The sequence below is a fragment of the Dermacentor albipictus genome, chromosome 7 (assembly GCF_038994185.2).
Source record: "Dermacentor albipictus isolate Rhodes 1998 colony chromosome 7, USDA_Dalb.pri_finalv2, whole genome shotgun sequence".
NCBI classification, from domain to species: domain Eukaryota; kingdom Metazoa; phylum Arthropoda; class Arachnida; order Ixodida; family Ixodidae; genus Dermacentor; species Dermacentor albipictus.
Window position 1 is genome coordinate 38,410,570 of NC_091827.1, and position 144,179 is coordinate 38,554,748.

The 144,179-nt window shown below is 48.1% G+C and overlaps 2 protein-coding genes across 2 annotated transcripts; one reads left to right on the forward strand and one right to left on the reverse strand.

Moving 5' to 3' along the window:
* The first annotated feature begins 6,734 nt into the window (after nt 1–6,734).
* Nucleotides 6,735–14,508, forward strand: LOC135905668 (solute carrier family 22 member 7-like). The gene is made up of 3 exons (XM_065436628.2): nt 6,735–7,928; nt 11,922–12,464; nt 13,590–14,508. Exons 1-3 carry the CDS (start codon nt 6,915–6,917, stop codon nt 14,076–14,078), a joined length of 2,046 nt encoding a protein of 681 aa, XP_065292700.1. The 5' UTR covers nt 6,735–6,914; the 3' UTR covers nt 14,079–14,508.
* A 3,025-nt stretch (nt 14,509–17,533) lies between these two features.
* LOC135905669 (mucin-2-like) lies at nt 17,534–100,462 on the reverse strand. Its single transcript, XM_065436629.1, has 3 exons — nt 98,495–100,462; nt 27,340–27,605; nt 17,534–21,029 (listed from the first exon to the last, which is right to left on the reverse strand). Exons 2-3 carry the CDS (start codon nt 27,601–27,603, stop codon nt 20,043–20,045), a joined length of 1,251 nt encoding a protein of 416 aa, XP_065292701.1. The 5' UTR covers nt 27,604–27,605; nt 98,495–100,462; the 3' UTR covers nt 17,534–20,042.
* Between the last annotated feature and the right edge of the window lie 43,717 nt (nt 100,463–144,179).

Genomic DNA, 144,179 nt, shown 5'->3' on the forward strand with positions numbered 1-144,179 from the left:
GGTCACGCTGCCGTTGTACAGTACAGTACAGTCATGCTATCGTTGACATTGTACAGTAAGAACTCTGTGTTGCAGAAATTTTCCATTTTGTAGAAAGGCGGCGAATGTGAACTGGGACGCGTCCCGAAACTTTCACGTTCGCGGCAGAATTAGGAGAGCTACAAATAAATATTGAAGCCTCATTTTTTTTTCCGTTATTTCCAAGCTTGATATGTCGTTCGCCTGGTCTTCTTGGTAAAATAATCCAGGCAGCTTATTTATGCTTTGTGACAGTAAGGGCCAGGTAGTGGGTGATGTGTAGGCAAATTTGAAAGTCGGTGGGTAAAGGGGCCTCGGTTATAAATTGTGTATGCAAGCGCTCTGGAGTGTTCGGGATGGGAAGGGGGGGGGGATGCCTCACGATCGCCGCAGAATATAGCCTGTTGCCCTTGAACTACGAATTCCACCGATATTAAACTCGCCTAAAATTGGTGGAACGCTGTGGAAAATTTCTGCGTGAGCTTCGTATTGCTCGTCCATGAAATATGGCTTTTGCAAAAAAAAAAACATTGATCAAGTGGTACAAGGTGCCGTACGACCACATCAGCCATGCTTCCCAATGGCGCAACATACTTGTACGTTACGTCATGCTTATATTTCAAAGAAAATGGGATCAATAAGTGTAAGTTGCGAGACAATTAAAAAAAGAAAGCTCAGGGGTTTTACACGCCAATGAGAAAATTGTTGTTGCCTGGCCTGATTAGAAGCGTTGCAAATAAATACTGAACCATTGTTGGTGTTTTCTTTCTATCTTCATCCTTCATATCAACTTGGCAGTTGATTTCTCCAGTGTCCTCAGTGAACTAAACAAGGAACCTTTCTTTATATTTGGATAAAATAAGGGACACGTTATGGGCAGGATGAAGACGAAGTTCAAATTGTGCGGATCATACACGGCTCTCTCAATGCAATATTCGAGCGAATCGGGGCTTCCTAATTGGGCTTCAGGAACAACGCAGAATTGATGATGCTTCCCTTGGAGAACTGTGAACGCAACCAAGACCAAATTTATCAAAAATGGAAGAGAAACTCTACGGCCAATTGTCCGGCGAAGTAAATTTTGTAGAGATGGATTACTGCTATCGTAAATAGTATACGCGTAGGAAGTGCTGCAAAGCCTTATACCCGGGCTAGGTTTCCAACGGAATTATCGTGTAGGGACAATGTTTACAAGTACGCGATTTTGTTTCTCGCTAGTGAAACCTCGCAACCACTTTGACCTTTTTCATGCTTTTAAACAGTTCCCCGAAGACTTCCGGTTAAGCCCTCAGGAACAACGCAAGTTACAATAGCTTATGTTTGACAACGAATGGTATTGTTTAGTGCAACAACACAAAAAAAAGCGCTGAGTTTGACGCATGCTGCACGTTATTTATATATGTAGACATCAAGAATATGTGTCTAAAATATATTATGCGGCAAAAAACTTCTTGACTAATTGGACTTTCGAAAATCGTTGGCGGAAAGTCTCTGGGTCATGAACGCAGTGCTGCCACATCGCAAGTGGTGGTGCGGTGCAACGGTGATAGGATTGTTCGAGTGTCACGTGCAGGCCAACTGTATCCTGCAAAGCAGCCGTTGTTTCTCTAGTTAGATTTAATGTCTCGCTTAGTGCTCGAGCTAAATTTGCAAGAACATTCATAGGAACATGGAAAAATAAAAAGGATCATGTTGAACACATATGGCTTTTAGTCGAACCTTGTCGTAGTGCAAAAAATAAAGCATGCAAAGCATCATTTACTGTACAACGAGAGTTCGTTGATGTTACAAGGAAGCTTTACCTCACACTATTTGATGGCAATGGCGAAGTCATTTTGAAGCGAAAGCTTTACTGGCTGCGAACTTGCGATTTCGCCGTGGCCGTGATCCGAGGAGGCACATGACGTCACACCGCGTTCCTCGTCGTTGCGTTCGCCTCCGCTCGCTTCGCCAGCTGCGTCGCATGCCTGATATCATGTCGGAAGATTGAAAAGAACTCGCGTGCGCCGCAACCACAGTTGAGGGGGCAGTATGGACGGCGACAATTCTGATAAGCAGGAGGAGGCCTGGAATCGACATCGGAACGAGATGAAGAGGAAACGAATCCCCCAGGAAACAGACGGACAGCGCGCCGAACGACTGGCTAAACGCCGCAACATAGCTAGACAACCAGACTGACCTGGACTTGCAATCAAGATTAACCAAGGCTAACTATGATTAGCTTTCGCTACATATATCCTGGTATAGCCGAGCTAAGTCACTGCCAATTTTTTTTTCTGTGGCATCCACTGCGCTTAATTCAATGAACTTTGTTGGAGGAACTTTATTGAAATTTGCAATGAAATCATATTGAGAGGTTGAGTAAAAGCAGTCATGTCGAACACCTATGTCTCTTGATGTAATGTGCTTGAAATTTAAGAAACGAAAACAAAATTTTGAAGTTGCAGGTTACTGCACGACAAATGTTTCTTGATGTCGCCACGAAGAAGTTTTACCTCATGCAATGTCACCTAAATACTTGGAAACGCACCGAATTTGAAGACGTTTGCTGCATTCCAAAGAGAAAGGTTGGTCTGTCGACTGTATGGAGCAGATTTTTTATCAGTGCAGGCGTGTTCCCACAATATTCTTGAAAAATTGTAATAATAATAATAATAATAATAATAATAATAATAATAATAATAATAATAATAATAATAATAAAATAATGCCTCACAATTGTATCAAAACTGCATGCGAAACTGCATAAGCGGCTTCTCAACACTCTTTAGAAAAACGAAGTTCTGTCTGAAATTTACCGGTTCTCGATCGGCAAATTTTGTAAATATTCGTCCGAATCCCGAATAGTAAATATATCATCAATTTATCGACATCATACCTGTTATCTCTTGGCCAACGCCAATTAAGTATCAGCCACAGGACTTTCCGAGAGTGTGGTAGGTTAAGCTTGCTGCCGGAGGATGCCAACTGTCGTGTATCCGAGTTGTGTGTGTGTGTGTGTGTGTGTGTGTGTGTGTGTGTGTGTGTGTGTGTGTGTGTGTGTGTGTGTGTGTGTGTGTGTGTGTCTGCGTGTGGGTTTGTTTGTTTGTTTGTTTGTTTGTCGTCAGGCGGGTCACATCGCTGGCAGCCACCTCACAGGCATGGCCTCTCGATGGTGCCCTGCACGAGGTGACACAGACAGAAAACCGTCGGTGTTTGTCAGAGGCCAATGAAAGGATCCGATAGGTTTAGCTTGACGTTTTCTGTGCGTCCTGCTCAGGCAAGTGTACGCCCCACGGTGTAGTATGCTCAAAGCTGCTCAGCAAGGAAGCTATAATGTGTGTGCGCTCAAGTTTCATATCAGCAGCGGACGCCATAACGCTGTGCTCCGGCTCCACCGCAGAGCCGACAGAGCAGAGCGTTGCGGTGCGTTCCCTTGGCTTTGTCTCACGCTCCACGCCAGGGTAGCGCATGCGCAGTCGATGCCTAGAAAACGCGCCGGCAGCTGTGCGAACGCGGTTCAGATGTCCGTACAACCGTGGCAGTAACAACAACAGTAGCAGCAGCACCACCACCACCACCAACAACAACAACAACAGCAACAACAATGACAACAATCTTTGATCGTGAGCGCATAGTGCTGTACTTCCGCAAGGACGTGCCCCGGCCGCTGACAGCCACGCGTACACATACGTCCGCCTCGGACATTTCCCGAGACTGCCTCACCTCGTGGAGACTGACAACACGCCAAACCTAGCATTGCGAGCAGCAGCGCTCTTTTAATGATTTCCTCTGCGTGGTCTGAACGCGTTTAACGAAGGAGGAATAGGCACGCGGCTCTCCCTCTCACCACTCTTTTCTACCCCTTCCCCCCTGTGCAGCGCGGTTGAGGTGTCCTCATCTGAGAGACAGTTACTGCGCTGCACTTTACCCCATGTTTCTTCCTTCCCAAACAAGAATCTCTCTCCTCCTCTCCCTCTCACCCCGAGCAAGCGTCAGCCAATAGCCTTGCGCGCAGCTGGATACGTCACGACCTAATTGTCCTCGGCCTTGTCGCACGTCGCGACAACGGCGGTGGAGGGAGTTAAGCGAAGAGCGGCCGCACGCTTCGTGTTTCGTGTTCGTACGGGGGGGGGGTGAACACGGGCGCCGACAAGCGGGCACGAAACTCTTGTCTCGTCTTTCGGGTTCATTTGCTTGATGCGTGATTAGAGTAAACCTGTTGGGCACGCACGTATTGTGCAGGCAGGCTGGCAGGGAGGGGCTTTCCTTGTTGTGTTGTGTGTTTCGTTTATAAACATCGAAACACTTCACCGGTGCTTCCTGGTTCTTCTCTGTGGCTTCTTCCTGCACTCCTGGCTGCGATATGCGCTTTCTGTGTCTGCTGCGGCTCGGAATTTAGGGGGCCGAGTCGGACCGACTATCTTATGGAACGGGTTTTCTTGTTTGCTTGTTCTCAGCTTATATTTATTCATTTGTTTCCTTCCTGAACTTCTTTCACTTCTAATCTCGGCGGAGGTTCGGTCGGTATAGCGATCTAGGGCTACCCACGCTAGTGCCTATTGATTGCAAGCGTCGAAAGGAGTAGTGCGTCGAGATATATTCGTCGAGTGCGCGCCTACTTAAAAGCGCGCCTCCGATTGATTGATCGTCTTGAAAGCCCTTCCCTACCTTATCTCTCCTTCCCGGGATTATGTGAGAGATGATCTAACGAAGGACTCGGGAATTGCACACGTATCCATGTATCCATGTGTCCTGATTGTGCTTTCCTCGTTTTGTCATGTGATCGCATGTGTCACTTATATTCCTTGGTGCGTGTTTCAGTAAACTTAGTTGTGAGTCAGCGCTCGTCCTGCGGTATTTCGCCCCGTGCGTCGTTTTTGTCGCGCTGTTACCATTATGAATGAATACCAGCTCGCCCACCTTTCCACTTTAATACTATATTTGGGAGTCTGCAAAGAGAGAATTCCGTGAACAGAGGAGTGTTGGTGATGACAGACAGGAACATATAAATGTTTATTCAGGAAAATTCCGCGGTGGGCTAGTTGTTTTGACATAATAACCGCTGTTGCGCAGAGCGACGAAAGGACAGGACTTGAGCTAGAAAACAACACGCGACACCTGAGCTCAAAGTATCAACTGATAGTTTGATGCTGACAGTTGATATTTTTACTGACAGTTGATAACTCATAGTTTGCGCTCAGGTGTCGTGTCTTGTTTTCGAGCTCAAGTCCTGTCCCTTCGATTCTCTGTGCAATTGCGTTAATTATGAAAGGTTTATGTTCTCTGGTGATCTTGCGCGGAGTACGAAACATGATACAACTGAGGAGTTCGGCGCAGGTGAGGATACCGTGACGGAGTTTGAAAAGAAAAAGAAGGTCCGCGCGATTACGTCGACTGCGAAGTAAGGGCAATGACAATAATTCAGCAGTGCTAGAGCAAGGACCAGTGTCCATGTTAGCAAAGCGGTGATATATGCTCAACTTTTTTTTTTCTGGGCCCTATCTGTAATGTCACTGTTGGATCTAGAAATGCCATTCCAGATGACCGACGCGTATTAGGGTTGAGGAGGACAGATTGTTGTGTACAACTTGCGGAACGGGGTAGGAGAATTGAATTCTCTCGATAGTCTGCAAACAGAGCCCGCAGAGCGCGCACCCCGCATTGCAACGCGTTTGGTGTGAGCTGAAAAGTGTAAGGTTGTAACAAAGAGCACAGCGAGATCATTGATCTCACAGACCTTACGCAATGGCACAGAATCTACAGAACAAGAACTTTGGTTTTAGCAACATTCGAGGTGAAGTCATCTTTGCGCCGTTTTAGAAAAAGAAAACAGGCCAGACTGCAGGATGGTACAGTCATTAACATTATGAATTTCCTTAAAAATCTTGGTTTCCTCGGCCTATAGAGCGAATAAAGAATTCCCAGTGTTACTAATATTATTATTATTTGTTTTGAACACATACATACATACATACATACATACATACATACATACATACATACATACATACATACATACATACATACATACATACATACATACATACATACATACATACATACATACATACATACATACATACATACATACATACAGCGGTAAGAACGTCATTAATAAAAGTGAATAAAATCAGTGGTCCTAATACTAATCATTGAGGGACGCTGCCAGCTGACGTGCGAAGAGAATATCTTTGGCCATTGATGTTAACATGATCTGTCAGGAAGATAAATGCCCAGGAGATTTACATTTGGCGAGTAAACACCAAGGTGCGTAAGCTTGATCAGAAACATTGAGTAGCAGACTGCATTGAAAGCTTTGCTGAGGTCACAATAAGTGGTGTCAACTTGCCCCCTTTGAAATACCGGCGCGGAGGTTTGTGTCATAAACTTGCGAGATTTGTGATAGTGGAGCGGCCGTTGAGAAATTCGTGATGATTCGGAATCGATCGGTTCTTCACAGTTAAAGAGAATATGTTTGTGAAGATAAAGCTCAAAAATGTTATGCGGGGCACAGAGAAGAGAAATCGGGCGATAATTCAAGACATTCCTGTTACAGCCAGGCTTAAGTTCAGGAATAACACGAGCAGTTTTCCACATTTCAGGGAAAGTGGAAGTATTCAGAGTTATCAAATATAGATGTCAATACTGGGGCAAATATGCTGCCGTAAACATTTAGAATTGCGGAGGGGATTGCCATCATTACCATGGGATGGGGAATGCTTCAGTCGATTAAGGCATTCTTGAAGAAAAAAACTTCAAGTATGTTATACCGACTCGCCCACGTCAAGCTCCTGCTGCTTAAGGCATTCGCTGATGAGGTTTTCATCAAACAACACAGCACTAGACGTAGGAACCGTCGTGTGCTGCTGACTGAAACCAGCATTGAAACCTGAAACTTTATATAAGAATCAGAAATGGGCCGCAAAACAATCCACGACTGCTTGTACTTCTGCTTGTACAACAACATGACATCAAATTCAAAAGCAACGACAACACCACCACCTCAGATGACGTCTGACCCATCTCTATTCCGTTTTTCTATCCTTAATTTAAGGTTTAAAATACCTAATTCAAAACTGAAAACCCCGTTTGCTCGCGGTGCCCGATTAGGGGCAGATCCCGCACAGTGCTTATGGATGCCACATCGGCATCGTCATCGTCCGTACGCCGAACGTTCCGAAGGGCATTCGGCAAGAGCGACCGGAGGCACCGGCATGGCCTCGGCCGTGGAGAGCGTGTCCAGCACGCCGGTGGCCATGTTCCGCATCGACGGTGAGCGGCTCAAGAACCTGATCGAGCAGACCGCGCCGAAGTCGGTGCTCATCTTCGGCACGGGACCCTTCCAGAGACGCGTGCTCGCCGGCACCGTCCTGTGCCTGCTCGTGGTCGCCCTGCACAACACGGTTCTCACGGTGCTCGCTCGACCCGTGGCCCACTGGTGCCGGCGACCCGACGAGCTCCTCGACGTGCCGCTGGACGAGTGGAAGAACGCCAGCCTGCCCCGCCTTCCCGACGGCTCTGCCAGCGAGTGCACGCGCTACGAACCCGCGTTGCCTCCATTCCCGCCGCATGACCCGACGTCGGTCAACAGGACCGAGGTGCCCTGCGACGCGTGGGAGTACGACCTGAGCGCCGGAGGACCGACCATAGAGAGCCAGTGGGACCTGGTGTGCGGCCGGCGCCGGCCCGTCCTGGTGGCGCTGGCCGCGTCGTACCTCCTGGGCGGCGTGGTCGTCATGCCGATGGCGGGCCACTACGCCGACCGAGTCGGCCGCCGTCCCGTGCTGTGCGCGGCCGTGGTTGTGCTGGCGCTGTCCAGCCTCGCCACCTGCCTCGCGCGGTCCCTGTACGCGTTCGTCGCGCTGCGCGTGGTCACGGGCGCCGCCTCCAGCGTCGCCGAGGTCACGTCCACGCTCATCCTCTTCGAGGTGTGTAGTCGCGAAGGCCCAAACCGCACGTACGCTCATCGGCGCGCCTACGCGTGAATGCAGCCAGACAGAAGGCACAGCCGTACGCGCACACTTATGCTGCAGGACAGATCGTGCATCTCGAAGAGCGGCGCGAGCCCGGATATTATGCGTTGCATATTGCAATCACTCAGTTCAGCCCTTGTGTGCGTCCGCGCAGCCACCATTGAGGGTATGAGCCATTGTTCATTGCTGCGCGTCTCATATGTGGGTCTATTCTCTTTTAAGTTTGCTATGTTTGTTATTAAGTTGCTTCTATTTTTATGCGTTGCATATTGCAATCACTCAGTTCAGCCCTTGGGCGCGGCCGGGCAGCCACCATTGGCCTTTAGCGCAACCACGTGACGTGACGTCACGACAGCCGGAGGAACAGCTGGGCCCCAACTCGCGCAATATGCAACGCATTCTTGGCTTAACCAAGCTAAGCCTGGCCATTTTTTGCTCCACCAGTTGGGCAAACGCAAGGCGCGCCGGCGCCATCTTTCGCACGCCGGCACGCGTATACATGTAGTTCGACCCTAAGGCGCTGCGGGCACCAGGCGCGCAAAGTTTTCTGCACCTAAAACAGCGCCGGATCACATGACCTAGCGGGCGGAGGAGTCTTGTAAGAGACGTTGCTAGGGTGGCTAGACTGTAGGGATTCTCGCCGTGAAAGGTGGCAACACGTTCGCCATTGTGGTCGGCCCAAGGTACACCCGCCGTATAGCCACGCCGTTCAGCCGCTGCCCCTACATGACCATGGAAACAGTGCCACGCCAGCTTCCAAGCTGGTGAGAGTTAAACTGCTTTTGCTTTGTGAACTTTATTTCCAGGCTAATTGAAAAAAAAAATCCGAGGATGCCTAAGCACTTCTTATGAGTTGGGAATGCGAAACCTTTAGTGTCCGATTGTACGCCACTGATCGGTCCTTTGAGTTGTGGGCTACTCGCGGGCAAGCCAGTGCGTTGAGGCGCTGGGCCTTGTTTAGTCCAGTTAAGACACTCGATTTTAAGCGAAGCATATTACTAAAGCTCAACCCAGCTCTTCAGGCGCGGCGGTGTCGCCTTCAATATCACGTGACACCGTGACGTCATGACAGAGGAGAAACGGGGCTCCAACTCGCGCCGTCGCTCGCGGCGTCGCCTTCAAGGCTGACCACGTGACACCATGACGTCACGACAGAGGAGAAACGGGGCTCCAACTCGCGCCGTCGCTCGCGGCGTCGCGGCGGTATATAAGCAGCTGCGCTTGCCTCTGCTAGACAATCACGAGGTGAGATGCCTCCTGGAGACAGAGCTGCTCGTTGGAATGAGAAGCGAAGGTTGCTGCGTGCTACAGAGACTGTTTCTAGGTGGCTTTGCTACGGCGCAGCGACTACGCGCCCCGCATCGGACGCGGTGAGCGTCGAGCAACGCAGCGTTCGGCGCGACAACGAAATGTGCGCCTGAGCAAGCGCCGCACGCCCGAGCCGACGACACCGGCTTTTCTGCGACACGAGCTCCTTAACGCTGTCGCGTTAAAATAAAGGCTAGTATGCTTCGCATCCTGGGCTTAACCTTAGCTAAGCCACAGCCATTTTTTTGAGCGTGGGGTTGTAGGTTCGAAACTCACTACCACCAACGTTTTTCCTTTCGGATTTATTCTGTTTTTTTGTACATTAACTTTTTACAGCGATTGCCGAAGCGAAGTTAGAATGCAGGCGAGAGGTTTTGCGGACAAGGAACGCGCTGATAACACGGGCTTCCGAGATGCGAGGGTGACGCCGCCGCAAGGAGATGCCCTCTCCCATCACGCAACACATGGCGCGCTATCGCTACAGCAGCTGTCCCCTTTCGCCCGCTCGGCTCCGTCGACGCGCGCACGTGACGCGGGGTGGCAGCCAATGAGAATTTAGGGGCCGCTTCGCTGTTACAGACGCCGGCTCTTACGCAATGTTTTACGCAACGTTTTACGCGATGGGCAATTCTATGATTTCGCTTCAAAATGAAAACTCGTTGTTCCGGGATAGAACATTATTCCTGGTACACTAACGATCCCACGATCTCCCATGCTATCTGCCAACATGCTCACGCTTTGTTCTAAAACCAGGGACACACAGAGACACTTCTAGGAATAGTTGGGTCGCCATTGATGGTACACAGCCGCGCGGGGCTACGCAAGTGGTGTCACCACCCTAGACGGTGGCGCTCCTATCGAGGCACCCTTATCAAGGTTGAAGAGATGTATACAACAATGCTATAAGGAAAAGCATTGGTAGCACACTTGAAGAAAAACAGGCTAAACGACGATTTGTTCCCGTCCCGTTTCAAAGGGGACTTCATGCTGAAGTGACTAGCGCAAAAGTGGACACGGGGCACCAAAAAGGCTTGCGCTTGTCCTTGTCGCCTTGTTAGTGTCCCGTGTCCACGTTTGCGCTAGTTACTTCAGCATGGAATACCAACCAGCCCGATCTGACACCCTGCTTCAAAGGGGACGCCAATAAACCGTCATCAAGCATCACGTAGTCGTTGCGCGTTCACAATGCCCTTTAAGATTAAGAAGTTTGCAGGGACGGCATGGCCACACTTAGTACATGACCGGGGTTGTTGGAGAAGTATGGGAGAGGCCTTTGCCCTGCAGTGGGCGTAGCCAGGCTGATGATGATGATGATGATGATGATGAATGCCCTCTAGCCGTCGTTGATCTTGAGACAAGTTTTTCTACGTCCTGCGTATGAAAGTGCTATGTTGCATGCGGTCTATCGGACGAGGCTCAGCGTATAGCTTCGTTTACCAAGTTCGAGAAAGTCATGAAACTGGCTCGCGTGTGTTGCTGTTCAGAATTGTGCCTCCTTTACATCGTAGTCCGAGCGTCTGGCTGGCGCCACCGCGTCGGCAGCACCTGCTGGAAGGTAAAACTGCTACAACTCCATCTGCCCTGTGTCTGGTGCCTAATACAGGAACGAATATTTCCGGCATGTTGGGCAGAAAGTAGGTCTGGTTGGTATTTAGGCAAGGGCACGCTCCAGCGTCTGCGAAATAGACGGAAAAGGAGCGCAGCGGCAAAAAGAAAGTTTATAGGAAAGGTAGAACGCTGGACCGCCTCTCTTTATCTCTGTGCACTCCTTTTCCGTTTTGAAGCTAAGCTTTCTGGGTCTCACGGATTCGTCCGTGAGCGCCGAAAACGCACTGCAGGAAAGCCAACTCACACGTCTGCGTAGAACATTACAGTTTACATTCGCTGTTGTACTGATAAGAACAATGGGAACAACGTCAGGCTCTCGACCAATGGCAAAACGCCACGCTACCCAGACGAACTGTATGTCTCTGCATTGCATTACGCGCGTCACGCAATACGTTCGCGGCCGTCACAATGGGTATACCGCGGGTGCAGCGCACGGCAGAAGAGGAGGCTGTCGTACTCGAACGCATGTGTAGAGGCGTCCGGGAAAGTGTGTGCGCGTGTAATCAACGGCTACATGATCTAACATAAAGGCTATGCAACTTAACGAAATCTGTCTTCATTCAACTTCAGCGTTCGAAAAATACGATCCTCAACAAGCAATCAAATCACATATGCGTGGGTCGCTCAGCATTTCTCGGCTTCGTTGCGTGGTCGTCGGCTTTGGACTTTGATTCATTTTGCATTGGGTGAAAGCTTCGCGTTAAATCAGCTTTCTTTAAGAACGGGGCCTTGATTTTCTTTTTCCAATGCACTGCGAACATTTCTTTCGATATTTCCAGTTTCTTCGAATTTCTGCGGCAAGAGACTAACCTTTCCCGTATTCCGTTAGGTGCAACTTTCTAATCCAGCCTTAACTTGTACGTGTACCTCTATCGTTCCCCTAACAATCTTCCACTCCTCGTCCTCCCCCCCCCCCCCCTCTTTCCGTCCGTTCGCAGGTGACACCCTAACGTGGACGTGTACCTCTATCGTTCCTCTAACAATCTTCCCCTCCTCCTCCCTCCCCCCCCACCTCTTTCCGGCCGTTCGCAGGTGACACCTCGCAGTGGCCGCACGGCGTTCACCACGCTCGCCTTCTGCGGCCTGTCGTTGCTGGGCCCCTTCTGGCTGTCCATGGCGGCGCGCTTCACCTACGACTGGCGTGCCGTGCAGGCGAGCCTCGCGCTCCCTGCGGCCCTACTGGTGCTGGCCACCTTCTGGATGGAGGAGTCGCCACGGTGGCTCGTGGTCACGTGGCGCTTCGCCGAGGCCGAGCGCGTCGTCTTCTGGGCGGCGCGCGTGAACGGCCTCAACGTCGACGAGCTGCGACCCCTGTTCGGCGAGGTCGTGGAGAACGTCAAGCACCGGCGCGGCGGCTTCCCGGCGACCCCGCCCGGTCCGCCGCCCTTCTGGGACCTGCTCCGGCGCAGCTGCGTCCGGTCGCGCTCGTTCATCGCGTTCGGCTGCTGGTTCTTCGCTCTGCAGGGCGCCGTCTGCATGAGGCCCCGCGGCCGAATGCGAGGGTTGGGCGAGGTCGAGGTGCTGATGGCGTACGTCATGGCGCCGCTCCTGGCTCTCCACTACTGGCTCATGAAGGTACGATGTGCACTCGCTCTAAAACAAAGTTTACACCCCCTTTGGGGTGTATATCTGCCGCACAACGATAATCGTCATCGGCCTTGCTTGCGTTTCCTGTCTTGAAAACTCCGCGCCCGCTACTTTCCTGTCGACAATGCTATGTCATACTGATAACGCGCATGCCGTTTGTTACTGGGGAGTACCGGGCTCGCAGCGTTAAAGAAAAGAAATGCGGACAAGACAGATGATGTTTATTGTTGTGTGGCAAGATACGACTCAAAGGGTGTAAACTTTGCTTAGAGTGCCGTTAAAACAGTTTACACCGTCAGAAGTGAAAGAAAGGGTGTAAGTCTGTCATAACCCACACCCTTCTTTAGGTGTAAGGGTGAGAGTTATAGTTGTATCCTTTTTCACTTTTAAGGGTGTAAATTATTCTACAGTTTTACAATTATTTTACACTTATTTTACGGTTGTCGTACCACAAATTGATTCTACGAGATAGACTCGTTAAATATTGTAGGTTGACGGTCCATAGCTATTGTAGAGATGAAAAGGCAATCACATATTAACGCAAAGCGCCCTGCAACTGGTGCAAATACAAATGCAGTTTAGGATAGTTCCGCAGTACATGTCCTTACAGGGGCGAACAAAGTGCGAGGAGCCGATATGAGACTGTCACAGTTCGCTTACGCAACGGCGATGCCTGTGCACTCGTAAGCTTTCATTTTATTGCGAAAGGTTTCATTTTATTGCTCGCACTTTCGGCCCATTGGTGGTCGTGGCGCCTCCTTACACAGCTGCGGGTCACGTGACCGTGTGACGTCATGCCAGACCGAGAGACGGCGCCCCAGCTCGCGGCATCGATGGTGGAGGTGAAGCCTTGCGCGCCGCTGCTGCGGCGCTACCGAGAGAAGGCGCTCGTTGGTGTGACGTCACGCTAGGAGGCTAAATGGGGCTACAGCTCGGCTCCTCGCAGTGGTCGGCGCGCTGCCTTGCGCTATGTCGGATGATGTATAGCCATAAGTTTAACGAAGGGCAACCATGTCCACACCATCAGCCGAACGAAGGCGCAGCCAAGGGTATTGCTTTCGCAATCTTCCATGCTTAACCACGCTAAGCCTTCAGCCAATTTTTTTCTTCAAGGCGTGGGGCCGTCGGCGGACGCTGGCGCTCAGCATGACCCTCGTCTCGCTTCTGACCACGGCGCTGGCGGTGGTGATAGTGCTGGACCACTGGTTCCTCACCAAGCTCGTCATGACGGTCGCCATGCTCGCGCTGCTGTGCGTGCTCGCCACGCTCTTCGTGTACACGGCCGAGGTGTTCCCGACCGTAGTGCGAGGAGCGGGCTACGGGGGCGCCACCGTCTGCGGTCGCCTCGGAGTCCTGGTGGCCGTGGCCGTCCGGTACGCGGTCCGCTTCGACCCTCTGGCGAAGGACGTGTTCGCCCTCCTCCTCGTGTCGCTGGGCACGTTCGCCTTCGGCCTGCTGGCTCTGCTTCTGCCGGAGACGAACGTCCTGAGGGTTCCGGACACCATCGAAGAGGCCGAGCAGGAGGAGCCCGTCCGCGTGGACTCGCTGCTGCAGATACTGCTGCGCAGGCGAGCCGGTTACACCTCGCAGACCAAGCTGTGACCGCGAGGCGGCGCTCGCGTCCGATGCTCCGCAACCTGGGCCGACAGAGACCGCAGCGTCGGGTCGAACTTTCGGAATGTTTCGGCCTATGCTTACGCGTGTTACTCTTTACGGGAATGCCGGCGACGTAGACGCGAGCAGCGGCAATAGTGGCGCCGTCTTGCGACGTCGAGTGGAAGCAGAACACGTGAAACTGTTATTGCAGTGGCCGACTATGTTCGGCGTCTCTCCTGGCGTAAAGAGACGTTTCTTTATTAAGCGTTCGACGAATCGTACCGTGTACGTGGTTTTCTTATGTTCCTGGACGCTTCGGTTTGTGTCGTTCAGTTTTACTTTTTGCCTGTTACTAGCACCTACGTCTTCGCTACCTTGTGTGTTGGAAAACAAATTAGCGGTTATTTTTTATTAGACTCTCCGTCATTTGAATAACCATTCATCTCTTGAGTCTAATCATGAGAGGAACATAGACTATTATATATAGATATAAAAGACACTCATTATATCTAGTCACATTCATAAATCTCAGTAGTCGTACGTAGTCATAGGAATACTCAAATATGCCCTCTAGGACCCCATGTAACTGTGGAGCACACAGTGTTACGCGTTACAAACAGTCGGACGCACGGAAATACTTCCGAGGGAAGTTGCCCTAGAATGTTAACGCATAAAAATAATAAGAGAGCGCGATGAGCAGGCATAAGCAGTCATGAAGGTAAGCCGGGAGTACGAGCCGCGCTTTAACGCGACAGTGTTAACGGCCCCGCGTCGCAGGAAATCCATTGTCGGCGTAGGCCCCCGCAGCCGAGAAAATCCTCCCGAACCGCGCATATTCGACACGGCGCTAAAGTTGTTCTCCTATCTCTAAAGTTGCTTATAACTTGTCTTACGTTCTTTAGAAATTTATTACTCGGAACTTTGAGAACAGCAGCCCACAAACGAATGCCATGGAACAAAACACCGACAGCGAACGCCTTTTGCGATAAAAATTATCAGACTCAAATAACAAAAGTGCGAAGCGATGACAGAAGATCGGCCTACGCAAGAGGCCGCGTTTCTACCAGAAAGCTCGCCTTCGTGCGTAGATTTCGCCGCCAGCGTTTTCCGGTAAACATTACGGTTACGTATAAGCTGCAGTTGCTCGGAAGCGTGAGAAGCAGTCAGGAGTCTTTGAATACTATTGCATTCCGCCTTTTAAAGGCGAAGCTTAAGCGTCCTCCCATTTTTTTTTTTCATTTCGTTTGTGCGCGTGCTCTCGCGGCCGCTGCGGCGCAGGTGTTTGGCGTGCGTCGCGTTTTCGCACGCTACAGAAAGACGCGCTGATGTACTAGTACTACTGCTACTGCTACTGCTACTGCTACTGCTACTGCTACTACTACTACTACTGCTTACTACTATTACTTGCTACTACTACTACTACTACTACTACTACTACTACTACTACTACTACTACTACTACTACTACTACTACTACTACTACTACTACTACTACTACTACTACTACTACTACTACTACTACTACTAATAATAATAATAATAATAATAATAATAATAATAATGCTTTATTTGTCGTTAAAGCGCCAGGTACAAAACGTCAAGGACGGGGTTTCGCCACACGAACTCACCGTCGCATCACAGGCATGACCTATGAGGCCTGGTAGCCTCCGGTGTGCTGCTTAAGCGCAGTGGCACTGGCCTCCTGTGCCTGCTATCGATTTCGTTGCTTCTCCCTTCGAGCGAAACTAATTCTTAGAAGGCTGTGCACGTTTACGGACTTGTATTTTTGGGAATGCGCAACGAAGCTGCATGCCACGGCTTCTGAGAATACACGTTTCGCTCTCGCGTTATGACAAATTCCTCTCGCAGAGGAAGTACAATACCAAGAAAGGGGCTGACAGATGGAATAGCACACTGTGGTATAAAGTTTGTAAACAGGGATAAGGTGCCTCGGAAAGGCTGGCCAACGTTTCGATAGGAGGACCTATCTTCGTCAAAGGCGGCCTCGTCATCATCGGCATGTTAGTTTTACAGGGTTAGTGCAGTGACGTCACGTGCGGGTGTTGTCGCTGGCGGCTTGTTGTAAAGGGAGAGAATTCAGAGGTAATGAGCGCTGTCGTCCGACGTCTGTGAGCTTCGTTCCCAAGACGAGGGGACAAAAGTGGGAGAGTGGGAAGGCGGGAAGAAAAGAAAAAGTTGAAGAAAAAACCCCGGGGTGACACCAAGATGAAAACAAAAGAAAGAGAGAAAGAACAAGAAAGGAAAAAAATAAAGACGGGACCATGGGGGGGCGTTGGGGAGGCGAGAGGTTAGGAAGCATTCAGGGGTGTCGTTGGCGGCATGTTTTTGTGGCATTAGAAAAGCCGGTCAGGCGGCCAGTGCGCGAGTGACACAAAAGACAAAAGAAAACATGAGTTGAAAGAGTGACTTGAATAGCATAGCAGCAATACGTCGAGTAATTTTGAAGTAGTTAAGATGGCGACGAGGAGTCTGCGGGGCAATGTATGGAGAGACTGAAAGGCGGCGGCATGGTCTTTCAAGGGGCATTGGCCCAGTCGATCAACATAGGTGTCGTTACGGCGTCACAGAGGAAGAAATTTTAAAACATTTTAAATATAGTTTCGTAGTGTTGTATACAGCGGTAAAGCATTTTACGTGTTTGCGTAACGTATTCGTAACGCGGCGTCCATTTGCTCCAACGATATTTGGACTGCAACCGATTTGAACTGCCCAGGCTGGTTGGCGCAATCATCGTCGAGTAACGTCATCGAGTAACCTCGTCGAGTAACGTAGTCGAGCAGAGCGTCGTCGAGTAAAACCGCTTACATGTAGTGCACAACGCCCGCTACGATGTACAACGCCTCTCTCTGCGGGAAACTTTGCACCGACTGGACTTACGACCGTTCACCGAGTCAAAGATACTCGGACCGTGGCCACACCCGTCACTGGCACGAAAAGCGAATCGTGCATTACCTCAATGCTTGAGGTGCACCGGTTTAAGAGACCGTTTATAGTGTCCCTGTGTTTATAGTCCCTGTGCATAGTGTCCCGCCCACACGCACTCAGTGCTCACTCTCTCCCTTTTTCCTCTTTCTATTCCCCTTTCCCCCACGCCCAGTGTAGGGTAGCAAACCGGATGCTCTTCTGGTTTACCTCCGTGCCTTTTCTGTCCTTGCTGTCTCTCTCTCTCTCAGGGAAGGGGAGAAGGAAGGAAGCGCGCTGTCCTGTCGCCTTCCTTGCTTCGGTAAGGATTGCGCGCTAAGTAAGGCTTTTTACTCGACGACAGAACAATGCAGATCGTTCATGAGTAGCGTGAGCAAACGCCCTTTCACAGTGAGACACTTGTCGCGTAACATTGCGTACTCACGGAATCTCCGTAGCCGGCGATGTGTCGTTCAGCTGCTTTTTCTCGCTCCTTGACCAGTATACAGAAGGCACAGCTCACGTAAGAGAATGTCTTTTATTCGCTTTTAAATATATGATGAAGGCTTTGCAGGTGTTCGTGCTGGAAACGACGCGCAGCGTCGCAGCACTGCACTTTCGCAGGTCGGTTGAGGGGTTTTGCAGAGTGTTCGGGCACGAACGTGGCGGATGGCTGAACCTGGAAAAAAGCTGGAGCGCTCAGAATTAGCTCTGCGTCTATACGTGACACTTCTCGCAGATTGAGTTTTCCGGTTGAGGCTTGGGGCCAATTGGTCGTACAATGTATTCCCCAGGTAGTCACGCCTATATAAACTATCTTCGCTAAACAGGCGGCGATAAACGTAGCGAAGTACCGTTTTATTGGATAGTACCTCACCGAATAGTTCAGTTAAATACGCCGTACGGACGTGCGGTTTGACTGGATTGATTGGCTGCTTTTGTTGAGCATCCAGCTCTCGTACAGTTTGTTTGACTCACATTTCATTGTTGATGACTGATGATAACTAGTTTTCTTAGTGAGTACCTTAGCCTATGTGATATGGGCAATGTGATCTGGCCCTTGAAGAAGGGATATATGCAATACCGCGAGTATCGGTGTTTAAATGAAGGGGTGTCCTAAAGATAATGGCCTAAAGAAACACTCGCTTTCGGTAAATGTGGCGATCTGAAATAGGCGTAGCGCTACAGGCCTCGGAGTATTAGCGTGAATGTGGTAATAAATTAATAACTGAGGACGTCACATATGTGTTGTAGACACAGGCCACTCACGAGCCCACGTTCTTAACATGCGCGCTATGTAAGCTAATGAACTAGCTACATGTCTCGAAGGATCACTTCATTCTTCTTAGCAACTGCCCACCCACTTTCACGGGTACGCGACGCGAAGCCGATTCTTTGTGTGCTGCCTTCCTTGAGCTGTAAAAATGTACATTTCGGGGACTCAGCAAAGCTACACGGCCAGAGGATTTCGTAGGAACTATTCTTCACTGTACACTGCACGGTGCCCATTACGTTTGTTTTAATGTCACTACTGGGTCCGAAGAAAGTCGTGCCTTGAGTAACAAATATCGTAACGTAGCGGCACAAGCTCAACTTCTAAGGAATCAATTGCGAGCAATCATGCGCCTTACATCTACCACTGTACTCTTATGGCCTAAATGGGCTGTCAACAAAGTAAACAGCTTCGCGAAATTTGTGGCAGAGAGTATGGTGAACACGAGAAAGATCTCAAGTGATACAGGAAATCGGTATAATGAGGTATCGCGTTGGGCCAGTGTAAATCCACTTAAGGCTAATGTGGTCTCTTGCATTGATAACGTGGTTTAAAGGTAGAGCCAATGTGTCCACGTGTCGAGCCAATATAAATTTCTGTGGCGCCAACGTCTCTCTATCCTGGACGAATGTGATTCCATGTTTGGCCTATGCAATGTCATGCCAGGTCTTTGTGGCCCAATGTGGAGCCAAAGCGGTCTCACGTTGGGCCGATGTAATTTTATGTCAGGCCGGTGTGACTCATTGTAGAGCCAAATTGGTCTCGCATTGGGTCAGCGTGATTCCATGACAGGCCTGTGTGACCCGATGTAGGGCCAAAGCGGTCTCATCTTTGTCCAATGTATTTCCATGTCAGGTTTATGTCGCTGAATGTGGGGCCGTGGTGGTACCATGCTGGGCCAATGTGATACTACGTACTGCCAATGTGCCATTACTATAAGCTTGTATTGGCCCAACTCCTTGTGCTGTTCTAGCGCGTGTAAATTTACGTATAGCTACAGTTAACAGCCGGAATTTCGACTGAAAACCTATCTTCCAGGCAAGGTGGTTCTTAATAACCAAAAATATTTCGCGAGAGCAGAACTCTATGCTGAAAAATTAGTGTGAGTTAAAGCTCGTGGCCCAGCGTCATATAAGTCTGCATTATTATCCTACTCATCTGGTGGCGTGGTAGGCGCAAAATATATCATTCATTAATTCGCTTCAACATAGTATTCTCAGTCACGCTGCGCCAAGGATAACCTTAATCCACGTTTAAGTGCCGGTTTCGATCTGCCCGCCAATATACCTCTGTAGCAATATCGCGTAGCCAATTAAACGCAATCGTTTACACACACTATACGCTGCGCCTGAACGCACAGAAACCGCGACACACTCGGTCATCCAAGTCCAGCCGGGTGTCCTGTATGGTCGCTGGGATCTATCACGTCTCCTCCTAGTCTCCCTTAGGGCACTGGTTTGGCTGACCGCGTCGCAGTGTGAGGTAATCCTTTCCAGGCACGCGGAACTCAGCTGCACGCACACGTCATAGGTTCACAAGGACAGACACTCCAACAGCACGAAGGTGCACTTGATTCGGTCACACAGGACGTCGGGTGTTTCTTCAGGGCAGGATCGTCGGAGGCGCTTGACGAGTGGAACACGCCAATAGGACGAGCAGAGTAGCCGCTTAATTGTCCGCCATTGAGCTGCCTGCATGCTTACCGATGCTACCGAAGGTAGTCAGCGACTACAGCGTTACCTTGCGGCGACCAGGCCTATCGACCCCCGTAGCACTCACACGAAGAGGAGCGCCGTGAGAAGGAACGCAGCCAGCATCGTCGGGAGCACGGCCATGACACGTCCGATGTTCTGAAACATGGATAGCGATCCGGTAGGAAACTTCTGCATCAGGTTGCCGATGGGACCCAGGATCCCGGGCATGGAACCGATGGGCGCCACGAGACTGGACGACGGGGGCGACGTCGTGACCACGGGTCGGTGGTGGTGCTGGTGCTGGAGGGCCCAGTCCGGCATCGGCTCGGTCGTCGAGGGTCTCGACGGCGAAGAGGGCGAGGAAGCCTCGGTGGACTCGGTCATCGCCTCCGTCGTGGTGCCGTAGTCTTCTTCTTCTTCCATGTAAGGCGTGGAAGACGTGGTCGTTTGAGACTGCGAAGAGGACGAAGAAGAGTACGTCGGCTTGGACAGGGTGATGATGTTCTGGTGCACGATGGTCGTGTTGGCCACCGTGTCGTACACGGAGAGCGGCACGGACGCGATGGTTCCCTGCGGCGGGTACGCCGACGTGGTCGTCGAGGGCGCGGTGGTCAGCGGGTAGATGTGGATGGAGGTTACGCCCGGGTAGGGCCTCTTGAAGGCCGACGACGCGGACGGGGGACGGTGGTTGTTCATGAGCACGGCGTGAGAGACGCCGTAGCCCGACGGCACGGCGGTGCCTGCCCAGAAGGGCGGCGGTCTCCTGATGATGGAGGACTGGACCAGGTTGGAGCCTCCGGGAGGTCTCAGCGTTGACGGACGTCGGGACGGGCGGTTCTTGACCACGAGGACGTCATGGACGACGCGAGTGTTGTCCCGTTCTCCGTTGCCGTCCAGGACCATGATGGGAGGCGAGATGTAGAGACCCGAGTAGTCCCTCGTCGTCGGCGCCGCCGTTGTCGTCGTGGTTGTAACCGGTGACGGCGTCGGCTCTTCCATGGTCCAGTGCCTCGGCTGCTGGGCTGTCGAGGTGCGGTCCGTGGTGCTGGCGTCGGCCTTCTTCTTGGCCTGCGTTATAGCGAGACAAAAGAGCGGGACTGTCGTGCCACTGGGATTGCCGCAAAATAACACAGCGAGATCATTGTAAATGACTAACCACGCTGTTTTTGCGACATAGAACTTAGTACCAAGACACACACAGTGGAGTACTTCTTGAGTATTAGAACATGCATCACACATTGGACAGTATTTGTTCTGGATTTTGTCTTCCAAAACAGCGTCGTTAAATATCTAAATGTTGAACTAACTAAACCCAGTCGAAGTACTGCTTACAGGTGTTTTCTGAAAGGCTACCCTGTACGGCAGCTGAGTGTATCTGGGACCTCTGGGGACCGTCAAACATTTGCAGCACATTAAGCTGACAAAATTCAAATATGTTTTCAAATCCCAAAGAAGAATAATTTTTAGAGAGCTATGGGAAAAGCAAGCAACAGTGTTTGCCTAAACATTTCTTAATGCAGTAAAAGGTCGGTTTTCTTATCAATTCATAAAGTTATTACTCTGGTGCTTCTGGCGGCAAGGAGATAACAAAACTTACAGGGAGAATTATCTAGACAAAAGTCGCCTAATGGATTCAAATGTCAAGGAACAAGTGATGCGAGCAACTCGCCGCAACCCCACCTGACCAGCTGCTTTCTGCAGCGGCGGGCAGGCGGCGACACAAGTTTATGCTTGCGTCTTCGCGCCCGCAGCCTGCGTCCCCGTAAACGAAGGCAAATTTGCATTTCTACAGCGAAGCTGTTCGCCTCTTCTTTGTCGGCACTTTTTGTGTCCATGTATGTGGGCAAAAGTGTGGGTCAATGCTGGAGTTAGTGCAATACCGGGCCGACCCGCGGCGGAGGTGGGCCAGGCTTCAAGCACTCCGGAAAGTGAAGCGAAAGGTGCATACGTTCTTTGGAATCACGCATACCGCATACAGAATAGCATTCGTTTGAATAAAGAACGAGCGCGAAACAAGCATCCGAACTAAATAATTGACGGGGGACTCCTGATAACAATGCGAAACACGTAGGACTCCCCGCATACGTTTCCCGGTAAAGGTTATTGTTGCGCAAACTGCCTCGGTGAAGGCAGCTTGCGACGTGGGGAATGACGTCACTAGCATTTCGTATATAAAAGGAACTAGCCCAGCAACTGATTTCAATGTTGTTTCAGCACCGCTGTATGGGTATACGGGACGCATACGAGGAGCGGTAAAGGGAAAAAGAAATGGAAATGCGACCAGCGGTGGCGTGCTGTCAAAATTGCCCTTACTCCCTTTACTATAGTTACTCTTAAGTTACCATTACTAGCATTACTCCCAAGCGATAAAGCATCGCATACCTCCCTGAGCAGTCGTCGTGGTTTTCAACAGCTTCGCTGAGCATGAACTTTCGCAGGGCCGACATAACGAGTCAATTTTTTAGCGGGGAATGCTTTAACGTTGTCCGCGTTATTCAAGTGACCTTAAGCCAGAAGCCAGAGTTGTTATCCGGGCACTCAAACGAGAACATCCGGGCAAGTTGCGAGAACAAAACGAGAACGTCGGGGCAACCATCGAGACAGCATTACGTACGCTAGTTACCTCCCGAACAAGTTACAAGAAAATATTGCCTCCGAGTTCTTCCTAATGATTGTTCACGATATCACTCAAGCCGTGACTTCTGGTACGCTGAAGTTTTATTTCTGATTTCCAATAGGTGACCGTTCAAAAGGCAGATACAGCGCGCTATACCGTTGATCGTCGTATTTTGACGCTGAGTGCTCTTTCTAACGCCAGCGGTCCGTGAGTTCGTCGGCGCGTCCGGCGCACCGCGAATGGGCGTTTGGCCGAGACGAGACTTGCAATGAGGTTCGGTCTGTGACCGGAAACTTGCGTCCAAGTGGACCAGTGCACAGTATCGCGTGTTGCAGTGTGATGTAGTAGGGTGCGCCGTTGCGAACGTGCACTACACCCATTTTAAGATTGTGACTAGTACCATCTCCAACCAGTCTGCTTTGCCGGTAGCCATTTCATGTCTACGTCTACTCTGGATTGCGGGTGAGCCAGTATATCTTTTTTGTTCTTAAAGACCAGGCTATTAACTGTGCCGAGTGTTACACTGAACGACGTAGGCTCCAAAATGCTAGCTTTCCGTGAAATTAGAGCAAGTATACGGTGCAGCGATAAGCGGAATATATATATATTTTTTTTCGAACACTTTAACGAAATATGCACGTCCCTATGCAAGTTGCCTTCGTCTGCCACTTTCGTCCTGCCGTGCTCACAACTTTGCCGGAAATCTGACAGCGTCTCTCATGTGGCGCACCCGGATAGGTGCGTTATGCATAAGTGCCAAGTGACAACCCTGCGCGTTCCGCAACGAGGCTGACGTAAAAATGTTAGAAAAGTTTAGTAAGGTTTTCTTGTTCCATTTTTGAAATTGCGCTTCGAACTTTATATATATATATATATATATATATCATACACATGGGTGTTTGTGTGAGTACTCCGGCTTTCAGTCCTTACAAGCAGCGTTCCATGTTCTTGTTCTCGCAGAACTTACGCCTTTTCTTGATTTTTATTTTTTGTCTTTTTTAAAACAACGGAGCACCAAACGCACAACACAACGTTACTGCGTTAGCCCCGATTCCACACATTTTCACACCCAACAGCGACCAACCAAAAGAGGCTTGGGCACATATAGTCTTGGGATTCTAATTGTAAAACTCTCTATAAGAGGCGTTTTCATTGCACGCAATTAGCGAGCAGTGTTTTAAAGCGAAATCTTTACTGGCTGCGAACTTGCAGTTTCGCCATGGCGGTGCTCCCAGGAGACACATGGCGTCACAACGCGCGCCTCGCCGCGGATATTTCTGTCTCTCTCTCGCTTCCTAGTCACTACTGCGCATGCGCCACTAGCAGCACCGAGCGACAGGTGTTCCGCCGCTGCGCAGCGCCGCGCCTTTCAACCACCGCCGTTTGGTATGACGTCACACCGCGTTCCTCGTCGTTGCGCTCGCCTCCGCTCGCTTCGCCAGCTGCGTCGCATGCCGGATAACATGTCGGAGGATTGAAAAGGAGAGCTCGCGTGCGCCGCAACCACAGTTGAGGCGGCAGTATGGACGGCGACAATTCTGATAAGTAGGAGTAGGCCTGGAATCGACATCGGAACGAGATGAAGAGGAAACGAATCGCCCAGGAAACAAACGAACAGCGCGCCGAACGACTGGCTAAGCGCCGCAACATAGCTTAGACAACCAGACTAACCTGGACTTGCAATCAAGATTAACCAAGGCTAACCATGCTATGCCTTAGCTTTCGTTACGTATATCTTGGCATAGCCGAGCTAAACCACTGCCATTTTTTTTCTTTTACCTGTGACCGAGAATGTGTCGCGCTTTCAAGCTTGAGAGCAGTACAAATTTAGCGCAGTCTTCAGAGGCCATCTATCGGTTGAGTATCAACCGCAGTTGCGTAAAAAATGCTGTAAGCAGTGCGAAACATTGGATGCTGAATATTTTAGGATGTTTTGCGCTGTTGCAACAGTGTGCGTGTTGCCCATAGAGAATTTCCATGGAGAACTTCCGGCGGCATGTCTTTTAGGCACCCGAGTTTTTAAGGAAAAAAAAGATTTTTGTCCCACATATAAATATAGGTACGTGCTTTTTTTACGTGCTCAAATATAAGAAGCATGCTTCAAACTTCGAGCACGCTTGCCTAAGTTTATCGCGCGTCTCAAAATTAAAATTCGCACGTTAATTCGTTTCAACTACTCGGAAAAACTGTCACCAGCCTGAGGGTCCTGCATGTTTTCAGGCTAGTATATAACCGGCTACTATCGTCGTTATCTCGCAAACTTAATCTTCCTGTTGGTGCGACTCAATCGAAGCGTAAACATTTGAGTGTCTGCTTTGTGTAACACCTTGGGGAATCTGCGCGTGCGCCGCCTCACTGGGGAAACGCAGTAAGGAAGGAAGGAAAAAAAATTATCCGACGATTACGATACTCCCTAATGCGAAATTTGAGCGCAGCTCTATACGTGTTTCCATTTCGCGATATTTTGAAGCAAAGAATTTGAGAGAGACATGTAGCAGAGTCGGTAATGGTCGAAAATCTGATCTACGGATCAAGCGAGCCGGCGTTTATACATGACTCGTCAAAGGTTCCAGTGTGATCGCTGGTGCCGCATGGCTTCCAGAAAGTACTATACAATTCGCATAGCGCATACAATCAGATTAAGAAACAATCTCACACAATAACAACCAAAACAAGCGCGAACGAGACCGACCCAACAGAACCAAACAGGCGCGGGCGAGAGCTTTGGCGCGAGCAGACGATAGTACGAAACGAGCGGATCGGCTGAGACCAGACACGAGTGCGCATCGAGCCGCAAGGAGGGTCCGCATGACACCAGCATCGCGCGCGCACGTCACTGAAGGGGCCGCTCTCATTGGTCTCCGCCATTCGCGGCTCGCGTCCTTCGTCTCCCACTCCAGCGAAGGGGGGCGGAGCTGGTTACGAGGCCGACGACGACGCGAAACCCAGGAACGGACGCCAAAGAGCTGCGCTCTAAAAGTTAAGAAGGAAAGGCAGGGCGGTTAGCTCTCACCAGTTTGCTACCGTACACATGGGAGCGGGATGGAGGGGACGAAAGATGGGGAGGAGAGAGAGAGAGCACATAACACAGCACACACATCGTCAGTTACATTCCGTCACTCTTGCTTGGTACGTGACCGGAAACGGAGTAGAGATGCGAAGAGATCAAGGCGCACCGTCAGCGCTTTGTGCTAGAATGTAGGATCAAGCGATGCTGCGAAGAACTGGGCATTTAGAGCGTTCCGCATCCGCTCTTTTCTAAAAGATGAGAAAAGAGCAGATTGGGTGAGGAAACAGGCGCGAATTAATTACATCTTAGTTGAAATCAAGAAAAATAAATGGGCATGGGCAGGAAATGTAATGAGGAGGGAAGATAACCGATGGTCATTAAGGGTTACCGACTAGATTCCAAGGGAAGGGAAGCGTAGCAGGGGCGGCAGAAAGTTAGGTTGGCGGATGAGATGAAGAAGTTCGCAGGGACAACATGCGTGCAGCGGGCGTAACCAGGCTGATGATGACGATGATGATGCATCTGCGAGGTAAAAAAAAGAACTTTCCCAGCTCACTGTGATCCTCTGTAGGCCTAGCAGCGTCGAGACAAACAGCTTGTTATCTCGATAATAAATACAGAACATCGCTGATACCCTGCATTCGCTGTGACATGAGGCTACGCGACGGTTGAGTTTGCCGTTTACTTGGTGTAGTTACCATGTAGACCAAGTGGCAAGGGACAACACAGATCGAAGGCCGCGTCGGACTGGGCGAGTCTGGGCGCCGCCATGTTACGCAATCAGGTTAACTTGCCGTGGTAGTCGGCGGCGTAAGATCCGCACACGCCAGGGACCTAACGCACCACGTATCAAGGTAATGCATCGCGCAACACTCTTTATATAGGGTGCTTTTTTTATTGACCGTACAGAAAACTTCAATACTTCAATCGTGCTATCTAAGCACGAATGAAGTATTTGAGTTGGATTTATAGAAAAGGTCGACATTGCTTGTACAAGAAACCGAAATCCACAAGCGAATAATTTACAAGATTTCACTATATCAATTTTTAAATACTTGAAGGAACATGCGGTATAGTTTACGAATCGTAGCAGGTGAGTTCGAAAGGCGTACATCTACTTAGAACAAATTCCGCGGATGGCAGCAGTCGCGAGGTATTCATTCCCAAAAATGTGCGATGAAGTACGTTGGCGTTCGCAATATTGTTGCCCTTCAATGCGCAAAAACATGGTTTTGTTAAAAAAGTAAGCAGGACAACATTGCATTCTTATCGATAGCTTGACGGCGCATAGCTTAACCCTCATGTCAATGCTCTGAGACTTCGTTCCAAATGAATTCACCTCGCGAACTCGCCGAGTACATTTCGCAAGAATGCGTTGGCGGGCTAGTTGGTTCGAATTCATGAATACTTTGTTTAACGCAAAACAACAGACACACGAAAGACGACAGGACAAGGCGCTTGTCCTGTCGTCTTTCTTGTGTCTGTTGTTTTGCGTTAAACAAAGTATTCATACACTTCGCAAGTTGCAACATGTTCGGTATAGCAGTTAGAAATCAAATTAGTAATCTTCCGTTAATTACACGGCTACGCATTCCAGTTCCTTGTGAGAGCAATGTCCGCTTCTTCGAGTAATCCACCTCAGGGCCTAGTATTGTAATCATCTACCAAAGGCAATTTAAGAAAAAAATTATGGCAAGACAAACAGACCAGAAAAACACCCGGTACAGTGTACAAGAGTCTCTGCATCTCACCTCCTTGGGCACCTTGGCCACCTCCTGCAGGGCCGGTGCCCGGGCAATCTCCTTCCGCTTCCGCGCGTAAAAGTAGAGCGTGCTCCAAGGACCCCGAGCTTCGCGGAACTCGGCAGGTCCGCCACTCCGGATCTCGGGGGCCGGGGCTGGCGCTCCGTGCCGCGTCGGTGTCGACGCAGGCAGCGTCAGCGCTGGCCCCGGGATCAGGGCCAGTAGGAGTAGTAGTCTATAGACCTCCGAGTGCCGGTATCCGTGGGCAGCCATGCCTAGGCACGAGAAAAAGAGTTGAATGAGTGAAGGAATGAATCAACGAATGAATGAATGATATCTATATTGGAAAGGCTGGCGCTGTGGCCTATGTTGTGGGGAGGGAGGGGGGGGGAGAATTCAGGTATGGCAATGGGTGGAAAGGAGGTGTAAACAAACGGATGGTCAGACAGCTGTCAGCGTGGGCTTCGCAGAAAGAAAAAATAGGAACCGTGGCTACGTTTACCTGAACTCGACAATAGCGTGTCGAGTCGGACTCAGTCCGACGCGACGGCGTTTGCGTGAGTCGTATACCTACAGGGCAGAGATAGCTGCAGCGGCCTGAGTAGGGGCGAAGGAACACACGGCATGCCGTCGCTGCTGGCCGAGAAAGGTCAACCCGACCCGCCCGCGTTTCGAAGCGCGTTGCATGTGGGTCGGGTTGAGTCAGCCAACACCGTCCACTCGAGCTGGCGCAGCCCGAATCGACGCTCACTCGACGCGACCGCCTAGCGTTTACATGAACGCGACAGGCAAAATCTCGGTCCGACAATTCGACTCGATCTATTTTATCGGCTTCGCTTAAACTCCCTAACAGATCAATGATCGAGTTTTTTGACGTAATAGTTCTGCGGGAACCCGCAAGGCAGAGAGAAGTCATTAGTAAAGGGAAAATGAGACATCCACCCAAACGTAGCTAAGTGCCTCAAAGGAAACCCGTACGGATTCCTCGAAAGAAAATTCTCGCAGTTGAAGACCGCAGTTTTTGTTACGCACTTGCAACACATGCTCTGATTAAGCTGTTTATTTATTTATTTATTTATTTATTTATTTATTTATTTATTTATTTATTTATTTATTTATAACGCCGTCAAGGTCAAATTATATTACAAGTGGGCTGACTAAACAACGTAGTGCCTAAAACGCTTCGAAACTGCGAAATAATTTTAATAAGTATTGAATAGTCCTTTGAAGAATTTATCTATTATTATTGTACATTCTTTCTGTGTCTCCTGGGTCTAACGTTCAATGCCCACCAATAATTGATGCCCACCAAAGCCTCGTCGAGAGAAAAGAATATCATCTTCACGACCACTGTATTTCCTACAATATATATTCCTTAAACGTAAAGCTGTTTCCAAGTTCTCTATATATAGTCTATAGAATGCATATATATGTTTTGACACGGGGACGCAGCTCGGTTTCACTGAGCATCTCCTCTCATCTGTATGTGTGTTTTTCCTTTCTTTTTCTTTTTTGCATTTGCCATACTGCATTCATCATGGCTAAAGTTTGAGAAGGCGCATAAATTTGAAACAAATAAAGAGAGATGTGAAACTCGGAGCACTAGTCATTACTTTCCCAGAGAGACACTCGAACAGTCCAATTTCCTTTCGAAGCGTTTGAAAAATGATTGCCGGCTGCGTAATTTGTTGTTCGCCATCACCACATTCCTTTTCAGTGGCTCGTTCATGGTGCGGTGTCGCGTGGAATCTTTTGGGCCGCCGCTTCTGTGAACGTCGACGATTCGTAACAATTTGTCCCGAGTTCCATTGAGCCTGTCGTTAAAATACTTCGGGCGACGTGGGTGCGAACATACCGACACCCAACGTTAAAATACAATGACCGTAGATAAATTTGTTCCTTTTATTTCACATCATGGGCGCCAGAGATATAGCCTGAAAGACAATACGAGGTTCAAAAAATTAAATTAAGGGGTTTTACGTGCCAAAACCACTTTCTGATTATGAGGCACGCCGTAGTGGAGGGCTCCGGAAATTTCGACCACCTGGAGTTCTCTAACGTGCACCTAAATCTAAGTACACGGGTGTTTTCGCATTTCGCCCCCATCGAAATGCGGCCGCCTTGGCAGGGATTAGTTCCCGCGACCTCGTGCTCAGCAGCCTAACATCATAGCCACTGAGCAACCACGGCGTGTAATACGAGGATTGAAGGCTACTGTAGCCCCCAGCGCAAGACAGAGCGATACAATGGCAGACAGTACAGTGACACTTTTTCGATGCTTTATGTATTACCACAGAAATAACGGTCAAATGTGCAGACCATGCACTATCTGCATGAAAGTTACAGTATTGAACAGACAAGTGCACTCTTTCAAACTTCGAATCGACAAGCCCACTAGTGTCCTAACTAAAGACGCTTCATAGCGTACCAACGTCTCTTAATTATGCAAAAAATAGAGAAGTGAGGCGTGCAGACAGGACACAAGAGTAGAGAGAGAGAGTGGACACCGCGAACGCCGTTCGTGGTGTCCACTTCTCTACTCTTGTGTCCTGTCTGCACGCCTCGCTTCTTTTTTGCATAATGAATCCTTACCAACTAGCTCAGCTTTCAGTCGTTCTAAGTCTCTTACTTGTACAGTGAAAAAGAGCTACTATTCAGAAACGTGCATTTGCATACATTCAAGTGTTCTTGTAGTTCGCTCATATTGTCGATAAATACTGCACTTGCAAGCGCATTTTCGCCCGGTGGAAGTGACACTGCATACATAAGGGTGGATGCCGCGTGTCCCAGCTAACGTTATCCAAGCTTTTCGTGAAAAAAAATTAAGAAAGATTTATAAAACACCGCGCAAGATACAAGTGTAAGACCTACGGTGCTCGGTCGTCAGCGTTCTGGCAAACCAACGCTGTTTTAAAAATCGTATCTCGCATCGTGTGCTGTAATCATTTCTTCATACGTTGTTCAGTGTACATATTGTTTTGATCATTTGTCTTACCATTCTGCGTGCACATTGTACAAGTCGATTCACGTCTCATTAATTTGTTAACGTGACAACTGACGCATTTTCGAGCAACACCCCGTTTTACTTCTTTTACATTGTACCTATTTTATTCCCTTAATTTATTTTCTCAGACAGTTTTGTATTTTCTAAGTTTCACTTGCCTAATGTATTTCGTATATTGTTTTACTTGTGTATTTTGCTAAATATCGTACTTTTGTATAACTTTTCTGTACTTCAGTTGTTTTTTTTTCCGTAACGCGCAAAGCTCACATCTTTTTCATGTATCTGTACCCCCTATGTAATACCCCTTCGGGGGCCTTTAGGGGTATTATGAAATAAATAAATAAAACAGCTTTGCTAACGTAATGCGGGGCAACCTACAGGTATGACATCGCATGCACTTTATTGCGATGTCACTTATGTGGACACTGCAAGCGAATTTCCACCGTCGCCGTGAGGTCCCGCATATATTGAAGTATATGTATGCTGTGTGCCACGCCCTGCCATATTACATGCGGTATATGCGGGTTGTATTGCCACACCATTCTATCACTGAAGTTGCTCATGTCAGGTATTACATTCTTTACAACACTGCTCCCCAGAATTTTGAGAATGGCAGCCCACAAAACAGATGTCACGAAACAAAACGCCGACAGCCAATGCCTTTCATCTTATATCTCCTCAGAGTTGAATATTAAAAGTGCGAAACAATAACTGAGCTGAAACCTTATAAGGATGTAATCTTAGTGGAGCGGCTGGGCACTATATCCTCCGGTATTGGCCCAATAATAATAATAATAATAATAATACTATTTGGGGTTTTACGTGCCAAAACCACTTTCTGATTATGAGGCACGCCGTAGTGGAGGACTCCGGAAATTTTGACCACTTGGGGTTCTTTAACGTGCATCTAAATCTAAGCACACGGGTGTTTTCGCATTTCGCCCCCATCGAAATGCGGCCGCCGTGGCCGGGATTCGATCCCGCGACCTCGTGCTCAGCAGCCCAACACCATAGCCACTGAGCAACCACGGCGGGTTAGGTATTGGCCCAGGAAAGAGGATTGAAACGTACCCGATGCGGAAAAGAGGTGGTAAATTCGCTAAGAAAGACGTTGGTTTTTATTAATAAACACAAATGAAATTCTCCGATGGCAGGATTCGAACAGAGGACCCCCTAGCACAACAGCTCGTTTTGGACTTTGCTTTACGCTTTTCACTTCAGTTCATACCGCCACTACAGTTACCAGCCATACGTTATGATCACGATGACGATGTCGATGGTACTGTGGTCTGCAGGTCCAGAGGCGGATGCAAGTGCGGGACCGCCGCCGGGAATCGAACCTGCGCCCTCGTGTCCAGCAAAAGAAACGGCGGAGCCATGTATCGAGTCATCGGGAGTACACGTGGTCGATAGCGGCTTTCCTGCATTTGCTGCGCGGACCCATCTTGCCACAAAGGTCAGGCCATGCAACTTAACTGCCTCGCCGGAGGCCATTCGGTCGTGAGTTTACGAAGCGTGCGCTCCTGCATGTTCAGCGGAGCGCGGCCAAAGCGCGCTTATCCGCACGGCCACTGAACCGCGCGATATTCGAATGGCAGCCGGCAGTGCAACCGCTCGGAGTATCAAAGCGGGGAATTCACTTCCGCTTAGCACGCAGTCGAGGTTGGAGAGCGGCCCTAGAAAGTATTTGCATGAGGATGAAGAGGTGGGGAGGAAGAGAGAAGAGAGGTAGAGTATTCAGTTTCTTGTCGCTGTTAGCTTTCGTTTTCTTGGTTATTTTTTATATACGCGGTTGTAAAATGCACTGCGGCCTTCCTCACGGCGTTTACATTTGCAGCAGGGCAAGGACCTTTGGCAAAGGAAAATTTGATATCTTACTATCATATTTCGATTTGTTTACCCGATTCTTGGCGAATCCGTCATATTGCATATGAGCCGTGGGATGAGAGGACGAAGACTACGAAGACAAAACGACAGCTGCTACTACTACTGAAACAAATTTGAAGGGAGCGCGGAGACTACTACAACTACTACTACTACTACTACTACTACTACTACTACGGTGTGAGTGCGTGTTTGCGTGCATTCATGGGCGTGTGTGTTTGTTGTCGGCCTGACAAGCATTCTGCGAGCCATAACTCGTGTCTTAACCACTACATTACTGTAGAAGAAATCGCGGAAAAAAATATAATACGTCAGCACGCTAATATTGTCACCATGTAACGTGTTTAGTGACGCTTTACTGCAGCACACTTTCTTTGATTAGCTGTGGTTTGCTTAATATTTAACCTGAATCGTCTGGCGCAGTATACCAGACATTTGGCTATGTTCACTTCGCTAGCTATCCTTAAAGCTCTCTGTTTCTGACCCTCTGTCCCAGTCGTCCTCAGAACGGCAAGCGCTCAGGTGTATACAAGGCGCTTACGAAGAAAACACTAAATCCATCGGAACGAGCTTCTCGGGGCACACACTAAACGTAGATGCACTTCAATAATTGCAGAGACACGTCATCCTTCATTTCCTATTATGAGGACGGTTGAAACCTGTCGACGCTTCTTTCGCGTTTCAGTGCAGCACAAAAGGCACCCGCTAGCAATTGCACTTATTGAGAGAGAGACAGGGCTTGCATCAACGCGGTGATTCAGGTGCACAAGAAACCTACTACCACGTCACAAATATTGGATCTCGGATGTCTCCTACCTCCATGGCGACTCGTCGCCCCGAAAATTGAACTTTCTTGTGAAGGAAATATCTGCCAACGAGGCATGTTTATGCTAGCAGCTCAACAACTAGCGTTATACCATATATACTTTCGATGGCTTGGTTATATTTAAGCGTACCCTTTGTCACATTGGCCTTTGTCATTCCAGAATGGAACCGAACACAGACGTTTAAACTATCTCGCACGACATCATCAACTTCAGCAGAGCTCTTTCTTTTCTTTTGCAATATTGTCTTTGTTTACGATACATAAATTCAATGCAAAAAGTGGAACATGTGTCATTCTTTGCGACTCGCCGGAAGCTTTGTTGTCACTTCATGGTGATATCATCGATTCGCAATACGGGGCGTTAGTTTTCGAGACTCTAAGGGAACTCACACAAGCAAGTGAGGAGAATCGCACAGTGATGTTCCGATGGATGCGTGGGCACCGCAATATCGCTGAGAGTGTTGCAGCGGACGAGGCAGCTGGACAAGCGCATCTTGACAGCGTCACGTCTAGGGTACCTCTAACACAAGACGAATTGCGGCGCATACTGAGACGGATCTCAGCCCGTGGTTGCAGAGCGACATGGTCCGATCTGAACTGGAAGTCTCCAGGTTCATTTCACATTGGCCCTTGACTTCAATTTAAGATCCCGTCCACACTGGATACAATAAGAGCCTTTGAAACGCTGGTTTACCGTCCGTAGCTCGGTACCGCGTGCACAAAACACTTCCCGCAAAAAAAAAAAATCAAGAGCTGATAGTTTGCACAGCACTTGTGGCCGCTCAGATGAGGGTATACATACGTCTGCTAGAATGTCCACGATACGACACACCGAGACAACGCTTAACACGTGCTTTCATTGCATCGGATTGCATCCAGGCCCTTCAGCCTCAGAAAGATCTGAGGTCCATGGCCAACGTATTCGTTGCAAAGGCGAGTGTTTCTGGCTCTACAAAGTTTTCTAGAAGAGAGCGACATTCTCGGAAACTATTGAGTAGGGTATTTGTCTCTGATAAGCTCGCTCTGTGCTCATATATAATTTGACCACCCAAATTTGGTTCATTCATTGCCTGGATTCATGCACTTTCGTGTGAATCTATTCCGTGAATCTGCCCCGATTTTAGTGTAGTTAGGTGACCGGAATTTGTTTTGACCCTAGTGTACTTATGTGACTCGACTTTGTGTTGCTGTGTGACTTTCAGTTTTAGTTTGAATGTAGCGCACTTATGTGATTGGACCTTGTGTTAGAGTGTCTTGGAGTTGACGTTCAGTTTTTTTAGTGCTCTTAAGTGATTTAATTTTGATATATCTTTGTGAAAAAAAGTAGACGACACCAATTAAAGACGACATCTCCTAAGCATCATGTAATAAAAAGGAAATGTTGCTTTGTGTAGCCGACCATTACGTCATGTTCCGTTCGGTATTATGCCGTACTTATGCGAACAGTAAATAAGAACACGTGAGTGCGTTCGTATCAAATGCTCCGTAAGCTGCATTCTGAAATAGTCTGCCTCTTTAAGTGGACAGTGCGTTTATTTCTCGAATGTGACTCAGGGACGCCGAGTAAAATGAAGCTACGCACAGTACTCGAAAGTGTTAGCAACAGTGTTACCTAGCTGTTATATTAATGTTATATTACAGCTGTTACTAACACCGTAGTAATATATTAACTCTCATAATAACTGTTATATTAACACTTTAGACGGGTGTGCGCGTTCGGTTCTCCTGTGAAGACAGGAAGTAGGAAATAGGAAGTTTAGTCGGAAATACTTTGCTCGGCTTTTCCATTTAGGACTATATAAACTTTCTGATGTTCTAAGCCACGAAATCGAAGGTAACGCAAGAAATACTAAATTTTGTGCATGCTTCCGCACATCTCGGCCGCCGCGCTGCGAAACCAAAGAGTAATGACACAGCAGGTGTTATATATAGATTCGAGGCGTCCAGCTGAATGCTGCGTCACCAGCGCGTCCGCGGTGTTTCTGCATGGTCGCACAACCATCGTTTCTCACTGTTGCCCGCAAGGCACAGATATCGACTTCTCTGCACCGATTCCCAAAATGCGGGAGACTGATGGTTGCGTGCCTCGTTTATTAGAAACACCTGGAGGGACTATCGAGAAGCAGCTAGGAAGAAATCAAATCGGCCCAAGTGTGTACTACAGTATGTCACACCCTGTGGACTTCCGCACACGTATTCATGACCGTTACTGAAGTACTAAAGCGCCAAGCAGACGACACAATAAGAGACACGGACGAGCGCTTCTTGTATCTCTTCTTGTGTCGTCTGTTTGGCGCTTTAATACTTCAGTAAGAAAGCAAAGTAGTGACGATAATAGTGAGAAGTAGCGAAAGCAAAGTATGCAAGCACATCTTTTTGTTTGGCTAGTTGGTGCATGTTACTGAAGTACTAAAGCGCCAAACAGATGACACAAGAGACACTGTCGAGCTCTTCTTGTGTCACTTCTTGTGTCGTCTGTTTGGCGCTTTAATACTTCAGTAAGAAAGCAAAGTAGTGACGCTAGTAGTGATAGGTAGCGCAAGCAAAGTATTCAAGCAGAACTTTTTGTTTGGCTAGTTGGTGCACGTTACTGAAGTACTAAAGCGCCAAACAGACGACACAAGAAGAAACACGGACGAGCGCTTCTTGTGTCTCTTCATGTGTCGCCTGTTTGGCGCTCTAATACGTAAGTAACATGCACCAACCAGCCCAACAGAAAATTCTGCTTGAATTCGTGACTGTTGTCGAAATGCCACCGATTACGCACGCGGGGCCCTCTGGGTGCGGGAATCCCGTGCATACCCGCGGACCATTGAGAGAGACGGTGTTCCGCAAAGTCGCGTGGGTGAAACACGTGGTGGGCCCCGTATGTAAAGAGTATGCATACACGCGGCACGCATGGGTGGTTCGGGCTACAGGGTCACGTTTCCCGGCTCCGCGACGCCGCTCGTTTCCAATTCACAACGCGGCCCCCGCGAGACGCAAGGTTGAGCATAATGTAACGTCACGTGGAGAAACACTGAATCAATTTAGACGGGTGAAGACAGGTGAAGCCGGATTACCAAGTATATATATTGTTGCTCGATCGTTATCTGCCAACAAGCTGAAACTGCTCGCGTCAGTTTTCTTCGAAAATGTGTTTGCAATTGCACGGCGGGGCGAGGGTGGTCACCCGCCGCGGTGGGCGTCCTGCTGCCCAGCGCGAGGACGCGGGTTCGATTTGCGGCCTCACCGGCCGCATTTGGATGCAAAAAAAAAAAAAAAGATGCTTGTGGACTTCGATTTGTGCGCACGTTAAAAATCCCCAGGTGGTCAAAATTAATCCGCAGTTCTCCACTATGGCGTCTCTCGTAGCCCCGGCGTTTCTCTGGGTCATTACAAACGCCAGAAATCAATCAATCAATCAATCAATCAATCAAAAGGCCCACTATGAGCAGAAAAATTAAAGCCCCCAAACTCTACCCCACGTGCTTTATACTGAATTGTGCTACCGAAGCGCGCTGACGATTATACTTCAGTGTGACGTCACAGATTTCGGTTCAGTTTTGCTTATAGTGGGGCCGATTTTACACAGAGCACGTTTCGCAAATGTCAGGTTTGGGCTTAGCTAGGTTACTTTCAAACGCAATGTTTATTTTTTTCTTGTTATTGACAATCACGTCACAGCAGGCACTGTCAAAATGCACAACGTTGATGCGTGTTCATGACATGTGCCACGTGGTTTGGCAGCCACCGCAGGTTCTTACCGGCGGAGTGTGAAGCCAGCGTTCCGCCTACTTCACGTCTCAAGGATGGAGCCGTGCCAGCTGTAGTCCGCTCAACGCTAAACTGTTTTTGTTCTGTTAACTTAAACGTTAGGCTAATCGGTAATCTGAAAGCTAGTTGTTTCGGTCTAAAATGTAGCCTTTGATGGAGTAGTGATATGATCTCCCCGTATAATTTTCCGCGACGTTCAAGCTGCACGCCAAAGCCTGTTACAGGAAGATGCACGTGGATGCAAAATTAACTTGGAAACCCGCGAGAAGCCGCGGAAAGTTACAAGAAAGCGCTTCCTAGTATCCACTATGCGCCAACATATTTAAAATTTCTTTTGGTAAGGTGGGTACGGTCCGTCTTCAATTTCACTACATCATCTTCACTCCACAAATAACTACACAGCCTCCTTCAGCTGCCTTGAAGCATGGCCTCCGAGATAATACGCTGCGGGCAGACAGCTAGATATAGGATTGGAGCGATTGAAGCACGCAGTTCGTAAATACGAAAGCTGCGATTCGTAAGGAATCAGCGTGAAGCGGCTAGCTCGTCACGGGAATGAACGGATGGATGGATGCTATGAGCGTCCCCTTTGAAACGGGGCGGTGAGTTGCGACAGCAAGCTCTTTTTTCTTAGTTTGCCGAATGCCTTACCAATCTTATTTATTATTATTATTATTTCTTTGCAGACAAAACAATTCCCAGCATTAAGTTTTCTGAGCCATCGTTGGGCTCAGAAAGTTCCCTTCTTTTCTGCCACCAAACCTCCAACCGCCTTTTACTAATCTTTGTTGCGGACGTGTTTAGCTTCCCCATGCGATCCCCGAAACCAAGGGCTTCACGTCGTCCAGTTTCAACAGGACACGTATGGCTTCACTGAGGACTAGCGAAGCCTGTCCGGATTGATATCTTCACATCCTAGTAAAGCATGTTTCACCGTTTCCCTAGTTTTACCGCAGCAAGCACGTGCTTCTTCTTCCTCGATGTACATCTCGTTTTATAACGCGTTCTAAGGCATCTAGATCTCGCTTCGAAACATAAAGAGCTGCCCGTTGAGTATTATACGTAAATTGTTTCTTTCCCGATTTCGTTCGCAGTTGGTATGAGGAAGCACCTCCCCGCGGGGGGAGGGGGGGGGGGCACAGAACAAACAAACCATACGTCGTCCAGTTTCAGCAGGACACGTGTGGGTTTGGGTACGGGCTAGTTGGTATTCTATTGCACGTCCATTCCACTGCTGTAAGACAAGTTTGCAGTGGAATACCCGTATGGGTTCCAGAACAAGAACGACAGCGGAGTAAGAAAGTGGCTGGAGGACATCGCGGAGAAACGAGCTTGCACTTTATTGTTGTTGTGTTGTTATTGTCGTCGTCGTCGTCGTCTTTGTTCGGGGTGTCCCTGTCGACAGTGTTTGTTGTGGTCGGTCCGGCGGTGCTGACCGATGCATATGCGTCGGTCAAGCGCCCAAGGCAGCGGTGGCGGCGCCTCGTGCGGTCATGCCTGAGTGCCCCGATCGAGCGCCTCGGTGGTCGCGCCGGGCAGCGGTCACGTCCGGTATGCGAACGTCCACCGTCTCTCTCTCTCTCTCTCTCTCTCTCACTCACTAACTCACTCACTCACTCACTCTCTCTCTCTCATGTACACTCTCTCTTATCTCAGTCGACTGGCCGCTGTGGCTCGCTCGATTACTCGCCAAGTGGCCGTGCCGAGCCCAATACCGAAATTTATCGGATTTAGCCGCATCGGATCTAAATTGAACGTGCTTCGTAGCTTCGTTCTCTCATGCAAAATTTAATAGACTATAATGAACCAGCTGCATTTTCCGGTCGTCTAGTTCATCTGAACGTTTTTTCTAAATGCTAACTTTTTTTTTTCACGTATACTTGTGTGAGAGGGCAAACTTGGGCGAGTTGGCGGTAATTCATGTTTCGAAAACGTAACAGCGCCAAGCGGACAAGGAGGACGCAGCGTCACTCTCGTGTTCTTCTTTGACTATGTCCTTGTACGTTTAGCGGCGCCATTTCTTCTTCGAAACGTGGTATACTTGTTTTATACTTATTTTTTCTGTGTTCGCCTGCTGTGAATTTCAAATTTCGTTGGATCTTTAACCGAGCTCCGTGTGTAATGATCTGTCTTGATGGCACTAACAAATAAATTAATTAAAATGGAGGTACCCTGTTTCGTAGTGATGAAGAGCGCTCGAACAAGGCACGTCTCAATACTCCATCGATACGCCGAGGGCGCGAATGTGTAGCATACGACAGGATGTACGAGCGCGGTATCGCTTGATTCGCGTCACATTTTCTTTCTTTCATTTTTTTTTACCCGATAGTTTTCTTAAGTGCCTCACTCCCGCCTCCACATACGCATAATTACCACAAAGTTCTAACTTTCTTTTCTTTCTTTTTTTGGTAAGGCCCACGTAAACGTACGCATTGCTTTCCAAGCAGCAGCGGCTTTCCCGCGTACTCGTCAAGAAATAGTATATACCCGTGCGAACCGATACGCATACAGAGCTATAGCGTGTAACGACAGATGCGGACGACGTCTCTGTCGCGGCAGCATTTTCGGTTCGATCACCTCTCAGCTATATATATCGCTTTCATTACTTCGCAGCCTCTCGCATCCAACTGTCAAACCGACAAGTACGCACCTACGAGACCGACATCGTACGTTTTCATCTCGCTACACCGACACACCGCGGGCTGGAAAATTGAATTCGCTTGTAATAAGCGCGGTTGTAAGCTGCGTTCATTCCGCAACCAGGTTGCGAAACATTCTGCGAAGCCAACGCACACTTTGGAATATTATGAGAAGCGATCGAAGCTTTCGTCAAGCGATTAGAGAAATGCTGTAAATTAGTCCGTTTTCAGTCCCGCGTCTTCTGGCGTAAATGAGACTGGCCCGAACGTGTTCCGCTCGCGCGTATACCCACGCTGCGCAGTGTTACAACTGGCTCGTAATTCATTTCTTTCCATTTATTCTTTAAATGTGCCAGGCCGCTTTTTGGGCGATTCCTTCCCGTTGTGGGTACGTGCAGCAGTATGGGAAATCATAATCGTCGTCGACTCGCGGTGATAATCTTAAAGAGCTAGCTGGCGTTTGCAACGATATGTATACCGCTCGATTCTCCGGCCAATCCTCCGTTGTGGCTGCGTGCCGTGGCATGGAAATTATCGTCATGATCAAGACGCGATGATCATCTGAAGGAGCAGTAGTCAGCGATGGCACGACAGATCTATACGTGTGATCGTGGCCCAATGAAAGTATTATTTCTGCATTTTTAGTCTTGCATACGAGTTTTTCCATAGGCTGCGCAGGTCTGTGAGTAAAAGCATATCGAATGGCACACGGCATCGCACGGTACAAAAGGATATCCGATACAGTAACAAGTTGGATGAAACTCTTTCTGCAAACTTTCTATGGAGAACGACCCAGAATAAACTGGCAACGTTACGGTCAGCAAAACAGTGTTTGCAAGAGTACCTTTGATTCGGATGAATATGCACCTGAAGGACATTTACGATCAAAATTAATGTAAGCCTGATTGGCATAAACTTTTTATAAGGTGTTTTAACTTTTCCTTTATAGTTTTTAGTATGACGAAAGGTGTTTATTCGCATGGCACTTTCTCGGTATCTATAATGCTCGTTGTCGTATCATTTATGGCCATTAGGTGCTCACAATACTGCGAGTAGTTCCTGTGCTTGTCAAAGAAAGACGTACATAAGCCAAATAAAGCTTTTCTTTTTTTTTTAAGAACAAGACGTTTCGGCTTCCATACGCAGGCCTTGTTCAGACCACTTGCACCAGTTCATCCAGACCAGACGGGCTTCCACCGAGCTCTCGATTACAGTTCCTACCCTTCATTCATTGTAATAAATACCATTCATGAAAAAAAAAATCTCGTAGGCGACTCAACCTCCGTGCAGTTGAAGTGTCCCTGAGCGAGTTGGGATTGAGAGTGCCACGGAGTCAGTGCGCATGGCACTCTATCGAGGTTGAAATCGCGCCACATTGACGTGCTTATTTTCTTTCTTTCTTTCTTTCTTTCTTTCTTTCTTTCTTTCTTTCTTTCTTTCTTTCTTTCTTTCTTTCTTTCTTTCTTTCTTTCTTTCTTTCTTTCTTCCTTTCTTCCTTTCTTTCTTTCTTTCTTTCTTTCTTTCTTTCTTTCTTTCTTTCTTCCTTTCTTTCTTTTTCAGAGTGAGGAGGAATGTACTCGGCGAGAAATCGACCAGTGACCGACCCACCGACACGTACCGACCCAGGCGAAAGCACGCTATGCTAAGAAAGCTTCGCTTTAAAAATAGCAGAGGCAAGCGCAGCTGCTTATATACCGCCGCGACGCCGCGAGCGACGGCGCGAGTTGGAGCCCCGTTTCTCCTCTGTCGTGACGTCACGGTGTCACGTGGTCAGCCTTGAAGGCGACGCCGCGAGCGACGGCGCGAGTTGGAGCCCCGTTTCTCCTCTGTCGTGACGTCACGGTGTCACGTGGTATTGAAGGCGACACCACCGCGCCTGAGGAGCTGGGTTGAGCTCTAGTAATATGCTTCGCATAAAAAGGCTGCAGTTATAGACTGCAGCTCTATCGTTCGACTTGCAGCCTTTCGTCCTCGCGTCCTTTCCGGCTTATCAAGACCCTTCTCACGGCGGCAGTGGCAATTCTTTTTTTTCCGCTTCGTAAATGCGATTCGCTGATGCAGTTTAACGTAATACGGACGGAGCTCAATTTAACGAAACCCCGTTGTTACGTAATCCTCGATTGAGCGCAGTGATTACCGTTTCCCCCGACACGTATTCATATTCCTCTTGGAGACCTCTAAGCAACGAATTATATTTAAGGTCTCGCCCGATTCAGGGAAGCGTCGAGGAGAAAATGTTGGGTGAAATATGGGTATACGTCGGGACTCAGCACCAGTGGCGCAGGCCGTTTACCTGTTGAGAGGGTTTGCCACATCCGGGAACGGGAACACAAGGGACGCCCAACGAGCCCTCTGTCTGCAATGAGTACGTGCATATAGGAAAAAGTTTAGCATATATTTGCCCTTTAATAAATGTGTTGCTATATATTTACGAATGTCTCGTGTGATTTCGCTTTACAGAATTCTCGATTTAGCGAAATAATTACTCGGTCTCAGAAACTTCGCTGAATGGAGGTATAAGTCTGTTATAAGTATAAGTCTGTCGAGGTACGAGTCTGTAAGCAATAACGAATTTCTCAATAGCAAATTACACATGCTAACTAATCAGGTAACAAATTTTTTGTTCTAACTGCAATCTTCTTTAGCGCAACTTTATGGAAACTGCGCGAGATGGAGGGGTGATCTTATATTCGGGAAAACGCGGCACCACGATCGGCTCACGTAGTCTGAGTCACGTGGTCAGGTGGTCTGAGCCCCAGCCATTATAGTGTAGTGGCCGTGAAATCGTTCGTGTTGGCGGCGTTGCGTGGTCCGTGTTGTTTTAGCGCAAGCGTAAAAAAAAGAAAAAAAAAGTCCCACACCAGCGCAACCGCAAAACGCGCACCGGACGCTCGCGTGGGTTATGGCCCTGCCTTTGCTCGCTGTCTTGTCCTGCGCGTCGGCGCGGTGTTCCTTGTTCGCCGAGTGCTTTCTCTAGTCGTCGCTGCTTTTCTTTTTCTTTCTTTTTTTATGCGAAGCATATTACGAGGGCTCAACCCAGCTCCTCAGGCGCGGCGGTGTCGCCATGAAATCACGTGACACCGTGACGTCACGACAGAGGAGAAGTGGCTTTGGCTCAACTCTTGCAAGACGGGCTGGGTGGGAATCGAACCAGGGTCTCCGGAGTGTGGGACGGAGACGCTACCACTGAGCCACGAGTACGATGCTTCAAAGCGGTACAAAAGCGCCTCTAGTGAATGCGGTGTTGCCTTAGAAACGAGCTGTTTCTAAGGCGTGCGTCTCTTGCTCAGGCGCACATTTCGTTGCCGCGCCGAACGCTGCTTTGCTCGACGCTCACCGCGTCCAATGCGGGGCGCGTAGTCGCTGCCCTGTAGCCCATTGTCTTACACCCTTTGGCGGGTCGACGGGAACGCTGTCGCGTTCCACTCTTGAAGGCGAAGAAGTAATGCATGAGTTGTTTCTTCGTCTAGCCGAACCAAATATAGCCAAGCAACTGCAGTTCACCAGGCTAAACAGTGGTTCAACAACTAAAATAAAGGCTAGTATGCTTCGCATCCTGGGCTTAACCTTACCTAAGCCACAGCCATTTTTTTTTTACTCTGGCATCGTTGTCGTAGGAGGTACAAGCGTTCCTCGTTCAAGCGGAACCGCAATTACGAAATTAAGGGGAAAAAAAGAGAAGGACCGCTCCGTTTATCTGAAATCGTTTGTTTTCTACCGTGGGACACGAGAATTCCAGAATATAGATTTCGGTTGTACTCTGTTAAAATGCGTCGCTGTAGCGAGATGGGGGTAGAAGAGACGTCGACTCCTCCGTTTATCTCTATATTGCGAAAATTAAATGAATATATGGAACGAAAATAGAATGAATGAAGTGCTTAATTGGTGTCACGGTATGCATCACAGACTGCGACATCTTTCGTAGGGGTTTGTGTAAAGACCGTTTCATACGCTTCTGGCCGATATTCAGTGCTACGCGTGTTTTGACTGCGTAACTTATTTGACAACGAAGCTGTTAGTACGACTATAGAAGTGCGGTCAAAAACGTTAGGTCACGGTGGTCGACGGTTTACTGAAAATAAATAATAAAAAGATTAGAACAGTTACGAATTTTATGTTTTGACGAAATGGGGAAAATGTTAAGGATGACGTGCGGGCAAAATTTTCGAAATGCTTTTGATTAATCAAGGGATACATTATAATTCGCTAGAACATGCGTTTTCGGCCTGTTTAGAGGCGTTGTACGAAACGCTTACAAAGCTCGCCCGCTTCCCGGAGAAGCACCAGAAACGACAGCAATTTCGCAATTAAAGGAATTAGAGCCTGCCATTCAGTGAAAGACGTGTACCAAAAGTTGTAAGTATGCCATTTAAAAATATGGTATTTTAAGATAATTACGGACGGAATACTAATTTTCTGCTATTTTTTCTTTTATTGCATAATTTTGTTTTCCTGGTCCCCAATCCCCGCGGTGAACCATGCTGGGCATGTTTTCTCTTTTTTTTTTCGTTAAAATGATGGGACGCATGCTGCGAGTGATGAACGACAGATGTTAAATCTGTGCAGCTTGAGAGGAAGGTTCAGCTCGTCTGCTCCTGTCTAAATGCATGGGAAAGTATAAAACACTGCACCGTATTAGATGAGGAATGTTGCAGTTAACATTTTTTTAGAAATCTTAGAACCTAGTGACTGTTGGTAGCAAATTCTCGATTTAGGCCGTAAGCTTTGCAATAAAAATTGTGGAAATCGCGATTTTTTTTCAGGAAACGAAATAATCTAGTTTATCACTCTCTAACTCCGCCATGAAAAAAAAAAAAAGAAACGATATCGCAATTCTGTAAATTGCATCTAATGGTACATTAACGATGGACAAAACTGATGGTATTATATACGTGGCTCTAAAACAGATCACTAGTATGTGAGTAGAACGTTTGCAAACATCTTTTTAAAGAATGTGACAAATTCACATAACATATAAATTGATATTTCAACTTTCTGCGGTTTCAGTGCTCTAGCGGATTCAGTTAACGGAGCCGCGATACCTGTTCTTGGTGCAGAGCTACGAATTTGTAAACTCTGTGCTTCCATTTTTCTTGTTTTCAAACATAAATTTTTGAAAATTGCTTTTAATGCATTAAGGCCTTAAATCAAAATGCCGCTTCCGACAGTGACAAGAACTTAACTTTCTCTCTCAAATGATATCAATTTAATTAAAATCGGCCCAGTGGCTATCCCAGAAAAGCATTTCTGCGTTTTACATGTATTTGACTAGGCAGCATCTGAGTTGGGCCCGAGCTAAAGCTTCCTCTTAAAAAGAAGATTACTTATCAGTGCGCTCCAGATGCCATACTGCAGTCGTCCGCAATGTTTCCCGAAGTGTTAAAGCAATTGTACAATGCACCGAATTAAACATCAATGAAAACAGGCGGGAGGAGGAGGAGGGGAGGGACATGTGAAGATTGAATGTATGGTGACACGTTAACGTTCCTGACCTAATGAAAAGCGTCGTGAATAATTACGGAGCCCTTGTTATTTCGCCGCGTTTCATGCGTTTTAGGAACTTCGTAGAGTTGGTTTCCCCGAAGTACTCGGTCGACCAATTAAGGCACCTTGCTTGCACTTGGCCGAAATAAGGGAAACGTTATGTGTAATGCGTGGGCAAAGTTCTAGGTGTGTGCCTTTAATGCCGGGCTTTGCGAACAACACATAATTTAGCTCTCTGCCCGTGGGAGAACTATGAACGCTACCAAGATCAAATTTAGCGAAAAATGGGGGAGGGGGCAAGTTATGTTCAATCTTCTCGCGAAGTAAAATATGTGCTGATGCTTACTGCGTTCGTAAAAAAAGATGGCTGTGGCTTAGCTAAGGTTAAGCCGGGGATGCGAAGCATACTAGCCTTTATTTTAGTTGTTGAACCACTGTTTAGCCTGGTGAACTGCTGTTGCTTGGCTACATTTGGTTCGGCTAGACGAAGAAACAACTCATGCAGGCGAGCGCACGAGCTGAGACCCGGCTATATAGCTACGCGGCCGCAAGCGAGCGCACGAGTTGAGCCTCCGCTTTTGCAGCTGTTATGACGTCATATATGGTAGCTACGCGGCCGCGCGCGGCGCAACAAGGAAGAGCGTGTTTGTGCGGCTAGTACGCTTCGCATAAAAAGTTATTTTACACCTGCTCGAAAGCGTTATACGCCGGCATGGTCAGAAATGGGTTACGGTCCATTTGCATAATGCGAAGCACCCTGCAGTCACGCAGGGTTTTCGCCGCCGTCGTGAAGAGTGGAGATGGGGGCGGGCCAGCGCGGGACCCGCGTGCATTGGAACGATGCGGGCCCCGCTGGCTATGCTACGGCCCTCGTTGAATTTGCTGCGGTGTTCTTACGTACGCACGACGACGGGACGGACAAATGCTGAACAAGCCGGCAATGCAATACCTGGAGCGAATTGAAGGAAACAGAGCTATTTCACCGGACATCAGGAGCACTTCTGCCCGTCGTCATGACGTCATTGGCTCGAAACCGTGACTACATGTGCTGTCGCCAACACGACACTGGGCGCTATGGTGACGCGCAGCTCACCAGACGGCGCTGCCGAGTGCGAAAAAAAAAACCCCGGATAACTAGCAGCCGTCTGTGCGTTGCACATATTCCATTTTTTTTTCTTTAGCAGCCCGTAACTGTTTTCTATTCGTGTGAACTGGGGACAAACGGTTCACGTGTGTCCCGGCGGTAGCATAGCCCACGCGCTTCCCATAAATTTCTAGCGCGCGTTCTGGGTGCGGGCCCTTCAGTATGCCCTTCACGATTGTGGCGGGAAGCCAATGTGGGCTCGTGGGATGTTACCATTAATGCAAGGTGTCTATATTAGCCCTATGTGGGGGCAGCGTTTTATAAAGGATGTGGCTTAAATGTAGGCAACGAAAATTTTCAATTGAGCAACTCGCAAAACAAAACGGCTTCGCTGAAAACAAAAAAAAATGGGTCGTGATTCTCCAAGGTCGCACAAGTCTGCTGTCAGTACCCACCGTGGCGGCGTAGTGCACGGCTAAGGCGTTGGCGCTTCTAAGCACGGGGTCGCGGCATTAAATCATCCCTCCTCCCCCCCCCACACACACACAGACACGCACACACTACGCCGGACCTCATAATCATATGGTGATTTTCGCACGTAAAAACTATCGAATTTAATTTTTCCTATACCCCACAAAAAGGCAGAGGCGTAAGGCCACACTATCGCGTTGACGAATCGAAGACACTCCACTGGAATAGCAAAAAAACTTGGCTACATCCAATCTCGAACGAGGCGCGCGGCTTGTTCCGCAACCCCAATTTCAGATGCGGCCCCCTGCAGACCGAGCTACATACTTCAGCCGGAGCTTATCGCAGCGGCAGCCTTTGTGGGCGCGCTCTCTTTACAACGCTTACAAAACGCGCTTAGATATAGGGTGGCGCGATAACATCCAACGCCGTCTATATAGAGCGCTTTCTTTCTTTCTTTCTTTCTTTCTTTCTTTCTTTCTTTCTTTCTTTCTTTCTTTCTTTCTTTCTTTCTTTCTTTCTTTCTTTCTTTCTTTTCTTTCTTTCTTTCTTTCTTTCTTTCTTTCTTTCTTTTTCTCTGAATGGCGTTGCAACACATCCTCAAACCCCGTCTCCTTCGATCCCGCTTCGGAAACAAACAACGTCTTAATTTGTGCCTGGCCGCAGCAACAACAAATGGAGCTTCTCTCTCTCCTCCTGACCGAAATAAGTCACGTGCTTCAAGCGCGTATATCCTTCGATATTATGCCCAAACGTCGCACGAAACATGCGCCGCTGTGGCTGTAAGTATATCGCGTTCTGCTCTTGACCCGCGAGGTCTCTGGCTTGATTGTAGCGACTGCAGATGCCGCATGCCGATGCAAGGGGAACGCAGAAGCACTCGCGTACTTATTTAGGTGCCCGTGTTGAAAATTTATTACGAGGCCCGGCCCTTTTTTTTATACCGTGTGTTTATATACCAAGTGTTTATACCATGTTTATAGACTATGTGTTGCGACGGTACGTCCCAGTGCGTCATTTGATTTTTTTGATCAGCCGTATATCGATGAGCGGATCAGACGTATCAGCTCAGCGCCGATATTCCTGTGTGACGCAACGAATTTCAAAAGTGTGTTCCGCGTAATAGCGATGCCCCAAAGCGAACGATGCATAGTTGGTCTGTTTTAGCACGCAAAAAAAAAGTTCGAAGTCAGATTTTACAAAGCTTTTTCCTTCGTCTGCCTTTGCCTCGCCGGCTTCGCTAAACATATGTCGAGCATCAGGATTGGCTGCGACTTTCTCCTATGCGAACATTTTTATTGTATACGAGCTTTTTGTAGATACGGGAATCGGAAGCTTCTTAAGCTGGGGGTCTGTTTCTTTTTCTTCTTTTTTATTTTTTTAACTGAATGCATCGACCTCCCTTTTTTAACCAATGAATGCCTAACATTTCCCTTCGCCCGAGGTGACGCTGTCAAAATGCATGGCGTCATGGCCAACTATAGTGCGGGAATTTCACGGCGACGGCGCCACCTGTCCGTCGGTCTTCCTTTTTTTTTTTTCGATTTATTAAGCCTGATCTCACAGTAGCAGTGGCCGCGTCGCAGTTACAAAATCTCGAGCTCTCGAGCGGTCATTAGTTGTTTATCGGCACGAAAGGATCACATTACATTCGGAAAGAACCAGCCGGAGACTCGTTTTAACCAGGTTTGAGAACAGTTACTGCACCAGAAGGATCCCAGAACGATTAAAGAAGAAACGTTTTCAAATCCGTGATGCAACATTGACATACGACATGTCGCAGCACGAGGTTTCGGCTCAAAATAAAAACAAAAGGACGAATATTCACCTTCATTTCGTCTTCTCGTAATCGATCAGAGAGAGAGAGAGGGCTCTTTATTAGAAGAACAGAGAATTTTGCCGGCGCGTATATAACCGCTGGCATGCTACTCTGTATAGGGATGGGGAATGGGATTAAAAGATTCCAGAAAAGAGTGGGAGAAAAAAAAAGGATAAAAATAAATATGAAATGTCCGAGTGGACCTGATACTAATTTTTACGCGTGACATGGCGGGTTAATTTAGGCTTTTGTATGGGAAGGATGCAATTTTTAGTAATCGATCAAATTCTTACTGCGAGGATAACGAAGGCAGACTTTTGGAAGGGTGCTTTATCCGTCTAAACGGACTTAGTGTTTGCTTGTCTGTTTGTCTGACAACACAACATATTCATGGCGCCTCGGCTAAATGGAAACATTAAGTCACGTGGCCAGGCCCCTGTAGCGCTATATGACGGCAGCAGCACAGAAACTGCTGTAGTCGCGCAGTACGTTCGCCTGCAAAAAGAGGCACGCTTTTCAACATTTCAAACATAAATTGGTTTTAACTTCAAACGGCGTATCGTAAACTGAGAGCACGTTTGGTGACTAATTCCTAACCATTGCTAGCAAGTGTTGCAAAACGAAAGAATTTCACCATTTCCTTCAGAAGTGTCAGCCGAGAAAACGAAAAGAAAAACAGAATACATATATAGTGAGCCCTGTTCATAGATGCCCTCACCTGCGTCTGCGCATACCATTATCATTAGGTACGTCGCCTTCCTCTTTCTGGAAGGTGCTAGAATAAACGGGATAAACGGTCCTAAAATAAAGTGCCCTGCGACTAGGCCAGCTGAACTTGATTGTGTTTCGCGGGCTTTGCTTTCAGGCTTGGAAAAACAAAAAAAACTTTTATGTAGCACGTATTGGACAACAGAAAGCTGGATCGGGAATTTTTCGGGATGATGATCAATTGTCAGATTGACGCTTTTGCTCCGAATATAATATTTGAGAAGCTGATTAATTAATAACCAATTAAGTAGTCGCGCGAAATACAAGGAAAATATAGTTTAACTTGCTCCAAGCGACGGTAAACTACATTACTTTGGCTCTGCCCAGCTACGTGGCATTTGCATATATTTCTCTTTCTTTTTGCACTGTGGCACAATTTATACGTGGGAGATGTGGTCCAGGGTGTCCCAGCGAACACCTTCAAACATCTTTAAAAATTGTCTGTGGAACATAGCACAATTTTAGTCTATCAGCTGGTCTACTAGAAGAGGAAGACAATACTTGCCCCCCCCCCCGAAAAAAAATTGAAATGCATAAGTGATTAATTAACAAAACCATCACTGATTAAGTTACCTCATGGCACATACTGTAATTTACAAATTCTTGCGGGTGAGACTGCAAGGCATATCCGCTTGGAAAGAATTGTGGGGAGGACATTTTTCACCAGATACGCGCCGTCAAACTAAAATATTCACTGTCGTTCCACTTACTACGTTTCCCTAGATCCCTAGATGTGGTCACATCCCTAGACGAGGCTGCACGCGGCGCTCATGCACGGAACAGCCGCATCAACACCGCCTCGGAAAGAGCGACGGTGGTTGCTTTCGTTATATCATGGTTTGTGCGACGGATATGGTTGGATTAGCGGCAGGTACGTACAATGCGCAGTGGCCTTTGCGTGTCGCTGCGTTACAATTTTAGATTTCGAAGGACATAAAAAAAAATCCTTTCTCGATTTTACGAACTTCCTGATTTAACGAAATAATTTGAGCATAGCCGTCACTTCGTTATATCGAGTTTCAACTGTATGTGTGCCGCAAGTTAATTACTTAAAGCTTATTAGTTTTTTTTTTTTTTGTTCGGATCATGAACAGCAGGTTACCATTATCCCTCGAGAGAAAGGTGTATAATAGCTGTGTCTTACCAGTACTTACCTACGGGACAGGAACCTGGAGGCTTACGAAAAGGATTCTACTCAAATTGAGGACGACGCAACGAGTTATGGAAAGAAGAATGATGGGTGTAACGTTAAGGGATAAGAAAAGAGCAGATTGGGTGAGGGAACAAACGCGAGGTAATGACATCTTAGTTGAAATCAAGAAAAAGAAATGGGCATGAGCAGGACATGTAATGAGGAGGGAAGATAACCGATGGTCATTAAGGGTTACGGACTGGATTAGGTGGGCGGATGAGATTAAGAAGTTTGCAGGGACGACATGGACACAATTAGTACATGACCGGGGTTGTTGGACAAGTATGGGAGAGGCCTTTGCCCTGCTGTGGGCGTAACCAGGCTGATGATAATGATATTAGTTTATCTTTGTTAATTAGTCAATTGTGCATTTGAATTCTTTTCTTTTGGTGCAAGTAATGCCCGCCTCTTCGATTATGTAGACCAGCTCATGGACAAGAAGTGTGCTATATCTGCCACAGGCAATTCAATAATAATTTTTTTTTGAAAGTGTTCGCTGGAACACCCGGTATGTTAGTACATCCCATTAACATTCTAGGTTATGTATAAACCATCAGACAACGCCAATCCTTCGCGTGAAGCGGCCGTATCCGCTACGCGTGTGAGCTTAAGCGCTGGTTGAACAGACCATACATAACCACCACCTCCACCGCCAGCGCCGCTGCTTGCGATCTAGCTCGCTTGGCTGCACCCCCAAATGGAGGAGGGGGGGTTCCCTGGCGTCGGCGGCCGTTTTGTCGGCCCCCCACCCACTGGCAGCGGCGGGGAACCCGTCGCCGGGCCGATACGCTTCATCCCCCCCGCCGACAACACCAACAACCATTCCCGGGGAGGCGGAGGGTGGGGAGGCTTGTCTTGCGACCACATCCAGTTTACGTTCTTGTTTCACTGCCGCGTTTTCCTCTTCCCAGCTCTCCGTTGGTGTTCCCTCTGATGCTTCGCTCGTTTTGTTTTGCCCCCCCCCCCCCGTCTCCCGCGCAGAGTTTGCTACAGGCATTCGCCGTAGTTGTCTAACCACTTGAGTGCAGTGTTGAAGAACGCACACCTCGGTAAAGCTAACCGAGTTTTCCGACAACACGGGGCACCTCCTCGCATGTGTCGAACGGAACCGATCAACGGCACTGCGGCATTTAACGAGACAGGATTCACATGAAGATCGAAGCTTGAAGCGAGTAACAGCAATAGACAAACGGGGAATGTCGCTGCAGCCGCGTTCCTTGTTCAATCAGTGTTAATCGTTGCGCACTAACTATACTGTTCAATATTTTTTATGAAGGCAGTATAGAACTGCGTACGTCCCGAAGAATACCGTCAGCGGAAGCCCGCGGGACCACGGACACTCCCCTGTCTCGTTTTTGGAAAGACGCGCGTCACGGGGGGAGGAGGAGGAGGAGGAGGAGAGGGGGGGGGTCGCAGCAGCGCTCGCAAGCACCAAGGTGCCAGCGAGTGCTGCTGCCTCGTCAACCCTTGATGACCGCGGACAAAAGGCGGAGCACAATTGTCAAAAAAATAAACAAGCTTGAAGAAGAGCACTCGGCAGCCGTGTATTACGTTGACCGAAAAAAAGAAAAAAACATTTCCAAAAGCTTAGCGCAAACAAAACGAGGATAACGACCGCAACAGCGTCGTTGAACGTAGGCGAGAGTGCAGTTAAAAAATGAGCAGGTAAAAGTAAGCCACGATCCTTCAAGACACGGTGTAAAAACATCGCGCTGTGCCAACGCGCGCCCATACGGGCGCACGAGCGCGCATAATATATATATATATATATATATATATATATATATATATATATATATATATATATATATATATATAGTCGTACGCATGACTAAATTCTAGTAAACTATACACGCGAAGCGAACTTTCATACATCCTTCGTCACTTTCAATCATTGCAATCAATAGCGGCTTAACGAGTACCGCTACAAACGGGAGCCAACGTTTAGATAAGGGGAGAACTTTAGAACGACTGGGAATTCGGGGCGAGTGCCTAATATACGGTTACACCTGCAACAACGCGGCTATGGACGAGGACCAAGAAAGAGGAGCGGACCACTCAGCGTTTCCTCCGAACTTGTTGAACCGTTTGCGTCTGAAACATCCGTCATTCTATGCCGACGTCGATTCCTTCCAAATCTCCGTCTTCCTGCGAGTTTTTTTAGAGCGCAGCTCTTTGGCGTCCGTTCCTGGGTTTCGCGTCGTCGTCGTCGTCGTCGTCGGCGTCGGCCTCGTAACCAGCTCGCCTCCGCCGCCGCGCTCCGCCGCCGCGCATGCGCGCTGTCGGCTCTCCGGGCGAGGGAGGATGATGGAAGGGAGGAGGAGAGACTGTGGAGGAGGGCTGGCTACACAGATGGCTCTTTGGCGTCCGTTCCTGGGTTTCGCGTTGTCGTCGGCCTCATAACCAGCTCCGCCCCCCTTTCATCCCCCCAGCGCTAGCAGCGACCGACTGATACCGCTTTCGTGAGTCCGCTACCGCACTCACGAAAGACGTCGTGTACTTCCTGCAACTCGCATTAACCGTCCATCGATCCACACCGATGTTAGTAGTGGGGGACTTTAATGTTGACATAAAGACAAACAGCAATTTCCTAACACTTATGCGGGAGAACATCCCGTTCCTCTCGCTCGTAACGCGTCCCACGGCTGTGACAACCTCGCGAGGCACTTGTATAGATCTCGTCTTTGAGAATCAAGCATTGGTGTACCAAGTCGAACATATATCAGTCTATTTCTCCGACCACAAAGCTTCCTTCATGACTGTCAAGAACTGTTAATGGAGTCTTTGTTAAAGGAATACGTGTGAAAAATAAAAAAAAAATTCTGTGATAGCGCATACATGTGTTGCTCGATTTCTTTGCCTCAATCTATCGAAAAGGTGAAACAGCTTATTTGCTGCGCTCAAATTTCGCATTAGGAAGTAACGTAATCGTCGGTAATTTTTTTTCCTTTTGGCGCGTGAAGCCCCACAATTGATTGATTGATTGATTCATTCATTCATTCTTGATGAAAAGAGCGCTACGAAGACGCGTACTAAAAGAACAACATGTACGACGGACATCAATACATGTCCAACAACATGTCCGTCATGTCCAACAAGATGTCCGTCGTACATGTTGTTCTTTTAGTCCGCGTCTTCGTAGCGCTCTTTTCATCAAGTGTGCAAAACCAACTCGCTCACATCAAGCTTCTGCTCATTCATTCATTCATTCATTCATTCTTACCGCGAACCTCTGCGTTGTTTGGTCTGTAAGCATTGCGGAAGCACGATGCTGGCCTCGGCCAAATGGCAGGTTGTGAAGGTGGCGCTCCAGTCGCCCACATCAAGCTTCTGCTGATTCATTCATTCATTCATTCATTCATTCATTCATTCATTCATTCATTCATTCATTCATTCATTCATTCATTCATTCTTACCGCGAACCTCTGCGTTGTTTGGTCTGTAAGCATTGCGGAAGCACGATGCTGGCCTCAGCCAATCGGGACAGGTTGCGAAGGTGGCGCTCCAGTAAACTAGCCCTCGTTTCGTAGGCGCGAGTGCAGCCACGAGGGCAGTCAGGACACGTGACTGCAGACGCGCCCGTTAAACGCGAGTTCGGAGCGCGAGCATCGCGATGCGATCGGTGCTCGTGAAATAGCGGGTCAGCTCAACCAGCGTCGTCGCGTGTCGGGGACGGGTCAGTACAGGGGACTGTCGAGCGTCCGATCTCTGTCTGTGACCGTGCACAAGCGAAGTTTCGTCTGCGCATGCGTAACGGTAAGGGTCAACATACGAGTGACAGCACCCCAGGGAGGATCACGAGACTTCACTTGAAAAAAAAAAGAAGTAAATTGATGTTCGTAACGCATGCGAAATCAGCGCGGACTCGCGACACTAGTTACAGAAAACAGCAAGCTACGAACCAACTGTACAGGAAGTGCCACTGAGTAGGTAAAACTGAATCTCCAAGGGGCAGAGTTGTAAATTTGCGGCGTAGCGGGCGAGTCGAGAGATGTAATCTGTAAAACGTGTTTGCTCCTATAAACGTGTTTGCTCCTATCACGCGTGCCTGAGCAATTGCGCCGCCGTACCAGTTTACGCTAAAATTTACGCTACTTGTCTGAAGACACGCGGCGATAACACCGCGGTGGGAAACGTGCTCTGAATAGGAGGGAACCACAAGCCCTGGTACAGTAATAATGCCGTTTGCTACACAAGGTTCTCTTTGTAGCACTAATTGTGCGTGACGTCAGAGAGAGAGAGATAAAAGGAAGGCAGTGATGTTAACCACTCAAGAGTTCGGTTGGCTACCCTACGCTGGCGGAAGGGAGAAGGCGAATAGAAAGAAGGGATGTGACGTCAGAGGTCCGCATGAAGGGCGAGCTGGGTCCCACAAATTTTTTTTTTTTTTTTATTGAGAGCAAAACCGAGGAGTTGACGTTGTTCAATGTTGACGGCTATCACTTTTCGCTTGACTAATAATAAAATATAAAAAACATAAAAGACGCATTAATGATTACATTATATATTGCTTAAATAAAACAGAACAACGTGTATCGACGCTGCAAGGGTAAAAGTCTCACTAAGACAACGTTTTCGTTGAGACAAAGCCCTTGGATGCCTGCGGTGCGCACGTTGGCTTCATACAGCCGAACGAGACATATTCACAATTACGCACGGGGTTTTGTGAGGTCAGTATTCATCCCGCGTGCCAGCATCTTCGATGACGCGTTGAGAGAAAGAGAGACAGAAGAAAGGGGAAAGGCAGGGAGGTTAACCGGATGGGAAGATCCGGTATGCTACCCTACGCTAGGGAGATAGGTGAGGGGGAGGTAAAGTCATAGCAAAGCAGAGACAAAGAAAGAAAGGAGCAATCATACAATCACAGTCATACAATCACAGTCGGTCACTGTCATCGCGCATCACAGTAGCACTTGCAGCACTATAAACATCTCTTCAGGCTACAGCCGCTTGTCCAATTCCGTGGCCCTTAAAAACTGCAACAGAAGAAGGGTTGTAGTGATTTTTATTATTGCTTTCTGGCTGCAGTACTTTTGATAGCCGCAAGTCTAACACTGTGGCAAATGAAAATGTCCCATGTGATTCAAGTAAACGAAGTTCATGTTCGAGCCGCTGTCTATGTGGAATGTACTCGGGATAATTGAGAAGTAATGATATATATGGCCTCCTCGTCTTCCAAAGGATCCGTATTTCGTCTGTAAATGGAGACCATCAGCACAACGCGAGGCGATGCGTAGCCGAGGGCTCTTTTTCTTTTTCTTTTTAGCTGCACCAAATTGTTAAAAATTGTCTGTGGCAGGTAGCACAATTTTAACCCTCGATCTAAATTACTCGATGAAGCGGCCATCACTTCAAGGAGAAATCAAAATGGGTCATTGCATAATTAACATGACTGCGCTAATTATTTGTACTATTATTTACATTACGACACACATTTCAATCTACGAAGTGTAGCTACCGAGTATGCGAGGCGTATCCACTTGGAACGAATTCTCAGGACTATACACCAGTTTCGAGGTATCAGTTTTATATGTGTCCGACGGAGTGCATTATTTTTCCAGTTACTTTTGCGCTTCAATGCATAAAACGGCATTTTCTGAAGAATAAAAAAAAAGTAAGTTGAACAACAGCGCATTCCTGGCGCAACATTGAGGCACATTATCTCGAAACCAGTGCCATCCTCAGAATTCGTTCTAAATCGACACGCCTTGCCTACTCACTAGCAACAATTCACAGATAGAGATGTGTGCCGCAATTAAAGTAATTCATTAACTGTACAATTAGCGCAATTATGTTAGTTATTTGTTCAGGTATTTCGATTTCTCCTAGCATTAATGGCCACGTACACCTCATCGAGTAATTTAGATCAAGTGTTAGAATTACGCTATCTGCCACAGACAATCTTTAAAAAAATTTTGGTGCAGCTAAAGCAAGAACGCCCGATGTACGGTGCGAGTTTGGCCATATGTGCAGTCAAGCTGTCTTCGTACAAAAGGCTCTACGCCGTACCGCCTCGTAACTACGTACAGTTGCGAGGCGGTACCATTATCATCACCATCAGCCTGGCTACGCCCACTGCAGGTCAAAGGCCTCTCCCATACTTCTCCAACTACCCCGGTCATGTGCTAATTGTGGCCATGTTGTCCCTGCAAACTTCTTAATCTCATCCGCCCACCTAACTTTCTGCCGCCCCCTGCTACGCTTCCCTTCCCTTGGAATCCAGTCCGTAACCCTTAATGACCATCGGTTATCTTCCCTCCTGTGTAGACCAGTGCAGACCAGAATAGGCGTACCTGCGAGGCACTGGACGCGTGTGAAAGAACCACGCGTGTGTTTTGCAAAGCTTGTCCGCCCCTCAATCTGTCAAACGGCAATCGAGCTTAATCCGCTCCCACTGAACACCGTGCACCACCTTATCGCGAATCAAACCTCTCGCGAAAACACCCCCTCTTTTTTTTCGTTATCTCCTTTTTTTTTTATCTGCCTGACACTGCGTAGAAATGACTGACTGGCCCTTGTGCAAATGTGGTCGTGGACGCTGCGACACATCGAGGACTCCGATACAGCTGACCTCTAACTGCCGGCGCCCGGCTTTATTTCCCCAGCATTTTGTTTCTTTTCTTTACACAGGTTCGTTTTTTCTCCTTGTATATCTTTCTTTCTTTATGACTGTGTACACGACTCTTACGTTATTGCTGTAAATAAACAGTCCTAATCAATGCCCAGTGCCATCTGAGAGAGGCACACTCCTATGGCACCCAGACTTTCCGGCCGCTTCGCAAAGCGGCTTATAGAGGGTCGACTTGAGTGACGGCCGCGCTATTCGTTAGCGTTTGCAAACAAGATGACGGGACGACAGCTTTTCAGGTCACGGTCTATAATAGTGGCGCAGAGGAAACAGCAAAACCGGTACCTCAAGCGAACTTGTTCTTAGATACACAATGCGCGGGAGACAAAAAGGATCGCCGTTCTCTAATCGCCACCCTTCACGGGAAAGCAAAGAGGGGGGCCGTCTGCTTCCCGCGACCATTGTGTGCAGACGATCTTTCGGGAACGCACAAACAAAAAGGCTGGGCGGTCGTGTCCGGGCAGATTGTATACCAGAATCCATGGAGCGGAAGTAACGCCTAAAGAGTGGAGCCACGGAACGCCATGTAATCGAAGACGTCGAAGCAGTTTGTCGTTGTTGTCGTCGTCGCCGTTGTTGTCGCCTAAAAATTTTACAGAGCCATACCGCATTATAACGAAACGGGATATAACGATGTAAGTGAAATTCCCTCAAAGATTCTACGAAAATGAGAGGGGGGGGGGGGGGAGGTGAAGCACCTTTATTAGTACAAACGTGGATAATGCCTACCGTTTGCGATAAAGACACGTAAATCCGCAAAAAAACAAAAACAAATTAAATAAGATGTATCTCACGGGTATACGTCTGTGACATACACCTCTCCTCTGCATGACTAACAAGGAACCGCATCGAATGGTTTCGCGCAGTAAAAGAAGCGCAGGAAGAACACTGTCAAGAACAACTAAACAAGTGAATCTAAAAAAAAAAAACATTTTTAGTAGCGTTTTTGGAATTAGGTCTGGAAGCATTATAGAGAAATATATATTTGCGGAACAATCGCACTTTTTTTACATCCCTGGTTTACTGCTCTACCAAGTGCCAAAACCGACTCGTATTGTTATTTGGGAAGGGGCCTAATGATGCGTGGCCGCCGGTCCCATACTTCCACGTGAAGCGCCGGACGCTACGGTTGGAGACGTACTGCGCCCACCGCAGGAGATTAGAAAAAAATGGCTGTGGCTTAGCTAAGGTTAAGCCCAGGATGCGAAGCACACTAGCCTTTATTTTAGTTGTTGAACCACTGTTTAAGCCTGGTGAACTGCTGTTGCTTGGCTATATTTGGTTCGGCTAGACGAAGAAACAACTCACGCAGGCGAGCGCACGAGCTGAGACCCGGCGATGTAGCTACGCGGCCGCAAGCGAGCGCACGAGTTGAGCCTCCGCTTTTGCAGCTGTCATGACGTCATATGGTAGCTACGCGGCCGCGCGCGGCGCAGCAAGGTAGAGCGTGGTTGTGCGGCTAGTATGCTTCGCATAAAAAAAACCACATAAGCGCAGTAGAGAAGTGGCTACGTCAGGCGGCTCCACTGATAACGGTAGAAGCGTCATTCAAAACACATGGAATCATTCTCCACTTCCGGCGGCGTTTTCTCTACTTCCTCTTTGAACAAAACGATGTTGATCCGTAAATATTTTCACAAACAACGGTTGAATTTGTTAATTTTTGCTTTTCCTTCCTGTTTGGCTGTTGCCTCGGCTCTCTCCTCTAGTAAATCGCGTAATTTCTGAACTCCTTGCGACTCGTGTTTCCAGTTGTCAATCTGCGCGAAAAGTGCTGCACAATTAAGGAAAACCAAGCGAGGTAACGGGTGACATTAATATTGGTTATGGCTTTAACGGCTATTGCAGGGTTTGAAGACGGACGCTGTTTGGCATGATCTTATTTTCCACCTGTCTAACACATATAATAGGTATACGGTTCCGAGGATCTGCCAGCGTCGCGGCAAGCCGTCACTCGAAGAAGAAATGAGGCAAAAGGAAACGTTAAACGCAGATGGCGTTGTCTCCTGCCGCAACCCGTTCCAAGAGCAATACAGATCGGCTTACTATATACGAAATTAATCCCTTTCCTGGTCCCTGGATGAGTCTAAACAAAGAACGTTGAACTAGCGAAGGAACAGCGAGGCACGTGACCGTTGCAATATATGGTGACAACTGAATCCATCTTGAGTTAATCGCGCGGGCACTCTATTGTAGTAAGTGTGGGGGTTTGCTCGATTTAGAACACATGCTTTGGCGCTGCTTGGCGTTGGCCGGTGAAGGGTTCTCGAGGTGAACAGTGGTGGCAGCGGATGCTGCACAGTGAAGTGCTGGCGGACCAACTCACGGCTGTCCAGAGGGCCCGTGTGACGGCAGAGGGGCGCGGCCTCTCTGTACCGACGTGGGAGCGGCCCGCATCAGTCCCAGACTGATCCCTCAGGACCTAAATAAAGTTATTCATACCATACCATGCTGATCGATGAGAAAACTAGCCTTCACACACCAGGAGATGCCGATATATAACTACCGCCATCCAAAAGGAGTGAAAGAGGCAGCAAAACGTTGACCGCCGAATAGCTGTCAAGTCTCAAGCTTGATTTGGCGGTGCTTTAGGAGTGTGTGCGAGGAGTGGTGGCGTGGACGGGGGGGGGGGGGATTATGCCCCTTAATTTCGAGCCCACCCCCCTTGAGTAGGTGCTTATCCCGAATTCAGAGATGACGCCCAAGATGAACGAGCCGCTGTACTGGTTACGAAACTGTCGTGGTGCCATCGCCATCACCATCGTGTCGTAGTTTTCGACGTTACCTCAGTCTTTGTGCCACTGTCGTTGGTTTTTTTTCCTTTTCCTTTCTTCTTTGTTTCTTGTAGCCGAGCCAGCAACGGCAATATTGCGTAGAACTTGCGGCTTTCTTTTGAGTGACCTTATAGATTTCGTTTCACTTTCTCGAAAATTCAATATCGAACATCGTTCTGAAAAGCAAAGGGAAAAACAAACAAATAACCCATTTGGACTCTGCACTTGCTTGTGCTGCTGGTGCAACATTTGATTGTTTGCTTGTTTGTTTGTCTGTTTCTTTCCTCCTTTCTTTCTTTCGTCCATTCTCTTTTTTCTTTCTTTCCTTTCTTCTTTCATAATAAGAGTGAACTCAGCAAGTTCGTATTGAGTCATGTCGATAATTAATTGCTAGAACCGGACAAGACGAAGAACATCAGTTCTCTCCCTTCCTCTGTGTCAGGTGCTGGCGCTAAATTTTCGACACTGCTTTCTTTTTCGTTAAAGACATATGCGTGTCAATGCCTTTCCGTGCCTCTGTAGGTAGGTGTCTGCGGAGACTGCCACTCCAGAAGTTCGTTGCATAACCTCCTCGGCCGTGTCCAAGCGCGTCCGCCCGCGGGCGTCAGCTTCGTCGAGGTTGGCATCCCTCCTAATAGTCCTGCGATCGTCGCCGTCTCAAATGACAAGCGCCGCTGGAGTCGAGAATTACCGCAGGGGACGGCTGTCAACGTTCCTTGCACCCTCCCTCCCTCCCTCCCCCTTCCCTTTCTTTATTACGCATGCTTTGTTTTATCTTCTTGTTTGTGCAGCGCGGTTGAGGTGTCCTCTGCTGACACCTCAGTTACTCAGTTACTGCGCTGCACTTTACCCCAACCTTTCCTTCCCATCATCAAGAATCTCCTTCTCTCTCTTATCTTCTTGTTTTATTTGTCGCCATCTCCTTCTTGCCCTTTGTTTGGCTGTTTTCTTTCCTTACTGTCTTCATTGTCTTTCTGGTCGTCTGGTACGCATGAGCGACTAACTGGGATCCGTGCGAACGGACCTCTGACGCCGCCGCGAAGTCGAGAGATGTGTGACTAAACCTTAGCAGCTAGCGTAGGAAGTAGGGCCAACGTATGCCCAACGTCTAGAACAACGTTGGCTTGTACATTGGAGCAGCGTCGGCCCTAACCCGCGGCTGCTTATACGGTGCCACTTTACGGTTTCTGTTTGCGACCCAGCTACGATTACCACTGGATGTGTTACGTTCCTGCACTTGGTCATTCGAGAAGCGTTCACGCCGCCCGCGTCTGCAATGAATGCTCGTTTTGACACGTATTTACGTGTCTCTAATGTTCCCTTCTGCTTCTTTTTTTTTAACGATATGTAATTCGTGCCGGTTCCTTTGTTCTTGCGCCTGCAATTGTCCGTCCGTTTCGGGTATACCCGTGCATATATATGCTCGCGCACTTATGATTTATCCTCTACAACGTCAAATTACGAGTCGTTATTTCATTCTTTGGTTTCGCTATTCACATGTCTGTGGTCTTGCGTTATACTAGCGCCGACCTGCACGCATTCGTTTCATTTGTCCAATTAAGTATTTACGGAAAATTTGCGCGATGACGTAGCTGCTTTCGGCAAACAAAAATCGTCGCACCGTCCGTCTTCTCGAGTTTCTTTTTTTTTCTTTGCTTCAATCTCGATGAGCCACCGTCGTTAGATCGTTATTGATAATAAGCGGCTTGAAAAATGTTCTTTGTGCTCCCAGGTGATAAGCGCGTAACTTGGTTAGCGTAATCACTGTTATAAAATTGCATATTACCGAGTTCCCAGACGGGCTAATGCCGAGTGGCAAACCCCTTTCCCCTCTCTCCCCTTCCCCAAACATTAACGCCGGAGCGAGCAAAGGAGCGAGGCAGAACAGAAACAGGTTTTTTGTTACTTTGTTGTTGTTGCTGCTGCTGCTGCATTTGTTAGGAAGGCCTTCGGCGATAATTGAAAACCTTTCGGTGATAATAAATCGCCAATGCGTACCCGTTCTACGAGCATTACATTAGGCTGCCTGACTTCCCATCTTTCTCCTAATCTGAAGTCGACTTCGTCTATGCGTGTTCACCCTTTAATCTACACTGCCGCGTTTCTATCTCCGAACGCTATAAGCCCGTCATTCACAATGCGCCTATCATCACAGATGTCAATAACCGGTCCTTGCTCAGTTCCTGGCATCCTTTAAAATTTTGTCTTCATTTATTGCATTTCCGGCATTACATACATTGACGATTACAGAATGCAGGGATTATCTGCTGCTTTCTTTTTCTTTCAAGGATATCGGTTAGTTGCATATTTTTATATGGGAGTGCCTACCTGCCTCCGCAGTCCATTTTATTTAAAGCGAAGCTTTCCTTTGGGGGGAGGGGGGGGGGGGCTTACCCTTCCGGGTTTGGTTTTGGGGGCGGAGGTGTCAGCTATGCACTCAGGTGGTGTCAAGAACAGTCTAATAAATAGGCAGCAAACATTCTTTGTTTGCTTGCTTACTTGCCGTTCGTTCTTTTTTATGGCATGCTGATGTGATGGTTTGCTCTCTGATCCGCACCTCTCTCTTCCTGTCTCCTAACGTTATGGTTAACATCCTTCGTTCCATCACCCTTTGCGCGGTCCTTGTGTTCGAGCCTCTTTGTCAGTTTCCAAGTTTCTGCCCCATATGTTAGCACCGGTAGAATGCACTCATTGTACGCCTTTTTTTTTTCTATGATAATGGTGAGCTTCTCGTCAGGATCTGACCATGTTTACCGATATTCTAATTTACATTAAGAGAAAGAAATGGAGCTGGGCAGGTCATTTAATGCGTCGGTCAGATAACCGGCGGACCATTAGGGTTACAGAATGGTGCCAAGAGAAGGGAAGCGCAAACGAGGACGGCAGAGGACTAGATGGAGTGATGAAATTAAGAAATTCGCAGGCGCTAGTTGGAATCGGTTGGCGCAGAACAGGGGTAATTGGAGATCGCAGGGAGAGGCGTTCGTCCTGCAGTGGACATGAAATAGGCTTACGATGATGATGAATGTGATGGTAACCCTTATTTTAAGCCTAACTTCACATTAGGCCACCACGAACAAACCGCCGAAGGAGCAAACAGTCAAGCAAGCTAGCAAGAGAACGAACGAACGAACGAACGAACGAACGAAAAGAAAGAAAGAAAGAAAGAAAGGAAGAAAGAAAGAACGAACGAAAGAAAGAAAGAAAGAAAGAAAGAAAGAAAGAAAGAAGGAAGGAAAGAAGGAACGAACGAACGAAAGAAGGAACGAAATAAAGAAGGAACAAAAGAAAGTAAGAAAGAAAGAACGAAAGAAGGAGCGAACGAAGGAACGAACGAAAGAAGGAAAGAGAGAAAGAACAAAAGAGCGAACGAACGAAAGAACGAACGAACGAAAGAAAGAAAGAACGAAAGAAAGAAAGAAAGAACAAACCAACGAACGGGGGCTAGATGGCGAGAGCCGCGGTGACGAGGAAAGATCTGTGGGCAGATTACTGTTAGCCTTCCACGATCGGTCGTACGTTCGGAAACGGAGGGAAATAATGCGAGAATACGCGAGTTAGCACTTACTGGCCGCGCGATGCGCCTCGCTGCGTGCGCGCGGGTTCTCGGATCCCGCGGACCGACTGTATACACGGACTACAGTGGCCGGCGCATTGCAATCGGGGCGGGACCGGCGTGCGGCGGCTGCGCCTAACTATTCGGGCGTCGCTGACCATTCGGTCACGCTGCCGGCTCCTCGGTCGGCCGTCCGCAACGCCTGACCGCACGCTCGCTATGCGGCCGTACTTTCGCCTCGTGCGCCTACCTACGCGCATACGAGCGAGCTTCTCGAAGACCGGAAGACCGCGAATGGAAGGTCACCTGTCTACGCTGTACTACAGTTTCGCGGTGTCGGGCCGAAAGGCCAAACAAACACGTATGCCTGCCGGCGTGTCTGCGCATGCGCAGATGGTGCGCGGGACAGGTTGTACGCGTCCAAGCGTGGCGCGAGCACGGATATCTGTTCTAGACAGATAATCGAGCTCTCGCGCTGGCTTGCGCGTTTCCACGCTCCTGGCTACGGCGTGGCTACCAGCAACAAACACTCAGGAGGCAGATTCGTCGTGCCGGAATGTGCTTTGTTTTTCCTCTCTTTCTTTCATTTTTTTTTCTTGCATTGGTCTAACGACTCTACCAATAAAAAGATTGCGTTTATAATTTCGAGCACTATCAACATCAAAGTACGAAACGATGTCTGTCAACGCGTCTGTGAGTGAGCCAAGTGTGTGTCCAGGTGGCTGTGCGTTGGGCTGCCGCGTGTCTCTTGTGGATGGAAATTGCGATTCCTCCTCGCGAAGCGCAGCAAACGCAAGGCGCGCTCGCATTGCGCGCGTCGCCAAGCGTACGTCCTTATGTCATCGTGTGGTCCTAATGTACGTCTTAATGTACTGCTAATGTACCTCTTGATGTGGTCCTAATGTACGTCCTAATGTACCTCTTAATGTACTGCTAATGTACCTCCTGATGTGGTCCTAATGTGCGTCCTAATGTGGTCCTAATGTATGTCCTAATGCACGTCCTAATGTATGTCCTGATGTACGTCCTATCGTGGTCCTAATGTGGTCCCAATGTACGTACTAATGTGGTCCTAATGTACGTCCCAATGTGACCCTAATGTACGTCCTAATGTGGTTCTGGTGTACGTCCTAAATGTACGTCCTAATATCGTCCTAATGTACGTCCTAGTGTGGCCTAATCTTAAGGCAGTCGTTGGCGGCGCAGAGTACGAAGTGCAGTACGGGGCAGGTGTTCGATTCCTACAAGCGTGACCAGGCAACGACTCAGTCAACTGGAAGTCGTTCGCGCGTCCCATGGACTTAGCTGTCGCTTTTCTTCGAGGGTGTTTATTCTGCGCTAGAAATACATATAGGTTGCGCTACGTCTGCTTGGTATATATAGTCGAAGTACAGTTTATACCGGCGCTCTTGAATATCCTCAAGACTGGTTTATGTGGGTGTTTGTGGACGTTACTTATTTCTATCTGGCTTGGTGGACTTTAGCATCATCACAATAACCACCGCCACCACCACCACAAGCAAGCAAGCAAGCAAGCAAGCAAGCAAGCAAGCAAGCAAGCAAACAAGCAACCCATCTTTATAACCGATGCCCAGGACGAATGCCACTCCTTGCGATCTCCAATTGCCCCTGCCTTGCGCTAGCTGATTCCAACTTGCGCCTGCAAATTTCCGAACATCATTGCCCCCCCCCCGCCCCCACCTAGTTTTCTGCCGCCCTCGACTGCGCTTCCCTTCCCTTGGCACCCACTCTGTCATTCGAATGGTCCACCAGTTATCTACCCTACGCATTATACGACCTACCCAGCCCCGTTTGTTTTCTCTCCTAATGTCACCTAGAATATTGGCCATCCCCCTTTTCTCTTTGATCCACACCGCTATCTTCCTGTATCTTAACGGTCGCATTATAATTTCGCGTTATAGAGCCGCTCAAATGCATCCGAAGAGTTTGTTCGCAGTAAAAGGTAGCCATAATATCCTAATAGCGACTAGTAATGACTAGTAATGAATAGTAATGACCAGGCATGACTGAAAATGGCCGATGACATCGGCTGCACAAAGACCTTGAAGCCGGCTAACTGCACGCACTGCAATGTCAATCAACTGGAGCCTCCTCAGGTTCGCAGGCAGGCGCGTTGATGTGTGCGCCGCACAGCTTCTGAGAGTGGCGTTACCTGCGCATGTATTTCGGAGGCCACGTCAGGCAGTACACGTAGCGGACGAAGACAACGATGTGGTAATCGCGAAGTTAAAGAGCAAGAGGCAACAACAACAACAACGACAGCAAGCGACTGAGTTTGCCGGGAGGAACTGCTGCTATGGGCAGCTAACGTGTTCAGAGCTCGAGGAATCGCAAGGACCAACTGACTTTGCCTGGTGCATTATGTGGCTCGAGAGTGGGGTATGTGCTTGGGTATGTGCCACTATGTGCCCATTCGCACTTGGGTAATCCGAATGGCCTCTACCCTCCGGACTACCCCCGCATTTTCAACTTCATCCTGGAAGAGTGATGTGGTATCACTCTGGGACGTGCTCTGGTACTCATCGCCATGCCACCGTCGTCACATGCACAGTCTTGATGATGCAGTCGTCGTCACGCTATGGTCTTCACACACCCATCGTGATCCCGTTCTCACGCATTTGTTGTCATATCGTCTGCAGTGACACCGTCTTGGCCGTTCAATACAACTTCATTCTCCGGTTCTTTTCATGCCATCTTCATCACGCAATCGCCGTCGCACACTCGTCGTCATACCAGTATTGTCATTGCATCGTGATCACGCTGTATTTTTACCATCGTCACCACTTCAGAAGCTCACTCACTTCATCACTTGTAATCGTGCCGTCGTAGTCATATCGTCAACGTCATTCCTGCTTCCTCATTCTACCTCAATGATACTGGAGACATGAAATACTGTTTAGGCCGCCGTTGGCATGCCATCATCGTCAGACAGTCGCCTGTACGCGTCCGCTGACGTATACCATCATCGCCAAGCCATGAGGGCCGTGTCATCGTCGTGATTTCGGCTTCGTCATCCGGTTGTCGCCGTACCATCGTCGTCGTACGCTGGTCACAATCGCATCGTCCTCATGCCGTTGTCGTGACGCTGCCGTCGCTGTACCGTCGTAATTATTTGGGGGCCGTCATCTGCGAGTGGTCGTGTCGTCATACCGCATTTGTCATTGCATGGACGTCATTCCTTCTTCGTAGTTAGATCGTCGTCGCCGTTGTTGCGTACTCCAGGGTAGCGTAGCGTACTGCTGCCGAGAAGTAGCGGCGCCTGCCTATCGAAGCTCGACCGACATTACTTATTGGGTAGCGTGGCGTTGTCGGCGGGCTGCAGTCATCCGGTAGACCATGGCGACCGAGCAAGGGCGAGACGATTTGCTAGTGCGAAACTTGCACGGTTTATTCAAAGGTAGTTGAAAGAAAATAAGAAAAGCATGAAGTATCTCAAAAGTACGTTTCGGAGCCCCTTAAATAGGCTCTCTACAAGTGTGGGCGGGATCTTGCTTCCGTCGATGTCACGTGACAGGCACAGAGAGAGGGTCCCTCCTCCTGCATTACCGAGCAAGGAAAGGAGAAGTCAACCCTCATTTCGACGAATCCTGGTAGAAGGCCCTTAGTGCGCAAGGTGCCTGACGTTAACCCTCGCAGGAGAAGTCGACCCTCATTTCGACGAATCCTGGTAGAAGGTCGGGCGAAATTCCTGTCGCCACGAGGTATCAGACGCCAACCCAGCACCGTGGAGCCTTCGTGAAGCCGTCACGCTCATGGGCGAACTTGGCAACCGAGTGCCGTATAGCAATGTGGCACAATACCGGATCACGTTGCATATGGCCAAGGCAACGGAAATCTCTGAATGACCACTCCTCATTTTAGATAGACGTTACTTCAGCAATAAGGTGTGTCGTTGCGTTGCTTGAATGCTAATCGCGTTACCGTCGATAGTCATCGTGAGATGGGTTCTGCCGCAATATGTTGTTTTAGCCTGTGGGCCCTGAAGACATGGCCCAAAAAAATGCATTTAGATATGCGTCGTTCTTCTCTGTGCATACGTCTGGCATCCCCATTCTTTCCTCGACATGAATCAAAACATTGCCTTCGTTATCATGACATCACTACGTTGACGGCTCCACAGTGGGCATCCATCTTACGAGGTGTTTACATTTCGCCAAAGGTTGCGTACGGTGTAGCGCATAAACATTTACCACTGCCGACGTCGATGTTGTGACGTGTGTGGTGCCCATAAACATATACATTGCATACGTTTACAGCGTTCTGAACATGATCAAAATAACAACTATGCGCACCGCACCTAGTTTTTGTATAGAATTTAATTGCCCACTTCTAGAAAGCATTGCTTCACACAGATTCCAAGATGCGCGTTGGATCTGCGTTTCTCTTTCTGTTTGATTTATATATTTTTTCTTACGCTACTGTATTACAGTACTTTGTTATAGTATGGTGGTGGCTATATATATCTTTATTTGTGTCATGAAGCAAATATTTTTTTGCGTCACTTTCGTGCCATTTTTTTTGCGAATGCACTTCAACCAATCCTGTATTTCCTGCCGAATGGTAACTGGCAGCATGTGGTAAAAATAAAATACCACAAATTGTTGAATAAATGGCACAGGTCAGGTGTACACTCCTGCGAGAGAAGGCATGCAAGAGCATCTGAGAAAGGTGCTCTCACACTCGCACATCTGTCCGTAGGTGATTCATTCTATGCTTCTCAGGAAAACAGGCCAAGCTGCTTTCGTGTTGGCGAAAAGACACGCACTTGGACTGGGAAGCTTCTGTTTTCCCGAGATAGAGGACGCCACATGCGTCAGTTGCGTGCTGCAAGCGAATACGGCGTTTATGCGAAGCTGTGCCCCGTGGCAGGCAATCAGCGCAAGAACATCACCAACCACAAACTTTGCCTAACTTGTACACTAACGTCGCTAACACGCGTACTGGTGTCCTACCTCTTGCGTGGCCTTCTTTTTCTTTCTTTTTCGTTTATTTGTTACCCGCCGCGTTTGCTCAGTGGCTATGGTGTTGGGCTGCTGAGCACGAGGTCGCGGGATCGAATCCCGGCCACGGCGGCCGCATTTCGATGGGGGCGAAATGCGAAAACACCCGTGTGCTTAGATTTAGGTGCACGTTAAAGAACCCCAGGTGGTCGAAATTTCCGGAGCCCTCCACTACGGCGTGCCTCATAATCAGAAAGTGGTTTTGGCACGTAAAACCCCATATATTATTATTATTATTTCGTTTATTTGTTCGTTTGGAACCTGATTGTTCTTTAACGTTTCGTCCGTGTAGCGCATGTAAATGCGAGCGTGATTCGAATAGAGATTATATTCGGAAGAAGCCAGCGCTAAGTTTGTCTTTCCTTTCCAATCAGTGCCATTTTGATTACGGCCTTTTCTGCCCCGAATCGACTGTCACGATTCGCTAGTATTCCGACTCTCCCAAATCAATACGCCACGCGAAGTTTCATTTTTCCCTCACTCTCAAAAAGCGTCCCAGTCTTCGTCCGTCTCTCTGCACGCGGCACGCTTATTTATCTAAGCGTGCATGCGAGCATACATCCGTGCGCACGCACGCACAAACACACTGCAACTACGCGCACGCATGTGTATACGTCGACGACGCCTATACTGACTGGGCCGGTCGCGAGGGAGGTACATAACTGGAACGCCAGACGATACTAGCGTACGTCTGGTTGAGCCTTTGGTTGAACAACGGCACGAGGTAACGAGCAGACGAAACGCCGCCAACGGCGGGCCGAAGTCGGTAGTAGACAAACGTCGCAAACACCACTCGCGGTTGTCCACATCGTCCCGCCGATTGCGCTCTTTCTTGTCGCGCAGTGCTTTTGCTTCTTTTATTGCGTTTCACACACGCGCACAGCAGGGCGTGCATACGTCCTAACGCAGCAGTAAGCACAAGCCCGCATTTGCAAGCGGGACACGAACGAGTAAGTGGCAAGAAGCACGTACAGTGACAGCACGTCTGCAGCACTCGGTGGGAAAGCGGCCGCAGAATTGCCACCAGAGGGCGCGTGTGTTCCTTTCCCTCTCTCCCCGAGCGCTACCTCCGATGACCTCTCCCTGTGTACACGCGCACACGTACAAACACACTACGCGTGCGAAGCCTCGTTTAGGCGGCACGCATCTACCGCATTTGCTTTTGTAAGACTCCCCCTCGTGTCTTATCAGTGCGCCCCACTTTCGAGGTCGAAATGCGAAGAACAAACAAAGTTAGACCAAGGACTATTTCACACTATTGTTTGACATTTTACTACGAGGCCACCCGATTCTTGACCGATCCCCTAGATTGGGTACGTGCCAGTATAACCCAAGGATGTACATCTACGGCTACATTTTGAATGCATGGCGTTCGTTATCAGTTATACTGTCGCTAAATGTTTTGAAGCTTTTGAATGATAAATGTTTTTAAGGTTGCTGCATATTTAACGGCTTAGACAGCAGCGATGATCTTTGGGAGTGTGGTGACATAAGCTACGGTGGCGACGACAGAGGCATTGACGAAAGAGAACGTGTGAAATAAAGTTCAACATGATCATGACCTCGGAGGCCATGACATGGTCCATTGGTTGTGACCCCGCATTCACGCAAAATATATAAAAAATAAAGAAGTAAATTCTTACGATAAAACTCTTCGTAAGCTAAAATTCCAGCCATTTATGGCGCTGTGCCTGCCATTAGCGCAGGCGGCCGGCCAATTGGAGGAAGCAAACGAACGAGAGAGAGAGAGAGAGAGAAGGGAAGACGGAAAGGCAGGGAGGTTAACCAGACTGAGTCCAGTTTGCTACCCTACACGTGGGGAGGAGAATGGGGGGTGAAACAGAGAGAGAGAGAGAACTTAGGTTTAGGATGTCTATAGTCGCGCACTCAAGCCTGTTGCCCTCAGGTAGCGAAAAAGCGCTCGAACTGCTTTCTGCGCTAATGAACTGCGAGGCCAGGCTCCCAAGATCTTCGTTTCCGTAAATGGCCTGTCATCCAGTCTATTTAAGCAAACGAACGAAAAGCTTCGTGAGTATAGACCCTGAATATTGAACTAAGTGTGTGTTTAGTGTGTATAGCCAGCGCTCGCACTTTTCCGTACATCAACAGTGCGCCTACTTGGGCGCCGTTTGGTACAACATTGTTGGGCGAACAAACCGTGATTTTGAACAGGACAATTAAGACGAACCGCCGAGACACTGGCGCTCGCTTCTGTCGTCTCTTTTTAATTGTCCCATTCGAAACGCTGTATCCTCCCCCTCCCCCCCCTCCCCCTTGAATAAATTATGTTCATCAGTCGCGATGTCGTCTGTTGCTTTATCGGGCAGACGTCATGCGCCTGACTCGTGTGACAGCAGTGCCCTGCCACGGCTCTGAGAAAAAAAAAACATATATAAGTAGTGAGGGTTATACATGAGGTAATACGGTACACGAAAAAAAAGAGTACAACGGAAAGCTGCTGCGGCTTCCTTGCTTCCAGCACTGAAGTCAAACACGTCGTTGGGAAGCGGCACAGAGGAGACTGCCAGAAAGAGGGCGTCTAGGTTAGGCAGGCCCGCCACCCCCACCCAACCTCGGGAGTGGGAAACAAAATAAGGCGCGTTATGATGTGTTTGTTCTCTGTCGTCGATGTAGGCTCTTCAGAGTTGAAGACAAGGCGTGCCGCCGTATTCGGGGCGTTTGCTAGCGGCTTAGCAGTGTTTGCGCTCGTCTGTATGTTAGCCTTTCTTCTATCGTTCGTAGAACTGATAAGCCGCTCTTACTGCGAGCGAACAATTCGAACGCGGTGGTGTTTCTCTTTTTCTTTTCTTTCTTTTACTTTTTTTTCTCTCGGACTAGGATGCAGGTGGCATCGGAGAGAAGAGAATGAGGCCGTAGTTACCATGCATGTTTGGATACGTTTGTTTGCGGTCTCGAGGCGTATTTTGCCCGCGTTACTACTAACCTTTTAGTTGCCGTATCGAACTCGTACGAGCTTTAACACGAGCGTGGCGCAATGCGTTTTCTTTCCTGCAAAAATTTCGTTATTTATTGCGGCCTTTTCTTGGGCGCAGAAAGGATGATGCAAACCTGACAGGGCAATAGATTTGAGAGACGCAACACAATTTAGCTGAAGGAACCTCGGCATCGGATGTTGCATATATATATATATATATATATATATATATAGACGAGAAGAAGGGCGGTTTACCGAGGTGCCCGATTTTTATAAGTTATATCATAGGAAGCCAACAAACACTGACACCGAGGACAACATAGGGGAAATTACTTGTGCTTAATAACTGACATGACGAAAAAATTAATGGAAATGAAAGTAGATGAAAAACCCAATTTGCCGCAGGTGGGGAACGATCCCACAACCTTCGCATTTCGCGTGCGATGCTCTAACAATTGAGCTACCGCGGCGCCGTTTCCCCATCCACTTTCTTGGGTATTTATGCTTTCTAGTAGAACCCTGAGAGTGTTAGCCAGCGCCACCACAAATGGTAGAGCATCGCACCCGAAATGCGAAGGTTGTGGGATCGTTCTCCTGCGGCAAGTTATTTTTTCATCCATTTTCATTTCCATTAAATTATCGTTTCTTTCCGAGAATATATATATTGGCAAACCGTGACCAGATGGACCAGCATGTTTGTGCAAGGTGAGCAGTTGTGTGCGTCGAGAGCGTGTGTGGACGACAGCCGAAATAATAACAGCGACGGCATAGATCTATTCTCCGGGCTTTCGGTACCGAATTTACCGCATGCCGATTGTCTGGGGGTTCCAATTTGGCACCGGACGAGAGAAACGCGGACTGTGACGTCAGCTGCGACACTAAGTGCCGTACAGTCGCACGCATCTCTGTCACGTGGTGTACGTTAAAACGACGATGGTAGTTATATTCAGTAAAGTGGAAAGTTGGGCTAGTTGGTGAGTGATCATCATACCTTGCTGGTGAAGCAGCGCACTGACACGGACACAGTGAAGACAAACAGCGAGTGTCGTCTTTTCCTGTTTGTCTTCACTGTGTCCGTGTCAGTGCGCTGCTTCACCAGCAAGGTATGATGATAGTTACATACTCCCGCGAAGCGACGTTAAAAATGATCTTCGACCAGGGCCGATCGCGTAAGTGCGGTTACAATGTCGTACGTATTGTTACGCAACGTTTTAGGTGCTACGAGGAAAAGGACTGAGAAATGTGGACCGACCTCGAAGGTTGGTGCAGTCTGGCACAAACTGGCACGTGATGATGCACGCGTCAAACGTCTTCAAGTGCCAGCCATATGCCCTTGGTAGGAGAGGAGTACGTGTGCAGATCGTTACTTCTTATGGGCAGATCGTCAGGCTGCTGTTCTCGAAGACAGATGTACAATCCCATCATCGGTCACGCATATCTTTTATTTGCGATTGCATTATGTGGACGCTCGAAGCGCGTTTATGCCGTCGCCGTGATGTCCCGTATAAAGTCCAAGGGCGAAAATGTCGTCGTCGCGCCTTGTGCTGTATGTGCGAGTGAAAGCGTGTGAGATTGAGCCGACGACCATAGAAAATGCCAGGAACTATGCGAGACAGGAACTTACTTGCCGTAGCGTCCTCGGAATCAGGCAAAAGATTCCTCGCATTTAAATGCAGTGGGCTTTCTTTAAACAGAATTTCATGGGAACGGGGAAATACGTTCTATTTATCAAGAGTTCGATTTTCCGAGAAATCGAGTTCAAAGGTATATGCAGGATGCTTCTTTTCTTTTTAAAGGTTCGGATACTTCATAGCCAAATGCAGATAACAGGGGTGCAGATCTTATAGCAAAGCTGCTTCTTACGATGCATCTACTAGCACGCAACCGCCGACTCAGAGCTAGCAGCGCAAGACTTAATACAAGAAAGAAGAAAAAAGATTTAGTAAAAGAGAGAATGCCCGTTTTAGTGAAGCAAGATACTCTCGAAGTCATTGTTAAATTTGATCTTCACCGTCACCTTCTTTTTTTTCCGACAAGACTTCCGCAGCACGCCGCTATACCGCCGGTCAACGCAAGTGGGCGTGCGTGGCAACTTGCCGCGGGCTGCCGCTCAACGCTAAAGTGTCTGCACCCCCGCCCCCCTCCTGCTCACTCTAGTAGGCGTTTGTGGCCGCTCTCTGCTACACAACACATGCTGGCAGTTTCACTGACCGTTACGGCGGGCCTCGGGTGACTTCTGCGCCTCTCCTGGTGAGCGATATACACGTCGTGTTTGTTTCGACAAAAACATCTTCGATGAACAGTTTTAGCGGACTGCATGGCATGGCATGGCATGGCAAGAACTTTATTTTAGTCCAGAGAAACTAGGGTCCGAGGGCACAAACCCCCAGGCTAAGTCGGTGGCTCCGCCCACCTAGGCACCGGTAGGCCAAAGGATTTCCCGATGTCGTGAGCTCTCCGGACGGCCAGGAGTTGATCTTGGAGGACTGCAGCCGCCAGATTTGTAGGCTAGTTTCTCGGCTGGCTGTCTATATTTCTTTTTCTCTTTTTAGTTAGTTTGCTGTCTACGATGGGAAAAGGTGACAGCTGCATTTCTTGTCGCAAGGCGCTGCCTACCGATTGGAGAAATGATGATGCGTGCTGAATGCTAATTTTCGCATCATCTCGCACAGTCACGCTCTGGAATAGCAGCTAACACGTTCGCTACAGTAGGTCAAGCTGAGAGAGATGCGTGAGCGCGTACAACGTACCGAAATAACGAGACACTGAACAGAGGCACAGAGATCGTTCTTGAGGAAAACAGTGGCTCAGAGCCATCACTGTTGGATGAGCTAAGGGAAATCATGGAAAGCTTGCAATATATGCCGATTCTACATAAGAAGATTGATTCTCTCCTTTTGCTGCAGCAAAAGTCCATGGCCGTATTGGAAGCAGTTGGGGAACTCGAAGGAACGGTGCCGTATTTGTCCGAGAAGTACCATTCCGTTTTTCAAACAGCAGCAGAATATTCGTAAACGTCGAACGTCTGATGGCGCTGAACTGGAAGCTCTGAAAACAACTGTGTTAATTCAGACAGCAGTGATGCAAAAAGTAGAAGAAAACCAAAATGAAATTGAGCAGTATACAGCAGACGAAAGAATCTTGAGATTCACTGTTTGCCAGAGAAGAGTAATGAAAGCTTAACAGGAAACAGCCATATACAAATGGCAGCAAAACTGGAACTGCCTGAGTTTTGATCTGACGAGACTGCGGGCCATACATCGCTTGAAAGTCAAAAATCGGTTGTACTCCCGTGGCCATGATGCGCAACACGTATGTAATTTGGAAGGAAAACTGGTTTGAAGCGTGGGGAAAGCTGAAGCAGCTACGTGAAGGTGCATCATTTGCAAAGATCGACTTCAATGCTAACTTTACCAACGCGAACCACCGTGATCTCTCCTGGAAATCCAGAAGGAAGGTAAAGGAGGAGGGTTGTCAATTTTGTTGCACGGAAGGAGGCAAGATCTTCGCGAAGAAGAGTGAAGCAGCGTCTCTTGCTCGAATCGGTGAACGAGCAGACCTGGAGAACATTGCTTAGCCGGTATGCCTATTCTTCTTTCAGCGAACTACCGGACTTCAGTTCACTTAAAACAGAATTTCGATGCAATTCTGATCAAAATTTCACCGTTTTTAGCGCTAATATTCGAAGTCTGTGCAAAAATTGGGAAGAGTTTAAATTGATGGCTGGAGTCTGCAGTTAGCTTTGTAGATGTTTTTGTAGTAACAGGAATCAATGTTTCCCAGGCTTGTCCTGATATGTTTACCTTGCATGGCTTTTCCGCACATTTAGTTACACGAAGCGGGCGTCGTGGCGGAGTTATTGCTCTCTTCGTAAACGACAGCTGGGAAGTTTCTTCTGCTGACGTTTCTTTCGTACGTGCTGAATCTGTGGTGGTCAAAGTTTGTAAGAGGTCATTTTCTGTGCATATCTTGTCGATTTATCGACCTTATAATTCATACAGCCTTTCACGGTTTCTTGTAGAGCTTGGTGAAACACTGCGACAGTGGATCTCAGTGGACCAATTCTGTTTGATTGGAGACTTTAATGTCAACATTTTGTGCCTTCAAAAAGTGTCTGCGATTATCCATCTACGTTGTCCGCTTATGATATGGAATGTACAATTGCAGCTCCTACTAGAGCGGAATAGGTTAATACTAGCCTAGTGCGGTCCTACTTAGATTACATAGCGGTCAGAGCTGCCAACTGTTCGTCTGTACAAAGCTTGCCGGACCACTACTTTGTAACCTGTCGTCTTATATTACCGGAGGTGTTTGGAACGCCGTCGGTGATCGTAACCGCATCTGGACAGCGCAAACGTCTCGTCCCTGTAGTCAATCAATCCAAGCTTGATAATCTTGTCGTTTCGTTTGACTGGGGATCCTTAACCAAGGAAGATTTGTCGGGCAAAGTGTATGAAAGGTTCTTTACTCAACTGAAAAAATTTTGAATTACGTTGCACACGGCTGGTAGCTCAACCGATAAGAAAGGGTCACTGCTGGAGGAACACGGAAATTCTTGCTGCTGTTTCGTGTCGAGATACCTTGTGGAAACGCCGCAAAAGAAATTCGAGAAACCAAGCACTGCGATTACAATACAAGTCGGCAAGAGTCGGCAATACAAGTCGGCAATACAAGTCGGCAATACAAGTTGTCGCGCTTCTGCGTGGCGCATATCACCACGCAACGCACATCAACCACGCAACGTGCGCGGCTACATCAACAGCCTGCCTCCGCGAGGTTTCTTTTTAACTTTTTTTACCCTCTTTGTTTCCTTATTCTTTCGTTTTGATGCATTAGACGGAACAGGTGAACTTGAAATGGACCCACGACGGTGCGCATGGATGCTACCACCTCTTAGGAAATTGTGCGCGGCCCGGTGATGCTACGTGACTTGGATGACGCAATAGCCGCGCGCGCGCGTTCACGTTTCTCATTCTCTCTCTCTCTGAATCTCTCTCTCTCAATCACTCTCTCTCCCTCTCTGTTTATCTCTCTCTTTCAATCTCTCTCTCAATCTCTCTCTGAATCTCTCTCTGTCTCTCAATCACTCTCTCTCCCTCTCTGTTTCTCCCTGCCTGATTCCCTCTCTCAATCTCTCTCTCTCTCTGATTCTCTCTCTCTCTCTCTTTTGCTTCATTCATTCCGCCGCGCCGCGCCATTTCTCACACACCATTGGGGGCGCCCCCTGTCGGCAGGAGCAACACGTGTCACTAGCCGGAAACCCTATTCTGTTTATTTCGTTTTGTATTTATTACATTTTTTCTTATGTTTATTGCAGTGCGCACTGGGAGTACTACGAGGAAGGGGAAATAAAAAAGAAGTGGGGGGTTGTTGAGAGGTAGCGTGATGTTAGAGAGAGGCTCCGTAAGAATATATGCCGGACATCGTTGACCCCTTGTTCTGTGTCTGCTGCCTTTGCAGTTCTCTCTTAGCCTTTCTGTGCGCCTTCTTTTGACCCTCTCCCCTCGGAGAATTATCGCAGGCGGCTCATCAGTACCTCTCTTCTTTCTTCTTTTTTTTTCTCCTTGAGCGCAAAGTGGTTTCGGTGAGGAGTCAAAGAGAATGCTTATTTTCGGCTTTTGTTTCGTTTTGTTTTGTTGTTTTGATTTCGTGGCTGTGTTGGCAACCGGCCATGTCGTGATGACCTTTGCTTCGTTCCCTTTTTTTTTTCAACGAACGCACTTTGTTGGCCGGTTTGGAGGTAACGGTTCTTCTGAGCTCTACGCGCAGGGTGGTCGTAGCGGGGGGGGGGGGGGGGGGGGGGAGGGGGGGCAGGTGAGGGGGGGCGCAAGAGTTACAAAGTGCGCACTCCTTCCCGCCGCATGTTTCCCGCGTTATAACGTAGCGTTGTATTGTACGGCTCGGCCTTTTCGAAGTCCCCACTGCTCATCCCCAATTTCGCCGAAAACTAGAATACGCCGCAGCGGCGTGGGGATCTCGGGTCTGATACTTCAATTCGTGCCATTCCGAACCATAACCCCCCCAAAAATTGTTCCGTTGGCTTCGTTCTTGGTAACTACACACAGCCGCCAAACTAGCACAAGAACCATGAAAGACTCGTTCGTGCTAGAGCGTCTTGCTTCTCGTGGTAATTTTTTTTTCTCCGCCCTGTTCTTAATATATCGGATCGATCTTGCCACTCCCACTATTCGTGATGCGCCTCTTCCTTCTCCTTCGTGCGTATATAGATCGATCATTCGAGTAAAGTTGGCGTTATGTCGTGTGTACGCAAAACATCCGGTGAATCTTTTCATCCCAGCAAGATCGCTTGACTGGAACTGCCTTACCGGATCTGCAGCAGGCAAACGCCGATTACCAGTAGAGTTCGTTCCGCACTATAGTTAACTTTGCGTAGTAAAGATCCCCTTTTGAAAGATCCCCGCATATATACCCTTCATTTTTAGCATTGTATTTGCTAACGTTCCGTGTATGTTATTAAAGTGACGTAACCACTCCCTTCCAGAATGCCTTTGACCCATAGAGTAATACTAAAATAAAAATAAGTAGGCAAAAATGGTTTTACACTAGCGTCACATTGTAACATTGAATGGGCATTAAAGCGAATTACCAAATCAAGTTTAATCTAATGAAACATTGCTCCCGAACACTAGTTATGCTGATTTCTCCGTAAGAAGTTGATTAACAGACGAGAAACATGAACACCAAGCTTTCGTCTTTTTTTTTTTCGTTCTTTCCTTTTTTCTTCTTTTTTTCCCCTCGTAGAAACCACACCGCCGCTATGTCATTGCGACGTCGCGGATTTCAAGGCAACTTGTATTTTGTCACCCGGTTGTGGCGCAGTACACCAAAGTTCAGTCTTCTGCCCTCTCAAAGCACAGTACAATCTATATTTGCCGATAAACGTTAACTAGACCCAGCAGAGCCTTCCGAAATACGTGACGTCACGGTAGAGTAGTGCGGGAACTTCACTGTGGCGTCGCCACCTGACTTCTGTGTTTGCGTATTTTCTGACTCACCAAGCGTCTTCTCGCATTTGAGGCTTTTTTTTTTTGCTATTTCAGGGGGATAACTTTGACTAACCCAGGTCGAATCATTTTTCTGTCTAGTGCTGCTTTGATCTTTCCTTCCGCCCACACCCCAATGCAATCGAAGACTGGAATGGGCGGCAAAGTGATGTTATTAATTCGCAGGATTTACTAAATGTCGTTGAAGATGTTCTGCAATCCGTGATCGGTGAATCCGTGATTTAAGTGCACGCCCGGTAACATGTAACCAATTTTTGTGCCAAGGAAATAGCAGGCGAGTTCACGCGCAGGACACACTGATCGCGCTGTAACAGGCAGAGCAGAAATCGCAGGACAAGCAGCCGGCAGCGGACAGACACGGATGGGAACGCGAACCCACCGCGAGAGCGTGGTTGCCGAAGCTCCGCGCGACAGAGCAGTTCTGTACTGCCCGACCAGAAGAAGGCACCAAGAAGGGACTGCGAGGACTTAGTAACCCGTAATGGTGGCTGTACAACGTGACAAACGCAGCACACTCGGCCGCAAAATACAGATTGCGCTAAGTACCCTCTTTCAAGTAAGGGAAGATATACCCTTGAACATCCTGAATATTTCGCCTTACATCTTCGAGAATTGAGAGCCACACACTCTGATATGCCATCATAGGTGTAATCAAGGCCTAACATACGAATAGCTCTCTTGAAGACGGAAAAGGGGACTTAGGCGTGTCTGTGGGGAACCAATGAAAAAATAACATTTTGAATGATTTAGTGCAGCACCTTAAATATTTACGTACTCGGTGAAAATTCGAAGGCTACGGGATAAGCTCTCTGCATTCCTGATATACAATATGATGTCATCGGCGAAGGTTGCCTCCTTCACAGCACGGCTGCCAGGCATTGGGAGACCGCGCACGTGAGGGTCTCTCGGTACCGAGCGCAGAAATGGCTCCAGACTGAGCACAAAGAGTACTGGGGATAGTACTGGGGATAGTACTTGACGAACAGCACGAGTATAGGGAAATGGTGCACTTTCACGACCATCAAGAAACAATGTACTTCGAATATTTGAATACGGATTCCTAATAAGTTCAACACAATTTGACAAAAGCCGAACGAGGTCAATGCATTGAATATGTAGCCATGTTCAAGGCAATCGAATGCCTTTCCTTCATCTAGCGAAACCAAGGGACCTCGTGCTGACCCGGTCAGCATGTACGTGATTATGTCACGCGTAACAAAGAGATGTTGTGTATCTCTTTGCCAGGGACTGAGCATGCCTGATAGTGATCTATTATGAAGGCATCAGGCTCGCCAGGCGTCGATTGACAACAACTGTAGTCAACATCTTGTAGTCAACATTGAGAAGCGTGATTCGCCACAATTCATCTGGACGAAATGATGATAGATCGTGCTTAGGTATCAGCGCAATACGGCCGTCGCGAGAAGTAGACGGGAATTCAAAGTTCTCAAAGCAGCGGCTGATAACAGATGCGAAAGTGGCACCAATATCTTCCGAGAACGTTAGATAAAAACTCACCTGGAAACCTGGGGCCGGCCTGGGGCCGAGCCACGCTTCATGGAAGATAATGCTGCCTTCACCTTGTCACCTGGCGGTCATGGACAAAGACGGTCAGCTACCTCAGGTGAAACCTGAGGCAGCCCACTAAGCATTGTAGGAGATCCTCGAGAACCGGAATCTATTTGCATAGTCGCACGCGCCAAGTTTTTAAAATGCGTTACAAAGAGCGAATAATCACGCGGCCGGAGGCGACGTAACAGGAAGGAATTCGTCTGTCTAAAAACCGAATTTCTTGCGAAGTGCAGAACTTCGGGGTGTGCACACGGATTACGTCTGCATCGCCAAGCAGCAGCTGGCAAATACGACGCTGCGATGAGGCGTTGGAAACGCCTCCATAGCTCACACCGCCATGACCGCGTCAGCTGAGTCAGTTGACTGACCAGAAGGCCAGTACGGAGCTTCGTGGCAGTATCCGCCAGTTCTTCTGACATACGTCGTCTGAGTGCACGTCCTTCAACTGAACAATGCAGACGCCACTGCACCTTGAGCGCGTCCCATGACTCTGGGTCAGATCTAGAAACGGAGGCGCGCAAGACTCTTGACAAAAAAGAACGCGAGCGCGCGTCATGTAGAACGCGGATGTTGAGGCGCCAAGGTTTTGCTGATGAGGAAGCAGGGAAGCGAATTTCAAATATAACTGCTCTGTGATCGTAAATAGAACCAGGGTGTAAAGGTAAAGTCATCACGTCAGGTCGGGTGACATACTGAGCTAAATTGCTTGGCACGTAAGCGCGAGTTGACGTGCTTGACGATGCGCCGCGTCGCCTTATCCAGACAAATAAAAATCATGAAAAAAAAACCTCTTGACAAGGCAGCCAGCATCTACTATTAGAGCCATGGAAGCAATGCTCTTGACGGTGACTTGGAAGTTGAAGCCTTCCCCATGTGCTTAACGCAGTAGACCTCTCAGAGAGGCGAACTTCTGAGGCCGTCGCGTCGATGACGGTTTTGCGACCATTTCCCGCAGGGACAACATCGAAGACCTCGGCCTTCGAAGGAGTCCACGGCACTGTAGGTGTCATCATACCTTACTGGTGAAGCAAGGAACTGACAAGGACAAGGCGAAGGCACACAAGAATGCACGACACTCGCTACAATCGAAACTATTTTATTTCAGAACACATACTTCCTATTTATATACCTGCGCACACACTGACGTCAAAGATAAGCATGGCAAGATTAAAAGCACCTTCAAATCAATTTTCCCACGTGAAGATTGTGGGGATGCGCGACTCTCGCGCGTCTCCTGATGTTTTTCCCGCACGGCGCGTCTCCTGTAATCCGGCTTCGCCGCGTGGCCCGGCGCCCGCGGCGGTCGGAGTGGTTGAGGCGCAGTACGAGAGAGGGCGCGAGTGTTGCGCTGCTAACGCCGCCGACAGGCGGGGTTACTTGGGCGCCGAGAGACAAGGCGCTTCCTCTTTCCCGCCGGATCGGCGAACAGCGTGGTCGTCCCGCGCGCGCGCGCCGACCCATGCTTCTGCGAGACCGCCTCGCGTGGCCTGCCTTCGAACGCGCCACCGTTCGCGTGACCGTACGCGCGAACGACCAGGCGTTGGGATCCAGCATGGGGCAAACATATTCGCTCGCTATCCGGTCGCGGTGAGTCGGACTTCTAGATTTGTCGCGCGCCCATGGGCATGTTTTGTGGATAGCAAATCGGCTAGCAGGCATTGATCTATGAAAGGTGCAATAAATGCCCTTGTGATTGTTTGCACTACTCTGTTGTCCTTTCATTTCCTCAAGAGCATGGTTGAGATTGAAAAGGAAATTTATTCACCCGTAGGCACACTTACAACAGTGGTGGGAACGAAAAGTACAGTATGAGGTACATCACATGTAATACATCATACTTGATGTAAACAAAAAAGATGAACAAATGAAATAATAAATGGTGTCTTCTAGACACTGGCTTTGCCACACACAACAACAACAACAACGAAACTCATTACCACATCCACGTAAAAGCATTATTGTCGGCCTCGAATTTATAAAAGGTACTCGGGGCACATACTGACACAGCCTGAACTCGGGCAACCGAATTGAGCATTATTCTGGCTGTAGAGAGACTTTGCCTCGGGAGACGGTTATGTACCGCGTAGACCAGCGGCGAAGAAACTCGACTTCAGCGAGTTTGAACAACTGTTCTTCAAGATGACCCCATATTAACACCCGTAGTTTCCGCAATCTGGGGTACATTGCTCTATTTGTCTGTCGAGATCGTTCTGCGATGTTACGGAAGCACCACAAAATGTAGCTAGCGCTGTAGTAGACGAGACTCGCAAACCGATCTCGGCGCTGTGGTGGCCGCACGATGGATATTCCGAACATTCTTGCAACTAGCTTCCAGAAGGTGCGTGCCACAACGCAGTCCTTTACTACATGCACGTTGGTCTCTGTTTGTGCGCAATATATGCATTTATCATTCGCTACCATATGCCAGCGTTTAAGCCTGTCTTTTGTTGGTAGAATGCCCCACTGATATTGCCAATGAAAGTCCTTCACCTGAGAGGGCAAATCAGGTGAAAGCACAGCTGTCCATGTTTGTGTAGTAGCTGTCCGTGGAGGTACAGCCGTCTCACACAACATTTCACAAAGCCTGGAAACTGGTGTCACACGCCACTTTGTGCTTCTTAGTTGTACAAGCTGGCTTTGCAAGCGCGCAGCCGCCGCATACTGCGGTGCCGGCGTTACCGCCGTCGGAAGCAAGTTGCCTGCACTCTGCGGCATAAGCGTTCGACGATAATGGCCCAGCCAATAAAGGAGCAGTGGCCTACCAGGGTACTCATCATCATCAAGTAGATCACATGTGCACTTAGTGCACAACAGCCTACCGAATGTAACTATGCACGGCAAGCTCCATCCTCCACTGGATTTTGGCAGACGCAAAAATTGCTGCGCTACGTATTGCGACTTGTTTAGCCAGAACCATGAGAAAATAAGTGAGTTTACTACTCGAACTGTTGGTGACGGCGGGAGAGCTACCCTTGCAGCAAACCACAGTTTACTGCACAATACGTTCTTAATGAAGAAAGCCCTTTCTGCCAGCGGCAGTGGTGACGCAGTCACTGCTTCTGACTGTTCTTTAATTGAGCTGACAATTTCTCGCCACATGTGAGGTGAAACACCACTTGTACAAAATTTGATACCTAGTATTTGCATATGCTCGGTCTGTTTAATGTCCCCAGGTAGCGTTAATTCGCCGCGACCTAAATTTAATGCTTCACATTTTCTCATATTTATTTTGCCCCCTGACAGTGAAGCATATTGATTATAAATACGAAATACCTCTACAAGACTGTCCCCATCCCGTAAAAACAAAGTGATGTCATCCGCATACGCCGATACTTTTATGCACCCGGATCCCGGCATAGGAAGACCTCTTATGAACGGGCTCTCGCTAAACCGCCTTAACAACGGGTCAATCGCAAGCACAAACAATATGGGTGACAAAGGACAACCCTGCCGCACTCCCCTTGTCACATCAAATCTAGGTGTTAAAATGCTGTTAAGCAGTAGCTCAGCTGTTGTTCGCGAATACAACATCCGCAGGATGTCTACAAACTCTTCAGGTAAGTTACAGCATCGTAAAACCGCAAATGAGTACTGGTGTTCTAAGCGGTCGAACGCTTTGGCTTGGTCCAAGCTTACTAATACTCCTGAAGCTTCACGCGCTGTTGTGTATTGTACCATATCACGTGTTAAGTTGAGAGACGAAAATATACTCCGACCCGGCACGGAACATGTTTGATGTACACTGACTATTTTCGGCAATAATATTTTCATGCGATTTACAAGAAGGGTTGTCAATATTTTATAGTCTGTGTTGAGCAGCGTTATAGGCCTCCAGGATGAGGGTTCTGCAAGGTTGGAGTCTAGCTTTGGCAAGAGCATTACGCGACCTCGATTGAACGATTTAGGAATACCTTCCCGTGCAAGAATGCCGTTAAGGAGCGACACTAAGGCAGTGCCTACTTCCTCCCAGCAAGATCGGTAAAATTCGACTGGTAAGCCATCTGGACCGGGTGTTGATCCGCTGTTCATAGATCGTATAACATCAAAAACTTCTTGCAGATTTGTTGGAGACAATAAATTCTGGCCTTCTGTATCTTCTACTTGAGGTAGGTTAGCGCAAAAGTCTGAAATTTCTTCACTCAATAGCTCTGCATCATAAATCTTTTCCGATGAAAATGCGTCTGAGAACCAGTTCCAAAAGATTCTTTCGATATCTCGCCTCGCACCACTCTCTGTGCCATCTTCTATTATAACTCTTTCAATGAAAGAGCTGCCATTCTGCCTCCTACTGGACGCACGAGCCAGCCGCAGTACCTCAGGGTCAGAAATTGGTCTGTTGGTCATCCACGCCTTTGCAGAGGTGCGAGAGTACCAGCTCATAAGTCTATGGTAGCGTTCACGCTGAAGATCTAGGTATTCGCGGATTAACTGTGTTTGGGAGTTACCGTCTCGTACTATTCTTATCCTTCTCAGGCACTCACAAAGCTGCTCGGTCTCTTTTCTTTTCCGTTTCCTGCTAGCTGCTATAGATACTGACCTCCACCTTTCCTTTAAAGTATCCCACGCTTCGATATTGCATTCACAATCGCAAACTGCTGTAGCTACTGACGCTTTTAATTCGGTTAGAGTCGCCTGGTCACGCAAAGAAGCAATGTCTAGTCTCCACATGTCAGTGCGTTCACCTGGCCTTCCCTCGAGGTTCAATATGACAGCGAAAGGGCGATGATCTGAAATGTGCCCGGCGTCCGCGGGGAGATCGAGGATGCTGCACTGGACAATTTGCGTTGTTAATTCAGGGGGGAAATACATTCGATCTAGACGACATTGTGATTGCCTTTGCTGCCATGTGGCGCCAAAACTTCCGCCATGCATATGGACCCAGGCATCCGATAAATTGTATTCTTTCACCATACGAGATAATTCAGTTGCGTGCGCATTGGAAGCGTATTGTCGTGGCCCTCGTGAGTCGCGCATGGGGTCGAGCACACAGTTGAAATCACCAACGATAAAGAATGGGTGGTTGTCTAACAAAAAGGGGGAGAGTCTCGCAAAGAAGTCATTGCGGTGTGACCATACGGCGGGTCCATAGACATTCAATGCCCGAACTTTCCTCTCACCCCAGAAAAAAATCAAAAGCTATTACATGACCTTCCAAGTCAAAAAGGCGGTGACTTCCATGTAGAAGCACCCTACGAAAAACCACCACTCCTACACCGCGACATCTCCCGGGGCTATATGAAAAAAAAGCTTTAACAGAAAACTCATCGCAAAATCTTTTAACGTCCTGCTTATTTCTCAAGTTACACTCCTGAAGAAACAGGAGGTCGACTTTTTTCTCGCGAGCAAAATGAATTACTTCCCTCTGCTTATTTATGCTACGAAATCCTTGTGCGTTAAGTGTCATTATGTGCAAATACATGGTGAGTTAGTTGCGTACCGAAATAGACTAAGACAAATGGCTTACCACAACTAGTTGCGAACTGAATCGGCGTCGTACATCAGTGCAACAGCCAGAACACGGCAAAGTCAGCAATGACTTAGGAGTAACACAGCGGCGAAAGCGAAACGGGCACTGTTCACGTTCTTCACACAAGTTTGTCGGAAGCAAGCTGATTACTAAAAAACCGAGGTTGCAGACGCTCGCACAGGGACGGAAACGCGATGTCTGCGCCAAACATCGTTCCGTCAACGCTGCCTGAGCTTCGTAGCGGGGAATAGAGGAAAAGCAGCCCTTACGGGCAGCAGATGCAGTGTAAGGCGCCATTGTTAGTACGTCTCAGGATCGGAGACAACGTCCATGGTAGTGGTGTCTCGTGGCATTTTCTTGCATTTCTTGGAGGGTGTCGCCATTGGTTCTGATGACGTAGAGCTCTCTGAAGAGAGCATTCTCTTGGCGTCTTCAGACACTATTTGCGAGCGCGTGCGTCTCTCATTCACCCCTGTACTAGCACCACTCGCAAGCACGGTCGTTGTCTTGGCAACCGGCGTGAACCTCGACGGACCGGCCGAGACTTCGGGGAGGCCGCGATGGCGTCCAGCCGCGTTCCCGCTAGCGTTCGGTGTTGGAGCACATGCAAGGAGCCGTTCCCGCTGTGATAGCGTAGACTGGGCGTCTAACGTAGGCTCTTCATCGTCTTCCGTGGCAGACGACGCCATTGTGGCAGGTGGCGTCTCGTTGCTCTCTTCGTCAGTAGAGGGAGAAGAAGCAGCGTCGCTGGCATCGGGGGACGCTGGCGTCGACGCCTCCGGGGCACTTTCTTTTCCTGGTTGATCTGTGGCTTGCGTCTGTGCTGCCTCTTCAGAGGTATTAGACAGTTTTAGTACTGCGTACGTAGCGTACGCAACGGCGTTGCGTACGTAAGATCGCTGCGTTCTGCAAACTGCGCATGTGCAGAACGCAACACAAACGCTACGAGATGCGTACGCGGCCGCTGCGTACGCACGCATCCGATTCTTGCGTGCGTACGTAGGGGGCCTTGCGTGCTGCTCTCGTGGTTCTCGTTCGTTCGGGAGAGCGCGAGAGAAGAGTTTGGAAAAATGGCGGTGTCGAAGGCGACCGGCGGAAGACTGTTCTTTTCCGTGGCGTACGACTTGGCTTTGCTGCGCGAAGTAAACGCGCAGAACCGTTTCCAGGATCCTGCAAAGTGGGAATGTGTAACCAAAAATATGAATTTTGCTTTTACGAAAGTCTTCAGCGTGCGCTGTTTGCGCGAAAGGCTCGACCTACTCTTGGCGCAGTTCACCGGAAATGACCGTGCCAGCCTCAGAAAGCAAGTGTTTGGTCTTTATTTTTCTCTATGTGATTCGTGCATTTCATCCGCATTAAAAGTAGAGTCTCTTAAAGGCCTAAATATAGTTCGACAAAGCGGGAACGCGCCCACACGTTACATCACGTTAGTCAGATCAACAGCGTCTAGTTTGGCCGACGGTTCGACGTACTGCTGGACACGGCCAATGCGCTCCGACGCGCCCGGCGTCTAACGCTCGCCCTCTTACGTACGTAGGCATTTCGCAGTACTAAAAGCCCCAACGCGACATGCGCTCCTACGTTCCGCAAAGCCCTTGCGTGCTGCGTACGTATCGTCATGACGCAGTACTAAAACTGTCTATTCTCGCCCGGTCCTGGCTGGGCGGGCGTCACTGGTGTCACTGCAGCAGCATACGAACGTGGCAACACACAGTCAACAGTGGCGTGCTCGCCATTACAACGCCTGCATGGCGCGTTGCACGTTGCAGTCGCATGGCCGAAAATGGCACATCGGGCGCATCGAGCTGATGTGCAGCTGGCCCCAAAATGACCTTCTGCTCCGCACTTGGAGCACACTCTCTTCATTCCTTTGTATTCCAGCATTACCCGAAAGCCAGTCACCATGATGAAATTCGGTGGAGGTTTTACCATCTCCAGCTTGACCAGTCGGCTGCCATTGCTGATGTCCGTCCTGTCCTTGAAAACGACGTCGGAAATGCCTCGGCACTTCCCATATGGTGCAAGTGCAGCAATCAGGGCGTCGTCACTGACACAGGGTGGAAGACGGTAGACCGTCACATAAACCACTGGAGTGCCCATGCGTTCCAGCGGTACGACCTTGTTGGCGAGCAGCAGGGAACCTTTTGCCGCCATCTTGGCTGCCTGAGCCGCGGAGCGGACAGCTGCCAAGAACTTGTTGCCGCCGTGATGTTGCAGATACTGCAACCCTCCGGCACCTACGACTTCTTCGATGGAGTCGATGATGGCGTCAACCGGCGTCGAAACCGGTACATTGAAGAGAAAGCACTGGGCTTTCGTTGGGCGTTGGGCAGGCGCTGGTCGGTCCATGGCTGATTCACCTAAGCAACCACGACGCAATGCGTGGTGCCCAGGCTGATGATACGCACGTGAAAAGCACCTGATACTACACTTGATCTTAGCCAAAAGGCTAAGATCACGCTAAGAGAACCCTTCAAGATAAAGGCTAGGTCAACATCTCACGCTGAATATGAGAGTTACATTGCCGCGCTGCTCCACCACTTAAGTTGCTCGTATGAGGTGTTGCATTATTGACAAACTTATTCCTCAGAATTTTCAGATTGGGAGCGCGCAAGGAGAAGTCATCATACATAACACTTACAGCATATGCCTTTTATCTCAAATCTTTTCATACTAGGAAGTAATGAAAGTGAGAAACAATATCAGAGCTCAAAGCTGAAAGTGATCGGCCTTTACTTTTAAGTGTCTTATTGCTCAGTGCACGTGAACTGCTTTTAAAGCGAAAGCTTTTAAAGCGAAAGCGAAAGACGTATCACCGCGTTCCTCGTCGTTGCGTTCGCCTCCGCTCGCTTGGCCAGCTGCGTCGCATGCCTGATAACACGTCGGAGGATTGAAAAGGAGAGCTCGCGTACGCCGCAACCACAGTTGAGGGGGCAGTATGGACGACGACAATTCTGATAAGCAGGAGGAGGCCTGGAATCGACATCGGAACGAGATGAAGAGGAAACGAATCGCCCAGGAAACAGACGAACAGCGCGCCGAACGACTGGCTAACCGCCGCAACATAGGTAGACAACCAGACTAACCTGGACTTGCAGTCAAGATCAACCAAGGCTAACCACGCTATGCCTTAGCTTTCGCTACGTGTATCCTGGCATACCCGAGCTAAGCCACTGCCAATTTTTTCTCAACGCGGTCGCCTGGTGTATTTTGTTACGACAGCAATCATGCTACGGCCGCTCGAGGCACATTTGCGCCTATGGCATCGGCATTACTGTGCTGTCCTGATATCGCATACGTGGCCAGGGCGGGGAGGATTAGAAGACCACCAAGTGGCCGACGATTACGATACTACCCAGTGCGAAATTTGAGCGCAGCTCGATACGTGTTTTCATTTCGCGATATACTGAAACAAAGGAATTCGAGGCAAATCACCGCACCGACTGGCAGTGGGACAGCGCCTTCGCATATAGGGAAGGGCAGGGTGGTAACGCTGGCATGATGTGCCGCATCGGATCCAGCTGTGGAAGACGACGACGATCGCGCTCCATTATCTACGGAGCCAATGGACAGTTAGGATTTCTACGCTCCGTATTGGGGTATCCGGCTCTAATACGACCCACTTTGCCATTTGTCTGCAGTTAATAAGCAACACGGAAGCTACAGCAAGGAGGGAAGATAACCTAGGGTTAAGGGTTAGGGACTGGATTCCAAGGGAAGGGAAGCGTAGCAGGGGGGCGGCAGAAAGTTAGGTGGGCGGATGAGATTAAGACGTTTGCAGGGACGACATGGCCACAATTAGCACATGACCGGGGCAGTTGGAGAAACATGGGAGAGGCCTTTGCCCTGCAGTGGGCGTAACTAGGATGATGATGATGATGATGATGATGATGATGATGATGATGATGATTAAGCAACACCATCGTGCTGGCTCCACCGCCATACCTGCAGTTTCCGTAGACACTAGCGCCAGCGTACCGTACCGGATTTTTTTTTTCGTTTTGTTTTTTTCGCAGAAAACTGTGCGGTGGCATTCTGTACGTGTACCGGTGGCACGCGCTGCGCGAGTCGTCGTCGTGCCACTGTGTGCTTAGGCATGCAGGCAGTGCGTGTTGCATTCCCCCCACAAAGCGCTTGTTCTTTTTTGTTGTTCTTCTTCATTGCCGTTCCCGTGTGACGGGGGCTGCTCACGCACCTCCAAACGCCTTGTCCGTGCGCTGCAGCCCACAATGGAGCCGCTGTGCGTCGCCTCGCTGCATTTGCATTGCACGCGGCGCGTTCCCTCGGAAATATGGCGGCGGGAGAATGTTTCTCTTTGCGCAGACGACAGAAAAAAAAAGCGAAAGAGAGAACAAGAATAACGCAAGAAGCGGCACTCAAGATTGCCGGCGGGCGAAAAAAAGAACAAAAAACGCAAGAAGCAACAATGGCGGCGACAGGCGTCCACTGGGGCAGTGTGTCCCGCTGTGCCTTTGAGGAGTGTATTGTGGCGCCTTCTGGGGAGGGTGCTTCATCTCGGCTACTTCCTTCCTCTCTATCTGTTCTCCTTCCATCTGTCTACTATAGTTCCGGGGAGTCGGGCAATGAAATGCTAATTGCATTACGCCACCGCTGGACCGTTGAACTGTGGATGCCATCTGTCATGTCGCTCGCCTTCAGGCAAGAAGGCCGCAGCGGGATTCCTGTTCGCGTTTACTGGCTATCGCGGTGTAACGGTATAATGAGTGACCCTTGCGTGTTGAGGAGCACACGAGGAATATCTGGGAGGTCACCGCCTACGTTCTACTTGGGGTGTGTTCCAATTCTGGCCAGCATCGGAAACAGTCTACGTAGACAGCTATGGAGACAGCCGAGACAGCTTCGAGGTGATGTAATGGAACGCGATTCTAGCCGTCTGGAAGACGTACGGAAGACGATTCTGCGACGTGACGACAAGAAAAATTAGAGAAAGGCAGACGTTATTTCTGTATTTTAAGTCTTTGCGCCTCTAAGCCTATGAAAAAAAGACAATGTAGCTTACATTAAGGGCGTAGAATAGCGTGTCTGCGCTCTCTTGTGTACAGACGACCTTCCTGTCGACTTTCCAAGCGTTCTGCCCAGCCACCATCTTGTTTGGACTGGAAAGTAGCCTGCATCGTATTTGACTTCGATGCTGCCTTCGCGAAGCTGTCTACTTTGACGTCTTCGTGAGAATTAGAATGAGACTAAAGATGGTGGTTGTCCACTCAGCCGTCTACTTTGCCGTCTATGGCGAGTATTGGAACACAGCCTTAATCTAATGCAAAAAAAATATGATGATTGGAGGATTTCAGGAAAATGTGCTTCAACATGACCGAGGGAAACGAATATATTGCTCCATGAGGAGGACGGCAAGCTGTATGTCTGTTTCAGGCAGACGTACGGCGTGACTCTCTCGGGCAGAAGGCATAGCTCTTCTTTCCAGCAGACGGCATGGCTCTTTCGGGCAGACGGCGTAGTTTTTGAGATTGAGGATGTGAACGCATGGTGTCATCACATACGTCACCGACGGCTTCTGCGGAGTTTCCGGTGACCACTTGCGGATTTCACAGCTGCGGTGAGCAGAGAGAGAAAGATAGAAAGACGGAAAGGCAGGGATGCTAACTAGACTTTGCCCGATTTGCTACCCTACGCAATCTTGGGGTGAGGAAAAAAAAGATAGAAGACAAAAGTTCAGATCAGTCACACGCACCTGAAAAAGCGCAGGCAGCTACAACTGACACTACTCCGTGGCCAACACTCAAGTCTATCGACTTCGAATACGGTCGAATTCCGAAGGTGTTCTCGGGGTTCTTGCAACCATTTTGACGCTGTGTACCTTGACGTGAAAAAAGTATATACAGCAGAGCTAACGCTTTTTTTTGTGCGCATTTTTGCTCGTGAACAGGACCTAAAACTTCCTGACGGCATGTGGTGACGACTCCACTATATATATGCTATGCTATCATGCGTGGACAGCGAACAAACGACAAGGTAGCAGCACGGACATTGGGCTAATTCACGACAGTTTATTTCGAAGCCGGTGACCATCCTTATACCAGACAAATGGGTTCAGTGCGCGTGTAAAGCAATAACAGCAGCAATAACAACAAAAGAGGCTTCGACAAGTGCGTCAGCGCATAGAAAGATTGTAGCACCATCAATCTGATCTCGAACGTGCGTTACATCCTAGAAATTCTAATTTTTTGGCAGACAAGTAAATTGATGCAGCACCGATGCAAATGACTTGTCAGCTTAATGTACTGGTTTCGTCTAGCACCGGCAACAAGTTAACTTTTTCGTCCACTTTCATTTCTTCTTCTCTTCATTATTTTCTACATTTCAATTTCAACCGCTGCTAATTACCCCTATGCTTTCCTTGGCTTCATTGCCTGCTGGCTTTATATGGTCGTGAATAACAAAAAAATCTAGCCCTTCTGATTCCCTTCTCCTCATTCTTAATGTGCTCGTAACTACATAAACTACCGCGCTAAATGTACAGCATCCGGGTTCGTCTGGAATTCTGCGGAAAACAGCGCGTCGCCGTGTTGACGTCACGCAAGGCCTTGCAGAGTTTTGACGGAGCGTCACGGAGGTGCACGAAGCTATATAAGAGAGCAGAAGGCATCTTCGTCGCATCTTGACATATACAGGTGCAGACAAAAGTAACTGGAACGTGGGAGCCACGGCCGAACTGCATCCCAGTGCCATCTAGAGGCCACGGGAAGAAGCAAAAAAATTGTCACGCTTGCGCTCAGACCGGTGCTGAGGAGAGAGAGAAATAAAAGAGGGAAAGACAGGGAGCTTAGCCTGTGTAAGTGCCGGCTAGTTACCCAATGCAGGGGAAAAGGCTAAAGGCGACAAGCGTTGATAGAAGGATTAAAAACAAATATAGAAAAAACGTATGCGATATACAAAGAAATACCCAATCACTTGTTGTCCTGTTTCGTTTCTCTTAATTTTATCTCTATCTTGCCACGCAAGTTATGGTGACGTTGTGTACGCTGTGATACACCGCCAACGGCTTTGTTACGACGCCGCTTAGATTCTTGGCTGGCGTCAAATCTATGCACATCCGTTGACGCGTCGTCGTGGACACTTTGTGGTCACTGTAACGCTGTGGACCGAACTGTTCGAGCACAAAGGGCGGCAGCCACTAGCCATCGGGCCGGGACACGTCGATGCTGGAATCGCCCACCACCACGATGACGGGCGTGTCGTCGGTGGAAGAGAGCCACCAGAATGTGTCCCTCATAATGTTCCCAATGTCGCCGAAGGGCTTTTACGACGCCGCTCTAAAGATGCGGGTGTTGTCGACGCAGATGCGACGGAGCGCCGTTTAGACGCAGGTGGCCGTTAAACCGAGCCTCAACGCGAGCGATGGTATGCGTTGCCTGCGGGGCGCTGTCCAAAGGAGTGCACGAAACAAAACACGTTTGTTTGTAATTTGCGATTGAGCACACTTCCTAGTTAACTCGCTGAATGAAACTTGGAAGGACCTAGACCTTTATTCTAGCATGTCAGCATGGGTAGCATGTCAGCGATGCGCATACGCCGGCTAAAATATCTGCCTTTCATTAAAGGGTTCTCTCTCTACCTCCCTCAATTCTAGCGTACAAACATGGGGCTGTCTGTTTCCCTTCCGTAGAAGTCAATGTATCGACAGCATACGGGAATTCCTCAATATTGTGACAGGCTGACGAAGAAGATATTTTAAGATAAGTCGGAAGAAGACGACAGTCTTAACATCGCGCGCTTGTCTAGAACCTCGTCGGCTGCTACAGCTATTGTAAATATCCTGTAAATATACTCCTTCACTGTGTTACTGTGATATACGTGATTACAATAAGTAAATGAAACTCGGCGTAATAGCGCCTTAGCGGCCAACTTCAGTATGATTTTTTTTTCGAAGATACCTACATTAATTTGAGAGCTACAGGGCATTGGTGAGAAAGTTGGCTTTGCCGCAAGGTGTTTTCTGTTCGCCGCCACGATTTCTCCGGAGAGCAGCCATAGTCAGCTTCGCTGTAAAAAAAATTTACATGTACAAAAGCGCGATGCAACATGCTGCTGCTCTCAAAGTCGGTCGGCTGAGAGCCACTTCACACCTCTGAATCCCTTTCTCTACCGGTGCATGGGGACGTCGTTCGCACCTTCTGCCTCTAAACACTCGCTAGCGTTCTGCTAAACACTCGCTAAACACTCTGCGCTAGACACTCGCTGATAGACACGTCACTTAGTCACGTGGGGCCCCCATGACCCATACGAGTGTATCTATGCTATCACTGCCTTCGCGCTTGGTGTAGGTGCGACCGACGCGCCGATCCACGGGCAACGAGAAAAAGGTTGCGAGGTACGTGTGAACTGGATTTAAGCACTGGTCTGCGCGCATGCGCAACGCAATTTTTCTCCCTTCCCCCCAAAGCCGTTGAAGGGCACTGGGAAAGCAGTTCAGCCATAGTTCCCGTGTTCCAATTACTTTTGTCCGCACCTGTATACGTGTAATCACGGGTGCGCCAAAGGGTTGATCGAAGCCTCGATATCAGCAGTGTTGGTTCACTCGTTATGTGGCACGAATTATTTGATTTCCGCTGCCGAATGGCATGAGGCCGTGGGTTTAGGTTCCTGGTCACGGCAGCCATATTTATAAGGGGCTAGAATTCCAAAAGCATTCGCGTACTTGGATTTGCCTGCCTATCAAACCCAGGAAGGTCAAAATTAATCCGCCGCCACGCACTATATAAGCCGGATGTCTAGTGTTACAGAAAGACGTTATATCAATCAATCAATCAATCAATCAATCAATCAGTCAGTCAGTCAGTCAGTCAGTCAGTCAGTCAGTCAGTCAGTCAGTCAGTCAGTCAGTCACTCAGTCAGTCAGTCAGTCAGTCAGTCAGTCAGTCAGTCAGTCAGTCAGTCAGTCAGTCAGTCAGTCAGTCAGTCAATGTACCAAAACAAGCTAGCTGACGCGTGACGTCACGCATTTTTGACGGCTTCCACCCTGACCGAGTCACCAAATATTTATCGATAAAGAAACGCTAAATTGCGCGCTAAAAACAGCGAGATTCGGCCGAGCAAATGACAAAACATCTTTTTTTTTCTGCGTCGGAACGGCCCATGTATAGAAGAAGATACAACGAAATCCACATCGTCATGCTGAGTATTCATATACTTGCGCTGATGTACTGGCGAGAAACTCAAAAGAAAAAGTACATTCGGCTGCGATTTTCTACATTAACAACCATCACTTCCCCAAAATGAATAAAGTAAGTTTTTTTTTGTGTGTGTGTGTGTGTGAAAATACGTAACCGATCTCAATTTATTTGTAGTTGATACTTCTTAGACCTTCAAAAGAAGAAATGGTCTCCCTTTGGACACAAACGTTCTCATTAAACAAGCAAGTCACTCACAAAAACATGTACTCGCAGATACAGCTGCTCGCAAATTATGTGATAAACTGACGTCTATACAACCTCTCAATGTCAGGCATTATTTATTGAATTTAAAAGAACACATTAACAAAGTATCAAATAGAGACGGTGTTTGGCGATTCCTTCTTTATATTGTTCCCTGCACCTTTTTTTTTACAAAATAAATAAGTTAAAAACTAGTGCGCACGGGCTTGCTCTACAGAAGGTGTGGAGTTTTCCTCATCTTGCATGGGCTTGTTGGAATGAATTATCATACGCGTCGTGAGCACTTTTATATCCATACGAGACCTGTCGGGCTTTCCCCATACCTGCATGTTGTCGTCCTGCCGTATATCGGTTCCAAACATATACGTTCTTGCGAACAATATCTTTGGAATCGCCCTCCTTCTAACGTAATGTAGTTGGGTAAACCCCTTCTCAGTGTCACAGCTATGCCGTTCGCATATGCGAAACAAGTTCAGGGCTACGTTAGTTCTCTTCTAGCGCATTGTACCGCCGTTTACACGCATGCGATGTGAGGGAAGTGAGATGCTCTGCGCCATTGTCGTATTTCTTATCTTAAGCACGGCTGCTAATAAGGAAACAAGCTTTCGATCACAGAACGTCGGGTAGGCGCTGTACATAATATGTCTTTATATGTGCGGGTATTGCTTGAGTGTTAAGCGAGAACGACGTATTTATTTTATTTATTTATTTACTTGATACTTGCTTCGCCTTTGCAGGTATTACCCCCCAGCAGGGGGATACATAAAATAAGCATGATATTTGAGACCAATAAAGAAACTAATTACACAAAGCGTGGTAAAAATCATCATTCGACACAATGGATACAATCATAGGCGGAAGATCATTCCACTATCTTATACATCTAAAAAAAATGAATAGCGCAAGACGTCACCTTTAAAGGGAAATTCATTTACTTTGAGACTGTGGTCCTTTCCTTGGGATATATAGGACTGCTCTTGGATGTACTTCTCCTTATCGATTCCAGTTTTAGAATGGTAGATAGTATGGAAAAATTTCAACATGAGGTTTCGTCTACGATCTATTAACTCCTCCCATTTAAGTTTACGTTTGCTTTCTCTCATACTAAATTGCCGATCCCAATTACCTAGAACGAATCGCACCGCCCTATTCTGTATTTTTTCAAGCGTATCGGCCAGCTCTTTGGTATACGGATCCCAGCAAACGCATGCGTGCTCTAACAATGAGCTCACATGGGTGAAATACAGTTGTTAAGTTAAATGGAAGTTCGCTGAAATTTCGTCTCAAGAAACAAAACACGTGCAGCCTTAACTTTGATGTGGTGAACGTGTCTAGTCCACCTCAAATCACTCACTAAATAAACTCCTAGATATTTATATTCCCTGGCCGTGCTTAAAGTGGTGCTATTTACGATGCTATTTACCTCAGTGGTCACCTAGTTTGGTTCGAAAATACAATAGCCCTAGATTTTTTTAATGAACTGCGAAAAATTTGTAGGTACCATTCTGGCGAAAAACCCGGGCCGATTCCCGAAGGCAAAAAAAAATAATAACTATGGTGTTTTACGTGCCAAAACCACTTTCTGATTATGAGGCACGCCGTAGTGGGGGACTCCGGAAATTTAGACCACCTGGGGTTCTTTAACGTGCGCCTAAATCTAAGTACACGGGTGCTTTTGCGTTTTGCCTCCATCGAAATGCGGCCGCCGTGGCGGGGATTCGATCCCGCGACCTCCCGAAGGCAAGTGCAGCCTAACACAGCGTCTGAAAGCGCTGGCTGCCACGAACGAAGAATGCGAGAAGCCCGCGAACGTACAACAGTGGGAGGAAGCGTTGCTGTTGAGTGTCGACTAAAGTATGCGCGCGCGTACCAGACCGGCCGTGGTGCCACCAATAAAGTTGGTCTCGCTCTTTCTCTCTCTCTCACGAGCGAATAAAGCGGGAAAGAGGCCCGTGACGTACGCGCCAGACGTTTCAAAGAGCGACTCTGTCACGATAGCATCATGCGCGCGGTCGTGCGCTGATGGTTAGAGGATTGCCCCGCTGTGCTGGAAAGCAAAGGTTCGTTCCCACCATTGGACACGCATTTCTTTACGGACAAATACGCTGTCGCTTGTTTAGAGAGATCGCGGAGTAAATTTCTGGCCTAGTGTTTCTTTCCTTTAAGCATCGTTACTTGCACACTGAACAACACGATCTGATTAAGGAATTTATCCCAAAACTGCATCCCCGCCTGAGGATTCCGAATGAAATATTTTATTTTTTTGTACTTATACGACCGATTGCACTGAACGTGGTGTTTTAATAGACGACGCTTAAGAGTCACACGCAGTTAGCGGCGCGTTTCATTGAGGACGTTTGTGCGTTACAATTGCCGGAAGATTTAAAGGAAGCTTAAGGGAAAATGCCCCGCTGCTGGCTTGGGCAACTACGGTGGCAACACGTGGTGTGGTGCAGCGGTAGCAGTATCGTAAGCGGCGGTACACATATGTAGATGTTAAGGGGAATGCCATGTGTTGCTTTACATTAGATACCGCGCCTTCTTATGTGCCTAATCGGCTCTTAGACAAATTCTTATCTAAAACGATGGTTTGGGACTACAGTGCATTGGACGCGCATATTCCAGCTCATTGCACACTGTGTACATTTTCGTCTCAGTGTGGTCAGCAGTCTCGAGAAACAAGTCGTATCACTGCTCGCAGTAGCCTTTCCGAAAGGTGACGAAATCAGTAGAAAGAGACGAGAAAGCTCCTTTCAAAACCGGCAGGGCTTTTGATGACAGCCTGTTGCGCGGCCTACTTACTCTTAATGACGGTTAGGAAGAATGGTGACGCAATGCGAGGGCTACCGATTTTTGTTCGATTTTTGATGATTCGGTGATAAAGCTTTGGGATCCACCGGTTAGTGGCACCTTTCAGAAAGACAACGGCGAAATGTACTACTTTTTTAAAAATTTATGCTTATCCTGCTACGGTGTGCTACAGATTTTTCCGTCCATAACTGCTAAACCACGATCACGTTTAACTGTTCGCGAGGAACGCCCAATTTATGCCTTTTTACATTTTTGAGCGTAAACATAGTACAAAACACGCTGAGCATTTCAGACTTCACGTACCAGGTGTCATGTCAGGCCCTCCCAAGACTATAGTTGGAAGGTTGGAACGAGGCCTCTCTTTAATGATCATGGTGTTCCAGATTTCACTCTGCACCGTATCCGGGATGCTTCTCACCTAAATGGAAAAACTGCAACGCTCAATAAAGCGGACCTGACACATATATTGAGCGACCGCACCGGGATAAAGCCTAGGGCGGAACTCCAACTTATTGACACTTCGGACTGGGAAGTGGCAGTATCCAGCTCGGACCCCGCAGTCCAGCTTCGGACCGTCAACTGGGCTTTGGAGATCACCGAAGGTCAAGAGCTTACGGCCACCTCACGCCGCCTGGCAGAAGAAAGCACCCAGTGACTCACATGGTTCTGAGATCCGACGAAAATAGAGTCCGTTCATCCTCCTCCGCCTTCTGTGCACCATGTGGGTTTTCAAACCACGCACAGCGTCAAGAATCGCGGAGGTCATCGTATTGTATTACTGTTTCGCAGATGGCACATTGTAGAGGTAACAATAAACATTGCACCATGAATCCGTGCCGGCAAAAACCGTTTAAATCCTTTGTTTCCCTAGCATAAGTATTCTACTGATTTCTACAGATTTCTCAAGAGAAAATCTACTATCTTTTGATGACCTGTGGCAACACTGTGGCGACGCAGCGAAAGGCGGAGTACGAAATGTGAACCGAGTGATTTCACTGGAAAAGAGGGTTCAGATTGTAGATAAAGAATGTGGCTTACCTCACAGTGTTTTATAGCTGGTTGCAACTTTCGTTGGCACAGGATGGTCGTGGTGGTCCTTGTTCAGCGAACGACCCTGACACTTTCCTCAGACACACTGCCGGAGGCCATGACAATGCACGTATGCGTCACAAGAACGTCGCGTGTGCCGTCAAAGTCGATCGCGATCCAGTTACCAACGAGTTGTCACTTTGGGGACAGACACACTTCACCTCTAAACAAACAGATGCTGTCCTTGGGTGTCGTTTGGGGATAGTGTCGGGCTTTCCTTCACAGTTCAATTTTCTGAAGACCAACCAGGCTCGGCTATGCCCAACTTCAGTTATTTCGCAAACCTAAGCAGCATGCCAGTGTGCCTTCGTGAACTGCTTGCCTCTTCGCTTCTTGACGCACGAATGGTCACATAGGAGAAGTGTGGTTGTTTGTCTTCAAGTCTGCGCGCAAGGCTCCGTCGACGGAGCATGTACGGATTCACAAAGCAATACGAAACGTTGTATAGCTGTCTCGCCCCAGAACGCCTCTAGACGTTTCGATTTAGAAGTTCACAGAACGTCTGCGATTTTCTCGCTCTGATTTTTTTCTCGGTGCAACAAGATTCACTGTGTGCGAACGAGGTACAATTTCGCTCTGCCTTCGAGTAGGGGAAACCTAGTGCTCTGGACGCGATTCTCTGCTCCAGTTGATTCTTTCGTCGCCTGGCGGAACTGACAAGCCCCTATTCCCTCCTACCTGCTGGGCTCCAACCTCGCACAGAAGGCAAGATATGTAGAGGGCTGAGCGAGCTCACTTCCACCGGTGCAGTTTACTGAAAGGGCCGACCGTCTGGTTCTTCTTTATTTCTTTCCTGCTGTACTTGGCTTCTATGCGGGCGAAGCGCGACTAATTGCTTTCGCGCTCATTTCACGCAACCTCGAACACGCAGTCCTAGATCTCGGCTTCTTCACTGCGGACGCTCATACCACGCTCGGGCAGCCGGGTTGGTGCGAAGGTCAAGGTCAGCTTTCGTCCTTCTCTGACGGTGCTGTCGGCGCCGGTGTGTAAAGGGCGTTACGCTGCGCGTAACACTCGATGGTGTCGATGGATCGCCGTACGGTTCACGGCAACGGACCGAAATGCTCGACGATCCGGGAATGACAGAACCGGAGCCTTTGAGACACAGTTCTCCTTGGCCTATTTCAACTGTCTCATCACCTTAGCACAGCCGGGCGTTGGAGAATCTCCTTGACACCGGTGCACTTGGCACTATCAAAGTCCTGTTATAGCCTAGCGGCGCGAGGTTCCACAGGTATCGGGTACACCGGGGCTTTTCCCGAAAGAGCACTGTATTCGAAGTCACCGAGCGGCACTGGTTCGGGACGTTCTCGAAGGTCGCCAAGAGACCTCGGTGGTCTTCACCGCGGAAGTCCAGTTGGTGACGAAGGACTTCCCAGTGGGGGGGGGGGGGGGGCGGTCGAATTTCAAGGCTCGGGTCTTCGGCTCTTCTACAATCTCGCGCCTTGTCGTCGTAGACACAGCTTGTCGGCAACGAAGCACCGGGAGAAACCTTGTCGAGGACGCCGGCAGCCTTCCGCAGCCGCCGCCGCAGCACGACAGTTCTTCGAGAGCGGACACGCGTCTTGGCTCCCAGACGACGTCGCACGCACAACGAAGTCTCCGACGCGGTTAGCGTAGCGTGTAGTGAGAGAGGGAGTGAGAGAGAGCGGTTCGCGGGGCGGTGTCCTCCCCTACGTCCTCCTCCCGGCTTGTGACGTTCCGGCGTGCGCGGCTGCCTGTGAGTGCGGCCCTGTGAACCGAAGCGTTCGTTGTCGACGTCCTCGTAGTCGTCGTCGTCGCCAGCGCGTTCGTGTTCGTCACACACCAGCGTCTACAGCGTCTACACACCACCACGACCGCAGGCTGAGCGCTCGACTGACTGACTGGCTTACTGACTGGAGGGGGCGCCCGGACGGCGGCCGGGCCCTCCTCCGCTTTGCGTTGTGCGAGCGTGCACGCCGGCGCGTCGTTTGTTGCTCTTCGCGTGAGGATGAGTCGGACGGGCGAGGGTAGGCTTGGGCGGCGTGCCGTCCGCGCAGCGTGGGGGAGGGAAGGGGGAAAGGGACGGGCGTCTTGCGCCGGGGCTTGCTGCCCGCCGAAAGAATAGAGGAGGAGAGAGATAGAAAGAAAAAAAGGCGGGCGCGCGCCCGCGTCGACGTCGTGTCGACGTCTTTTAGCCCAGTTGCATCTCCGGCGGCGGCTGCCTTTGTGGCAAGCGCTGGGAGAGCACGTGGCTGTTTCCCGGCGTGTCGTGTCGGGCTGCGCGTACCTGCGCGGCGTTGTTCTTGGCCTTGCTGAGAGAGGAGGCCCGTTTTGGTTGGAACGAAACAGGCGCGCGGAATGGAGAGGGGGAGAGGGGGGAGGGGGAGGAAGTGCTGCTTCTGAGGACACGCTTTGTTTACGGTGCTGCCGTCCGCGCTGAATCTCTGGAGGGGCGAAACAGCGCGGGAATATCGCCCGCGCGCCCAGCGAGCGGTACATGTAAATGAGCGCGCGGCAGAAAGAAATAATCAAATGGGAACGAAGAAACGTAAGCAGGTTCTTAAGCTCCTCCGGGACCGAAAGCTTCCCTTATCCAACGCTGACCCCCCCACCGCGTTCCCTTACCCCCAACAAGCAGTGGCTTCTGGAGGAGCGTTTAAGAAGTTAGGAGGAAACTTTTGTTGTGTTCTCGAAATCATCGGAGCGTCGCGTCACTGCGAGTGGTCTGGCATTCGGAACTCTTTATTAGTCGCAGTTGAAAGCGCTTTCGTTGTGGGCGATGTAGGCCGCCGTAATTTTCCCACGTTGATTTCCGGCACGAAGGTCAATGAGGAAAGAAATGAATGACGTCGAATGCGATTTGTCTCTCTTCTGTACGGTTCCGCCATCACGTCCGCTGTTACACGCGACGTATTGGCCTGACCGCGAATAACCAACTAGCCCCGAATTTCCACTCTAGTGAAGCGGAAGAAGTCAGGCTGTTTTGTTTCCTTAAGAAGTTGTAACTGATTTAAGCGTTAAGATTTAAGCGTTTAAGCGTGATTTAAGATGTAAGCGTTAGCCTACTACTACGAACGCTGAAGGTAAATGGCCTGTCTGAAAAAAAAAAAAACTGTGTGCGGCTGGTGAGTGTGGTTAGTAGCGCTGTATACTTTTCAGGAAGTCTCCGCGATTTCAGAGAATTCCAAAGTTGCTGCTGTGCAGTGCGCCTGAACTTCATTTTTTTGCCCCGGCAGCTGTCCATAGTAAACGAAAAAAAAAATCACTCGCCGATATCGACGACTTGTTTTACGTAAACTTTGAAATTGTGGAACCAACATAAATTGTGTTTGAGTTGCAATACGAAGAAGAGATCCTATAGATCTGAAAATGCCAATTTATGCCTTTGATTGCACTGACATGGCTGACACAAATTGTGGAAACAAAAAATATGAGCTTTGATTGGAACGTAAGCAAGGAATCTATACGCAGGTCCTGTCCGATGTCTCAATTTGTGCTTTTTTATTTACACTGTGCGGTGACCTGCCTTACTAATTATGATGTCATGTGACTGGACGTGGTTCCGCTGAGCCCCTGAGTACATAGGCGATAGATAGCTGGGTTCAGCACACTGGACCTAGCCTTCGTGGCGTCTGCTACAAATAACTTCATCATCATCATCCTTTTCGTCGTCTTTGTGCGGTAAATGTTTCCCCAGCAACCTACATTCCTCCCTCACCCAGGAGTCATAACATGGCCTGCTACGCGTGAGTTGTCCTCCCGTAATCGTCATGGCGTTATCGTTCTAGGGCCAACAACCGTTGCTCTGGAGGGAGGGGGGGGGGGAGGCGAGGCACTGCAGGCTTTCTTTTGAATGACTCTGCAATTTTACCGCTAAACAAAAACAAAATGAAGCTCTACGCACCATTTTCTACAATAAATCGCTATACAGGATCTGTCGCTAGTGATGACGGGAGTTAAAAAGCATGGCGCTTAGGACAACACGGGAATGGTTGGCAGCACATATTGTCACTTGGTAGTAAAGAAAATGTCAATATATTTGGCTGAGCTTCGTCATTCTGGCTTCAAGGGGCCTTGTGACTTTGCAAACTGATCATTAAAAGAGGTACACATCTGCGTTATATATGCAAATTGTTCCTAACGCTTACTCGCGCGCGTGAATACTGATTGGCTCGCTGTGTTTAGAAAATTACGAGTGCTTGTAAATTTAAATAAATTGGTTGAATTCTTGGGTTTTGAATGCCAAATACATTCCGGATTATTTTTTATTTTTTTACCACCTGGGGTTCCTTAAAGGGACACTAAAGCGTAACAATAAATCAGTTTAGACTAATGAAGCATTGTTTGAGAACCCTGCAGGCAGTCATTTCGAAAAAAATAGTTTGATTACTAGATGAGAAAATGAAGGTCCAAGTATCAGTATTTGAATTTCACGCCGATACCCCAGCACCGGTACGTCAGCGTGACGTCAGGGATACCAAAGTATGTTTTCGCATGTGAGCCGTGTTGGCTAAGTAAAGGTTCCCGAAAATTGCCATGTTTAATATTTGGTTGCTTTAGAATACAATTTAGTCAGTCTGTAACGCTATAAACACTTGGTAGGCGCTAGAAGACGCCATCAAAATCCAAGACGTCACAGCCACCTGGTGCGGGAACTCAAGTAGGCGTCGCCATCCGTATTTCATTCTTGCGCTTTTTCTGGCTTACCAAACGTTTTATAGTTGTAAGAGTGGTGTTTTTGGTGTTGTAGAACGGTAATTTACTGATGCAGAAGAAATCATTTTTCACTTTAGTGTCCCATTAACGTGCTCCTGAATCGAAATGCACGAGCTCTTTTTTTTTTGCATTTCGCTTTTATCAAAATGCGACCGCTGTGGCCGGGATCGAACACACGACCTCGAAATAAGCCGTGCAACCACATAGGCTCAAGAGCTACACCGACACTACACCGACACTACACCGACACTACACCGATACAAACACGAATTGTTACAAACAATGTATCAGGTACGTGTGAAACCTCAAGCATGAAGTTCCGACAGCCGTGTGGTGAGGGTCTGCGGGTCGTGCCGGGGAAGGGTACGCACTCGCTACGCTACAAAACGCTTTACTTAAGATGATTAGGTTTGTAGCACTGAATAAACCCCATCGTGTAAGCTACGCTTCACATAGATTGTAAAGCGTGCGTTGGGTCTTCATTTTTTTTTTAATATGAGGTCCGTCGGTACTTTTCATTAGGCCCGTCATCAGGCTATCTCTTGAGCCTCCGCTTCCCCTGCATAATCGTCAGCAGCATCAGCAGCAGCCTATTTTTATGTCCACTGCCCCATAACGAAAACCCCTCCCAGCGATCTTTATTACTGTTCAGCGAAGAGAATCAGAACCTTTCCCACTTAGTCTCATAGTTATTCATCATGGAGGGAGGAAAAAAAAATACAAGCACGATTGAAGCCAAACAAACGTGTCGATTCAACACGTGATCATCACGTCCTGGCTCATGGTGGGTTTTAGTGCTCCTAGCTCTTCATGCGGAGCCACGGCATAGCAGCAGAACAAGTGCGCATCGATTAAAAACTACCGGGAACCAAAATTTGAACGCTGAACTTCAGACGTCACCTGTTGCGCCTACTGTTTGAGGGAAAGAGCGAACGGAATGGCTTCACAGAGAGAGAGAGAGAGAGAAAGGCAAAGGAAAGAAATGGAGGTTAACCAGAGATTATCTCCGATTGGCTACCCTGTACTGGGGGAGGGGAAAAGGGGGGTGCAAATGGGAAAAGAACAAGGGGGATGCAAATAGAGTGGCTTGCCAAGGCTATCTGCGAGAGGTGACGTTTCCTGCTGCTTTATTTCGGTTCTCTGTACGTGAAGCTCATGGCCTTGGGGTCACGTGCAGCTGGCAGCCGGGTCATCTGACGACAGCGCCATCGTTGAGCTGCATCATGTGGCAACTTGTGCGGAGTCTTGCGCGTCACGTAGACTCTGAGAGTGGTGGCGTCTGCGTATGTATCTCGGAGGCCACAACAGGCAGTACTATGGGAGAGGAGGATCGCCAGTTTCCTAATTGAAAAAGTAAATAAATAAGAAACGCGTGGTACGGCATATATATAATTTGTTTTAGCAACCCCCTCCCCCTCTAACAAAGACACAGAAAATTTATACGATTTCCACAAACACAAGATGAAGCCTTAGAGCCAGAGCCGGAGTGCGACCTCCTGTGAGTAGTGGCAACAATTCAAATACACTGTTTCAGGCAACACTGAAAAAAACTGAAAAACAAAGAAAACAATATGCGAAAGACGGAAAACGCAAAAAAAGAATAAAGCGACCAGGACAGAAGACCGTAACTTCTGCTATTTAAATGATTCTATGGTGTACGATTGCTTGATTCTAGCGGCTAATCAGTTCCAGAAAGATGTCCACGAGTATTATCCGTAACTTGCCCTCGATGGAGGTAACAAAAACGTATTCTACGAGACAAACAGCAAGGTTCCATACACCTCCATTCCTGTCAATTCCTCGCTCTGCAGTAAAACTAAAGCGAACGCAACCCCAAGACATAATTCTCACATCCAAAAAGGAATTAAAAAAAAAAGGAAGCCTCCAAAATTTCAAGCAGCCCGTGCATCCTTCCCTCCGCTCACCCATTACGCCGCGTTCCGCTTTCAACTACCGGCCACAGACACGCGCGTTTCAACGCCAAGGCAGCGCAGATAAACGACGACATTTCGCAGTCCCCGCACGCCTCGTCCGTCTACGTCGCATTCCTGTTCGTCCTCCTTTGTGTCTCCGAGCACGCCTGCGCGTTTTACTGCTAGGCGACCGCGTTGTTTCCATCTCGGCACCATACAGCTCCGTGTGAGGTTATTATACCTCTCGTGTAGCCACTGCAGCGATGCCGGGCGAGCGAGTCTGCCGGCTCCCACAAAGTCTCGCTTCTTCTCGAAACGTGTGGACCCCGTTTCATTCGCACAATCGCCAAGTGCAGCAATAGCCGAGGGGCCCACCGAGGTGGTCGTCGCCTCTGCAGCAGTTTTACAAGCGCGAAGAACGAATAATAACACGAATCGTTGCTGCCTCCTTCTTCTCGTTTTGTTTTTAGTTTTTCTTCTTCTGTAGCTTCTCCTCAGAGCGTCCTCGAAACGTGCTTCCCTTTGTGCGATAAGTGCGCGCGCGTGCGCGTTGGTTGTTGTTGTTGTTGTTGTTGTTGTTGTTGTTGTTGTTGTTGTTGCCCGCAGGGTTGAGGCGGGCAGAAATAAAACGCCACGCAGGCCACGTGTTTCATAAGTTTTTTTTTTTAACAGGGATAAGCGGGCTAGTTCGTGGTCGTTATGGGAATGCATCATGTAACCGCACAAAAAACAAGGGACAAAGAAGGAACACACAGGACAGGCGCGGAACTTCAACCAAGGTTTACTCCGGGAAATCTCACATTCATACAAGTATCGTAATCACACTTGCTAATCATCAAACAGCCATCACGTGACGTTTGCATGTGGGCGTGAGTGCCGCAAATTTGCTTGTAAATATTTGAACTCTTTATCGCTCAAAGACACAAGAGCTGCTTAAGAACTGCATAAGTTCCCCGCTGTGCTGGTGCTCAGCGAAGTCCCCCTGGCGGCCCGTGGAGGGGAGCTCTTTCTCTCTTTGGCATTCGTGGGACAACGGGTCTATCTATGTCTCGGCGAGAGTAATAACCATCGACAGCTATCGTCGATGAGGCAGACCATCGTCATTACAAACATCAACGTAACCGAGGACGCAGTCGTCAACGCCGCCAGTATATCATCGCGTTCGCATCACCACTATAGCGTCAACGTTCACCGCCATCAATTCTGCGTCACCGTAATCGACAACACCGCAGTCGTCAACCAGATGACAATCGGCAACGGCACAATCGTCAGTACCGCCATCGACGTCAACGTCACCGCCGTCAAGAGACCACCACCAAGCATCTTCAACATCATCATCATGATATTCATCAACGCCATCGTTAACAAACCGCCATTCGTAACCAACACCATCAGCGAAAATTTCCAGCGCCAACCTTCTCACGATGCATGTCGACTTTGATGGGAGTAGCGTAAATCAATGTGGCGACGCACTCTTTTGCCGCCGCAAACACACGAAGGGGCAGTCTCGCTGACACTAAAATGTCAAATGTTACCACGGCATAGTATATCTTCTAGATTTACTTCACCCTTATTCGGACTCCGTGTAGTATCCATCCTTTTTTCAACTTTGTTGTAACGCCTGTCCATCAAGAGATTGTGCTCAACGCGAAGTCTGTTGTGGATGGGGTGCTATCGCTTTAGTTTACTTAAGGCACATACTGCTCGTGTCACCTTGGCAAGTGCATTCTGGAGTACTGACCAAGAAAGGTCACTCAATACCACACATCATGCCACATACGCAGTGCTGAAGTTATCTGTTTGGTCACATCGTCATCAACCTATTTTATTTCCACTGCAGGACGAAGGCCTCTCCCAGCGAACTCCACTTTCTTGCACTAGCTGATTCGAAATGCGCCTTCAAATTTCCACATTCCATCACCCCGCCTAATTTTCGGCCCTCCTCGACTGCTCTTCCCTTGACTCGACACCCATTCTGTAATTCAAATGGTCCACCGGTTATCTACTCTACACATAACATGGCTTGCCCAGCTCCACCTTTTTTCCTCTTTATGTCAGCAAGAATACCGGCTATCGCAGTTAGCACTCTGATCCACACCACTCTCTTCCTGTATCTTAACGTTACGCTTAACATTTTTCCCTTTCATAGATCATTGGGCAGTCCTTAACTTGTTCTCGAGATTCTTTGTTAACCACCAAGTTTCTGCCCCACATGTTAGCACCGGTTGAATGCAATGACTGCAAAGTTTTCTTTTCAACGACAGTGGTAAGCTCCCACTCATCATTTGGTGATGCCTGCCGTATGCACTTCAACCCATTTTAATTCTTCTGTACATGTCCTTCCCATGTTCAGCGTCATCTGTGAGTTATTGACCTGAGTAAGCGTACTCCTGTACAGACTCTAGAGACTGACTGACGAGCACGATTTCTTGTTCCCTTGCCACACTACTGAACGTTATCTTTGTCTTCTGAGTATTTATCTACAACCCTACTCTTAGACTTTCACAGTTAAGATCCTGTGTCATTCGTTACAATTCATGCCCAGTGTTGCTGAACAGGACGATGCCATCTGCAAATCCAAGTTTGTTTAGATATTCGCCGTTGATCCTCACTCCTAAGCCTTCCCCGTCTAATAGCTTGAATACTTCTAAACGTGAATTGAATAGCATTGAAGATATTGTATTGTAGTTTTATTGGCGCGGCTGTGCACTGTACCTCCGATATAGCGGTGGCAAATTCGCTAATAAATATGTCCGCTTTTATTGAGAAACATAAATGAAATCATCCGATGGCGAGGTTCAAACAGAGGGCCCCTACCACAGCAGCTCGTTTTTACTTAGTCTGCTTACGATACCTTCAATTCATACTGCCACTGCAGCTACGAGTCTTACACTTCGTGTGTTACTCTAACATGTTGATATCGTATTCTTTGCTTTGCCCTTATGGCGAAACTGATATTTTAACATGCACCGCATGACAAACCCATAGAGGTGCGTATGATTCGCGTACCACGTAGTGCCTGAGGACGTCACACTGCGCGTTTCGCTCGCTTACGCTCGTTCTACTATACCGATCTAGAAACCAACAATTACCACGTCGTAAGCCATGTCAGCGTAGAAGGCGCGCAATTGCCGCCATACGATCGTCTTCGACGCGGTCGTCGTCGTGCTGCTGACGTCACAGGCACCTACACTCTCGACTGACACACACACACAACTATGCAATTTACGCAAACATGTTGGTCCACGTCGTGTAGCTTTGCGGAACCCCAAACAATAGAGAGTTTTTGATTATGGGGACGCAAGCTCATTTAACTTCCAGATGCGCGCTTCTTTTTGCAACAAACATATAAGCTTCATTTAGCATACTTATGCAATTTTCAGGCGTCCACACTTATGCATTGCCTTTTATCTATTTACGCTCAATTTTTTACATGTATAATCAACACTTTTTTGCGCACTGCTGCAGTAAGTTTTTTGCGTTCCTGATCTGTTTTAATAACGTGTTTTTCGCCTTTACGGTCGCTGACTTTGAGTCCTGCTAATGTATATACTGCATACCTAAATGTTCTATACCGAATGCCTTATTGATTTTCTCTTGGATCACATTTTCTTTTTTGAAGTTGCCTGTAGCACATAACGCAACTAGGTCTCTTCAGCTGCATTACCTGAAAGGGAGCACATTACTTCCATGACATATCGCAATGTTCATTTGGTATGCACTAATTAAATAGTTCACGAGCCCCTTTAGGACACACGTCCCCATTGCGAAGTCGACGCCAAGCAGTACTGAAGTCATTCCTGCTCACCGGAAACCATAGGTTAATAGCTCCACACTCTATGAAAATTTTACAACCTTTGAGTCGCATCTTGCCACACAGCAATAAACGTCATCTGTCTTGTCCGCATTTCCTTTCTCTAACGCTGCAAGCCCGGTACTTCACTGTAACGAACGACTTGCGCGTTATCAGCATGAAATAGCATTGCCGACAGGAAAGTTGCGGGCGCGGCGTTTTCAAGAAAGGAAACGCAAGCAAGGCAGATGACGATTATTGCTGTGTGGAAGATATACACCCCAAAGGGTGTAAACTGTTTATAGAGTGCATACAGCGTAATGTCATTAAGCCCTTAAAAGTGAATAAGGGTGCAGGTCGGCCTATAACTCACACCCTTACACCTAAAGAGGGTGTAAGGGCGAGCCATAGACAGATTTAAACACTCATTAACTTTAATGGTGTCAATTAATTTACAATGTAGCCGGTATATTTCCTGACCCGGGGGGCAGGCCTCGTCAGGAAACACGCTCTGCCTGTTTCCTCATGCCGTTGACGACACATTGTTCAATAATTAACACCCTTGAAAATAAACAAGGATGTAAATCATCTATAACTAACACCTTTACATCCTTGCCGGGTGTAGAGGTGTGAGTTATAGACCGATTTGCACCTCTTTTTTGCTTTTAAGGGTGCAGTTATTTCACATTGTACATTGTATATGTATACGTGTATTAATGAAGTCAAAGACGAAGTCAAGTTCTGCTGAATAATTGGGTTGTGTTCCAGTGAAGGTCGTCTCGGGCTACATGATTCCCGCTTTCAGGAGACTGTTCGATAGAAATTTATCCGTATATTAGCACGTTATAACGCCCGTGATCACAAAGTCTGTGCTGGTCCAAGGCATTGGCTGGTCTTAAGATTTATTTTAAGCAGTCATGACTTCACTGCAGCGTGTCCTCAATGATGCAATTGCAGTGTGTGTCCAACATTAAATTAGTCACCCGGTCAAGTCTATTCCTTACGAAAGCAATTTCCCTCTTTCTCTTTTTATCCCCCTTAACCCTTCCCCCCGTGAAGGGTAGCCAACCGGAACTACCTCGGGTTAACCTCCCTGCCTTCCTCTGTATTCTCTCTCTCTCTCTTCCGACTTCTCGATTCTCGAGAAACGCACCTGGAAGACCGAAACAGCGCTTTCACGGGCGACTCTTAATTTAAAAAATTATGTTCGATATAAAAGAAGGAAATAAGTCGTATGCGGTGAATAAAGGAAGTGGAAAAAAGAAGAAGAAAAGAAGACACATGCTAGTGACAAACATGAATGGGAAAAGGAGCGACGAGGAAAGATGCAAGGAAGAAAGGAGTCCCTGAAGGCCCTCTTTATTCATTTCCGGTCTTTTCAACTCCCTCGGGTAAGTGCATGCGACGATGCCGTATGTCACCTGCGCGTCCTGAGAGGAACACCGCCGACAGAACGGACACCCACCGTTCCGTGTCATCAATCGTGGTCACGCCCTGCACTGCGAAGTATCTGCGAAGTAAATAAATGAAATAAACGAACAAACAAACTTGCAGTTCGAAGTTCAACATATCACCAGAACCGGTTGCGACCTATGTTGACGCGACCTTCAAGCGCGGAGTCATATAGCCCGACCTCCGGTTTGACTTCTTGCTTGACCTCGTCGGAGGTGAAGCACCGCTGAATAATTACTAGCTCGTGATGGATCGGTAGTATAAACGGATCGCGTCAAAGCTATGAATTGGCGCCTGTGAAGCGTTTGCTAGCACTGGAAGATAGTTTGCTACAGTTCCCGAGTCAGACTATGAGGAATGCGATGTCGTTTCTCATGCTCGATCCTATAAGAATTAATTAATTTATTTATTTATTTTATGAATTGCAATTGACTGCCCGCGTTTGGCTGCGAACTGATGCATAGGTGAAATGTTTCAATTCACCGACCATCACCCTTGATTCATTCATTCCTCAATTTACAGTCGCGGAAAACCGGTAACATCATTGTGCTTGTTGTTAACAGTTCCAACCCGTATAGATAACTAAATGAATACATTAAAAATAAATTACCAAGTAAATAACTTTGGGACTGTAAGTATGCTTTAACGATACTTCGTGCCGATTACTATCTAACATCACTTTGTTTTTGTCTGTGGTAACTGCCTTCCGTGTCCTTCGATAACGTGCATCAAAACAGGTATAGCTTCGTGAAACAAACGCAATAAGTGCGTTTGAACACGTCCTACCAATTTTTCAAATAGAATTTGCTCTCTTGGGCGATTATTGAAAGTTTACAAAATTGATCTTTAGCCCATTGCTCCCCCACAAGAGCAGCATCTGGGGAAAAGTGAGGTTTTATCGCCTTTTCTTGCCTAAACATTAGTGGAAACAGGTGTGATTAGTTGGTTTCGTTTTGTCCCGTTTCGTTGTTATTGTTTTTATGTGCGGAAGTGTCCCAAACGTTGATGGTTCACGTTGGTTCCCGAGTGTTCACGTTAGAACACACGCCAACAACGTCCGCCTCTCGACGAACGCGCGACGTCGAGAACACATTTAACAACCACACGTACTGCCACTAAAACGAATGAAGCGCTCGCGCTCCGTGAGAGACAAGCCAACCTTCCCGCCTGGCGCCGCAATTGCGCCAAGCATACAGGCAAGCCAGCGTCGGTCGCCTCGTACACGACCGCTCGGTCTAATCAACGGGCGAACGCCCTTTAAGCCTTCCTGCCACTCACGCGCGCGCGCGGTCCTACAAGACAACAACAAAGACGACAACATCCGCCGTCCTAAGCAAGAGAGAAGGAGATTCTTGATGATCGGAAGGAAAGGTTGGGGTAAAGTGCAGCGCAGTAACTGTCTCTCAGCAGAGGACACCTCAACCGCGCTGCACAACCGTCTCAAGCAAGAAAGACGCGTCGTCTTCCGAGAGTGGGGAGGGAGGGGAGGCGCGTTCGTTCGGAATGGACGAAGCCTTCTGCTACGAAGCCTTCTGCTCCAGCTCGTCGGGGGGGGGGGGGGGGGAGGGGGGGTGCGTTCGGAATGGACGAAGCCTTCTGCTCCGGCTCGTCGCTCGCAGGCTCAGCTCGACGCCGAATGCCGGAAGAGTCGAGCGGCAGCGACGTAGGGGGCGCGCAGATCGCAAAGAGCGCCCGTCGTGCGCCGCGACGTATCTTGCCGCCGCCATCTTCCGTCCCTTCGCCCGGCGCGTGTCGATGCCTTCGACGAATGGACAGCGGCGCGTTCTTGACGGGCGTGCACCTAAAATGAAGGTCGTCTAGCGCGACGCGCACGCCCGTTCATTTCCGCCTTTTAAGATGCCCGGCGCGTGGGAGAGGAGCGTGAGGGAGAGAGGAGAGATTTGTGACGGCGCGCAGAGCCGACGCTTCTGAGGCAAACACTAAAGACAGACAACACTAAAGAGCTTCCCGCAAAAATTAACAGAGGGCGGGCATTCCGGCGCCATGGTGGCTGGGGTAGCTGCAAGCAGCGTCGTAGTTCAGTCATCATCGGAATGATGGGTACACGCGGACGTGACTAAACGATTGTAGAGGCCGAAACTGAAGTCGGAGGTAATTAGCCGCCAAGATAGGAAGGTAGCTTTTAGGAGGACGCAGACTCCCAAGAATGTTCAAAGAGCGATTTTTGCTATACGTTGGTCACGTGGGAGCGGAACGTCTGGCCACGTCTAATAATCTTGTCCGCCAAAACAAAAAAAAGAAAGAAAAATTATCTTTTTTTTATTTACTAGTACAGAATGTCAGGGAATCGCCATTGCATTTTTGGGCGTCACGCCCCGCTGCTTGTTTATAAAGCCGCTGGCCTGGTTTAAACGTACACCATGCATATCGTGAGAACCGACCCCTATTCTAGCACTGATCGCGCGGCACCCACCCATATACCCTTACGCGGCTGGAACGTAGTTTCGCAACGGAGATGATGAGGCTGTTGGCCGAATGATATCAATCGATCAGTAAAGTGAGACGTTTCGGCGCCCAGGTGGGTGTGGTGCGCGCGATAGGCTCTTTCGTATAGTATACCCTCGTTAACCCGGAACAAAGGCTCCAGGTTACGAGCCACAGCGTCCGGTTATTCTAACCTACCCCATCTTGTGCTTACATCTTTTCTATTTTGCTTTCGCCCCAATCTGAACGAGGCTTCGTAACCAAAGGTCCATATGTGATGAACTACTGCGCTGTTGGTGCCCTCTACATAATACTCGTTTGCATCAGTCCCGAACGATGATGCAAACGTATTGCGTAGATTGCGTAGTTCCACGCAATCTACGCAATCAACGACGCAGATCTCACCGATAACAATGGCGCGTTGACGGCGTGCGAATGGATACTGATTGACTCATTCATTACCTTGCATTGTTATCTTTGTTTGCACACAGGACTTCCAAACTACTGATCGCACCCATCTCTATATAGGCTAGTTCCGGTTCAGGAATAGACGTTATGGACAGGCAAGCATTATGTAAATGGTTTAAAACCACGAAAGGAGATCCCGAGCGCGAGAAAAAAGATTACATTTTATATTTTGCGTGCCTATTCTGACGTGACAGTTTCAACTCATCTGCATATGTGTTAAATGAATGTCCTGGATTTCGAAACTATAGAAGGAATGCTGGCAAGCATCACGACGGCTCGAATAATCCCATACAAAAGCTTTATCCCACGAAGAGCTTTTCGGTGTCGTTTACCAGGAGGGATATATAGGTGCCGTCACGTCACGAACACAGAATGTGGTCACGTGGGAGCAGAGGGACGTCGTGACTTATCTTGACGCATTGACGCATCGCTTTGGCTCAAGTCGATCTCGCGCCGTGCTGCCGCATGGTGCCGGGGCGAGCCAGCAGCAGTACTGCGGACGACGCAGCGAGCTGGAAAGATCGAGAGCTCCCAATTTTTTTTTTCACAGATGTATACGAGTTTCGAGAAACGACTAATCCGTCAACGTCCCAAGGCGAAAAGCGCCGCTGTCCCCGCTATATAGTCGCCGGTTTCCGCTGTGCCGAAAAAAAGATGTTGATCAGAAATGCGCTCGGGATCTCTTTTCGTTGTTTCAAACCACTTACGTAATGCTTGCCTGTCTATAGTGTGTGTTCCTGGACCGGAACTAAGTAACTTATGTAGGAATGGGTACGATCAGTAGATGCCGCCCGATCATTTACATGATGCTTGCCTGTTTATAATGTCTGTTCCTGGACCGGAAATAACTAGCTTATATAGGAATAGGTACGATCAGTAGATGCCGCCCGATTATTTACATGATGCTTGCCTGTTTATAATGTCTGTTCCTGGACCGGAAATAACTAGCTTATGTAGGAATGGGTACGATCAGTAGATGACGCCCGATCATTTACATGATGCTTGCCTGTCTATAATGTCTGTTCCTGGACCGGAACTAACTAGCTTATGTAGGAATGGGTACGATCAGTAGATGACGCCCGATCACTCGTATCCAGCTTTTCTGGACACAAGGGTTTAGTTCGCGTGAATGCCACCACGTGGCGTACTCACCTTAAACTTTTCAAACTTCCCGCGGTGACGCGTGATGACGTCAACCAAACAAAAATAAAAAAAGTAAAAGCTATCCCTGCGCATGGAACTTCGCCACAATGCTTGTCCCGCCGGCGTTATCAGTGTTCTTGATCAAGCGTATTCGCTCGTCGCCTGGAAATCGCTCGTCATCCAGCGTTTACTCGCGACGAGCAATTGTTGATGCTGGACTTTTGATTCGGTTCTTTTTTTTTTCTTCTCTTTTCCTTTTCTTTTTCTTTTTTTTTCATTCTACGGAGTAAAGAAGCTAGCCTAGCTAACCGTCAGAAGCACTTCGGGGCAGCCTTTCTTCAATCCGCATACATTGTTAACGTCCGAACATCGCACCGCGCCTACTAGAGACGCCGTCATGGATGGATTTTGATTTTCCCTTATCGAATTCGTTAAGGTGCACACAATTATTTCACTAGCGACTTTGCAATGCGCACTCATGGGCTATCGCCGCAGCTGCAAATCTAGATGTGCTTAAGTATTAAGACATATACATGGATATGTCGGTTTTTCACCTTGACACAAAAGTCATGAAACAAGAGTTGAGCAAACTGTCCCTGTGTCGTCGCAGGGTGTGAGAGGGGGCTAGCTGGTATTCCATGCTAAAGTGACAAGCGCAAGAGTGGACACGGGATACTAAATAGGCGACAAGGATAAGCGCAAACTTCCAACTGGGAGCTTCTCCTTGTAGCGTCTCTCTCTTGTCCACTCTTGCGCTAGTCACTTCAGTCTGTGTCTTCATCCGTTAGAATGCTATGGCCGAAGCTGCTCGCAATATTACGTCACATTTACTGCCCACCAGGCCAGGTAAACCCTTGGGTACGACATATACAGTACTTGCAGTTAGTTTCCAAAGCAGTCTCCTATGGCGGCTATCCACGTGCGTGAAGCAAGAACCCTATTTAAAATTATTGTGCAGTAATATATACGGGATTTGTATGTTCTCCACATTCTCTACCATGTTGCCGTTCCGCCTTTATTATATATAGCCGCAATGTAGACTAGCAGCTATCGAACGCCATAAAGGCTATCCACATATTCAACCCTTAATTCCCATCGGTTATCTTCCCTCTTCATTACATGTCCTGCCCATGCCAATTTCTTTTTCTTGATTTCAACTAAGATGTCATTAACTCGCGCTTGTTCCCTCACCCAATCTGCTCTTTTCTTATCCCTTAACGTTACACCCTTCATTCTTCTTTCAATAGCTCGTTGCCTCGTCCATAATTTAAGTAGAATCCTTTTCGTAAGCCTCCAAGTTTCTGCCCCGTAGGTGAGTACTGGTAAGACACAGCTATTATACACAGACTGGATTCCAAGGGAATAGAAGCGTAGCAGGGGGTGGCAGAAAGTTAAGTGGGCGGATGAGATTAAGAAGTTTGCAGGGGCGACATGGCCACAATTAGTAGGTGACCAGGGTTGTTGGAGAAGTATGGGAAAGGTCTTTGCCCTGCAGTGGGCATAACCAGGCTGATGATGATGATGATGATGACGACATATTCAAGGACCTCACGCGCAACTCCTGACACTTAATTGTATTCAAGAGTTGTGCGACTGCCCAGGACATCCTTAACTAATGTTACATAACGCATTATGACGTTTTACTTGCCAAAACCACGATTTCATTATGAGGCACGCCGCAGTGGAAGATTCGAGAATAATTTAGAGCACTTGGGGTTTTTAACGTGCGCCTAACCCTAAGTACGCGGGTTTTCGCATTTCACACCCATTGAAATACGGCTGCCGTGGTTGGGATTCGATCCCGAGACCTCGTGATTAGCAGCCGAACCCAATAAAAGCTAAGCAACTACGGAGGGAAAGGAATGTTGGCGAAGGTGACAGCCGGCACGTGAGACAATTTGTTCCCATCCTCATTGCTGGAGAATAGGTACCATCTGTCCAAGAATGACACCGTAGAATGCACTGTATTCAGTGTGATGGAGTCCGCGTCCAATATTTCAGACCCGAATCATACTGTAATTACTGACGACCAGGCATCTCGCTAATACGTGCAGTCGCTTGACAGCCGCCGAGCGCTGGCGTCGGCCACAGGACCTACTGGACCTTTGTTCAACACTTGCCGACATTCTCGCCTTAATTCGCACCATTGCGTTTCAGCTGAACTGCTTCAACAGCCGATTTATTTGTACCAGAATTTGGCCACCCTGTCAACCTTATGGTTTCTTATTTTTAAGTCATGTTTTATATTTAGGCTGAGGCTGTCGTGAAATTTCCTGCGATTTCACCTTTCCCAAAATGCCCGCATTTTTGTCGGCCTCTGTTAATATTTTGGAGGATTTTTAATAGACGTGGAAACCATTGCATGGCCCCCTGACCAAGCTGCTCAAAAAGTCATTTGATATCCCTGAGGTCATGCGCAAGCTTCCGCCTTTTTGCCGTTCATCAACCTGCTGATTTCCCTGTCACCTGCATTCCATTTTGACGACTCCATTCCCACGGAAGTTGGCGACGATATGTCCATGGGATTACAGCCATTTAAATCAATTCTACTGTGGATACGACAGCCGCTTATGCTCACTGTGGATGGAAATGTTGCGCTAATGAGCGCCATTCTGAAGCATCTAAATTGACAGTCACAAAATTATGCGGATCCCACGTATGTGCGAATCGATGTAAGCAAAGCTTTCTGTGTTTGTTGTCATTGTTAAACGTAATCTCCACATAGTAGTCAGGCACCCTCTAATGAAATGCTGTCAATGTTTGCCTGATTACGCTCACCATTGTGATGCAAATAAACGTAACTTCAACTCATTTTCTCAGAAATAAACGCTGAATCAAACGCAGACGTCATCCTGAACAAGATCAACAAGTGCCCTAGTGCTCGATCTTATGATGCCCCTATTCGTAAGCTTATATTCGTGATTTAGTTATTTGGGGGGGGGGGGGGCGAGAGCGATGTGTTCTTATACCGTAGAAACATCCCTCGGACGTCTCTGATGTGCTCGTTTTTATTCTCAAGTACCCAATGAAAACTGTCATCGCTGCAACTTCATGATGTCCTGGTGGCAGGCCACCATGGCATGTCGCGCAAGTATGACCGCGCTGATTCATTTGGGTTGGCATATACTATTTGGTGCGTCATACTTTGCCACATGCATTTTTTAAGCAAAGCTTGAAAAGGGCGGCCAACTCACTACATCCCTTTCCTTTGTTTACTTCCGCAAAAAGAGTTGCTTTCACCAACTCTTTTCAGCTAGAACTGAAACGCCAGACAAAAATGAGACCTACCGTTGAATATTTTTCTTGTTTACTAGGTTTAAAGCAAAAATGCTCATTAACACAAATAGTGATTTCTTCAAGAAATGGCATATGGATACTATATTTCAAGGTCATGTTTTGTCAGTACGGCCCGGCACCACGTATCGACGAAAGGGCATCACAGTGCCGATGCACGCGGCAGGTCACTGAATGAAGAAAACAGGAAACGACTGTTTTTTCAGTTCTCGCAACATATTGTACACAGAACACAAGACACCCACCACCATGACATTCTTTTTTTTTTTACAACAGCGACACACAATGCCGGACTGATATACTTCCTAAAGGAGTCTCATTTGATTTTTCATCGCAGAACCGCAAGCACAGTTGCGTCGCGCGTGCTTGCAGCCACGTACTGTAGCCGTGCTCCTTTTCCTCTAACAATATGGCCGCCGGCGGCTTCAAGCGCTCCCGTAGGTGGCGGATTGGACTGTCACTCGAGAAGTTTAAATACATAACCTCTTTGCATAGAAACGACGGCATGATTGTTAACATCATTGCTCTCCAGACTGATCTTGATGAGCTAACTCATTGGTGCGGTAGGGCAGATGGTAATTAACGCAGACACAACTATACATCTCAAATTTACTTCCGCTGCTAAGACGACTCCTAATGCCCACACAGTTAATAATACTATCATTGAAACTTCAGCGTCGGTAAAATACCTCGGTGTAAATTTTAGCTCTTATTTATCCTGGAGCACTCATCTTGAACTGATTACTACCAAGGACTTAAAGAAACTTGGTCTTCTTAAACGCCGACTACGCCAAGACAACCAGGATACAAAACTACACGCATTCAACGCGCTAATCAAGCCTGTGATAGAATACGCACACGTGATCTCAAACCCTCATTATACCTATCTTGTTAACATGTTGGAATGTATACAAAACAAGGCTGCTTGATTCATCATTTTCCTTTACTCTCGGTATCAAAGTGTAACAGTACTGAAAATATCGCTCCGTCTCCCGCCTCTCGTCATGCGCAGAAAACTCAGCCGTTTATCTTTTTTCCATACTCTCTACCACAGAAACACACCATTCGCAAGTTCACATCTTCTCCCGGTGCCGCACACACCGGCTCGTGTAGATCACATGAAGAAGACTAAACCCATTTTCGCTCGGACAGAACGATACAAATGCTCACCTCTGGTCCTGGCTATTGAAGAGTGGGATTCGCTTCCTTCTAGCATTGCGGCTATCGCTGGAACATCATCATGTCAAACAGCTCTTTGGTCCCCCCCCCCCCCCATACTTAGAAAATTCCACTTTAGAATGATGTGCGTTTTTTTTTCGTTTTTTTTTTTCAGTGTGTGCGCGTGGGCCGTAACGTTCCGTGGAATGTTGGATGACATGTTTTGTAACTTCTGAAGGTGCGATTTTTGTTTTGTTTTGTGGGATTTGCCACATGTGCATTTTTTCAGTACCTGTTCCTAGCCAGTTCTTCCCCTTAACTTGTACCTGGCTTATTAACTTGTTTATTCCTGTCTTCAGCCGTTTATATTCTGTGTTGTATATTGTTAAGTTTTCTTTGATGAATCCCCCCCTTACGTAACGCCCGCATTGGGCCTTTAGGGTATTGAAATAAAATAAATATTGTTGGCTTGGATATGTTTGGCACGAGGCCCAAGTCGGTACCCTGTCTTCTAACGCATTCTTTTGTTTTCGTCTCTGTCTTGAAGGGACGCGCACCGTAACATGCTGCAATGGTGATTGCGTTGCGCGTATGTAAGGTGAGAAACGCGGTTCTAAAATGTCTGTTCACTAACTTGTGCAGTAAACCCATGTTTATAGTATTCGCGCAATAGTAAGAGTCACGAGTATGGCAACCGTAACCGCAAGCGCCACGTTACAGTCGTAATTTGTCGCGACAGCGTAGTTGAAATCCACTGACCCTGCCACTAAGAAATACGTGGCGAGGTATGGCTGATGAATAATTAATTGCGAAGATTGGTTTTCAGTAAACGTTTGTTACCAAGAGCGGCGGGTGCTTATACTACCGCAAATGACGGATGCTTGGCGGTGACTCCAATCATTTACTCGCACATCACAGATCTACACGAAAATTCAACTGGTTTCACCAATTCTCGCTTATATTCTCTCGCCCCTAAACTGCGACTTCGCCTGCCACCCGGCCTCCAGCTTTTCCTCTTTGTCCCCCGCTTCTTTCCCAATCTGCTGAGACGTGCTTCCACTGATGCTTGCTCTTCTTTTTTCTCAATAAATGAAGGCATTCATTCATGCATTCCTGTGTGACTGCAGGAAATAGCTTGTCTTTATCTACATAACCACCCTCTCTCTCACCTGGACTCTCCAATCGCAAAACAAAGTTGCGGTGTTGCAAATGGTTGGGCGTCACATATACAATTTTCTAGGAATGGCCGGTAGCACAGCGGGCAATTTTCGGTGGGTGACGAGACAGTATATAGAACACCTTCTCTGCAATATCCACACTCAGTGCTCTGCTTCGTGAGCTACTATTAGCCGCTACTACGAAGTACGCAATGAAAGAAACCTAGCTGGGCTGGTCACGGACAGCTCTTTTTCGATTCGTGATGCGTCCATATAAGATATATATATTTCTTATATAAGCCTAAATGACAGCGATATAAGCGAGGTGAGTTACGCTAGTTCGTTGGTTTTGACTAACGACGCTCTTCACGCAGCACTTTCGTCTTATGCGTGTTTGCGAACGGGAATAAAAGACAGGAGGGTAACACGCCTTCCTGAAATGAAACATTCGGAATAACTCTTTCTTTGACGGTTAGACATATGTTGAGGGCCCCCGATACGAACCACCTGCAAGTCTGTATCAGCTTGCAAAGAGGAATTCAGATTAAACGTTGTCAAGAGGTTAGGCTTTTAATTATCATAAAGATATCTTTATTGAAATTCTTACCATGAGGTGAAAGCCGACTAATAACCATTTATATTTTCTGTGTTATTAAAATGTCCTGTTAATAAAAGGTTGCTGTGTTTTACAGCCTCCTAAATTAGGTTATAAAAAATAAATTGATGCGGTAAGTGTGTAAACGCAGACGCAAGAAAAGGCTTAGTCCGTTTCCAAGTATTCACTCTATGAAGATGGAGCGCCTCTGTACTCTCACATTGTAGGGATGTCAAGAACAAAACACTTCCAAAGAGTGAGTCACGAATATATCTCATTATAAGGTGAGCTTGCGCTGGAAAAGAAAACGCTCAAAGCGCAACGATGGCTGCGCGCAGTGCTTCCTCTGATTCCGATCTACGGATCAAGGCGTCAGTTCGTCAGACTGAAATGCTCGTACATTGCAGCGCAATCTCGGGTCCTCAAATGTGACGGCGAATGTAGGCCAGTATTCGCTTCACGCGCGCAATCTGATAAGATAACGCTCTTTCGCTATTGAATCCATGACAACATACTGGATATTAGAAACACATGCAGGCGCATCTTGAGCTAACTGATAACTTTGGAACTGTGGTTAGACGCTAAAAAAAAAGCTCCCCTCCCCAAAAAAGGAATACAGTTGCTTTCAATATTAGCTGAAAAATAGTGCTTGTCGTTTAAAAAGGGCCTCCAACACTGCACAGCGGCGCCGACATACAGGAAATTCAAGTGCGAATTATCAAACCAGCGTATCGTGGTTCAATGTATCCCAATAGTCCAGGGGCCAGTTCCACCACGGCTACTGTGTCGGAGCTCATATTTCATGTCAGCATTATTTGTCACAAAATCACAGTATTTTTTCTTTAGATATTATCATTAGACAGCTAAAATACATCCAGCGAAAGCCTCATCTTAATATTTCACTACTTTTCGTTGTAACGTGCACATCCGTGCGATCCATATGTTACAAAGTACTGAAAATGTACCCAATGCTTTCCTCCAGGCAGCAGTTTTTATTCCTTATGATGCCAGGAAAGCGAGCCTGACGCCACCAACGCTCAGGCACTTAATCGGGAGCGCACACAATGTTCTCGCACGCCTTGTGGGATGTACCGTAGCGCTGAGGTGCTTCTTGTATAATATATAAGAATCGGTTGTAAAGGCAGTCGTGCAAGGTTCGGCACATGTGCTTAAGCTCATGAAGTTGATTAGTGCCAAGATAACCTGTCCAAGCTTTCACACTTACTTTATAAGAAGTCTACAACACCATCAATATGCCGGCTGCTTTTAACTGCACGAAACAAAACTATTGAAATGATACAAACAATGTTAACATCATTTTATCATTCGAGAGGTCAGACTGGTAATCTCTAGATGCGGAGTAAGTTGAGAAGTTGTTTGCGTAATTAACAAAGCTGCGTTAATTAAATTTTCAGTAATGGTTCTTACGTGGCTAAAGAAAATGAGAAGTTTGGAGCCCGTCCTCGTGATTATGCAGCCAATCGAAAAACTTTCGACCAAACATGCTTCTGTAAGAGCCATGCAAACAAAAATTTTCCAAGTAAACATTCTTGGAAGGCGTAACTGACGCAGAAAAGGAACATCTGTAAAGCCACAGAAAGAACAGCAGTTCACGACGGGACACAAAGGAGGAACCACACACAAACTGCGCTAACAACTTCAAGCGCTGTTTATGTGATAATGAAGCAGCTAGACCGTCAGTCATTCCTTCCAAACCTGTAAAGCCAACCTGACCACATCTAGCCTTTCGGGATGCTGTCATCAGTAGTATGGCCCCGCGAACATATTCCACGTGGCCTTATAGTCGCCTTCCATTTTTATTCATGCTGTTTTCTCGAAAGCAAGCAGTTTAAAGTTTTGGTGCCAATGCGGCAGTGTACGTGTGCCGCCGAAAGCTTGCTTGGTCGCAGAAGCGATGCATGACGAAATGATGGTGCAGATTTAGCGCGCCGCTGGCATCAAGACAATGCGCGGCCGCCGAGGGAAGGAAGATAACGAAAGTTAACAGCTTGGTAGCTGCTCACGGAGCCGTGCCGATGGGGACGGTGCCATCATGACGAAATCTGAGCCAGCGATATTGATGGATGCAGCGTTTTTGTTTTCTTTTATTCTTTTATTCTTTTTTTACAGCGAAGTCGTTAAGAGGAAGCTTTAACACGGGCCCTACTCGGACTCGGCCTATTCAAATAGATGTGAAACGCCGAAACGCTTTTCTTAGATAACCCCTGGACCGATTTTAATGAAATTTGTTGGATTCTGGAGAGAAAGGTAAATTCTAGTGACTATCGGAAGCGGAATTTCTATTTAGGGCCTGAATTTTGGTAAAAGATATTCAACAATTCGAAAGTGCGAAAAGTACACGAGCACGAAGTTTACAAATTATTAACTCCAGATCAAGAACTGATATCGCGGTTCTGTAAACAGCATCCATTAGACAATTCCAATATGCCGATTTATATCTTACGTGAAGTCGTTACGTTGTGAACAAGGGTTGTGGAAAAGCTGTATTTCCATATTACTAAATTTTTTAAGATTCATGCGTAATATATCAATTTTGTCTGCTTTAGATGTGCTGTTAGATGCAATGTACATAATTTTGATATCAGTTTTCTTTGCCGGAAGAGCGTTGTAAACTTGATGGTTTCGTTTTCCTAAAATTTGCAATTTTCGACAATTTTGAATAAACAAATGATGACCTAATTCAAGAATTCGAAACCAACAGACACTAGATTTTAAGTTCTTGTTTTAAATGCAACAAACCTTATCAAATTAGATGCAGTGGCTGTCGAGAAAAACGAATTCTCCTTTTACATTTACTTAGATAGGACCACCAGAGCTAAAGCTTCCTCTTAAGGGCTACTTTCTCCACTATCGCGTTCGCGTGTAGAGCCACATCCTGAAGGTAGCGTAATACCGGCCCGGCCCGCAGTGGTGGTGAAGCATGCGTTCAGCGCTCCCCATATGTGGGCTGATCCCGAATGTAACGCCATGCCGGGGAGACCCGCGGCGGAGGTGAAGCAGGCGTTAAGCACTCCCCATACGTGGGCCGATCCCGAAAACAGTGCAATGCGGGGCCGACACACGGTGGAGGTGCAGTTCACCATTAAGGGACCCACATACACAGCTTTGCAGGTCATGTTTCTTCACGGAGTGGAAGGGCACTGAGATTTTTTAGTTATCCGCGTTTGTCCTGCATGCGTCTGCGATGAAAACAAGAAGCAGGTATGCCTGGAAAATCTAAGGTGGTGGAAGCAGGTGGTAGCGGAGAGGTTAGCATACTCAGCCCCTGCACGTACTTATATCTGCATTGACATGGGTTCGTGGTAGTGATAGCGACCAAAGCTCTACTTTTTCTGCGTACTCTAGTCATTGTGAACCTAAGGATGTGCTTAGCATGCCCAGTCACTGAATGCAAATTGCAGCAGTTACGAGTGGTGAAATCCCGCTGGGGCTGATTGTGAAGAAAGCTTCCTTTCTCTGTCCACTCTCGCGATGGTGAAGCTAAAAATGAGGAGGAGGCCTGACGGACACAATGTTGATCGTCACCATAACAGAATGGATGGACGACCTGCGGAAACGACAAGGCACACCAAGTTTTTAGCACTTAATTTGTCCTACAGTAAAGCGCTACAATGGCTAGTATGCCCTCATGGGAATGGTAGACCGAACTGCTTCTCACTGCTAACAATGGACTGATACTAATAAAATACTCCGTCCGCAGGCACCACGCTACACTGAAATTAGCAAAACAATGTCAGTTTATAAACTGATATTGCCAATTATCTGGTGTCCTTCTTGTGTGTGTGGAGGGCATAAAGGTCCTGGCAATGAAATGGTAGTATTTTCGTTTTTGCTGCAGTTGCACACAAACAAAATTCTTTGAAGTAATGCGACAGCGATCTACCGGCGGAGAAGACCAATCCACAAATTAAAAATAATTGCTGGTTTCAGATCTTCCAATTTACTTTGCGCTTAGCTACCATCTGTTATATTTTTCTTTTTGTGCTCTTATAAAGAAGAAAACTCCACATTACTACAATATCAACAACCGTACACAAAATAGACTGGCTTTGAAGCTGTGACCACGCACCGCACTTTTCTACATTTAGCACATGTAGTATTGGGCAACACGTTTGAACAAAATGATTAGGTTTTCGGTCAAAGCACTGTGACAGGCGGGAAAAACTCGTTGTCATGCCCGGTCGAAACAATACCATCTGAAATCTTATTTACTTATATTCATTTTTGAAAAATTACTATAACCGTTTATACATTTGCTTCGTATGAGTTATACACTAGCTTGCCTCGTCAATCTCAAAAATCTATTCTCTTTTCGGGAGACGGCCTACGTGAAAAACGACGCAACATCACAGTAAAACATCCAGCAAGGCTCTATCCAATGATTGGAGAAATAGTGCGCTGAGACCGTGTCGACTAGCGTGCGAGTGAAAGTTGAATAATGATAGTTGTCAGCTTGTGTTGCCTCTAGCACGAGCGAGTAGTGTTAGCAATGACATTGGTGTGAAAATGGTCAGCTCAGTCTGCGATTTGCTCATGTGATCTCCGCATTGAACGTCGCAGTTGTCACGATGAGAGTACTTCTGTGACATTATCAGCCCAGTGGGCTGGGAAGGCTCGAGTGGTAGCTCACCTTGAGGAGTATCAGGTAACAATTATTAATATACATACTTTCCGATGATGAAAAAGGTGCAGAAACACCAGTGGTGTTGTCTAACTATTCGTAAACAGGCCCCGCAAATTTCGACTGGCCCACCCCCAAACATTAGATAGGCCCACCCCCAAATTTCAAATTGGCACACCCTCAAATAAAATTGGCCCAGCCCCCAATTTTAAGTCGGCCACGCCCGATTTTTTTTCGCCCAGCTTTAATCTTGGAGTTGGCCCATCCCCAATTTCAATTGGGCCACCCCTAATTTTCAAGTTGGTCCACCCACGAATTTCCATGAATCGTCCCCCAAAATTCCAGTCGAAGCACCCCAAAATTTAGGTTGGCCCACCCCCATATCGACCCCAAGTTCAGATTGACCAACCGCGAGATTGCCCCCACATTTAGGTAGGACCCACCCCATATCACCCCCAAATACAGATTGGCCCGCCTCCACAACACCGCCAAATATATATTGGCCCACTCCAACACCACCTGCAAATCGAATTTGACCCACCCCCATATCAGCCCCAAACTAATGCTGGCCCACCCCTCGATCACCTCAAATTTAGGATGGCCCACCGCAAATCATACCCCAATATAGGTTAGTCCACCCATCACCTCCCCCCCCCCCAATTCAGCTTGGCCCAGCCAAACATCACCCCCATGGTTAGGTTAGCGCGTCCCCATGTTACCTTCAAATTTAGGTTGGCCCACCCCCACATCATCCTCAAATCCAGGTTGGCCCACCCCCATATCAGCCCCAAACTTAGCCTGGCCCACCCGTCTATCACCTCAAATTTAGGATGGCCCACCGCAAATCACTCCCAAATTTGGGTTAGCCCCCCTACCCCCCCCCCTCGATTCAGCTTGGCCCAGCCCCATATCACGCCCATGGTTAGGGTGGCCCACCCCCCATATCACCCCCAAATTTAGGTTCTCCCACCCCCATATCATCCCCGAATCCAGGCTGGCCCACCCCCATATTCCCCCAAACTTAGGCTTACCCACCCCTATATCACCTCAAATTTAGGTTGGGCCACCCCCATATCAGCCTCAAATTCAGCTTGGCTCACTACCATTTCACCCCAAATTTAGGTAGGGCCACTCCCATATCACTGCTAAATTCACCTTGGCCCAAATTTATGCTGATGCCACTTCCAATTTCAAGTTGGTCACCCCAACCCTTTTTATGAAGACCTATATATTTATATGGGAAATGCGTCAAGCTTTTGGCGTTACAGGTACGATATTGCACGATCTTGCTACCAAATTGCTGGGGTACTCGACAAAGAATGCTGCGCATTAAAAGCAAATGCACCGAACGAAGGACATTTATTCAAATGGTTTTTTACGGCCACACCTACGGATTGATACCACTTGGCTGTAGGGAACACATTAACAGTAGCTACTAATCCAGACGCTGCACATCTCCTAGTTGGTACATTTCTTATTTGGATGAATATTTAGAAATAATTAACGTTCTGGCAGCGACTCAGCCTAGCAGACCCTTTGTTCCACACGAATGTTGCATAGGAATGGCACTGGCCACCGGGTAACATTGTGGCACAGCTGGACGTCATTCGCTCGGAGTGTGTGCCATTAAGGACAGCCGAAAGTCGAAGAAAACGGACCTTCCAGAAGAACGCAATAAGAATAGCCATCTTGTTCTTGCAGGTCCCACGCTACAAGCACGAAAGTTTTTTTTTTTTCATAACACAAAGCCATGCGCAAGCTTCTATTTATGTTGTCCAATGAATAAAACCTTCATAAAAGCGATGACTTAACAAATGAACACGATACTGCTACGTTTTCGGAAGGAAAAACAGAAAGCATAATATTTCAAGAGCACCACTGGAAAACCAGAACCGAAAGCAATTCGAGAGTTTTGTGTTTATGCCATTTGATAGGAGACTATAAGCACTATGTGGCTTTCAAAAAATGCGCTGCTGAAAAACCAAAACCAAAACCGAAAGCAAATCTTGGGTTTTGTGATTCTGCCATCTAGTGAGAGACTACAAAACTAGGTCCTATGCTGCTTAAAAAAAAAAAAAAAACGCTGCGAAGGGGGAATCGAACCACGGCCGCCCGTGATGCGGGACGAAAGGTGCTCGCTATTCTACCACTCGGCCACGGCTACCGAGGCTTCGCCAAGGGGTACGCTCATGTTTTTATAGATACCACGGCAATTTTCACGACAGTGTTACAAAAATCGCTTTCGGGAACAATCTTACGCCATATGTGGAGAGCCGAGAGAGGCGTCAATCGAAAGCTGAGTCTGCGGACTACATACGCTGCACTGCGTATTACGATAGACGGCATAGTTTTATTACAGTCATCGTTCTTGCCTCAAAAATCGAGCACAAATTTTCGTCGTTTCCATAGGCTTCCATTGCTAAAACTTTAAGTGCTGTGGGAACAAAATTTTTACGTGCCATAGAGTGATCACTGCATTTGGCTCGTGTGGATTGTCTTCCAGAACACGTCTGTCACCTGCGTTTTTTGATAATCGACCTGCAGCTTTTGTTATTCGCGAAAAACCCGCTTGTTCCATTGAAAACGCGCTAGCTTCGTGCCGGGGCCGCTTGGGGCGCTAGTTGGTACGTGTCCAGAAAAGCTGGATATGTTACATGATGCTTGCCTGTCTATAATGTCTGTTCCTGGACCGGAACTAACTAGCTTATATAGGAATAGGTGCGATCGGTAGATGCCGCCCGAATCCCAAGGACTTCGAGCCACCACCTGAGGCTTCCACAACAAAAAACTGCCGGGCCATTCTTTTTCATAAAGTTTGTTCTTCTTCTTCTTCTTCTCCTTCTTCTAATCAGAAAAGCGCTATGCGTTTCGCGGCACATTTTTCTGTGAGCTCCGTATTTGGAGTCCACGCTTGTCGGCTAGCCCGTCTTAAGAAATCTTACTGCAGGCTTCGCGAGAAGACGCGCAACGTGCGTTCCACGCCGTCCCATCGCTTCCTCGGCTGTCGTCAATGCCGGGAGGAGGAGGGGGAGGGGGGGCGCCGCACCACCACGCGGAACGTGCGCCTCCCCCAGCGCCGCGCACGGCAAGGCACCGCAGCAACTCTCGAATGCCGACGTCAAAGAGCGCGCGCGCTCGCTTGCGGTGACGGGCGGCACGATCGGGAGATGGCCTCGGCCGGAAGAAAGAAAGAAAGAAAGAAAGAAAGAAAGAAAGAAAGAAAGAAAGAAAGAAAGAAAGAAAGAAAGAAAGAAAGGAAGAAAGGAAGACAGAAAGAGAGAAAGAAAGAGAGAAGGAACGTGCCGCACTCTGGCGGCCACTCACCGCGCCAGTGTCAAGGTGGCGCTGCCAACGTGATCTCGCGTCGGCAACGGGCCGGCCGGCCGGCCGGGGCCTTTTAGCAGACCGCCGCGTGAGCACTAACACCCCCCCCCCCCCCCTCTACTCCAGCCCGCCTTCATTTCTCGCCGTCTTTCTCTTTTTTCATCCTTTTTCTTGCTTTATTTGATTGCACGTCCTTGTTGCTTCCTTTTTCTTGCCTCCCCCCCCCCACACACACATGTACACACGATTATACGGCTCCTTGACCATGGCTGCCCCCCCCCCCACCTTCCACGCTCTCCGGTCCAACATAGCGCGCCGGTAGATTTGTGCAGTGGCGTAGAGGTTGGGTGCTGCACCTGTCGTCGCCAGCTGATGTTCTTACCGAGTTTCTGTACTTATTTCTGTTTTGTCTCGGTTTGCGTCTTCCGTAGCCGGCATCCTATTACCTTCAGAAACGGCTGAGTGGCGGGGGCCCCCTGCTGTTGGGCGCAAGGTCGAGGCGCCGGCAATAACGAGAGGTAGGGGGAAGGAAGGGAGGGGGGGGGGGGCGTGAAGTAACGCTTGAATACCACACATTTTTTTTTTTCGGAAATACGTTGAAAGAACATGCAAGAACCTTCCTGTATCGAACGCAGGGTGCACTATTATATAATGACACATTGGGCCGCATTGGGCTTGCGCTTGATACCTTGGCCTTGATTCCCGCGGTCGCAAGCCCGCGTTAACGTACGGACGCGAGGCGAGAACGTTCGTGCACAGGGCGATTTTGATGCACGTTGAAAGAAGTAGAGGAAGTGTGTTCATTCTTTTATGAAAGATACGTACATGAATGTATGCATCTGGGGACCCCGATACTCAAGTATGATTTGAGATAAAGAGAGAGGTACAATCAAAGGAAGGGCAGGGAGGTTATCTCCTTGTGTTTCCAGAGGATATTTCTGGCAGGTTCAAAGAACATGCAATAACTTCAGTGTACCGACCAGTAGGGGTCGTCCTAGCGGCGAAAGAAGCAGGACCGATGTATCGCCGACGTTGGGTAACCATGCCCTTGTATCGAAACAACGCCGGCCAGACATTGGCCCCGCTTACATTGTGACTTGGGACCTTGTGGAAGCCCAAGGGGTAAAAATTAACCCACAGCGGTTCACTGAGCTGTTTCTTACAGCCCTCTCCGTTAGGTTGGAACGCTCGATATCGGAGGTTAATCGACCTGCATCCTTTTTCCGCGTGTTTTAGCAACGACTGTTACTTCTTTAATATCGTTGAAATCAAAGTAAAAGCAATGATGTGGTCACCTTTTAATCCTGACGGCTACTCCATGGCACTTCATAGTAATAATAATAAGAACAGTTTAAACCAAGCACGAACCTCACAGCCTTCGAAATTCTACAGCAGACACAGCTATGGAGGGAGTAAAAGAAGTTCACGTATAGTCCTGTAGTGTGCATACCGGAATACGCAGAGACAAAAGTCGAGGACAAGTTGCAGGACGAGTTGCACACCAAATACTGAGCTCAGTACACGAACACGTCTGTCTCTCATCGTCAAAAGTGGAGGATTACAGACGAAATAATGATCGCTGCCGACCAAGCTACATAGCCGGGGCGCACATTATAATTCCACGCAGTAAACGCCAGTACAATTATCAGTAGACTACATCCGCAAGTAACGCCTAATGCTATTAAGTAATCAACTGTAATGAAAGAATTGAAGTGCAGGTGGTAGTCGTAAACATTAAGTGACCTACTCCAATAAAAGGATTGAAGTGCTGCCAGTAATCGGAACATAAAATTTTGCTAGAAACCCCGTGGCCCTGTACCAATTGCGAAAAATAAGTGCTCAAAATCTGCAGCCGAATGCAGTCCACATACGTGCAAACAAACCGCTCACTGAAAAAAAAAAATATCACAGTTTCACCACAAGGGCGAAGCAATAAATGCAATAGCAACATGTTAGAACATATTACACGAAATGTAAATCGCGTAGCTGTAGTGGCAGTGTGAATTGAAGTAAACCTAAGCTGACTAGGTAAAAACACGCTGTTTTGCTAGGGGTACTGTGTTTGAATCCTGCAATTGGACAATTTCATTTGCGTGTATTCATTAAAGCCAACGTCTTTCTTAGCTGCCATACCACCACTTTTCCGTATCGCGTATGTTTCAAACCTCTTTCCTGGGCCGATCCCGGAGGTAGTGCGCATCCACGCCAAAATAATTGCATCATTTTCATGTTTCCATCACTGTTTCGTACTTTTGATATGAAGCGGTCTGCGCTGGACGCATGAAAGAAGACGAAGGAAGGTGCTAGGGGAGAAGTGAGAAGGAAGAAGTTGGAATAAAATGGCGGACGACACCCGTCTCACTTAGATGATGTCATTTCTGTTGCCGTTCTAGTTAGGAACGCTACATTTTGGCGCAGCCGACAGTTTTCGAAGACCAGCGATGCGGGTGACGTTTTTCGTCGACCAGGCGTCATCAGAGTCTGTTGTGTTCACCCGATACCAAGTGCACGGTGAGCCAGCGACGGACCTTCCTCTTGAAGTTAGTTCTACCGCGCTGATCAACGTGGTACTGCAACAAGCTGCAATCAGCCGCCAAGCCCTCGTGCAAACAGGATCGGTGACAGTGAATCTACAACTGCAGACACTGAGCGAACTCGTTCTGGAACCCATACGACGTGGCACCCTCAAAGAGGAAACGCCTGCCGGGAAGGTGAGCCTAGACTTGAGTGTTATGGAACTGCAAAGGAACATTATACAACAGATCGAAATAATGAGAACTTTCGTCCAAGCGCTTAGTCGAGAGCAGTCAGCACGAAGTATTGTTGAACCAGATGTTTTTGAAGGAAAATCGCAAAATGCACACTACTGGCTGTGTTTTTTCGAGTACGCCTGTGACAAGAATCTGTGGCACTCCGACGACACAAAGATTTTGCATATGCGCCGCTATTTGGGCGGTATAGCCAGAAAATGGTATGACGTGCAACTCATGGATTATGGAACAACATGTTGGGAACTGTGGAAAAGCAACTTTTTAGGGGCTTTCGAAGGCAACGCAGTAGAAAGATGGGATGCGGCACTGCGGTTCAGTTATACAGGTGGCTCTCTGCTTGAGTACTGTCTTGAGAAGCGTCGCCTGTTGTATTCTGCAGAACCGAACCTGTCGTCTTCTGCTGTTGTAGCTTTGATAACGCAAGGGTTGTGTATCGAGATCCGTAGTCATGTCCAGCTCAAAGGTCCAAGAACGTTTGATGGCCTTCTGAACTTTTTGCAGACCTCAGTGCCAAGAATTACATCGAGAAGACAGCCAGATGGTAGAACAGAGCAACTTGATTCCAATCTAGAGTCGTTGCCGTCAACTGAATGTGAACACAGCTTCATAAACAAATCTCTGGGAAGCGTAAATCATGACTGTGAGGATGGTGAAGAACCAATTACCGCAGTTCACGGCAACCTACTTCCACATAATCTGTCTACCGTGCATCACAAGCCCCAGAAAAAGAGCTTCAGTGAGACAGTATATTTGGTGTCGTCAAGCTTATTGTACGCCCCCATTAAGGTAGATGGCATTGAAGTGAAGGCTCTCGTTGACAGTGGAGCTTCGGTATCTATTATCAACAAGACTCGAGTGGATGCCAGTCGTCTGCACGCTGGTAGAACATTGCGTGTCCAAGCCTACGATGGGTCAGTGACCATGCATAGCGAATGGGTAACCCTGGCTATTGAATTTCGAGGAAATGCTATTACCAGTGACGTATTGGCCATTCCCAATGTCACCTACGATTTTCTTTTGTCCCGTCCAGACATGAAAAAACTTAAGATGAACCTCTATTGGGATGACAAGGTAATGGCCGAAGACACGATAAGAACAGAAGACCCTGGTGAAGAACCTAGTGTATCAAGGCTAATTTTTCACCACGAAGACATCAAGACTAAGTATCCAGAGCTTATATGCATAGGAAGCTACCCTCCAGCAATGAAATCCCATGTCGTTCCTTTCGAGCTCGCAGATAAAACAGTGGTTCGTAGAACCCCCTATAATATGTCCAGAGATAAAAAGGTGTGGCTGAAAAAGGAGTTGCAAGAAATGTTAGACGCAGGTATCATCCGGCCTTCTGTATCCCCATTTGCTTCTCCTATCACTATTGCACCTAAAGAAGACGGGACATTCCGCCTCTGCACAGACTACCGGGCTCTCAATCGTCAAACTGAATTGATACCTTATCCAATGCCGAGAATCGACGACATCATTGCCGAAACCGGTGGTTGCCATTGGTTTTCACGAATAGATCTCTGCAAGGGCTTTTGGCAGATTCCACTAAGTGAAGAAACGAAGAAGTACACCGCGTTCATAACCCCATTTGACTTGTTTGAGTACAACCGCCTACCATTTGGTTGGAAAAACTCCCCTGCGTGGTTTCAGAAGATTATGACGGACATTCTGAAACCTTACCTGGGCACATTTTGCAATGTGTACATCGACGACATCATCATCTACTCAAAGACAAAGGACGAACACCGTAGTCATCTTTCAAAAGTTCTTCATGCCCTCAGTCTTGCCCAACTCAAAGTCAACTTCAAGAAAAGTGCGTTCTTTCAAGATACCGTAGTATTCCTTGGCAGGGTGTTTGATGGACAGACTAAAAGCACCAAGCAAGAATCGGTAGAGAGAATCTCCAAGCTGGTAAAGCCTTATGATGTGCACTCCCTGCGCGTTTTTCTTGGCCTTGCAGGACACTTCCGGGCGTTTATCAAAGACTACGCACTGAGAACAAGGTGCCTCACACGTTTAACTCAGAAAGACGTGCCTTTTCATTGGGACGAGAAGTGCGAAGCTGTCTATCGTGAGCTTGTAAAACTAATATCGTCGGACCCCATCTTGCGAATACCGGATTTTTCCTTGCCTTTCGTGCTGAACACGGACGCATCACATTATGCTACCGGTGCAGTTCTATACCAGAAGCCATCCAAACAAGCTGATCAAACCAAACACTACGTCGTGGGGTACTACAGCTATACCCTGAAACCCGCCGAAATCAATTACTGTACCACAGAAAAGGAAGCTCTGGCCGTCTTAAAAGCTGTGCAGTACTTTCGTACTTACCTGGAAGGTGCCAAATTCATACTTTTCACGGACCATCAAGCATTGACTCAACTTCTGAGCATGGCCCAGCCAAGAGGCCGCATTGCTAGATGGGTGAACTATCTGCAACAATTTGATTTCGTAATTTCGCACCGTCCTGGCCCACTCCTCACTGACGCTGACGCACTATCAAGATTACTTGTACAGGAATCAAACAATAATCCAGATACAATCAATCATATTAAGCTATGGGAAGGTACAGAAGAGCTCCAGTTTATCAATGGAAGGTATCACGTACCACCAACTATGATTCCAAGGATTCTTCATCTATACCACGACACCCCTGAATCGGGTGGACATGATGGCTTCTGGCGCACTTATAAGAAATTGCTCATGAGATTCACATGGCCGGGCATGAAAAACGACATCAGCCATTACATCCGCACATGCCACCTATGCCAGGTGAACAAAGTTAAATTCAAGCAATCGACAGACGTTATGACAAACCCTGAATATTCAAGCATCCCGTTCGAAGTAATTCATTTGGACTTCGCGGAGCTCAAAAAGAAGGGGGAAGGAGTCAAGCGAACGCAAGCTTTCTTGCTCTCCATAGATGAGTGCACACGGACGATTGCGGCTAAAGCTGGCAAAGAAGACGCAAACAGCGTAATAGACCTCCTCAAAGCTGAGTGTTTTAAACACACAAAGACGCTCGTCTGCGACAACGGGCCGGCTTTTCGGAGTGCCAAATTATCAAAGTGGGCCCAGGAGCACGGCATCATGATAAAGTATTCTTCTCCATACCACCCGGCAGCAAACGGCCTAGCGGAACGTGCCATACGAGACATCAAACAGTATCTGAAGATGTATCCAGACTTTGCCGGTGGCTGGAAGTGCTGTCTCGAGGCCGCTGTGAAGCATCACAACAGATCATACACCACGAGTTTAGGCTGCAGCCCTCATTTTGTAACTTCAGGTACAGCGCCCATACTTCCTGCAGATCGTGAGCTAGGTCTCCTAGAGAACCTCGAACTTGCGGAAGTAAGGAAAACTGTCAAAGAACAGGAGATCTACAAGCGCCGCATGAAGCGAAACTTTGATAAAAGGCACAGTAGCGAGATACCGGACATACAGCCTGGAGACTATGTCCTTGTAAGGAAAGGAGCTGTGCCCTCAAATTCAAAATATTGCGGACCATTTCAAGTTATTAAGACTGCATGCCAGCATGGAATATTGAAGAATGTCTGGTACGCCGGAGCCTCGGGCCAAACGGAGTGCGCCGCTATTGGAAACGTATTCAAGTATTACCCCAGGAGGTGTAATTAAAAGAAATCCGGAAGAGTGAAGCGGTCTGCGCTGGACGCATGAAAGAAGACGAAGGAAGGTGCTAGGGGAGAAGTGAGAAGGAAGAAGTTGGAATAAAATGGCGGACGACACCCGTCTCACTTAGATGATGTCATTTCTGTTGCCGTTCTAGTTAGGAACGCTACATGATATTTAAATTTGAGAAGGTTTAACATAAAATGCGTGCGCTGTGGGTGTTTAGTTTCATGACATTTGTTTGTGGGCTGCCATTGTCAAAATTCTGAGGAATAACATTGTCAAGAATGCAAGAGAAGGTATGAGGAACTTTAGTGATAGAATGGTTTGGAAATACAACACCCCTATACCACATGCCGAATAGTGAGGCATGGCATATTCATATATCAAGATATATGCGGACAACTCCGGCCACACCGGATTTTCTGCGACAGGGGGCCCTCAACGCTATAGCGTTAAATATTGCTTGTAGTGTCCATATAATTGCTATCACATTAAAAAAAACGAACAATGCATTTCACACACACACATGTGTATATGTACAGGAACAACAAGCCTTCAGCAACGAAACTGTCTTCTTCTGCCCACCTGGCATTCAGTATCTGGTTCACAACGTGTGAGCAGTTCTGCCATCGCCCTGCCGTCACATGGCGTTGACATGATAACCTTCATGTCAAGCTTTCATGAGCCGTCGTTGTCACTGTCGTGGTAGAGATTCAGTTGGGGGATCAGTTTGAAAGTTTGGAAGAGTCCTGTCGTGATTGTCGTTTCCATTGCGTTGCTGACGTCATTGCTGTAGCCTTATTCCGCCGTCGTAGGCGCCGCCTTTGTGTCGCTGTCGTCATTCTTCGTCGTTCCGCTGACGTCATCGTTGTCTTTGCCATCGTGCCGCTGACGTTGTCTTCGTCGTCACTGTTCTCGTGACGTCATTGTACGAGCTATATTGCTCTTTTGAGAGGCGCTTGAGGGGCTCTGTTATGAGTGGTGCTCTACAGCCGTTCTGCTGCTGCTGTTCTTGTTGTTGCCTCAAAATATTCTTGTTATTATACATTGTTATTACATTTATTAAATGTTACATTACATTACATTAATTACATTTAAATTACATTTAAATGTTATTATACATTTCTTTTACATTGTTCTCATCTGAATCAGCCACATCCGTGGTACTGAATCGAACCCGCGACTCAAGCTACAGGATGGGCACAGCAGTTGATTCACGGCTTGCGGGGCCACCTTTAGCACGTAGTGCATCGAACTAACCCGAAGGAGTGCAGCATAAGTGACGCGATATCTCGATGGGCGATCTGGAAGGCACGGGCCGATGGGCCGCTTCAATGAACTGCTGGTGCTGATGCCACGTAGTAAAAAATAAATAAAAGAGAAACGCAAAATGCTCGGTCCAGAGAAGCGAGGTGAGTAGAAAAGAGCGCGGCATTTTCTTCCTTTCGGTGGACCGACGCACGCGCGTCTATCTATTGCACAAAGAAACGGGAGACGGCGTCCCCGGCGGAGTGTCGATGACCCGGTGCCGTGGCGTGTGAATCGAGTGCGCAGGCTAAATACCGGCAATCGAATTCGCGAAGCTCTTCGTTCGCGTAAGTGCGGTTTGCCGTTGGCTGGCCTAATAATGTATCCAACGCCACGATCGTCTGGCATCCGCTGTTACGAACTGTTTTAGCTAGTAATATACTTCCTGTTCTCCTTTAATACTGTGCCCGGCAGCCTCGTGTTGCTTTGGTCACCTTCGCGTGAGGTTGGCCTATGTGAAGAACTCCTTTCTTGTTACACAGGCCCATATCGTGTGCTCCGCCAAGTGACCGATGTCACCTATGAAATCGTTCTAGCCACGCCCACTACGTCCTCCGCTGTGACAACCAGTGACATTGTCCACGTCGCCCGACTCAAGCCCTGCAACTCTCCACGCGCCTTGGATATTTAACAGCACCGTGACGGTGCTTTTTGCCGCCGGGGGGTAGTATTACGACATGATCGAGCGATGCTCAAGAAACGAGCCGCCGCAAGAACGACGATGAAGTTAGTCGGTGCGCTTGGCGGGAGCGAGGGCAAAGGTTCTTGAAGGGACACTGTGAAGAGGAAATAAATCGCCGCCCAAGCACTACGTATGGATGGTTAACCAGAGAAGCTAACACGTGCGGCCCCGGTGTTTATCACTGGGTTAATCCCGACGGTTCATTAAACTACGGCTTGGCAGGCTGCCGGATCCTCGGTACGCAGTTGCTGCTTGCGCTCCATTAAAACTTCTTTCTGGGCGAGTTGGTGCATATTTGACATAAAAACTGTTTACAGCGCAAACACATGCAACCACAAAGTATAAGGGAGAGGACACTCCCTTATACCGTCCTCTCCCTTATACTTTGTGGTTGCATGTGTTTGCGCTGTAAACAGTTTTTATGTCATGCTTGCGCTCGGCTGCACGAGCCTGTTCCTGTGCCCGGGCTGCAGCATCGGTCCGGCGTAGACGAGCTCGTTGACGAACCTCAGTTTTCCTGTGCGCTGTGGTTGTCTTCTCTCGAACACCCGCTATACTTTATCTCATTGGCTCAGTTATTCTGGGATAACCAATACTTGTCGCGAAGGTCTCATGCAAGTGGAGCTTCATTTCTTCAGCCATGGTGATGTTTTACGCCGAAGACAAAGACAGACGTTTATTTTCCACCGATGGGATCAGGAGGTTGAGGGTAAAAGCTACAGCGAGCTTGACCAGCCCTCCACCCGTGCCCTACCTACGAAGGCAACAGGGTAAACAAACATGTTAAAAAGACAATACCGCTCTGTCAATAAATCAAGAGACAGTCCCTATTGCAAGAGAGAGAAAGATAAGTACCTAGGTTAAACGGGTTAAATTCGATTTGCTACCCTGCATCGGGAAAGGGGGAAGTGGGAAGTATGAAAGGAATAAGAAACGATGCGAAGTGATGGGTCAATATTGTTCACCACGCAATCGAAGGTGAGCCCAGAACTAAGCCTATGTACATTTTAATGCGATAGGGCTCCACTAGCGTTTTATTTTGCTATATCTTCTCGCTTTCTGTTACCTCTTATTCCCTTTACCTCGTTGCCAGGCACCGGAGAGCCAGCCGGTATTTACACTGGCTAACCTCCCCATTTTTTCCTCTACATTTCCTGCTTCTCTCTGCGGGCAACTTTACACAGACTAGACTCGAGACCATTCACCGAGTCAAAGATACTCGGACCGTGGCCACAACCGTCACTGGCTCGAAAAGCGATTCGTGCACTAGTGCGGTACTTAAAGTGCACGGGCTTAAGAGACCGCTTATAGTGTCATTGTGTAAGGTGTCCCTCCCACATGTACTCAGTGCTGACTCTCTCCCTTTCTTCCTCTTTCTATTCCCCTTTCCCCCACCCCCAGTGTAGGGTAGCAAACCGGATGCTGTTCTGGTTGACCTCCATGCCTTCCCTACCCTTGCTTTCTCTCTCTCTCTCTCTTTCCTGCTTCTGCGCAGGTGATGATCGGGTCCATGGTCTCAATATATTTTCTTCCGTACACGGACTGTCACCGAGTAGGAATAATGGTGCAGGCAATTACGGTCGCAAAAACGCGAAGGCATCATGACCGATCGCGACCTTACCTGGGACCATCACGTCGTTTCCATAGGAAGAAAAGTAATTTGCACTGTGAACCTTTTCATGTTCAATCCAGGGAAACGATGAGGTTCGCCGGTGACTTCTACGTGGAGCTGTACAGAACGCTCTTTTCGGTTTTAGGCCAGCCCACCTTCAAAGTCGGCAGAACCTTCCACATTCCGGAATTCCCACGGCGTCACAGCGCCCTTTAACAGGCGTTGGCGACGAATTTCTTTATAGTTATGATGTCGCATGATTTGTAAGGACACGATAACAAGCAGAGTCCGTCTCACTCTACGATAAGCGTTCAAATGAGAGCAAATGGTCCATTTCGCCTGCAATGACAGGCCCATGCGTAGCACTTGCACTACTTCGTGTAGCCTCTTGTCTGAAGCCTCCTTTGTGTCATATGTGCCACCGAGCTGTGCAATCACGCAAGTTCTTACCTGTGACAGCAAGTTACGCTTATTGCTTGCATCGGCGTACGTGTTTTAGGCTGATACTGTTTGTATATCATATGACTAATTACAAAAACAAAAACGCAAAAGATAATCTGCTACGCCCAAACATCCAAGACAGCTGTCCTGGTTCACCGAGCGCATAATGCTGGAAGGCTGTATGGCGCCACAATACCACACCCCACCAAGCTTGACCAGAGGCTTCACCAAGGGGCGTAGTATTTGCGCCTTCCTACAAGGGAAGTTTCACGAATAGCCCGAAGGGGCACTTGATGTGCAAGAGCACGTACGTAACATCGGTACTGTGTGCTAGGGATACCTCGACTTGCTATCGCAAGTCCTTTCACTCACGGTTTTAGAGCTTTACTACAAGAGCCTTAAGCGATCCTCCTTCATTAAGAATAAGCACTAGCTCGTTGAGCATGAGGCAACAAAGCGAAAGCGCATGGTAAAAGACTTGCCAGTTGTAGCTCGTACTGAGCGCACTCGTATTCGTACTGTATTTTACCTATTATATAATGCTTTAATTTTTATTTTGCGTTTTGTACCATGATGCGCCTATCGTGCTTGGAGTCAGCAGTGGTATGAAATAACTAAACAAACAATTTCGCAGCAGCGAACGACTTGATAAAACACACACACTCACACACTATATGTAAAGTGAGTTTCTCGTTTTCACTCCATTTTCGTGAGTAAGAAAAAGTTCCTCTCGATTTTCGAGTGTCCTTTTCTGAACCTCGCGCTGCCGCAAAACTTTCCACGCTGCGAAGATGATCCGCAGCTCGAGAAAGAAACCGTCGGAGGACACCCAACGAAAAGACCGCGACAAACGAGACGTCACGAGGCTTTGCACGCTTCGCTTTTTTTAAAGAAACGACAACAACGCCCACATCACAACAAGGACGAGACAACGGACGAGAGCTTATGTATAGGAGGGCGCGGCTTTGCGGCGAAATTCCAGCCCCTCCCCCCCCCTTCCCCGTTCAACTGAGTGTTTGCCGCTGAATAGATCGGATGCGGTGTGTGTGTGTGTGTGTGTGTGTGTGTGTGTGTGTGTGTGTGTGTGTGTGTGTGTGTGTGTGTGTGTGTGTGTGTGTGTGTGTGTGTGTGTGTGTGTGTGTGTGTGTGTGTGTGTGTGTGTGTGTGTGTGTGTGTGTGTGTGTGTGTGTGTGTGTGTGTGTGTGTGTGTGTGTGTGTGTGTGTGTGTGTGTGTGTGTGTGTGTGTGTGTGTGTGTGTGTGTGTGTGTGTGTGTGTGTGTGTGTGTGTGTGTGTGTGTGTGTGTGTGTGTGTGTGTGTGTGTGTGTGTGTGTGTGTGTGTGTGTGTGTGTGTGTGTGTGTGTGTGTGTGTGTGTGTGTGTGTGTGTGTGTGTGTGTGTGTGTGTGTGTGTGTGTGTGTGTGTGTGTGTGTGTGTGTGTGTGTGTGTGTGTGTGTGTGTGTGTGTGTGTGTGTGTGTGCGCGTGCGCGCGCGCGCGCGCGCGCGCTGGAGAGTTTGAGAGGGGGGGAGGGGGACTGACACAGAGAAAGGACGGGCTCCAGCGCGCCCGAGAAAACGGGTCTCGTCTCGAGACGACGACGTTTGACGCTCCAAATCCTCCGTCGACGCGGCACAGCGACGCCTGGCGACGCGGACATGCGTCGCTCTGGCGCGTTCTCGCGTTTTGTGTGTGCGTCGCTCGCTGGCGCGAGCACGTAAATAAATGTGTACGCGCGGAATACGCTCGCCATGTGGTTCCTCGAACATGTCCGCTCGCCGATCTTTTTGTGGCGCCTTGCGGAGATGAGTGATGAGACGGCCCAGATACTGTGGGCCGCGTCTCAAGTATGAGCAGTCGCTTCGTGAAGAAACTGCGCGGCCATGCGGTCCCACGTCTTTACGGCCCCCAACGTGACGCGTAACAGGGAGCGTCTTCTCATTGGGGGCGTGTTATTTGACTCCCCTTCTTTTTTCTAGCGTGGAATGTATCTATGCGTACTGTTATTGTGTGCGTCGCCCCTATTTCAATTGCTCCTTCGGGGGATGCGCGGTCGATTCGCGTGCTCTATTTATGGCGTGTTGCTGTGGCTTTCGTTGTTGTTGTTGTCCTCGTCCTTGTGGTTGTTGTTCTCCTTGTTGTTGTCGTTGTTGTTGTTGTAGTTGTTCTCGTTGTTGTTGTTCGGAGTCTAGTCTGAAAACTCCACTGCCTGCTCGCGCGTGCTAGCACGTGCACGAGTAATATGCGTACCACCGTGATTGGTTAATTAATCTTGTCACGTGGTGTGGTCGCTTCTGAGGGCGTCCCCTGTAGCGGAACCACGGTGTGTGGACGCGCAAACGAAACAGGGCACGTGATAGTTCTGCGAAAACCCGCAAGGTGGAGAGAAGTAATTACTAAAGCGAATATGAGACACTCATCCAAACCCAGCTAATCGCTACATAGGAAACCCATGCGGGTTTCTCGAAAGAAAAAGCGTCGCAGTTGAAGAAAAATTCGTCCTGGTCCGGCTCTCGAACCCAGGAGCACCGCCTATCCGGGCTCTACTGTTCGAGCTAACTAGATGGTAGAGCGGTAGAGTTGGTAGAGTTGCCTTTGTAGCAGTTGGCTACGTTTGGGTGGATGTCTCGTTTTCCCTTTATTAAGAACAGGATACACACGCGCAGCGTTTTGTGCTTGTCTTGTCGCAGTTTTCTTTCGTTTTATTACCTTTTTTTAGATGTAGCAAATGGTCAGTTAGGGTAAGTTAGAGCCCGTTACCACGGAATCTCAAACTCGTTACTTAATTAACAATAAAACAAAAGCAAGATGAAAATATCAGTAGAAGGATCGACATTTGGGCGAGTTGGTACTGGTTGAACATCTTGAAGGGTGTGTTCCTGCCTTCTGTTATCGTCTTTTTGCGCTGCCCCTTCAAGATGAAAATATCAGCAAACGCTATACACACACGAGCGCGTCAGAAGCCGATGCACGAAGGTGGCATCCTGAATCGCAAGCATAGTATGGTAACTCTGTGGGATGGTTGCCCATAACACGGGAGTCAAAAGAGTCCGCACAAGACTTTTCCTGTATGCATGTGTAAGGACAATATGGCCACGACGTCAATTTTCCTCTATTTCATATTGACCCGTGTACTCTAGTTGTCCTACACTCAACGCCTTCGTGACGACATGTCCGAGTGCCGAGGGTTCACGGAATCAGGTCCTCGATGCACTGATTGTGTTCAAGAATGTAAATGAGTTTGAATATTTTATTCCAAGATGGGCGGATGGCAAAGTAAACGAATGGATTGAAAGTTGTGTGACCGGGCGGGCGAACGGTATACTGATGGCGATGTGAGAAGGTGACCGGTTACATGTTAAATATTGTAATGCCGTTGTTCAACTGCATGTATGGTCGCGAGCAAAAGTTTGGAGACCGTGGCATCAGCGAATAAAATTAAAATTTTCTGCTGGCGCGCCGAGCAACCTGGAATGCTTTCAGCGCACCCCATTAATCGAACGGGCGCATGAAACTAAGAGAGAGAGAGAAAACAAGGGTAGGAAAGGCAGTGAGGTCAACCAGAACAGCATCCGGTTTGCTACCCTGCACTGGGGGTTGGGGAAAGGGGAATAGAAAGCGGAAGAAAGGGAGAGAGTAAACAGTGAGTACGCTATGGCTACAACTGCCATCTAGCCTTTCCCGCGGCGAAGCAACCTTGTTGTGTCGCTTGTGGTTGGGAGTGGCGTTCACGAACGCATACTCCTACCGTATGGGAATGGCCGAGAGCCTGATGTGCGACTCCTGTGGGTGCGAGGAGACCATCGAGCACCTATTGTGTACCTGCCCTCGCTACAATGTCCAACACCTCTCTCTGCGGGCAACTTTACGCAGACTGGACTCGAGACCTTTCACCGAGTTAAATATACTCGGACCGTGGCCACACCCGTCACTGGCTCGAAAAGCGATTCGTGCACTAGTGCAGTACTTGAAGTGCACGGGCTTAACAGACCGTTTATAGTGTCCTTGTGTATGGTGTCCCTCCCACACGTACTCATGAAACTAAGCCGCACCACTTTGATTTCAACCTGCCGTGCCCTATATAGGCTGCAAATATATATATATATACATATATATATATATATATATATATATATATATATATATATATATATATATATATATATATATATATATATATTTTTACAGCGAAGCTGTTAAGGGCTACTTCGCCCAGGATCGTGTCCGTGTGTTAACACAAAACTGTCATCATCTGGATTGGCTCCAGCGTCGTCGTCTTCTTCCACAGCTGACTCGTTGGCGCCCCTCGGTTCTACGACGCGAACGCGCTCGTGCCACTGCTCTTGCCTATAACGAACCTATATAATCACCTCTTGCCTATAACGAACTCGTGGTGAGGGCCTATTCCCATGAGCCTTTCCTTTATATTTATTTTGACTAACCTTTGAGATTGTCCTGTGACGCTCCTTGCTGTTCATTTCCCTTCCTTGATGCTCCGTCGGCGTGGAGCAAGGATGTAAACGTCACAGATGGGCCAATCTTGGAAAGCCAACTCTCCGTGAAGGCGTTCGCTTTTGCCCCCGAAAAATGTCTGCCCAGCACGCGACCTCTTAGACGCGGCGTATATTGGCCGAGAGCGTTTGGTTCCGAGTAGTTCTTTTTTTAAATAGATGCGTTTTCTACTTGCTCTGCTGCTCTGCCTTCAACTCAGACCTCCAGCCGGTGTGCACCGGCGTGAAGCGTCTCTTCTGTGTCGGTTATGGCTTGGAGTGGCCTTCACGAATGCCTACTCAGCACTAATTGGAATGGCTGATAGTCCTGCATGTGATGTTTGCGCATGCGAGGAGAATATTGACCACATATTGTGCCATTGTCCTCAATTTCAAGCACAAAGACAGTATTTGTCTGACACATTGAGGAAAGTAGACGATTGTCCTCTGAGTGAACAGACAATATTAGAGCACCGTCCCGACCGATCATCGGCTCAAAAGGCAGTGAAGGCACTTTTGTGTTTTCTCAGAACTTCTCGTTTGCTCGAGCGACTTTAACTGAAGTGCTGTTCGCACACGTGTCTACACCTTCTCTCTCCCTTCTTTCTCTTCCCCTTCTCCCTTCCCCCAGTGAAGGG

What these genes read in the sequence shown, in the direction of transcription:
- LOC135905668 (XM_065436628.2), top strand. Translation starts at nt 6,915, where the DNA reads ATGGGCCGCAAAACAATCCACGACTGCTTGTACTTCTGCTTGTACAAC. An exon ending in CCACGCTCATCCTCTTCGAG is followed by an intron (nt 7,929 to 11,921) that starts GTGTGTAGTCGC and finishes GGCCGTTCGCAG; the next exon opens with GTGACACCTCGCAGTGGCCG. An exon ending in TCCACTACTGGCTCATGAAG is followed by an intron (nt 12,465 to 13,589) that starts GTACGATGTGCA and finishes TTTTTCTTCAAG; the next exon opens with GCGTGGGGCCGTCGGCGGAC.
- LOC135905669 (XM_065436629.1), bottom strand. Translation starts at nt 27,603, where the DNA reads ATGGCTGCCCACGGATACCGGCACTCGGAGGTCTATAGACTACTACTC. An exon ending in TGGCCAAGGTGCCCAAGGAG is followed by an intron (nt 21,030 to 27,339) that starts GTGAGATGCAGA and finishes GCTATAACGCAG; the next exon opens with GCCAAGAAGAAGGCCGACGC.